The sequence below is a fragment of the Panthera tigris genome, chromosome D1, assembly GCF_018350195.1.
Source record: "Panthera tigris isolate Pti1 chromosome D1, P.tigris_Pti1_mat1.1, whole genome shotgun sequence".
NCBI lineage: Eukaryota > Metazoa > Chordata > Mammalia > Carnivora > Felidae > Panthera > Panthera tigris.
Genome location: NC_056669.1, coordinates 89,389,572 through 89,533,750, shown reverse-complemented (window position 1 = coordinate 89,533,750; position 144,179 = coordinate 89,389,572). Strand labels below are relative to the sequence as shown.

At 40.6% G+C, this 144,179-nt stretch overlaps 3 protein-coding genes across 10 annotated transcripts; 1 reads left to right on the top strand and 2 right to left on the bottom strand.

Moving 5' to 3' along the window:
* Window positions 1-43,787: 43,787 nt before the first annotated feature.
* On the bottom strand, window positions 43,788-109,572 carry IFTAP (intraflagellar transport associated protein). Of its 8 annotated transcripts, XR_006208509.1 has the most exons (9): window positions 109,407-109,572; window positions 92,336-92,491; window positions 66,888-66,961; window positions 65,373-65,444; window positions 63,930-63,996; window positions 53,054-53,147; window positions 52,592-52,731; window positions 51,998-52,025; window positions 43,948-44,032 (listed from the first exon to the last, which is right to left on the bottom strand). XR_006208509.1 is itself a non-coding variant. In XM_042959049.1 (8 exons), exons 3-8 carry the CDS (start codon window positions 92,466-92,468, stop codon window positions 43,868-43,870), a joined length of 651 nt encoding a protein of 216 aa, XP_042814983.1. In that variant the 5' UTR covers window positions 92,469-92,491; window positions 105,752-105,824; window positions 109,407-109,564; the 3' UTR covers window positions 43,788-43,867. The 8 variants fall into 8 exon arrangements, 7 of the variants coding, with proteins under 7 accessions (XP_042814983.1, XP_042814984.1, XP_007082124.2 ...); XM_042959049.1 differs by lacking the exons at window positions 51,998-52,025; window positions 53,054-53,147 and adding an exon at window positions 105,752-105,824 and having other exon boundaries at window positions 43,788-44,032; window positions 109,407-109,564; XM_042959050.1 differs by lacking the exons at window positions 51,998-52,025; window positions 53,054-53,147; window positions 109,407-109,572 and adding exons at window positions 105,752-105,824; window positions 109,165-109,340 and having other exon boundaries at window positions 43,788-44,032.
* Window positions 108,918-112,878, top strand: RAG2 (recombination activating 2). The gene is made up of 2 exons (XM_007082061.2): window positions 108,918-109,021; window positions 109,860-112,878. Exon 2 carries the CDS (start codon window positions 109,888-109,890, stop codon window positions 111,469-111,471), a length of 1,584 nt encoding a protein of 527 aa, XP_007082123.1. The 5' UTR covers window positions 108,918-109,021; window positions 109,860-109,887; the 3' UTR covers window positions 111,472-112,878.
* Window positions 112,879-122,616: 9,738 nt separating this feature from the next.
* On the bottom strand, window positions 122,617-125,748 carry RAG1 (recombination activating 1). The gene has a single exon (XM_007082060.2). The coding sequence runs from the start codon at window positions 125,746-125,748 to the stop codon at window positions 122,617-122,619; it is 3,132 nt and encodes a 1,043-aa protein (XP_007082122.2).
* Window positions 125,749-144,179: the final 18,431 nt, after the last annotated feature.

The following is a 144,179-nucleotide window of genomic DNA, read 5'->3' as shown; positions in this document are numbered from 1 at the left end:
ACAGTGATGCATAAAACTTCTCTCCACTCTTGCATGGAAAGACTACAATCATACATCATCCTTGGTTCCTAACATCAGGGTAATAATTGCTCTTTAGTGAACTAGCATATTAGAGGTTCCAGGTGAGTATTGAACCTGGGGCAGCATTGGCCAAATTCTTTGAGCTCCATAGAAGAAACTATCTATTTAAAAAAAAAAGAAGAATACAGAGTTTAGAACAGTCTCTAAGTTAGTTTTGATATTATACTGATCTCTACCTTTTGTTAAACTTGCTTTCCAGATAGTTGGTTAAGTTAATGTATTTACACTTGACTCTTTCACTTGACTCTTTCTTTAATCTTTACAAACTATGGAATGTTTTGCATAAATCTCCACCTACCCATAAATTACTATAGAATCCGTATTAGGTAAGATCACTGTAAACATATAGGTCATCTGGCCTTTAGAAGGCAACACTGATTATGAGGCCCTCTTAGGATATCAACCTCTCGCCTGCAACATAAAAGCAAATTTCGCCTTCAGTGCTATTTCTAATTTTTTTAAATAATTGAACCAGAAGTTTTCAGGGTGAATAGACAGAACCCTTAATTAATGCAGGAAGAATTTTTTAAACCCGAGCCAGGACTGTGGGAGGTAAAGAGGCAATTAATAGTCTGTCTCTTTCTCTTTTTGTCTCTCTCTCCCTCTCTCTCTCCTTATATTCATAACAAAAACATTTAAAAGGAAAAGCGCTTTGCCAGTAGGTTTTTTTTTTCTTTTTCTGTAACTCTTGCAAATCCAGGATGGGCTAGACTGTGACTATTGCTGGAAAATCTTAAGTTCCGACCACCTCATGAACATCAAAACCAATGCATTAAAGACCTCCAGAAACCTACTCCTCTTTCATTTTTCCTCTCTTATTCAAGGACACATCAACATTCACCAAGTCACTGGAGCTAAAAAACTTACGAATCATTCTTGGCAGCCTCTTGTGTACAATTTCAATGCCCATATCATTGCATACGTGGCACTGTACTGTGTATGTTTATTATTGTCTTTGCCTCTCCTTCCAGCTGCTTAAACACCTTCCCTACTTGTGTTTTGGATCTCTAGTGCTTACATTGGTGCTCACACAGAGTAAGCACCAGGTAAATGAATTTTAATTCTTCCTCTTCCCTAGCTCTTTGTTTCTGGTCAGCAAGTCCTGCTCATTTTTCTCTCTGAAATGTCTCCTGAATCCATACTGTCCCTCAATATCTGCACCCTTGTCACTTTCACTTGGCCTATCCAAAATCTTCCATTGACTATCCTCTCTGACTCAAGGCTCACCCTCTTCTCCACCTTCCCTCCCATACAGGTGCCAAGTTACCATTCTCAAAAGTCTAATCACGTTATCTTTTGTCTAATACCTACCAAATTTCTTAGCATAATTCTCAGCAGCTCTCCTGCCCAAGTTCATTTCCAGAAACTTTCCCTTGTATGTCCTAAGCTCTAGCCATTCTAAACAATCATTTAATCAAGAAATACTCCTTTAGGACCCTGTGGGTTTTTTTCTCCTCTCCCATTTAAAATGCCTTTTCTACTCTCCTCAGAAAACTCCTACTCATCCATCAATGCTTAGGGAGCCTCTTCTCTGCTAAATTTTGTGCCTCTCAAAGGTAGAAACCATGTCTAATTTATTATTATACTCCTGGTGCCTAATACAGTTTCTGACACATCAGCATCAACAGATCTTTGTGAAGAATAATTGCCAACCAGTATCCAGGATTCTTTAGTATTCTGAAATCCTAATTGGTATCTTCACTTCTGTAAAGGCTGGATTCCTGCTCTTCAGAATGACTCCCCAAATGTGTTATTTTAGTACACATTGGAAACCCTCCAGGACCTCTGCTCAAAGTCACAGACATGATAATATCCCTTTTTAAGTAGCTGAAGAAAGTGAATTTACTTATTTAAAAAAAATAGCTGATGTTATAAATCTGAGAAAATGTTAGCACATAATCCTTTTGGTTGAAGATGACTATGATAATCTCATCTTGACTAAATATTTTTTAAACCACTTACATATACATTATCTTACTTGATAACATATTGACTTAATAGTCAACATATTGGATAATAGTCATATTCAGTAGCAAGGAGTCATTTGGACTTTGGTATCAAAATAACAAAATCCAGCCCCAGCACCTCCTTCTACTAAATATTTGGCCTTGAGAACACTACTTAACCTCCTTAAGTCTCCTTCAAGCCACATTTTCTCACCAATAAAAATAGAGATAGTGACAGTGAGAATAATTATTGTTATTGTTTCTTCAAGGAAGTTTTGTTTTATGACAAATAAAAATTGTATATAATTAAGATGTACAACCTGATGTTTTGATGTACATATACATTGTGAAATAATCACCACAGTAAAGCTAATTACCATATCCATCCCCTCACGTGGTTACCATTTGCGTGTGTGTGTGTGTGTGTGTGTGTGTGTGTGTGTGTGGAGAGAGAGAGAATACTTAAGGTCTAACCACTTAGCAAATTTCAAGTATACAATACAGTATTGTTGACTCTGGTTACCATGCGGTTCATTAGATCTCCAGAACTTACTCATCTTGTATAACTGAAACTTTGTGCCCTTTGGCTGACATGTCCCCTTTTCTCCCTACCCCCAACCCCAGACAATCATCAGTCTACTCTCTGCTTCTATGAGTTTGGCCATTTTTGTCAAAGAACTGTTTCTTAATTTATAATTTTTTTAACTGAATAATAGTTGACACACAATATTACATGAGTGACTTTTAGATTACACATATAGGTGAGATCAGGCAGTATTTGCCTTTCTGTGTCTGGCTTATTTCACTTTGCATAATGTCCCCCAGGCTCATCCACATTGTCACAAATGGTGGCTTTCCTTCTTTGCTAAAGCTAAATCATATTTCATTGTATATACACCACATCTCCTTTATCCACTCATCCATCAATGGACATCTTGATTGTTCCCACGTCTGTGCTACTGTGAATAATGCTGCAGTGCAAGTATCTCTTCAAGACCCTGATTTTAACTCTTTTGGACGTTTACCCACAAGTGGGATTTCTGGGTCATACAGTAAGCTCTGTTTCAAATTTTTTGAGGAACTTCCATTCTGTTTTCCATACTGGCTGTACCAATCTACATTCCCACCAACAGTGTTTAAGGGCTTCCTTACTCCGTCTCCTCACCAACACTTATCTTTTGTCTTTTTGATAACAGGCACTCTAAGAAGTGTGAGATGATATCTCATTGTGTTTCTTATATGCAAACACAATTCTAAGTGACTTCCATATAATTTACTTCATCCTATAATAAATGAAGGAAATACTAGGAACTTCCTTTAATTAGGAAACTGAAGCACAGCTAACAATTGGTAAGGCCAGGATGGGGACCTGTACTCTTACCCACTATGGAAACCACCTCAAAGAATTTCTTAAGTACTAAAAGACATCAACCATATGTAGCCCTCAGTACAAATCCTGGTACATAGTAAATCCTTAATACACATTGGCTGTTCCTATTCCCATTACTATTAGTTAGGAAGACAATAGCAATCATTCACTTGAACTGTAATGTACTCTAATCACCTGCCCACACCAAGCACCAAAATAGAATTATCCACTTTTTCACAGCTTCATAAGGTAAACGAAGCAAGGAGGGGAAGTAGAAAGAAAGTAAGAGTATAGATATGAAGGCAACTTAGAAGTAAGGGGTACGTCAGAAAATGAATGGAGGTGCCATGACAGAGATAGGAATTTTTGGAAGGGTGTCACATCACCGGCATTTAATCGTCCTGTTCCCAGTATGGGGACTGCTCAGTTTCTTCCCTAACAATTAGCCCAATCCTATGGAAAAGTGGAAAGTACCCTAGATTGGGTTCTCCTGTGGACACATAGATCATGTGATAATCTTGTCTGTGTCCAATGGGAGCCAGCATGACACAGAGAAACCCTCCCAAACCCAGCCTTCCTCACTTCATCCCCCTAGAACCTCCAAAGTGGGCTCTCTTTCCAAATTCAACAGCCTTCCATGTTTTGCTATTTCACTTATTTCCTCCCCTCCAGACCAGGTGGATTCATTTTCCTTCCTTATGGTTTTACAGAAAGCAAATTAACAACAATTGTCACTTAAAATAACAGATTAATTACTTCTAATCAAAAGAAAAACTTGTTCCTTCAGACATATCATATATGTCAAGTGAAGATCCCTTTCTGGACAGCAGCTCTATGGCATGCTGTCCAATAGAACTTTCTGCAGTATGTTCTTTATCTTCACTGTCCAGTATGACAGCCACTCGTCACATGTGCATATTGCTACTGCAACTAAGAAATGAGATTTTTGTAAAGATCTCTTTTTTAATTTTTCAAAATATTTATTCATTTTTTTTGAGAGAGAGAAACAGAGCACAAGCGGTGGGGGGGGCGGGGGGGGAGGAGACATAGAATCTGAAGCAGACTCCAGACTCCAAGTTGTCAGTACAGACCCTGACATGGGGCTTGAACCCATGAACCATGAGGTCATGACCTGAGCTGAAGTCATACACTTAACCAACTGAACCACCCAGGTGCCCAGGAATGAGATTTTTAACTTCATTTATTTTTAATAAATGTAAATAGTCACATATAGGGAGTGACTACCATATTGGGCAGAGCAACTCCATAGACTATTATCCACTTCAACTAATCAGTGTGGTATGGCTACTCAAAATTCAGGATCTGACCTCCTAAGACAAAAAAAAAAAAATGTCAACTTAGAGGAGGCTAGTCCTCTGAGGGCAAGAGTACATATAGAGCTGTGTCCCCAAACCAAATATTTCTAAAATTTGCTTGCAGAAGAACTAGAAGTCTGACTCTCAAATTGGCCCTGTCCGAGTTATCATTATTCAGTTCAGGCATGTAGAATAGTTATTCTTTATCAGTTTTATGGGAAGATGAACATTTCAGTGGCAGGAAAAGTCCAGAACTAACTGCTGCAGTCACAGCAAGTCCTGAAAGAAGAAATTAAAAATCAAGTATCACCCCAAGAAAAGCAGAATTATTTGTCTCTATTTTTTTTTCTTTTTTTACTATTTATTTATTTGAGAGAGGGGGGGGGGAGAGGGGCAGAGGGAGAGGGGAAAGAGAAAGAGAGTCTTAAGCAGGCTCTATGCTCAGGGCAAAGCCCAACCATGGGGCTCGATCCCATGACCCTGGGATCACGACCTGAGCCAAAACCAACAGTCGGATGCTCAACCGACTAAGCCACCCAGGCGCCCCCATTTGTCTCTATTCTTTATCCCTCACATAAATGTATCCCCGGTCATGCTTTGGCCTGAGGACTGGAATGATTTGCTTTCCCATGAAGATCAGTTTGCTAAGGAAGAGAGGAAGCTACACAAGGCACATAAAAAGCAAACACCAAGCCTTTGTGAGAGAGCGAGTGCGTGCAAAGGAGTTATTTCTCGACAACAACAGGAAGCCAGTAAACTATTTGGAGCAGGGAGGAGACATGATCAGTTCTGGGATTTGAAAAGATGGCTGTGGGTGGCTGACGTGTGAAAAAACGTTTGGAGTGGAGCAAAAGGGTGTGTGAGAGACCACTTAGGAGGTCTTGGTCGTTGTTATGGCAAAAAGTGAGTGGAGATGAGGACTCTGGGCAGCAGAGCCAAAGAGAAGGGGACAGAGTCAACAGATATTTAAGAGCAAAATTACCAGGGCTTCACAATGATCAGCAATGGGTAAAGAGGCAGCAGGTGATGAGCAAGAGGTTTCAATCTTTATAGCTGAATGCAGGGAGGACTTATTCCTTGAGATAGACATCAGAAAGGACTGAAATGAGGTAGGACATAAGCTTCATTTTGGAGACATATTTGCAGTGTCTTTGACACAATGAGGATGGCAAGTGGATAGGTGGACACGTGACTTTAGAGCTCAAAGGAGTGGTTTAGTCGATACCATTAATTCCATTTTTTTAAGAAAAAGATAAACTAGTAGTTTGATGAAAGTCTCATTGTTCCTTTTTTGAAATGTTTATTTATTTTGAGAGAGAGCGAGAGCATGTGCATGAGCAGAGGAGGGACAGAAGGAGGGGAGAGAGAGAAGCCCAAGGAGGGTCCGTGTTATTGGCACAGCTATCTCACAAACTGTGAGATCATGAACTGAACGGAAAGAGACCCTTAACCAACTTAGCCACGCAGGTGCTCCCAAATGTCTCCTTTTTCAACTACAAAAGATGATGCCCAGAAGTAGCATATGTATATAAGTAGACCAAGGAGGATTTCATTCCTGTAGAACTTCAGGCTGCCAACCCCTCCAGAAAAGACTGCACTCAAAACTTATTTTGGAGGGGTGCCTGGTGGCTCAGTCAGTGAAGTGTCTGACTTCGGCTCAGGTCATGATCTCACGGCTCGTGGGTTCAAGCCCCACATCAGGCTCTGTGTTGACAGCTCAGAGCCTGGAGCCTGGGTCTCCCTCTCTCTCTCTCTGCCCCTCCTCCTCTTAAGCTCTGTCTCTCTGTCTCAAAAACAAACAAATATTAAAATTTAAAAAAAATACTTACTTTGGAAATGCTGTGAACATGGTCAAGTCCTCACACACTCTACCAAATGACTGTCTGCCTCTACCACACTTGCCTATCCTGGATGACATACTCCAAAGTCCACAGGGGTCAGGCTTGAACTGAACCACTACCCAATTCTATCCTGCTATGTGGAAATAATTAGTATTACTGGAATTTACAATTTTTTAAGAAAAGCTAAAAATGTGAGGTGTTTTTTTTAATTAAATCTCTATTTTTAAATGTTTCACTGCTATTTTTTTTTTTAGAAGACCATCTGGGCCAAACGAAATCTCTCACAGCTTCCACTTGTCCCATGGGCCACCAGTTTGTAATTTTTATCTCAAGGGTGGCCACGTACAGTATTTATGTATTAATGCATTAATCATCCCTAACTGATATCCTTTCACTGAGTCTGAATGCATCCTCAGAACCTATCTCAACACAATCCTCCAAGGGAGATCATGTTCCAAAGTATTCAGAGCTGCAGGAGTTGAAACTTACCTGCCATGTCTATTCTAGCAGTAACCAATGCTGCTGTGCAGAACCATGAAGACATCACAAAATGTCCCCAAGGCCCCTCTCCTCTCCTCTCTTCAAGAGAAATTGCCTTGGGGCACACACACACAAATGCCAGAATTCTTTTGGTGCCTGTTTCTATTAGCGCATATTGTGTTCCCTGAGTCTACAAACCATGTATTCCCATTTCTTTTGCAGCCTGTCTCTATTCAGTGACCTTTGAAACGCCACTGTAGTCCAGGTAAGTCAACATCTTTTTCTTTTTCTATTCACTCTTGGCCTTCACCTCTCCTTGAAACTTTTTTTTTTTTTTTTGAAACCTCTACAGCACTTCCCTAAACACCTGGTCTTGATGAAAAGCAAGACCTGGACACTTTCCTCTGCATAATTCTCTAATGTGATCATGATTGATGGAAAAGCCTTTTCATACACTGACCTCAGAACTCAAGTACAATGGCAAGAATCTGCAAGGCCCTTGTACTTCCTGCAGAGCAACTCACTTTGTCTTCACCTGAGTTTAAATAAATTGAAGAAAGAGTTCCCCTTCATTCCAATTAGTAAAAAAAATAATCATTTTCTCATGTAAAATTAAAGCTTAGCAGGCACCTCTCTTCAGGAAGACGTGAAGCTGAACACTTTCAATTTAAGCCAAACAAGAGCATTAAGAAGATGTATTTCTCTAGAGCTGTGCTCCTTCAGGGTCCTTGAATGCCAGTTATTGGCTTACTTTTTAGCCAAAGCAAAAGAGCTTTTTGCTGCTGTCTTTAAAGATCACCATTAAGAAAAGAAGCAGCAGTTAGCCAAGTATTGAGTTGTCTTTGTGGGAGGAAGAGGGAGCGGGAATTATAGTCTCATATCTTGGACTGTAGTTGTAGTAGTTCGCTAGGGCTGCCATACCACAGTATCACAAATTGAGTGTCTTAAACAACAAAAGTTTATTTTCTCACAATTCTGGAGGCTAGAAGTTCAAGACCAAAATATCAGAAGATTTAGTTTCTCCTGAGGGTTTTTCTCTTTGGCTCGTAGATGGCTGCCTTCTTCCCATGTCTTCACATGGTCTTCCCTCTGTGTACATCTGGGTCCTAATATCTCCTACCTACAAGGACATATTGGAGTAGCACCCACCCAAATGATTTCATTTTAACCTAATTCTCTTTAAAGACCCTATCTCCAAATACTGTCACATGGGGATACTGAGTATTAGGACTTCATTCAACATATGAATTGGGGAATTCAACCTATAATGGTGATCTTAAGGATAACCTATGTTAGAACAGATTATAAGTGTTTAGTGTCAATAGAAACCAATTCCTGCCAGTAAGTGCAAAGCAGCAGCAGCAGAAGCAAAAGAAAGAAAAAACTCAAAGGCAAGAAAATAATCATGACTCAAAAAAGGGAGAGGAACCAGGAACTGAAAAACACCCAAAATCTTCTCACTTTCTACTCCTTCTGCTAACAGGCTTCTTCTTATCCACATGCCTCCTTTTCCTTCTCATTCCACAGGGTAGAAAATGGTCCCTAGGCTTCCAAGCGTACACAGGACAGGTTTTACCATTTATGCAGACAGATTGGCTAAGAAAACTTCAGCCCCAATCTCCAGAGGAGAGTATCTGATTGCACCAGCTTGGGTCAGGTGTTCACCATGGTCCAATATAACCAGGTGATGTGGTCACCTGCTTCAAACATGGCTGTTCTGGGGTGATTCCTACAGGAAAAGGGGGGGATGGAGATGCATGATCATGGGCCTGTGAATAGGGTAGATGCTCTAACACTTGTCCCTGTGTGGGTGAGGATATTTTTCTGCATGTCCCACTCTTTTTTGTCACACCCCAGTGCATATTTGTCTCCTGCTAACTAGCCTAGCTAGATATTTCTCCTCTTGAAGTGTAGACAATAGGTAACTATAGCAACTGGTTGTACAGGTAATTGCTATAAAACATTGCCCAGGGGTTAGAAAGCCGTGGAGAGACTGATCCCCACATTCCACCAGGGCATTAGTTCACAGCTAAGGTGAGTTTCTTGTCTCCAGAACAATCAATGTTTTACCTTTTAAAAATAAAGAAAAGCGTGTGTGCCACAATTCTGTCTGAAAGCGCAGGCATCGAAGTGGACCCAGGAGATGCAATTTCAAACAAGACTCACCTTTTCATCTTCCAGGTCTGTGACTTGGTTAGGTCTCAGTTGCCTCTAATCTTCTTTGTAATCTTGGCTTCAGCTGCCCACCATTTCCAGAAGCGGGCTGACGGGGAATGACCCAGGTTTAATAACATCACTCTTAGATCTAAAAAGACAACATTCTTTCAAATGTGGTCAGTTCGTCCCCCAAAGGACCAGCCAGCCTGTTAGGCATCCCAGAGCATGGGATTATGTCCTCTTCCTTAATTGGCTATCACCTGGAATTCACAGACGTAAGGATAATATCCTTCCCTGTCTTTCTCCATTCTAACCTAAATATAGAATTGGAATGGCTCCCTTTGGAATCGTTGAGATAAAGAAACAGACATAACCTGGGGTTTAGAGCGGAGGTCCTCTCTTACCAATGGTTTGGGAGACAACTCAGCCATGAGCACATGGATCGTGGGCAAGGCTGTCTGGGTGCATAAGCCCAGCTCTCCTGCTTATTAGCCCTGCCTTAGGTGTCATTGACCTCTCTGAGCTTCCCTTTCCTTACAGAGTTGTTGTGATCATTAAGTGAGCTACTATACCCAAAATGCTTAGAGTTATGTAATTTACTGCTATCATTACCACTACTGTTACAATATGAAATCCTGCTTGAAGGGCTTAATAGGGTTGGTCTCTGACAAAACATAGGGATTCATCTCCACTCTGCTCTTCTCTCCTGCCTCCTTTTTAAAATTTTGCATCCTCCCCAGCACCCAAGCATCTGGGAGCTTCCTGCAAACTTCCCCATCAATACCTATCCAGAACTCACTCCAAGGTAGCAGCACTCTCTGAGAGTGCTTACCTGAGAGGCTGTTCCATTTTCTCTGAGAAAAAAACAAACAAAAAAAAACCTTCACTATCTTCTGTTTCTTTTTTTTTTTTTTAGAGTTTTCTACTTTTACTCCAATAGGATTCATACATCGATAGCCAATGGAGTATGTCAATTATACTAAGGAGTAGTGAGATGCCAATCTCCTAAAGCTGTCACTGCCCTCCATACTCACTGCAACTGAATTTAGACCCCTTCATCTCTCACTGGACCGTGACATCAGCCTTCCTACTTGGTCACACAATCAATACTTTATCCAACCTACTGCCCACAGTGCTGACATAGGCTCTTTCTAAATATTTAATCACAAATTAAACATTTTTCCAGATAACAAATATTTAGAGAATCCCTGTTACCTAACAGGTGTATTCTAAAATTCTTGGCATGGCCCAGAAACCCACCTCTAGCCCCTACTTACATTTTCAGTCTCATCTGCTACCATTCCACTTACCCACTACCCTACGCTGTAGCCACAGAAAATCAGGAACCATTCCCATTCTCTGTATTGTATGTTTCTTCCAACAGGAATATTCAAACTTCCCATTCCTCCACCTTGCTAACTCTTACCCATTGTTGTAAGCAGACATATCCTCTAAAAGCCTTCTATGGGTCCTCCCAGAAATAATCAATTATATCCTCCTCTCTATTCACTTAATACAATATATATGACAAAGTGTTCTATATATTAGTTTTCTAGACTTTCTCCCACCTTTAAAAAAAACCACTCTATTGAAATGACTGACATATAAAAAGTATAAAGAATTCTTACAACTCAATAGCAAAAAAACAAAACAAAGCAAAAAAAAAAAAAAAAAAAAAAAAAAGAGCCCATCTAAAAAAAATCAGCAGAGGTCCTGAATAGATCTTTCTTCAAGGAAGACATAAAAATGGCCAACAGGTACATGAAAAGATATTTAACATCACTAACCATCGGGAAGGTGCAAATCAAAGCCACAAGGAGCTACCACCTCACACCCGTTAGAATGTCTGTTATGCAAAACAACCAAAGATAGCAAGTGTTGACAAGGATGTGGGAAGAAAGGGAACCCAGGTACTGCATTAGTGGAAATGTAATTGGTACATCCATTATGGGAAACAGTATGGAGTTTCCTCTCTGACTTTACTGTAAGCTATTTGAGGTCAGGAATCATGTTTTATCAATCTTTGCACTTCTCTCAGCACCAAGCCCAGAGGAAAATATGAGCTGTAAGGAACATTTGATGAATGCATGAATGAGGGAGAAGGAAGGTGCTATTCTTTACATACAAAGATTACATCACTACAATCCTACCAACAGATTTCACTTTTTTTTTTAATTTTTTTAATGTTTATTTATTTTTGAGATAGAGAGAGACAGAGCATGAACGGGGGAGGGTCAGAGAGAGGGAGAGACACAGAATCCGAAGCAGGCTCCAGGCTCTGAGCTGTCAGCACAGAGCCCGACGCGGGGCTCGAACTCACGGACTGTGAGATCATGACCTGAGCCGAAGTCGGACACTTAACCGACTGAGCCACCCAGGCGCCCCCAGATTTCACTTTTGTATGTTTCCCAACAGCAAGATCGATTATATGGAGAAGACCATATTTCCTCATCCTTGTTACCCTGGGCCCAATGATTACAGAATGGCTGACTGAGAGCCCTCAGCAGTATGAGCCTAGGGACAAAGCCAACTGGCTCTACCCTTGAAGAAAATTCTGATTTTGGCCTCCTCATCAGCATCACTCCCTCCTCAGCTGAACCCAGGCTCTTTAGCTTACACATAGTCTGGCAGTGGGGTTGAGAAACATAAGGACGGATCTTCTCCAACCTGTGATAAAACGACAAAAAGTATGTGTGCTGCATGTCAGTGGATGCAAGTCTGCCTCCCTTCCTCCCTTCCCGCATACCTTTCTGCCTTCCTTCCTTTAATAGAGAATAGGAAATGTGCTGGTATAAACTTGAACATACCAATTCTGGTGGTTGATTAAACCCTTCATCTTCCTTCCTTGCTAATCAACTACAAAAGCTTTCGATACACACACACCAACCTCAGAAAGGTTTTATCACTTAATTACTATAAAACAACCCCACAGGTTAATGCATGCTTGATCCTAAAGGAGTGGCGGTAACCATTATGTTATTAATATCAATTGCACAGTTAGTAATGAGCACAGAGAATTCAGGTCTAGAAATATGGCACGAAGTCTGATTTAATGCGATGTGCTGTTTGCCTCACTACAGCTCCCCCAAATTTAACCTACCATTTTGCTATGGTATGAAATTCTAGAACCAGAAATGTATTCCTTTAGGGTTTTTTTTTTCTGTTAAAATGCAAATACCATATAGGTAAAGCATATATCAAGCCATGGTCAATCATTTACACCTTAGATAGATCTGAATAAATTTAGCCATTTTTCTAGGGCACTGGAAAGAATATGTGGAGGTGGTGACCTGAATAGTTGGGGCAGGTCCATCACCACACATCAAAAGCAAGGCTAAAGAGGAATGAGGGTCCGAGAGAGCAAACCTCACTTGTTTCACGTATGTACTTCTTGCTTGGCCTTGATAAAATTGCATGTAGACAAATATATGGAGAAAAGAGGTTGAGGTGTCTAACTGTAGCTCGCATCCTATTCTGCAGGATTGTGTTACTAAAATCTTCTGCCTCTAATATTGCATCAGCATTACGATTCCAGCTTAGTATTTCACTTTCTACAGTATATATGTTTCTGACAAGCTCTGGGTAAATAATTTCTTGTAAGTCAAATCACAGCATAGGTACTCCAGGAGAAAACTTGTGAGATCATCTTGAACAGTGAAAATGTCTTGACTAGTTTGGATAAGGGCATGCTTTTTTACATGAGGTTTGTGAGGTACACTTACCATGTGCCCTGCATCTCTCTCTGGAAGGCAGAATATTTAGAACTCTATGACAACTGCTGCATTTAATTTACAAAATGTCTGCTCAGGTGGGCAAGGTTCTGCACTGAGTCCTGATGATCTCATATGCCTGTATGGAATGCATAGGATAAATACAATCATCCCCAACTGGTAAGAGATTCGCTCATCTGACAAGTTATAGAGGACCAAGCAGTCAGGCTCTTTGGAAACACAGAGGATGCCAGGAACAAGATAAGACACTTCTTATGGCTATAGGCTCTTATTGTAAAAGTAACTGATAAAAAGGTATTTGAACAAATGCCCCAGTTTCATTGAAATAGTTAATGGAAACTCAAGAATAATGATATTTACCACTGTGTTACATAAGGTTAGACACTCAAGTTTCTTCCAACACAGGTCAATAATCCAAAGGGTGTTGTTAATACAAAAGCATACCTTATATCTCATCAACATAACTGGGTTTGCATATGATGATCCTTAAGAATATTTTCAATAACAAAAATAATCAGCAGGGCACCTGGGCAGCTCAGTTGGTTAAGCGTCCGACTTCATCTCAGGTCATGATCTCACAGTTTATGGGTTTGAGCCCCGTGTCAGGCTCTGTGCTGATAGCTCAGAGCTTGGACCTTGCTTCAGATTCTGTGTCTCCCACTCTCTCTCTCTCTCTGCCCCTCTACCTCTCTCACTCTGCCTCTCTCTGTCTTGAAAATAAATAAACATTAAAAAAAAATTTTTTTAAATAATCAGCTTAAGGCAGTACTTGGGAGCAAAGGGAATTTTCCCCCCAAAGAACTTGGAAACAAGGGTGGCCACTGACAGACAAACCAAATAAACTTATCCCTGAATAGAAGGAAGCAAAAAAATCTACCAGGGTTTTTCTGAAACATAATCAATGATGTTGGCACATTGGGACCTCAATTTGACTCCAAATAAATGTTCCTTGAAAAGGAATCTTCATCCTTTTGCTTTGAATCTTTATTCAATCATCTACTGATTAATAATATAGCTCGATGCCTAGAACAAGGGCCACCCAGGCACACACAAGGGGTCCTCTCTTGTTGTAAACAGTCACATTGGCCTTCTAGTTTGTCCACTAATCTCATGTAAATTGACTAGCGAGTATTTACTGCTTTGAATCTGATCAATTCTAAGTATACTGATAAAGCCCAGTTTCTATAGTCCATGGACAGTGGCACATTTACAAAGCTGCTGCTGTATTTTACCAAGGAGACTTTCTATGACTCTATCCTTTCCTCTGACATTGATCTTTTTCCATTCTTGCACTGTTGTTTAAAAGGCTAATTTCCTTTAATGGTAGGACTCATAGGCAGTATCTATACAATACCAAAGAGCTAGTTCATCCCTTTTAATTGTGTGATTAAAAGCCCATTCAAAATGGTTATTTAGCAACACAGGCAGAGATACAAGACTAGACTTCATGATTTTCAGTAACACCAAAGCTTAAACTTTTTCAGTGCCACAGACTCCTTTAAGAATCTGATAAAAGCTATGGGCCCTCTCTCCACTAAATTGCACAACCACAAGATTTGGAGTTTGGGGTGGTCCACTAAACCCATTTATAGACTGCTGCTTAAGAAGCCTGATCTCACACAAACCCCTCAGTTCATTAATGGGGAAACTGAGGCCTGGTGAGGGGAAATGACTAACTCAAGGATTATACTTCTAGTACAGGCAGAAACAGAATGAGGTCTTAACATCTTCAAATCAACGTTCCTATGACCAACTATTTTTTCACTTTATAACAAGTCATGTTGACATCTAGGAGACCCAGCCAGAGGCAGAAACCAGTCAGTATATTCTGCTTGGGCTCCAGCCTATCCTGGAACCCAGAAAATGGATCTGGAAAGATCTCCTCACCCAGCCAACCCCCATTCTCTAAACCATGCTGCATTTAGTCATCTAATTCTTGAATCTTCATTCATATTTTTAAAAATGGGAGCTAAAAGACAGAAGCAGAGCTGGCCAACCCAAGCTGGAGAAGAATCCAGGAATTATCAGAGCTTCCTCCTGCAACCCAAACTATGTTATGCAAACTTTTGGCTTGCCCAGTGATTTCAGTCAAACAAATATGAGATTGAGGAAAGAAAATAGCAAATTTTTCTGAACTAGTCTGGGCCATGAAAACTGACCATCTGAAGAACCCAGAAAGGCTTCTCCTAAAGCCATTTCTCTGTAAAATATTAACTAATGTGTCTATGAGGTTTTATAGGTCATAAAGAGCTTTCAGGTACACAAAACTGAGGAAGGAAAAATAGAAGGGAAGGAAGGAGCAGCAAATCCTGAACATTAAATGTTCTATTTCCGAAATAACTCTGAATAAAGACCTCTCTTTTTAATCCATGAGGAAGCAGACTCAGAGTAGTTATTTGTACAAGACCACAGAGTAATTAGCAGATCCAGGATTCAAATCCTGATATCTGAGTAAAACCCTGTTTTGCAGACGACAGATGGAAGTTCCAGGAAGTTGATTTACTGCCCTCATTCATGCAGGTCCCGAATTATAGATCCTGTATTTGAACTCACATCTTTATATCCTACAGTAAGCTGTTAATTCCATGGAGTCCATGTTTCTCGACATGACCTGCAGAGCATCTAAATGAGACTCACCCAGCTGCCCATTTATTAAGAAAAACAGGTCTTGAGTACAGGTTCTCCAAGAGACCAACAGCATTCACTCCACCTGGGAATTTGTCAGAATGGCAATTCCTCAGGCCAACTGAATCAGAAACTCTGGGGGAATAGGATCCAGCACTGTTTTAACAAGTCCACCAGGTTGATTTGAGAACCGCTGATCTAGCAGCATACTTTCCCTTCACCCCCCTCCATAAAAGAAACTTATTTATACTTCATCCTTTTATAGAACAATTCCAACACCTGTAACCTCACCTTCAAAACCATCAAAAAGTATTCAGCATTCTCTCTAAGTCCCTCAATCTTTGCAGGATTCCAAACCTTGTGGCATCTGATCATGCCGCATAATTTCATTTTAGTCCCTTCCCCCCCCAAACACATTCAGAAATCAGAGGACTCAAGACTTGCTCAAAGAACTCAGCCCCAAACATGTCCTGAGAGACTGCTTCTTAGCGAGGAGGGAAAAGATTCCCAACAGAATCATTTGCTTAGAAACATTTCACAACTCCACACTTTTTTTTTATGGAGAAGTTTATGTTAGAAAATAGAGTTTTCTCCAAGAGAACCACCAGGGTAGGTTGTAAGGCTTTGTTTAAGAGCTGAGCTTGGCAACATGATGTTGGTATGTGGGCCTTTCACAGTCTCCTTATTTCTTGGTGGGTGGTTTGTTTTATGACACTAAATGTTCTTCTCAAACAGGTGTTGACTGGATAGAACAAAACTAATTAGTTTGATCTTGGGGAAAACGGAGCCTATAAGGCTGGAATTCAGACTGTTGTCTGCATTTGTTATTGGCTTGAATTACAGGAGTGTTCTAACAAGGGGTGAAAATGCATTACTTTTCCTGGAGTATGCTATATTTTGTCATGGAAAACACAATCATTGGTACCAAATACAAGTATAATGTTCACTGGTTAAACCAACACCGTCCTGCATCTCCCAATTTATTGCTTAGCAATTGAATTTACCTGGAGTCAGGCTGTGGGGTAAGGTTTCTCAAGGAATGATGCAACATTGCCACCATGTGGTCCCCAGCTAAAAATGGCTTAGGCGGAAATAATATCCACCCCCACTAAAACAGACGCACTGCTTTCCCAGCCTTCCCTACGTGCTTAACCTTTGCGCGTTCAGCTCAGAAATCAGCTGGGCAAGGAGTGACTAGACTTATTTCCATATGGACACAAGGCATTCGTCAGGGCAACAATACTGGGTAATCAGCTTACCCTTAGGAACTCGTTTTCACCTCTTGTTCAGTATAGTCTGCTCTCTCCCTACCCTGTTGCTTTCTGGTTAGTAGCTATCAGCTTAATGGACCTCCAAGCCATTTCTGAATCTCCACGGCTGGTTATTTAAGCCTCCCCTTTCCCGACCTCAAATCATAAGCCCCACAACCATTCTGATCACAAAGTCCATGCCCAATCATTAGGAGACAAATCTCACCCTGATCTGTAAGAAGGAAAAGAGGAGGACAAGGAGCCAGAGGTGGGGGGGGGGGGGGGGGGGGGGGGGGGAGGGAGGAGGAGGGAAAAGGCAGGAAAACTCATAAAACTTTCGCAGTGATCCCTCCAGCAGATGACCTGCCTGTTCTTTGACATTTCTTACCTCTTTATCAATCTTGTGGGACTTTTGAGTTAGTATAAATATCAAAGAATCTCACCAGCCACCTATAACCTTAGGAGAAAAAGAATTATTTTGTTAAATTAATCAAAGGCATAGATCAGGAAACTTATTTATCCACAAAGAACAATCCCCAAAATTTGCATTAGTGTACCTTCAGGGCTCCAATATCATATGATTACTTACAGTCAGCCAATGAAACTTGGGCACGGACTACATGCCAAGCACGTGTCGTGTGTTCTAGTAAGCGAAACAGACATGGCCCCAGGTCTCACATTGCTCACCATCCAGAAGGAAAGACAGATATTTAATTAAAAAAAAAAAAAAGTATAGATGAGATCTGTTCTACAAAGGAGAAGTACGGAATACGACGGTTAGATCCCTCTGGGAGATTTTCTCATCTCTCCCAAGAGGAGGCAGTGTAGGATAGCAAAAGAGTCTTTTAATTCAGATTTAGATTTGAATTCAAACCTTCCCACCCATCAGCAGGGGATCTGGTCAGGTCATTTAAACCACTGCAGCCTGTTTTCTTATGAATAGAATCAGTACTTAAATCTCTACTTCGTGATATTAAGAGGATTAAATGTGATACTGCATGAAAACATGCACAAGTTCTTGGCCCGGGATAATAAATGGTAGCCCTCTTCCGCACTTCAACCAGCACCCTTCTGATGACCAGAATCACTTGATAGCACTCTCTCTCACAGCCTCACCTTGCAGCTGATGTGAACTTAAAGACTGAAGGCTGACTGAATATCCACCCAAGAAAATTCTGGTCACCCCATATTTTTACAGTTATCTCCATATTGTTAATAACCTCATTGCATGCCAGGGTCTGGCTAGGTCCTACAGTCCATGCTGTTTCTAATTCTCAAAACACTTGGCTTTTTTATGCGACTGTCACACACATACACACACATACCCTCCAGTATCTGGAAAAAAATGCATTATTTGCAGTGGGAGACAGAGAATCTCTTTCACTCCCATAGAAGCTGACAGCTTTATTGTTTCCTAGTTTAAAAAGTTAAATTCAAAGTGGTTTTTATCCTTATCCCTGGAGATGAGTTAGCATTGAATGCAAATTGAAACATTTGGGCTGACTGGGAGAAGGCAGGGTAGGGGATCCCTCTAGGAGAAAAAGCATATTTCTTTGCTGGAATCTGCTTGCCAGAAGCTTTGGTCCACTCAGGCCAGTTGTCCCAGGCTCCCAGACCCTCGGAAGCAGCCAGGAAGCTTTTGTCCCACATTCCCTCCACCTTGGGAGGCACTGCCTCCTGCTGACGCCTTTATAAACAGAGATCTAACTTGGGAGCTTACAGAGAAAGCTGGGAAATATTCATTCCTACAGAATTTTAGGAAACATAAAACACACTGTAGCAGGATCAATATTCACTTACACTATACTCAGATGTACCAAAACAAATAGCCTTTTTATTCCTCTGTAATTGATCTGGTTTCCCTCACAGGCCTCTCCACCCGGTTGATGGCAGGAGGAAAAAATGAAATGTTTGTCCAGCCTACTAATTCAGGTTTTGTTGGTATCACATCTCTGCTTGGATGGCTTGGTTAATGCTCAGTGTTTCTGCGTCTGACCTGCTTTGCCTCCTAAGATGGCACCTTGGAGGATGGGAAGACCAATGTGGCTTATGTGAGCTGACAGGGACAGAAGGGAGATGGCTGGGCTCCTTTAGGTGGTCATTTGGCCTCTGCTGCAGAGGGTTCAGGCTGGGCTGACCCCTGAACTGCAGACCACAGCAGCATGATGACCCTGTGCCCTGGACATTCTGCTGGTGCCCCTGAAGGCTATGGCTGGCCTCACATGACATCTGTAGACTAGCCTGACCTCAGTTCCTGCGGCACAGTGGACAACCTCTGAGGCGTGGCCAGGGATCCCTGACCGGCCATCCTCAGCAACAGTAGCTCCCCTACTCACTGAAGCAACCCCTTTCTGCCAAGCTCCCCAGTCAGGCTCTGCAATCCAGGGCCTACTCAGTGGCTCTCCCTGAGGGCATGAGGAACTCTTAGGCCCCTTTTAGTCACTTGAGAATTCAGGCTGGTTGAGAAAAGCCAGGCCCTCCGCCACCTACCCAGGCTGTGCTGAGCAGCGTCCTCTAATGAAGACACCCATAGGTTACAGCAAAGGCAGCCTGTGAAACAAATCCACACCCAGAATCCCCAACTCACTGCAGGTGTTACACACACGTTCCCTGGCTCTGCAAATTTGTCCTCCTTCCGGACAGCAAGTCTTTGCCCTACCTGTCCTAGGCACGGGGAGGAGACTCTGCACATGGAAATCTCTGTGTATTAATCCACTGAGGACTTCTCTTCACGTGGCAGGGGTGGGCAGTAACAGGGGCTCTGAAAACCTTGTCCTTTCTTGACAAAGGCCTTATCTTACTGCAGAATCAAAAAACATAACTTTAAATACCAAACCTGGAATATTAACTTTTTCCCTTTGCATGCCTCCAGTAACCACTCTAAGAGGTAGGAAGAGGCCTTGGTAATCTGGGGGGAAGATTATGCACAGAAAAATGCAAAATTCAGTTAAGACAAAAATATCAAAATATCACCCTGTGATACTACCCCAGGTCTTCAGTTAAATTCTCCAGGCCGTTCCTGAGCCACTTCCCCAACGCTAGAAAAAGTACTACAGGGAGTACAGAAGAAACGGGACATGGCCACAACCCCAAGGAAACTACCATCTGATAGTAAGAAAGCCTCTTGAATAATAATGAAAGGTAAGACCTCACTCCTCTGAATGAGTGAAGTCAATAAAAGCTCTAACTGGCAGTTCAAAAGGCACTCTCCCGACCCCTGATTCCCCCTCCTTTTCTGCTATTGTGAAGTTCTTTATTTTTTTAATCTCTCAGCTGCTTCAAAGCAAAGCACTGAAGCAAAGAAAAAGCCAGCAACTTTCTGCAGACAACCCTATTGTCAGGAACCAGTAATTCCCTGGGGTATAAGCATAGGGGATGAGGACACCCACCGGGGCTCAATTTTGCATATGCAATTTGTGCCCACAATTATTTTGATTGCTTCACGGGTCACATAAGGATTTACCAAGCAAACAGCCACTAATTAAATATTATGCAAAATGTCTCATTCCTGTGCAGTCTTCTATATGTGAAATACAGTCCACTAAAAGTTAAGTTTTATATCAAGTGATTTTTTACCTGGCTGCTTTAATTCCAGAAAGACCCCCTAGGAGAATGGTAGAGGTCGATTTTTTTAAGTCAACTCTCATGGATAGAAGACTTAAAAGGACAGAACGAAATATTGCCAGGAGTTACTCTGGATCGTGTGTGTGTGTTTTCCCCCTTTGTGCCTTTTTTAAGATTAGCATCAACACGTAACAAGCCAAATAGAGCATGAAAAGTAACATTCGAAAGTCAAAATATTTTATGCTGAATTTTCTATAACTTTTTTGAGGATCACTTAGATTTCCACCTAAAGAAAAAAAATGACAAGAACACTCCTGTCTGCTAACAGGGTCACACGGACAGATGGACAGATAGGAGGAGGAGGTCACTGATCAGGGACTTCCACAGAAGGTTCTCTACCTCCGAACTCAGGTCCCCACAGAATCTCCTGGTTTTCTTTATCCTTCTTCTTCACAACCTTCTCCAGCAAGTGGATCCTGTAATGATCTGAACGTCCGTGTCCCTACCCCCGATGTCCTGGTATTAGGAAGTAGGACACTTGGGAGGTGATGAGGATTAGATGTGGTCGTGAGGGTGAGGTCCACATGAACGGGGCCAAGGTATTAGGGCTGTCTTTCAGGAATGGGTCAGATTTGAAGTATAAAAACTGCTCAGGACACACTCATTAAATGAGACAGTTCCAAACTACTCCAAATAACCCTCCTCCGTCCTGTGCCTAGAACACCAACAACGTCTCTGAATGTCTTGTCTTGAAGGTCCATGGAGGTTCTGGTCCTTGCTGAGAAGTGAGGAGCATGCTTACTTACTGTCCCTCCCTCCTTCTAGCCTCTGCTGCTGTTTTGGTTTTAAATAATCTTCAGGTGATTCTATTTTGCATCCAACATTGTGAAGACTAGGGAAGAATAGATTTGGTCCCCAGGGGAGAGCCAGGTGTATTTAAGAAGGGGTGTATGTGAGAAAATTACACAGATGTCTCATTCTTCTTGAGTTTGGCTTTTATGGCTTTGCTTAATTTAAGTATTTTGTGATTTGCTGGAAAATCAGGCAACTCTTCAAATCAGAGAATGCACTCTACAGACAAAAGAATGTAAACATTGGTTATTAGTATTTTTTAATAATGTTTTTGCTTTGCTCTCCTCCATTACCCAAGTCATTAAGAGTTGGTGATATTGGCTGAAGCTTACCTAGTATCTTTAAGTCAGATATCTTAATTTCTTGCCAATTAACTAAGGGTAACATGCTAGCCAAACAGGTGACTGTCTAATGCCAAATGCAGCTAACTCTTAAATCAAGCAAAATACAATCCTTCACCATCCCCACATCCTTTTCCTATGACCTGCTGTCAACATTTCTCAGTGAAGATGCTTGGGCTTCAGGGAACATCAGGAACTTATGAAAACAGATTGCTGCGTCCATCCCCAGAATTCCTGGTTCAGTAGGTCTGGGTTGGGATCTGAGAATTTGCATCTCTAACTAAAGTTCCTAGGTGATGCTGATGCTTTTGTGATAAGGGTCAATATGAATTAGAAATTTAAAAAAAATTAATTCTCCTTGAGGTGAAGAAAATAGAAAAAGACCATCTCCCGCTGCCTTGTTCTTTGAGATTTTACCTTGAAAAAGTAATCATTATAAGCTCTTTGCCTGTTTGAAATGTATGTAAATCTTTTTTTGTGTGTGCTAAGTTTTTAAATTTATTTTGAGAGAGCAGGGGAGGGACAGAGAGAGAAGAAGAGAGAGGAAGAGAAAGAGGGAGAGAGAGAGAGAGAGAGAGAGAGAGAGAGAGAGAGTGAGTCACAGGCAGGTTCCACACTCAGCACAGAGCTTGGCTCTGGGCTTGAATTCACAAAGCGTGGGATCATGACCTGAGTTCAAGAGTAGGATGCTTAACTGACTGAGCCACCCAGGTGCCCTTGTAAATCTTTTTAAAAGCTAAGTAAGCCTCTTGCCAATTTTACAATCTAGAAATGTTTCCTCAAGGACCAAGGAGTCATTTCTCTGAAATGTAATCATCAACAAAGATAGGCTGCCTCTCAGCTTCCTGGAAGGATAGGAGCCTCACTTCCTGGATCCATATTACAAACCTACCTCCTGTCGTAAAGATATTAGAAACTTACTCTTCCTTTGGATAAAGTCACCTCACAAACACAGATGGCCATCCCAATTATCAGGTGAACTTGGGATGAACTATGTGTAGCAAATAGCGCTTTCATGTCCCCTAACTTGAGGACTAGTTATCCTTTATCTTGAGAACATGTATAAAATGGGTTCTATCTGCTTGGCTATATTAAAGGGTGAGATTTCTTTCTGTCTTTGTAATCTCTTGACAGATTACCTGTGATGCCCACACATTCTAGTTTAACACTCATTAAAAAAAACAAAACAAAAAACTGTTTTCTTTCTCCTCTACCTTTGTGGAGAGGTTTTCTGAGTTGCCAGGAGGTTTGTTTTTCCTTTTTCTTTTTTTTTATGCTCCAAACTTTCTATATCAAATATTTACCATGCCTGTGATTTTAAAAATATTTTAATATTATGTCATGGAACTAATATAAAAACTAAACACCTCTGAATGCTATTTGGTTGTCTTGGATTAACAAACAAGTAGGAATTAAATATCAGGAAGGAGGGATAATTCTGAAATACTCTGGATAATCTTGAACACAATTAGCTATTATAGACCTTAGTTTCTCCATCAGAAAGATGAAGATTATGCAACCCACATTAATCAATTACAGGTTTTAATAACTTTTTAAATTTTTTTTTATTATTTACTTATTTTTGAGAGAGAGAGGGAGAGAGCAAAAGCAGGGGAGAGGGAGAAAGAATCCAAAGCAGGCTCCAGGCTCTGAGCTGTGAGCCCAGAGCCTGATGTGGGGCTCAAACCCACGAACCATGGAATCATGACCTGAGCTGAAGTTGGACACTTAACCAACTGAGCCACCCAGGCACCCCTATCAATTACAGGTTTTAGAAGATGTTTAAACATCTTCTCAATATGTCCCAGAGTACAGTAAACATCTGGCTTAATCACACACCAACTATAAAGTTTTTCTCAGATGGAGGACATCTTCTTTTGAAACTATGGCTCTTCTGTTAAGGGGGGGAAAAAACAAAAAACAAAAAAACAAAACGGTGCAAGAATTACCCAGTGATTTACAAGTAGTCAGGATACAAAAAGTAAATAAATGGGTCACTTTGACATTGGTATAAGACACCACTCTACCTCATCACATTATCTATTGTATTTTTATCAGCAATACACTCAGATTTGCTCATTGGGAATATTCAGTTTATTTTTTTAATTAAACAATGTATTCTAAAATCCTAGAAATAAATACTTCTTATACTTTACCTACATTTAAGGAATGCCACAGCAATGAATAATGGCCTCATAATAAAGATCAATAATACTTTCTATTACATTAAACCTTTTATCAACCCTAAATTCAAACACAGTCATGCTATCAGCAAAAGAAACAATAGGCTATCTGGTAAATGAGTCCCTACATTGAAAGTCATGTATACATTATTCGACTAAACATCAGATAGACTTTACAAGGTATATTTTGTTATTTATACCCACTTAAACTGAGATTAATTTTAGCAATTTAGTATCTACCACTAGTCACATAAGAAGTCCCCAGATTCCTAACATTGTAACGCCTGAACAATTAACCATAGCCTTGACCATAAGGACAAAAAAAGAGAGGCAAACCAACAGACTCTTAATGATAGAGAACAAACTGATGATTACTGGAGGGGAAATGGGTGGGGAGATGTGTTAAATGCATAATGAGAATTAAGGAGGGCACTTGTGATGAGCGCTGGGTGCAGTATGGATGTGTTGAATTACTATATTGTACACCTGAAACTAATAATACACTGTATGTCAATTAACTGGAATTTAAATAAAAACTTGAAAAAATAATAAAATAAAATAAAATAAAATAAAATAAAATTAAATTAAATTAAATTAAATTAAATTAAAAAGTAAAGGAAAGTAAAATAAAAGACAGTAGATTTGGAGTAAACAGATCTGGGTTTAAAACCAGGGTTAACCATTAGCTAACAGTGGGAACTTGGTCAGGGTATTTGATCTCGCTTCAGAATTTCCTCAAGTGAAAGGGAGTTAAAATCAAATGAGATAATGCCCTCAATAAAGAGTAGTCACTAGATACTGTCATATAATTGCCCCATCCAGCTCTGTCATTCAAAGATATCAGAGTTCTTAGCTTTGTAGTTGCCAGTGTCTCAGTTTATGACCCCAGCAATTTGTTGTTTTAAAGAAAGAAAGCAGACGTTGCCAAAACGCTCTCACAAATGATCCTGCAACCAAAAGCCAATAGAACTCAGCCTGGCTTCCAAATAAGAAAACAGATCCTTTGCTTTTTCCCTTTAAGAAAGCAGAACTCTGGATCACCACTCGGCCAAAAATAAACTAAAAACTGAAGCTCACTCCTTATCAGACAGACTTATTGCTCCCAACCCAATTTATCATTCTGGGGTACAAATCAGCATCACGATCGCATGTTCCAAATTAATTAAAAGACATTCCTTTCCATTCCAAGGTATAATCAAGGCAATTTCCTTCCAAACATAATCAAGAAATTATGTAAAGGAAGATTAACCCTATGAAGAATTTTTTCATGTGTGAAGTTAATTGATTTTCATCTTTTTTTAATGTTTCAAATAAGGATTCTGAAAGACTGGGTTTTCTAAAATAGCTCAGCAGAGTTGAAATACTTCAAAGGAGATTCACCCTTTCCACCAAAAAGGAGCTCCCAGGCTATGGGGGACATGGGGGCACTTGGTGCATCTGTCACAGGCCTGCAGCAGCTGAATCCAAGGGTCCTGGAACTCTGGGTCAGAATGCCTTCTGCATCCTTTGAAAGGGGCCGAAAGAATGATGAAAACACGTCCTTTCAGGAAAGCTTGGAGCTATGTGTTTTAACAGTTCAGGTGGGGGAGAGATCATTAGCTTTAGAGAGAGTAGCAAGGGGTGGGGGAAACTGCTAGCCGTGTTTGCTCATCTCTGATTCTCTCGGGCAAAAACCCCCAAACAAACAAAAAACTGTTCACCTGAAATAGTTCCATCAGGAGTACTGATACCCTCTGTTGAGAGCCTTATTTAGACAGTAGACACGGCCATCTCCACTGCAAATGGCGATTCTAAAACGTCTCCCTGATCCCAAATCTCTATGCTAGCATTTCCACAGCCCCTTAAATGTACTCCTGAGTCACGCCAGCTAAGCCCCCTCTGACACAGAAATATTGCAGGAGGGGCAACATTATGGTCCCACGAGCAGTCGTCATGCACGTTTGCCCAATATCTTCACAATTAAGGATCGTTTTTATCATAGCCTTCTCCCTTCCTCCACGGAATCTATGTCTTGATATATATTGCCAATACTAATAGTATTGACTAATGTTCCTTTGTTCCCCATTTTTTTAATTAATGAAGGACAAAGGGAATGACAATGTAAGCTGTCGTCAGCACAGAGCTACCAACGTCACGACAGTGAGTTGACATAATCCTAACCAAAATCTAGTAAAAGTAGTTCAGAGCCCAGACTCTGGAGCCAGAGCAACCCAGTTAGAATCCCAGCTCTGCCACTTGCCAGCTGTGTGACTTTGGGCAAGTTACACAACCCCTCTGTGCCTCAATCGTCTCATCTGTAAGCCACTAGTAATTATAGCACCAACCAATAGGGTTGCCGGAGAGACTAAATGTGTTAAAGAACTTATAATACTGAAATATGCTAAATGCTAATTTATGCAAGCTCTAACTTTTTTTTTTTAACAACTTTAGTTCTAGAAATAACTCCAGGACATAGTCCTAGAAACTTGTGTTCCTGGATGTTGGGACTTGGGTGAAGGACTTGACATTAAGGCCTTTTAAAAATTAATCTTGTTTTCATGTGACTCTCACCGCTGTGATTAATCACAGCTTCAATACCATCATTCTGCCCCAGGTGAGGTGAAGATAAATAAAGGTTATCCATAATAGACTGTGTCAGTCACACTGTTAATCATTTAAACTCTAGATCTTTTTAAATAACTCTTTCTTCTTTCATAAAGAGTTACTAGGATATACCCATTGTTTGTATTTCCCCCATTTTATTTGGAAACTCAAGATATAAGCTTTTGTCTAATAGAACACAAGCAGTGGGGAAAGGGGGCAGTAGAAGAAAGACAGGAAAAGTCTGTTGCTTCTGTCAGATTTCTGGGGGAAATCGATCAAAATGCCCTAAATGGTAAACTGTGTTACTATGCCCAGATGAAGTGAAGATACCAGTAACCTTGGCATAAAGAACAACTTTGAAAATGATAGTGGTCCCATCTTTCCAAGCGCTGAAAAGGATAACTACCAAGAGGGTAAGACAGCTGGGCTATGCAGTCCCCATACCAGCCATCTTCAGGGTCCCCAGCACGTGGGAACAGATTCTGTGGACAGACACCTCCCTGCCCCCATCAGTTTCCAATACTGGCTCTGCAATCTTAAGAACCCACGCTGTGGCTTAATTTCCTTATTTGTAAAATAGAGGCAATACCTGTACCTACCTTATAGGGGCCAGGATTGAATGAGTTAATGGATGTAAAACTTCTAGAATAGCACCTGACATAGATTAAGTGTTACATAAGTCTAAACTGTTACATTTATTTTTTTAAAAATACAGATTCCTAAACTCCTCCCCAGTTCTAGTGAATCTGAATCTGCAAGCCTCCTCAGGTGATTCTGACGTTAGGCAGCTTTGGGAACTACAGATGGGCAACTCTATTATTTAAAAATATATACATATTAATGTTTATTTTTTGAGAAAGAGACAGACACAGAGTGTGAGCAGGGGAGGGGCAGAGAGAGAGGGAGACACAGAATCCAAAGTAGGCTTCAGGCTCCAAGCTGTCAGCACAGAGCCTGACACGGGGCTCAAACTCACACTACGAGATCATGACCCGAGCCAAAGTCGGGCACTTAACCGACTGAGCCACCCAGGCAACCCAGCTTTAAGGGAGATGATCGTTTGGTTATCTTATCTCCAAATGGGTCAAAAGTTACAAACTTCCTAAGATAAATAAGTCCTGGGGCTGTGTACGTACAGCATGGCGACTGTAGTTAAATAATACTGTGTTGCGTATTTGAAAGTTGCCGAGATCTTAGTCGCAAGAAAAAAACTGTAACTCTCTCTGTATCGGTGATGTATGTTGCCTAGACTTATTGTGTCATTTCACAATACATACAGATATCAAATCATTATGTTGTACACCTGAAACTAATGATATATGTCAATTATACCTCAATTAAAAAAAAATTTTTTTTTTAAGAAACAAGGCACTTCACAGGAAGAAGAAACAAGTATCTCCAAATGCCCCAGAAACAGAAATATGAGACAGTTTGATGGATCTAGACCACCAGTTCTCAGCCGGGATTAATTTTGCCACATAAGCCCTTCCAAAAAACAACAACAACAAAAACAGAGCACTCTTGTCGATTTCTGGAGGAATTTTGCTTGTCATCATTGGAAGGGGAGTGTGACTGGCATCTGGTGGGTATAAGCCAGTGGTGCCACTAGATATCCTACAATGTACAGGACAGCCCCAAAATGTCACTAGAGCTAAGATTTGAGAAGCCCTGATCTGGACCAACGCTTCTCAAACTTTTCTGTGCATATCAATCACCTGGAAATCTCATGAAAGTGGATATTTTGACTCCAGAGATCTAGGGTGAGGCCTGGGAGTCTGTTTTTGTGACAAGCATCACCAGAGAGCTTGTAGAATAATCTCCGGCTCCACCACAGATCTGTTGGGTCAGCACCTGTATTGTGACAGTTTCTCTGGGGAGCTTGCGTGAACGAGAGAGTTTGAGAAACATTGCTCTAAAAAGCCCAATCAGATTCGTGCTCATCCACAAAGTCCAATCAGATTCGTGCTCACCCACAAAAGAGAAAGCTGACATATGGACAAAGATTAAGATTGAACACTATTCTCTAGGCAATTTTTTTTTCATTTAAATATGATGGAGAACTGCAGGAATTTCATTAGATAAGTCACTGTGTTGGGTTATTCAGACATTCAGAGTAGGTCTTAGTCAAAGCTCCCCCAGATTATAGAGGTGTCCTGGGAAGTTGGGACAGGAGAGAAGGAGAGAGGCAGGGAAGGGAAGAGGGAAAATAAGAAAGAAGGGAGGAAGGAGAAAATAAAGGAAAGAAGGAGGGAGGGAGGAAGAGGAGAAAAATAAAGACGCAGAGAAAAGGTAGGAACAGAGAGAAGAAGAAAGAAAGGAGGAAGGAAAAAGAAAAAAGAGACCTCATGGTTTGGGAAATGCCCCACACAAGACTCAACAAAAAGAGTTTTCTTTACTGCAGGACTTCACAGTGTCTTTAATGTTCTGATGTGCAATTTGAAATTCAGTTTGAATGTCAACATTTGACCGTAGAAGTTTTTATTATAGAGTATCTCAAGGCCTTGAGGAACCCACCTTTGGAAGTGCTGGTCTAAGCCAACCATCCCATTTACCGGATCTTGGAAAGAACTGCCATGCTACCTTCCTGGACCACTCAGCTCCTAGGGACTTTGAACCCCTTAGGAACCAGAAGACACACTAGTAGCAGTTACCATTTTTATCAAGGACACTCCAGACGCTGTGCTAGACACCCAATGTACATTTTCTCCGCTCCCCACAACAACTCAGCCAAGCAGGAAGTAACTCAATTTACACCGTAGGAAAAGTGAGACGTGGAGACGCTGAGAAAATTGCTCAGATCCACACACCCCAGTGAAGCCTGATGTGCTCACCTAGGTCCATTTGCCGGCAAATGGGGCAAGGGGGTAAAAAACCAAGAGCCTCCCACTGGATTCAAATCCTGGTTGTAGACGTCTGTCCTCCTTGAAGACCTGATTTCCTCTTTGGTAGCAAAGGGCCCGGCCTCTGTCTAGATGTCTAACCCGCATCTCCCTTATCCTTTCACAGGCTCGCCCATCTCCCTCTTTCCCCCAGACGAGCCCCTGGGGTGGAGATCCACAGCCTGGAGCTCAGGCTCACCCTCAGATCTCCCAGGTGGATTATGTCACCACCTCTAATGTTCTGCTTAGGAGGACAGCCACCTAGCAGATGAAGGCATTGCCAGATGGACAGCTCTGTCTGGGGTGTGTCCCCTCCCCCCATTCAGCACCTAGTAAACTCTGGAGATTTGGCCTCTGTTGTCACATTAGAGCGACAGGTGGTCCCCACACTGGACTTGAGTGGGCAGCTTACCTTGTCACTTGATCCTCTCTGCATTCAGTACCCCTCCCCTTATCAGATACATCTGCCTATAACATCCCACTATTGAGCGATTATTCTGTGCTAGGCACCGTGCGAAGTGCTTACACGTTCCCTCCCTTTTAACCCTAACAGCCCTGTGGAGTAAATAATATTACCCCCACTTGAAGACGAGTAAATTAAGCCCATCGCGGGTACATCATTCACACAATCACCTAACTAATATGTGCCGAACTCAAACTCTGCTCTTCCTGACCCCAAAACTCATCCTCTTGACCCACTAAGCCCTGAAGACCCTCAAGAAAGCAGTGAAATGCTTGGCGAGTCCTACTGGAAGTGGATGAAGGAGCAGGCACAGACACATCGACGGCGTCGCTCCCTTCGTGAAAGGCACCTCGTGAAGTTTTCTCTGCGAACACTTCCAACCGCAGATGCGCAAACCGGGGAAGGCTGCTATGGCACACGATTGTGTTTTTCCGGCCCGAATTTACGACTGAACAGAACTTTGGCTTATGTCAAAACGAGAGGCAAAAATGGGTGCCCACGCCCCAATTTCACAGAGATGAGGACTTGTAAAGAAAGCTCATCGAATCACAACACTGAGAAATGAGGACGGTGAAAAAGCACGCACAGCCTCCGCCCAGTTTGTGGTGACAGAGACCAGCAAGGGTCCTTGATCCTGGGCTTCTGGACCCTACGGACCTTTCTCCTCTCAAAAGATATTCTTAGGATATCTGTTACTTCATCTGTAAAATGAGAGAATGGAAGTGAACAGTCTCCGGGTGCCTTCTAACTCCAAATTTTACGTCTCTCTGAAATGGCAAAACCAATTTCATATCACCCACTGGGAGCGGCTGATAGAAGCTTTCTTGGAAGGAGATGTAGGTAAAATAGGTCCAGTCCACACATGGGCTTTCAATCACCTATTCAAGCTCAGTTTCATGCTTCCCTGTAATCTGGACTTCTGGGATTCCCAGTCATTTCTTGTTTCCGCTTTTCAGGTACCCACAGAAGTAACACGTGTCGCAAGAGTCCTCAACTCCCCACAACCCACGTGGAATTGGAACACGCAAGAACCAGCTCTGTTTCCCACAATGCCTTCCACCTGTCACGTCAGGTCGCCACCTGCACTTTACTTTTCTTGCCTGGAGACACAACGACGCTGTCTATTGGCCTCAGCCACTGCTTCTTCAACTATCTGGGGTAAAAACACAGTTTTGTTTGTTTGTTTAACTTCCAATCCATTTCAGACGGATATTTTATAAAATAGAATAAAAGTAAATTACTGGGAAAAAAAAAGTGTTGCCTAGATGGCACAGCAACTTCAAACGGCAATAAAAGTTTCTAAATGTTCACTCTTCATTTCCAAGTTTGTCTTGCCACGGACCTGTGGCAAACCGCTCAGAACAACCAGTTCACAGAACCATGCAGGATGGAAGACCACACCGAGCGGGATTGCCCTCAATCCCTTTCCAATTCAATTCCAGGCATCTATTAGGCAATTTCTATGTGTGTGCTAGGAGCTGTGGGCACCAATGATATTTAGACGGCTGGCTTGAAGCCTCTTTCAGATGCCGCGATGAATCCAGAATGAGGCTGGGCCAATTCAAAGTGAGACTATCATTAAATAATCCATAGGTTGGGGCGCCTGGGTGGCTCAGTCGGTTAAGCGTCCGACTTCAGCTCAGGTCACGATCTCGCGGTCCGTGAGTTCGAGCCCCACGTCAGGCTCTGGGCTGATGGCTCGGAGCCTGGAGCCTGCTTCCGATTCTGTGTCTCCCTCTCTCTCTGCCCCTCCCCCGTTCATGCTCTGTCTCTCTCTGTCTCAAAAATAAATAAACTTAAAAAAAAAAATTAAAAAAAAAATCCATAGGTTTTAACTTGAAAACAGGGCAGATTGCGTGTGGCTTGAGAAATAGCACATCCAAGTCAGAGAAGATGATGTGTAATCGAGAATGAAACCTCCTGTATCATCATGCAGTGCTACGTTTGCAAGTTCTAGACAAATCCCAACGCCCTGGCCACACGTTTTTCTTGATCTTGGCTTTAACCCTCGGAGGGTGAGAAAGAAACCTGTGAGGCAAGAACTCAGGAGTCGGCTCACCCTGTCCATACCTAACCCCTCAAGAAGCCCTCATCAACTCTACCTCCAAAACACGTCCTGAATCCACCTGGCTCCACCTCCGCCATCAACACCCCTGCCGCCACCTTCTCACACCCGAATTCCTGCAACACCAGCTGGCCTCCCTGCCTCTTCTCCCCACTTCATACAACCTCATCAAGCAGAACCGACGGCTTGAACTACAAAGCCCATCAAAGACTGAGCAAGCAACCCAATGGCTTCCCATGGCACTGAGACTAAAACCCAACTCTCCAGCATGATCTACCGTCTCGGGATCTCCCCTACCTGTCTGACCTCGTCTCCCACAACCTCTGCTTTCCCTCGTTACACTCCGGCCACACAGGCTTTCCTCATTCTCCTCTGGCCGCCACGTTTGTTCCCACTTTAGGGTTTCAGCCTGACTATTGGCTCAGCTGGGAAGCTGGCTTTCGTCAGGTCACTGCGAGCCTGGCTCCGTCTCGCCATTCCACGCCCTGCTTACCTGAAACCTCCTTCATGAGGTATGCCCTTCCCACCTCAATGCTCTCCATCACTTCACCCAAACGGATGTTCATCCCAGCATCTGTCGGTAATATGCGTTCCGTCTTACTCCCTGCTTTAAGTCCGGAGTGCCGGTGCCTTGCGTATAATGAGCACTCAAGAAATATTTATTGTCTGAGTTGCTATTTAGTATGAAAAATAACGAATCACTTATTTAGAAAAAAGTGTAGTAATGGAAGCTGAGGGATTTGTTTGCTGACTTACTTGAGATTTAATTACGTGGAGGATTTTGATGAAAAGAAGGAAAAATGTTGTAGTACATTATGGTGCTAATGTGTGGGAATTTTCATTGTTTACCCCTGACTTCTTCCTAGGGTTTTATTAATGAGCCACTATCTCGTATGTGATAATGTATTACAATGAGCTCCACTGGGTTGTGGGTCAAGATAAAATAGCACAGTGTAATTTAAACGAAATGATGTTTGCTTGGTGAACGGCACACTCATTTAACATTTGCTTCCTTCCTAATGCACTTTAGCCGTGTACTCCCCAAGTCGAACAGACCCGGCCTCTCTCCCATCTACTCATGGGAGGCGGTAGATGAGCCAGCTGCTGAGCAATCGGATTTGACCTCGGAAAAATGCAAGAATCAAGGTGGCCCCTCCAACAGCCACTTGTCAAAGACTCACCACTTTGCCTGACAGCCTTTGAACGGATATTGGGTCTTTTGACAGCCACCTGTGCTTTTCTGAAAAGCCAGGCAGGTATTCACCACCTGGTCACTTCTCAGAAGCAGCTCCACGTGCCAAAGCAGGGCACCGATCCCAAAGAGGTGGCATTCCCTTCAACAGACAACCTTCAAAAGACGGGCAGCACCTTACGCCCACCTGTCTCAACTGTCAGCTGCCCACAAGAGAGGGCGCAGCGGTGGGAATGCCCCTGCTATCGTGGGCTTTCATCGCTGTGGTAGAGAGAAGCTGCTCTTGTGGGCTGAGAGGGACGGATTTCAAGGGTTTCTTTGCCTTTGATGTCAACCCTTCGCTACCACAGGATAAGCATGTGCCAGCTGTGGTGCAGCGAAGCGTCTCACAGGGGAGCAGGACAGGCTAAGAAAATACAATCTCACAATACCTGCCCAATACATCACACACATGGTATTTGCCTTTGATGCTACATAATCTAGAGGAGCCATCTCTGCCCAAAAGAACACTGGGCTCAACTTCTAGAAAGTTATAAAGAAAGTCGATTTACTTCTCTTAGCTACAAAAAGTCAGTATTTGCAGCAATGAGTCCAGCCAGCGCGGCACTGGTTCACCACTGGCTTGCCTGGGGTGTTGCATCGACTTCTCTTTCCTGGGTCAAAATTTGCCACTGTGTCGTGTTCCAAAGTGTATATTCATTCTTTTCTCCTTCTCCCACATCTCGCCTAAGATGATGCTGGACGTTCGGTAGACACCCAAGTGATACTATGTTCTTAACACTTTCTCTTTTGATTAATTATTGTCTAAATGGGGTAACGTGATAACTGTCCAATTTTGGGGAAATGAACATGTGAGCACACTTTTTGCAAAATGTATTTCATTTCTCATTCTGAACCATTGTGATGGCGTGGGACTGGTTATTTATTTGATACACAGCATATTAGAGTTTAATTTCAGCATGATGAGTGATCGCTTCGGGTGCCACCTGTGTAAAACTCTCTGTGATCCTTGTAAATTGAAGACGATGACTAACTAAGATATAATAGACCTGCTCAGGCTGACAACTATGGAAACCATGATGTAAGGGAACAAATGTTCCAGAGATACAATGACCAGTACTTTACATGGTCACCGACATATAAGAAATTCACATGTCCTTAGTGTTTTTGAACCCAGAAGCATCTCAAGTCCAACACCCCAGACCCCATCTGCAAGTTGCATATATTCCTCTGTTTGTTTGTCTTAAATTAAAACCCCTTCTCCCGAGTTCTGTGCACCTGCACATGAGCAGACAGGTGTTCAGCTGTTTAAATACAAAACAACAAGCAACACACATCTCTCTATGTTATGCTTACACTGATGGATTGGGGGAGGCAGACACAGATGCTATAGGCAAAGACCAGGTCAAAACAATAAAAGGGAACAGAGTTGAATAGAGACCGATGCTGCTCGTTTTTCCCTGAAAAAGGTTAACAAACTCAATTTCAGCAAAACAAAAAGGCACGACAAATGAACTAATCTGCGGAACTTACTGACATGTGGAAGTAAGCTGGATTCACTGAAAAATAATCATTTTCATGCATGTACATATAAAATATATATCATATACATATGAATATGCATCAATTTTGGGATGACCCTATAGCCAAATCATTTAAGAAAGGCATAAACTATTCTGTAAGAACTAAAGCCTCTTCAGGGATCAGTTGACTTTATTTTCCAAAGCTAAGTCCTCTGCAGGTCCGTGACACCAACCTTCTTAAACCCCAGGACTTTGGAAATCATTTTTGCAAAGGCATCTGATATCCTGGTTTAAAATAAAAATGCCCCAAACTGTGTATGATTGAAATCCTTTCCAGGTTTCCCCATCCTTGTGGGGGTGGGGCTGGAGGGGAAGAAGAAGAGAATAATTAGTGGGTTTTTTTTTCTGCCTCGTTGTTAAACACCCTAATTACTTCAAGCGTCATTACCGCCACTTGCACATAAGCCGTCCTCTGAAAATACTTTTCAGTCTAAACTAAAATTGATGCTAATTTCTTCTGAGAATATTGCCAATATTAACACAATTTGGAGAGTTATTGGATTTACTTTTTTAATCTTAACAGGGATGTCAATATTCTAAGTGCATGAAATGAAGATAATCTACTGCCATCTGAAGTGGAACCAGCAACAACAAAACTCTTTGGAAAGAATGCACATTTTTATAGACATGAAAAATTATAATTATATATCATGTACATAACCATGATTACTGACTTGCCATTATTTTGATACTAAAATGTCCTCCTATATCTGTTCATGCAAAACTTACTTACATTGGAATTACATTGTTGCTTTTTTTCCCCTCCACCTTTTTTACTGGATGGAATTATTTTTTCTAATTGTTACCTCAGTACATCAACAATCTGGCATAGCTTGTACAGATATTTTGCATTAGTTTCTTTACCGTTAAGTTCAATGAGTTAATAAACCGTAACATTAATTATTTGTTTCTATAGCAAACTCTAACAAACAAAGCAGACACTAGATAAGCATTAGTTGAATGAATAAATCTTAACTGATCCATTTTTATAGCACTCGACCTGGGTTTTCTAAGTAAGTAATGCCAGTGACCAGAGCCATGATGTTCACGAGACAGTGCTTACTCAAGATGTAAGAATGGATGAGATTTGGTGCCTGCCCTTGAGCCCGGGAGGAAAACGTGTACACAGACAATACAAGGCAGAATGTGACAAGTACTAACCAAGTGACAAATATCAAGGTTCTGGGGAAGATGAAATTATACCTGGGTGGGAGAATGAGGAAGTCTTCACGAAGGAGGTGACCACTGGGGGACATCTGAAAGGCAGAGTAGAAATTCACTGGGCAGAAATGAAGGGTGACCATCCAGAAAGAAAGAACCATAAGAAGGAAAGCGTGAAGATGGAAGGAAACATCTGGCAGCCCCATGTAGTCCGCTTCATCTGTATCGTGGGGGTACATGGGTATACGGCATGGAGTGCTAGGTTGAGGAGTTCTGGAATAAGTAGACAATGAGCAGCTGTGGTAGTTTCGAAACAAGATAAGCGACAATGAAGACTAGTATGACAGCAACGTGGAAAACAACCCAGAATTGAGAGAACAGAGGCATTTGGAGTCTAATTGGGAAGTAAGGAGGCTTCTGGGAGAAGATAAGTAAAAAATGAAGGCTTGAATAACAGCAAGGGGGATACAGGGGAGGGAATGGGATCAAAAGGTAGCACAGAGGCAAAAACACCAAACTCTGGCAACCAATGTGGTGCCACAAACAGGAGCATCAGGAAGAGAAAAAGGAGCTGCTTTAGAGGATGGGGCGCCTACCGCACGAATGCCTGGGACATACTAACGGCAAGCACCCGGAGATCCACCACCCTAAAGCACCTGTCCCCTCCGTCAGCATCAAGGATCCCAGAACAGGGATCCAAGCTTCCACACGTGCACACCTCAGGCTTTCTACCCCATGCAGGGATACCTACTACCCTCTCGACATCTCACTCCATTTCCTATTGCCCAGTCATTTCAACAGAACAAACACAAGAGCTTTCCCATCAACAGGCACCTTTCTCAACACGACCGAGGACAAGACATGCTGTCTTCACCTTCACAGTTCTGACAGTCTTGTCCTGCTGCAGCACTTGGCCGAGGAGGATGTGTTTTCTTGCTGTTTGTCCTTTGTTGCTCACGGAAATGGTTTTGCTGTTTTATGGATTTAAAAGGAATGTAAAATTCAAAAAGAAAACAATACACATATTGCAACAAAAAACATGGATGATAGGGGAGCCGGGGTGGCTCAGTTGGTTAAGCGTCCAACTTCGGTGCAGTTGATGACCCGGTTCATGGGTTCGAACCCCGCGTTGGCTCTGCACCAACAGTGTGGGGCCTGTTTGGGATTCTCTCTCTCTCTTCCCCTCTCTCTCAAATAAATAAATAAACTTTTTAAAAAGTCCTTATTTGGGGCACCTGGGGGATTCCAGTCGGTTGAGTGTCTGACTTAGGTTCAGGTCATGATCTCACAGATCCTGAGTTCGAGCCCCTCATCAGGCTCTGTTCTGACGGCTCAGAGCCTGGAGCCTTTTTCAGATTCTGTGTCTCCCTCTCTCTCTGCCCCTCCTCTGCTCACACTCTGTGTCTCAAAAATGAATAAACGTTAAAAAAAAAATTTTAAAGCCCTTATTTTTAAAAAATGTGGATGATAAAGTTGAACACAATCTCAGAAAAATAGAGCAAAAAGAGAGGAAAATAGGAGAGAAGGGAATATAAAATAGGAGAAGGGATCAGAGATCAAAGAAATTCAACATCTGAAAAGTGGACATTCTAGGAAGAAAGGAAAGAGGAAGAGAATTGAAGGAAGAGAATAATCAAAAAATAATTCAAGACAATTTCTCAGAACTCTGGACATAGTTTTCCAAACTAAAAGGCTACTGAAACGCCCAGTATAAAAAGACAAAAACAGTCTTATGTCAACACACATCATCATACATTTTCAGAATGCTGAGGATAACGAACTTGCATACATTTCCTTCACGATCCAGCCATGCATGCCACCCCCTCCAGGGTCACCTCTCCCCAGCACAATCCAGCCCAGCCCCCTTCCCACCCATCTCCCCCCAAATAGAAGTCAGACCAGGTCCCTCCTCTGTTTCAAACCTTCTGTGCTCTCAGAAAAAATAAAAATAGAAAGAAAACAGGGGAATTGGACTTTAAGACCACTTCTAAAGTCGGATGACTCTCATGAGCATTAACATTTTTGAATGAATGGATAAAGGATTCTGCTCTACAGACAGCTACCAAAATGGAGCTTTTCTTCTTCCTACCTCCCTCCTCGAGGCTTGTGTTCTTTTCCCTTTCAGTTTGACTTCAGTCATCAATGCGCTCTTTTAATGCGGATTGTTGGTCATACCAGGATTGTATGAATGGCTCCGGAATGAGATCTTTAGTGGAAGAAGTCATAACAAAATTTCAAAAGAGCAGTTGAGAAGTAGGTGAAGCTTCCAAGATTCTCTCAACTCTCCAATGGGCTATGGTGAGGAAAAGAAGGCAACGTGGAACATGGAACCATTCTATTCGATTAGGTTAGGTGTTCCACATTTGCATTGGCCATCAGACTATCATGAGTCTAGGAAGTAAGAACTTACATATTCCTATACAGAAGTTGATAAGGTGAATACAAAAAGTGCCCAATATATGTCTAACCAAACTGACTAGATGAAATGGATCTCCGGATTATTCAAACTGATACACTTACACTTTCAGGTTCAGTAAATACTTATTGAACACCTACTTTTCTCCGGGCCCTTTTTGTCAATAAAAAGGCAGAGTAAGCCCATGCCCTCTTGTAGCTTATGTTCTCATGGAAGTGTCTGATAATAAACGAGGCAAGGTAGGGTAGGGATGTGTAGTGACAGGGTGAAGGTTGTGAGAAAGAAATTGCTTTGGATAGGGTGGTCAGAGACACACTTTGGGGAGATACATTTCACCGGAGACCTGAATTGTGACAGAATCCAGCCATACGAAGACCAGGGAAGACCAGGCAGAAAAAATAACAAAAGTAAAGAAATGGAAGTGGTGTGTTTAAAAAATGAACAATGAGGGGCACCTGGGTGGCCCAGTCTGTTAAGCATCTGACTTTGGCTCAGGTCATGATCTCGCAGTTCATGAGTTTGAGTCCCATATCATGGTCTGTGCTGACAGCTCAGAGCCTGGAGCCTGCTTCCGATTCTGTGTCTCCCTCTCCTTTTACCCCTCCCCCATTCACACTCTGTTTCTCTCTCTCAAAAATAAACATTTAAAAAAAGAGAAAAATAAAAAAGAATAGGAACTGATGGGAACGTAACAAAAAATGAGGAAGACAATTCAAGATAAGATTGGAGAGGTAAGCAAGGGCCATAATATGTAAGGGCTGGGTAGGCCATGGTCAAGAGTATGGATTTCTCTTCACATATGGAGAAATATTTTTCTAGAAAATTCATAATAAGACTGACTATACTATTGTATTCACTCACCATCAACTGCCAAGAAACAAGCAAATGAAGTTTTTTTCAACTGTTGTTTTCACATTTTATTTCAACCATACGGTTGCTGAGCACTAAGGAAATTTTCTTTTTTAAAAAATTTTTGAAATTTTTAAAATTTTGTTTATTTACACATTTATTTTTTAATTTAGATCCAAGTTAGTTAGCAGATAGTGCAAAAATAATTTTAGGAGTAGAACCCAGTGATTCATCCCCTATGTATAACACCCCGTGCTCATCTCAACAAGTGCCCTCATTAATGCCCCTGACCCGTTTAGCCCATCCCCCCTTCCACAACCCCTCCAGAAACCCTCAGTTTGTTCTCTGTATTTAAGAGTCTCTTATGTTTTGTCCCCATGCCTGTTTTTATATTATTTTTGCTTCCCTTCCCTTATGTTCATCTGTTTTGTCTCTTAAACTCCTCATATGAGTGAAGTCATGATATTTGTCTTTCTCTGACTAAAGAAATTTTCTTTTTCTTCTTTCTTTTTGAAATGAGGCTACAGTTCCATCACGTTCATGGCAAAAGAAAAGAGAATCCTTGATGAAGGAATCAAGGGAATTCAGTATCAGATCCAAAGATCTTATCCACTTTCTTGTGCTGATCCACTTGAGGTGGAACCTGAAAGCATACGATCGCTCAATGCACGGGCCACCACAGAGAGCAGGCAGGACGGCGTTGCAGGCTTGAGGCGAAATGGTCTCTATTCAAGCCAGCTTGTGTTGCAACTCCTGCGTTATTTCAAGACGCTTTTAAACTGTTCATGTTCTTCCCTCCCATTTTGGTATATACACATACACACACACAGACATATATATACACACACACATATATATATATATACACACACACACATATATATACATATATATATATACACACATATATATACATATATATATACACACACACATATACATATATATGTGTGTGTGTGTGTGTATATATATATATATATATATGTATATATATATATATATATATATATATATATGTATATATATATATATATATATATGTATATATATATATGCAGGTGTTCCCTTCTATCTTTTGCTCTTTATTAATCTTACCTCTGATGCCACTCCCTAATCGAGGTATGCATTATCCATCGATACAAGTGCAGGCTTCTTCTAAAGGTGCTTGGTTAGGGGTTTGCCAGCCGACGTAAAACGAACCATTTACATCAATTCAAGGGATACCTAAAGCCGAAAGTCATGGAGGAGCATTTGCTAGTTAGGGCAAGAGTCACGGTGCAACTATTTCACGAAAGCAAAGGCTTTAAGGAACCCATTTTCCAGTGTCGCTTTTGCTGTAACGCACAATTGCCCCAAGTAATACAGGAATCAAAAATTGCTAAAAGGAATAAAGCCAAAACCTAGTGCACCGGCTACCCAGACGGAATGCTCTGTGGTACTGTCCGCCTGCATTTAGCCTGGCTGCTTACTGAAATACTCCACTAAAATGCAGTTCTTAAACACGTAGAAAGATAGTGTTTTTTTCTATTACAAAACATTTAAGTCCATAAAATTGAGGTGTCTTAAAAATGGTGACGTCTTTTTTTTTTTATTCAAAATACCAAAATACTGCATATATATTGAGTCAAGTGAGTTTCTGGTCTTGTGAACAATTATATCACAATGTGTTGTCTCCTCAAGTCAGCGTGTAGACAGACTGTGTGCTAAAATCTTGTCTTCTTCTCACAGTTGCTCTTCCTTTCCCACACTGTATCAATCAATAATCCTTGCTTGTTATCGCTTGTCCTACCTCAAAATCTCTAATCAAATCCCTCCACCTCCACCGCCTTGATTCGGCTCTTATCTCCCATACAAACTATTCCAAGAGCCTCCAGCCAAAAACTACTGATTGTCCTGAGCAGGCTCATATGTCACCTCCCCATGAAGATTCCCCAGCTCTCCATCCATGATTAAACAACTCCACTTGCTTTGCCCTGGTAACCTTTGGTACACACCGCTCCTACAACACAGATTTCTCCCTCCTGCAGTGCTGTCAAAAATATGCAAGCCATGTGTGCAAATTTAAATGTGCTAGTAGCCTCATTAAAAAGGTAAAAAGAGGGGCGCCTGGGTGGCTCAGTCGGTTGAGCGTCCGACTTCGGCTCAGGTCATGATCTCATGGTCCGCGAGTTCAAACCCCACGTCGGGCTCTGTGCTGACAGCTCAGAGCCTGGAGCCTGTTTCAGATTCTGCATCTCTCTCTGACCCTCCCCTGTTCATGCTCTGTCTCTCTCTGTCTCAAAAATAAATAAACTTTAAAAAAAAAAAAGGTAAAAAGAAATTGATGCATTTTAATAATCCATTTTATTTAACCTGGTATATCCAAAATATTATCACTTCCACATGTAATCAATATAAAGCATACAATAGTCTATAATTTTTCATTTTAATTCTTCAAAATCCAATGTGTGTCTTACATTTATAGCATTAAAAAAAATTTGTTTTTAACGTTTATTTATTTTTGAGACACAGAGAGACAGAGCATGAACGGGGGGAGGGTCAGAGAGAGAGGGAGACACAGACTCTGAAACAGGCTCCAGGCTCTGAGCTGTCAGCACAGAGCCCGACGCGGGGCTCAAACTCACAGACCACAAGATCATGACCTGAGCTGAAGTTGGATGCTTAACCAACTGAGCCACCCAGGCGCCCCATAGCATTTTTAAATTAGGTACTAAGTTGTCATAAAAAATAATTGAATTGTATTTACCTGTCATAAAATTTACAGATGAAAACGTACAGTCATGCACCCACGTTGTTCCAAACCTACTTGAAAGTTTTACGGTAACTTCATCAAATGGCAACTTTTTCAAAAAAAAGAGTTGTGGGGCTCCTGGGTGGCTCAGACGGTTAAGTGTCCAATTCTTGATTTCAGCTCAGGTCAAAATCTTGCAGTCATGAGATCGAGACCCCATCAGGCTCCTTGCTGAGCATGGAGTCTGCTTAAGATTCTTTGTCTCTCTCTCTCTCTCTCTCTCTCTCTCTCTCAACCCTCCCCCCCCCCCCCGCTTACATACTCTCTCTCTCAAATTAAAAACAAAACAAAACAAAAAAAGACTTGTGCCCTTTCTTCCTTTGTCACTGGCCTACAGTATATTGCTTTCAAGTGTACAAAATAAGGATTGGATATTTGTATACACCGTGAAATGGTTACCACTGTAAGTCTAATTACCTACCATTTGTCCCCTTACAAAGTTAATACAATGTTATTGACTACATGCCCCATGGTGTACATTACATCTACTTTTTAATTTAAAGTAAAATTAACATTTAAAAATCAGTCCCTCAGTCATACTAGCTATGTTTCAAATGCCCCAGAGCCCAACGTGCAGCTCTTATCTATTATATTGGACAGTGTAACTCTGCTATAATTAGTGTGTGGGTCTGTCTTCCCCACTAAATCAGACCGTGTCCAATTTACTATATCGTCCCCAGCGCCTAGCTTAATGTTTGGCATGTAAATGGTGTTTTATGAAAGCTTGTTGACTAGATAAAGAAAAAGAGAAGTGGGAGTCACTTGACTCTATCCCAACATTAAATCAAGAACATTCTCTATGAGGAATGTAAGAGGCACCCACAAGCACAAGCCTGCGTGAAAACTCATTAAGCCTTCGTACATTTGATTTGTCACTGATCCCTTTAATAGTAAAAATTACTTTGACATGCTATTCCCCCCTTTTGTGCCCTCACTGTTCTTTTCTCCTTCCTACACATTTATGCGTATTCCTCACAATTAGCAGTTCATAATATGTTTCCACATTCTCCAGTTACCTTCTCTGTCTAGGTCTTGCCTTCTGAAATTATATGTTAAGCTTCTGGAGATAGATAGACATCATTCCTGTACTTTGTAACCATCATCACACACACGGCTTAACGGCAATAATAAAGTACAAGAAATAAACATATGACACATAATCAATTCTCAGATGCCTTCTTTCTTGGCAAAGCCTTTCCCGATCGATCCTAGAAGCCCAGCCTCTCGGCACTCACATTCACACGACTGTCTCTGCATGGCCGGGACCAGGGACCTCCCGACCCCATCGGTTCCTCTCTATGTGCTACAGTGTGCTTTGATGCTTCACCCCCAAGGAGGTGGGATGTGGTTTCCAATCTTGGAATAGCCGGTATATTACTTAGTTGCTGTGCTCTCATCAAAATGGACCCTTCTGTTCTGTGCACCGTGTCCTGGCAGGACAGCTGAAGCTGAAATGGTACGGCAAGGGTGTCCCGGGGCACTCTGCACAGGTGGTCCCCTGGGAGGGCGGCTGGAGCTGAGGCAGGTGTGGGCCAGGAGGTCCCTGAGCTCTCTGAGCAGAGGGTACCCTGGCGGGACAGCTGGAACTAAAGCGGGTTGCCGGAGGGGAGGAGGCTGAGGGGATGGGCAAAACAGGCAAAGGAGACCGGGAGATACGGGCTTCCGGTGACAGCAACAAAAGGCGCAGCATAGGGAATACAGTCAAGGTTGACGGTGTAGCAGCATCGCATGGCGACACATGGTAGCTACACTTGTGGTGAGCGTAGCATCATGTACAAACTTGTCCAATCACTACGTTGTACACCTGAAACTAATGTAACGTTGTGCGTCAACTATACTCAAATAAAAAAAAAATTTAGTTAAAAAAAAAAAAAAAGAAGCCCTCTGTAGGCGTCACTTCCTGTCCCCATCTGCCACCTCCATCTCCCCCTACCTGCCATGGGATTCAGCAACACCATGACAGAAGAGAACCCTGTAAGTGCAGAGATCTCTTTGGTCTTCTTAGTTACATCTCCCTACAGATAAAAACCCTGATTGATCAACGCACAAGTAAATTTCCACAAAGGGAGTTCTGGTAGGTCTACCTTTTATTCCGATGCTGCTTGCATAACAACACAGTAAACATTAACACAAAGATGTCTTGGTGAAATCAGGCGTGGGGTTCCTCTAAATCTGTGTTGGTGATCTGCCTCTGTTGCTTGGATAGCTCTGTGATCGCCTCTCTCTCGGCAGGCGTGAACTTGGGGGTTAGTGTCACAGCATCATAATCAAATTCTTCATCAAGTGAGAAGGGCTGAACTTCATCTCCAAGTACCTGTAAAAGGTAACAAAGGAGAAAAATCCTAGAATCACTGTAAACAAAGAAAAAGTTGAAAACATAAACTCCCTATTAATATTTAATTCAACTTTTTTTCAGACTTCAGCACTCTCTGCTGATTAAGATGTTTTTAAGTAAAGGAATACATTCAATTATTCAATTTGACCTAATTTAAGTCTCTTGATATGCCCCATTTGTACCACCCTGAATCTGAATGAATATCATTAACTAATTCCACCCACGGCAAGAATCAGAAAGTCTCTCTTGCACACATTCATTATATTTTTACCACTTGTAGTGTTAGGGCTAGAGGCATATGGAAAAACTAAGAGTTACATTAGAGAAGATACACCTTAAGATTTTGATCAACCTTAAATACACCTTCACCATTTACTAAAAAAAAAAACCAAAAAAAACCAAAAGCAAAACAAAAGAAAACAAAAACACCTTATATCAGTAAAGTAATTTTCAAGTTTATTTATTTTGGAGAAAGGGACAGGATGAGCAGGGGAGGGGCAGAGAGAGAATGACAGAGGAAGAATCCCAAGCAGCCTCCGCACTGTCAGTGCAGAGCCTGACACGGGGCTCCAACTCACGAAACTGTGAGATCATGACCCAAGCCAAAATGGCTAGCCAGACGCTTAATCAACTGAGCCACCCAGGCAACCCTCAGAAAAACTATTTTCAAAGATAAAAATACTCTACACTCAATAAACTTACTTCTTCAGAAACTACCTATAATTTTTGGGCCAATAACAGTGGGATTAGTATCATCTTTAAAAATCCAGGATCCCTTTTTCCTACCAAGAATTTTTAAAAATTGTTTTAATGTTTATTTATTTTTGAGAGAGAGAAAGAGAGAGAGAGAGAGAGAGAGAGAGAGAGAGGCACAGAATCCAAAGCAGACTCCAGGCTCTGAGCTGTCAGCACAGAGCCCGATGTGGGGCTCAAATTCACAAATCGGGAGATCATGACCTGAGCCAAAGTCAGACCCTTAACTGACTGCGCCACCCAGGCGCCCCAATCTCCTACTAAGAATTTTTAAACTTTTGCAGAATTTATCTACAAGTCAGAGTAGCTGCAAAGCAATGTAATAATTTTGCACCTATTTATTCATAATCTGTGAGTTTTAAAGACTTCCTAGAGGAAGGTAGATAAAGAAGCATATTTTCCAATAAACAAAAAGAGAATACCTTAAATCACATTGTATCACCCCTTAAAGAGACTCTCCAAAAGCAAATGGTGTGTGATACAACGAACTTATCTAGCACCTCTGTGTTGTAATATGTATGGTGATACTAAAATAATTGAAAACCATGGTTTATGGAAGAATGAAAAAAATATGCCCTGAAGCTATAATCAGCTTTAAATATTCTTGCATTCAAAATTATCTCATTGAGTGGATTTTGCAATGTTCTTGAAAATAGAGCACGTAGCTGAGAAGCTATGTGCTGTTATTAAAGGTGAAATAAAACACATGAAAAGTGGCCATCCCCCATCTATTTGGCAAGCTGCGTCTCGGGGTTAGGGGTGCAGTGCTGACAGCAATCACATAGCCATGTACCATCCTTTCTCAGTAAAACCAGCAAGAGAACAAATTTCAGAGGCTTGTTCACTTCCTCCTCATTTCAAAGTGTCTGCGCGCTCTCCTGACAAAAGTAATGACGGGAGCTGCTGCTGAGTGAGTTCCCACCACGTGCCAGCCCCGGTACCAGGAACGGCGTGGGCATTAGCAGTAATCTTCAAATAAGCCGTCTTCTGAAGCTCTGAAAGATTAGGCCACTTGCCCAAGGCTACACAATTAGTAAGGGAGAGAAGCAAGATTTGAATCCAGGGCAATCTGCTTTCGCTAAATCTTTACCTTTTCAACAAAAATACCAGCAAGAATTAACCTTGAGCTTTTCACTAAGCCAAGTCATACATAGCTCTTTGGAAGAAAAGAATTTTTCTAAATCAGCTAAGCAATTCTCAGAGCTTATCATCAAAAACACATTCAAGGCTCCATGTAACACCGTGACTGCCTTCAAGCGAGTGGCTGTACACAGGAAACCCGTGAGTCTGCGGCGTAAGTGGATCTGTCCATTTTGGTCAGTTCCTAAGGTTAAGTTAAAGCGACAGAGTGATAATATTGTTAAGAACATCTCAAATGAGGAAACGTATAAACAAACAATGCTACAATATGTTCATTTCCTGAACATCAGCTTCCCTGTCATTTCTACTTCTACTCAGCAGTGAGCACTGGGGCTGGCAGGCCTGGCCACATTGCGTCCTGAGCTGATTCCAAAAGATCCTGGCAGAGGACGAGGAGGAACCCCATCTCTACCATGTATCCAGTCTGATGGGATTCTTGCTGCCCTTTCATGCCCGGTTAAAGTCCTGGCACCTACTTGTCCACCAAGTTTCAAGCCGCAAGTACCCATATGGGCCTACAGCTCTGGGAATTTGAAACCTCCACCCCCACTCTGGTCTCTAAAACCTACCTAGACCTTACTGGCCACTCTCACTAGATTAGAGGTTGCTTTGTCTTCACCCACCTCCCCTCGAGGCTGGAATGCGGTTTCAAAGAAGACAAATCCCTTTGCCGTGCTAAAATCCCAGTGATGCCGGACCACACTCCTCACATTCCCCCTACACAACACATAAACAACTCTCGTGTTCCCACCCCACTCCCTTGAGTTGCTCCCTCCATAAACATTTATTGAATGTGTAATATGTATTAGATATGGGGAACACAGGATGAAAACAGCAAAACCTGTGTCCACAAAGTTTCCTAACTTCAGGGAGAAGATAGAAGTAAATGAATGATTTCAACATCATGTGCCATGCTCTCCAACAGAGCAATGCAAAAAAGGTTAGAGAAGCACAGAGGGGAAGTGCTGAAGCTTACCTTACCCTCAGCTGAGTATTGCCACTCTCTGAAAAATCCTACTTGCCTCCCTACTCATCACCCCACTCGTGACCCACCTTGTATTAGCAACCCAGACAGAGTAAGGTTCACATGGTGGACATCTAGACTCTCTGATAAGGGCTCACTCCCATAGCCAACTTAGCTCTACATATGGTCTAACCCATCACCTCCCTATTCCCTAAGGTCCCAACATATCTTACAGCCGTAATATCCAACATTACAGTACTGGAGATGTAGAAGTTTATCCTTAAGTGGGAAAATCTTATTTTCCTTTAAGGTTTTTTTTTTTTTAATACACAAATTTTTCTCTGTCACGGAGCATGATTCTTTTCATCAATCATTTGGTACTAGCCAAAACAAGAACAAAGAATAAAGTTTTTAACTAGTCAATAAATTTGATGCCAAGGCAAGAATTATTCATTCATAATACACTTAAAGCTATAAAAGCATACTTAAAAATATAAATTTCTTCACCTGGAAGCTGAATTATTAATGGTAGCTGTTGTTAGATTAATTCCCTAGGCAATCAGTTAAATGCTGAAATACAAAAGCAAGAAACCAAGAATATCAATAATTGTTTTAAAAAAGAATGGAATAATTTCATATTTGCAATGCCAAAATGTGATGATACTCCAGACATTTTAAACCATTTGGGGATATCACTGTAATGTGGCCAGTATATCCCTGATTCAAAAATGTCGGAGGATGAGCCTCCCGTAGTCATTCAGATATTTTCCATTCTTTCCACAAACACTATGTTCCTATTAAATTCTAGGCTTTGTGCTCGGTGCTGAGGATACAAAGATGAAGACTTGTACGAAATCACAGAGAAAGGAGATAGACATATAAACAAGTTAGTACAGTAAAATACAGTAAGTACAAATCACATAGTTAGGGAGTATTGGGAACAGAGAAGGGATACCCAGCGCAGACTGGAAGGCAACGGGAAAGAATCAGAGACGGCTTCCTGGCAGAGGTAATATCTAAACAGAATCTTAAAGCGTCATATCAGTTAACAAGGTTGAGGAAAGAAGAACTTTGCAGATAAGGAGAGTTCTAGGGAACAGGCCAAGGAAATAAGATACAAAGTTTCACATGTGAGGCTCTGCAAGTAGTTAAGTGTTAATGTCAAGGTAGAGAGAAGCGAGAGACAAAGGTGGTGCCAGATCATGATGGTCTAATATGCTGTTTATCCTAGAGATGATGAAGTCACTGAAGGATTTTTTGAAAGCAAAGTAGATGCTTGGTCATCTATGCATTTCAGACGAATTCCTTCATGCATTCAAATTTTAACTGAGCACCTATAATGAGACAGTGCTGGACAGATAGGTCTGCACAAAACAGAAGGATGCCCGGCCCTCTTGGGAGGTTATATCTAGATAGGTTCCTTTGAAGATTACAAAGGGTAGATCTGGAGTCAAGGAGGCCAGTTAGGAGCCTGCTGAAGCAGTCCAGGCAAGAGGTAATGAGAACAGGAAGCTGAGAGCCGAGATGTGAAAATATCAGAAAGTAAAACTGGCAGCACTTGATGACTGATCTGGACACGGAAAGAGAAGGAGGGGATGAACGCAAGGAGGGAAGCAGGCGAAGAAAGGTAAGCTGTTTCTAACATGCTGATTTGAAGGCACCTAAAGGAATCCAGATAGAGATAACAACAGGCAACTGAAAACAGAAACCTGAAGCTCAGGAAAAGGTCTGAGCTTTTTTGGAGACACAAGCATAGAAGGTGGTAGCCTAGAGATAAATGGATTCAAGTATGTAGGTGGGAAGAGGTTTGGCACAGAACCCTGAGTAACACCACCTCATCGGGGATGGATGCAGGGAAACCCCCAATGGAGGCGGGGAAAGAACAAACAGAAATGCACAGAGCATCTGCGGACAGCAGTGAGGAGAGAACCAGAAGGACCACAAGGGCCCAGCACAGTGGAGTGAGAAGCCCAGTAGAGAGGTCGATTAAAATAAAGCTGGGATGTGTCCACTGGGATCTGGCAGTTAGAGAGTAATTGGGACCTTTATTCTGAATACACTCCAGCAGGTGCTGGAGCAAGGACACTCTGTGGTAGACTGAATGAGGCATGACGGGAAAGGAAGCAGCTAGTCTAACAGTTCCTCAAGTCTAGATGAGAACGGGAGAACAGACCGTAGCCAAAGAGGGCCTGAGGTAAAGAGAAGGCTGTTTTTCTTTTCCTTTGTTTCATTCCATTCCATTAAGGATGCGAGAGACTTGAACACGTTTACACGTTGAGGAGAATGAACCAACAGAGAAGAAAAGAGAGAAGGGCCCTACCATGTTACCACACCAGAAAAAAACACTCTCGGTAGGTAGTGAGGTTTTTTGTTTATTTATTTGTTCATTCAACACTTATTGCGTGCCTACCATATGCATAGCACTGAACTCGGCACTGGTCCCTACCTTTTTGCTTTTTAACGAAAAGTAAGCTTACAAAGACACACATCAGTGAATTCAAAGTTCTCCAGGACGAGGGTCACATACGTAATTCAAAGCAGATGTATACTGCAATTCAGAAGACATCACTGTGATCTTCTAAATGGCAGCTTTTAAAATGCAGTAGGGGGGCACCTGGGTGGCTCAGTCGGTGAAGCCTCCGACTTCGGCTCAGGTCACGATCTCACGGTCTGTGAGTTCGAGCCCCCGTAGGGCTCTGTGCTGACAGCTTGGAGCCTGGAGCCTGCTTTGGGGTTCTGTGTCTCCCTCTCTCTCTGCCCCTCCCCTGTTCATGCTGTCTCTCTCTGTCTCAAAAATAAATAAACATTAAAAATTTTTTTTTCTAATACAGTAAAAGTTGTAATTCTATTTACGTATTTCAGCTCTTGGCTACTGTGGCACACACTGGGAATTCTCTTCCTTCAGGTTAGGTTCATTTCAGGGTTCTAAGCTGTAAGACTCCACGGTTTTTGGATTACAAACTGAAATTCTGATTTATTTCAAAGAGAATAATTTGTGCAATGGAAAACCAAATCCCCTGCTACTAAAAAGAAAACAACTGTGAATTAAGTTATTAACTTGTTATTTTTGCCTAAGGAGCTGAGAGAAATATGTGGATTTGAGGGGTCTCATTTCAAATCTAATTGAAATCTTTTTTGTAGCCTCTCAGGGAATAGAATTTGCACACTGTTAGAAAACAGCTAGTTTCCTTACAATTGCTCATGTGACTTATTCTAAGAGAGACCCTGTTACAGGAGGAATCATTTTCATTCAGATTACCACACAGGCAAATTAAAGAAAACAGGACTAATGCTCAAATCAATAAGAGCAGCATTTAGCTGTAGGCTATCTTACAAAGTAATATAGTAAATAAACCGTCTTTATAGGTGAAAAATTTAGAGTCTCATTATGCACTAGAAAAGCAGGAGATCTCCTGTTGAAATACTACAAAAGTTTCTTCTATGAGGAACAACACACAATTTTTCATCTTCCTAATGTGGATTTTTTTTTTCATCTATAAAGCTGTCCAAAATTCATCAAAACAGAATAACTAAGGCAAGAAGGTATTCACAAATAGAATATAGAAGGTTCTTGGAAAATGTTTGACTCGAAGGGGGAGATGCATATGTGTAAAACCTGGTAATTTGTGGCCTCTTCTTAGGCAATTAAGAGGAAGTCAAGACATCCAGGCTACACTTTCGTCTTTTGAGACTGAAGTTACAGAAAGCAGCTATCATCTCAGGCCCACAGTAGTCCCTTGGTAGGTCCTTACAAGACATATTTGCTAGAAAATGATTCTTATGATCTTTTCTGGAAGTAGGTGCCTTAAAATAAGATTAAGACTGTTAAACCAAGGTACAGTTGATACAGCATTATGATTCTAGACAGTTCTGAAAAGTTTCTCTAACAAATAGTGGTTGGAAATAAAAATCCCAACCAAGATATCCCAGATATCTGAAAAACAGCAAAAGTTCTTCATCTACGTTTCAGAAGTTTGCCAACACAGAAATTGTTCACAGCATTTTGATTCCAACATTTAAAAAATGTTCACATTTTCTGGGAAGAAATCTATATTCCTTTTAAAGATACAATCATGTACAAGGTTTTAACTTGCATTTTTGCTGGCTATTTGATAGATTCTAGGAATCATTCCGTTTCTGTAACCTATCAACTGAAACAATTGTATAATAATTCCTCTATGGCACTAGGTGCCATGACCACTGGTTGGTCCAGTCATTTGTATGGTCACAGCTGAAGTCAAGAGTATGAACAAGTCTTTAAAAGAAACTGATTCCTGCCAGAAATAACATTGCAATTTTATTTCTTATTACTCAGAGAAAGCAATCTGTAATCCAAAAAGCACATTGAAAAGTGGCTGTCCCTACCAGTTGATCTGGTACCAATTTGGGGGTTTAATATAAGCCTGCAAGCATCCTAGACATACTTTTGTGCTGTCGGTAAACTAAAGTTCCATGAGAAAGAGGCAATTTAAAATTGAAATGTGTGGACTACCTTTGAATGAACGACTGCTTCCATAACAGAATATCTTCAGATGACAAGACTAGTAGTAACTGAATGATCAAATAATCAATCCCTAGGGGTTTTATTAGGAAGCAATAATAAAGAGCCCTTCACAGCTTCTTGTACCTGATACTCTTTGATGCTGGAGTAAACAGGGTGATAAAGGTCCTGACCCAACACCACCGGCAGCCTTGGTTAGCGCATGTTTGTAAAGTATATACAGAAGAGTTGCAAAGGATGACAAAAGACGACTTTCTAGATGTACAAGTGGGAGAGACATGTGGCAGGGACGCCATTCTCCCTGACTGTGAAGGACATGACTGGATGACCCTTCCCAACACCCCCTGTGCTCGATAGGAACATGTAACTAACGGTGGCCAGGGGAATATGACAATGTCCTAAGGCATAGTGGGGATCCAGAGAGAAGGAAATTGGGCCCCTGATGGCCCCAGGGAACAGTGCCAAATGCTCACTTTAAAGGTTTTCCATAGGCTGTTGTATGAGAGACAAAGTTCTATCTCTTTTCAGTCTCTTTTCAGCCACTGCATTATTGTTGGGATTCTCTGCGACAACAGCTTGGCCTTACCTTAATGACCACCAGATGTTTACAGGACCTTGGAAACAAGAATAAAAAGAAAATGGCCAGTCCAGAACAAAAAAGAGAGAATCTATTGCATAAGCGCCTCCCCCAGGTAACACTGTCCTATAGCACGACATACATCATGAAATAAAAATAGTTTCCACATAAAAACATAATAGCTCTCAGTAATTTTTAAATTTTTTCTAATGTTTATTTATTTTTAAGAGAGAGACAGACAGAATGCAAACAGGGGAAGGGCAGAGAGGGAGACATAGAATCCAAAGCAGGATCCAGGCTCTGAGCTGTCAGCACAGAGCCCAATGCAGGACTCAAACCCACGAGCCTCTAGATCACCACCTGAGCTGAAGTCGGAGGATCAACCTACTGAGCCACCCAGGCACTCTGCTCCCCATGTTTAAAAAGAAATACACCCATTAGAAACAGATGGCACTCAGAGTGATGCAATTAAGCAGCTTGAATTTAAAATTTTCCCAAATCTAAGAAAAATTAAAAAGCACACAGATATAGCAGCATTTCTCTGAAAGGACGAGTTACAAACTCAAGGCAATTTCAAAACCGATTGAACTCCCCGTGGGGTACCTCTTCCATTTCTTTGTGTGCCCCTCTCCCAGTGGGCACCAGCTCGACCTCAGGGGTGAAGGGCTGGGCCACGGAAGGAATGTAAGGTGGAACAGGTGTGTGGACGTCCTCCTCCACTTCTCCTGGAAGCAGCAGCAAATCTGTGAGATACAAAATATTTCACCACGTTCACAATTGACCTAAATTACCTAGAAGCCTACAATAGCCAAAAGAATGAAGCAGAAATGCTCAAGTAAAGTCGTTCATTTCACAATGCTTGTGCTCATTTGGGGACTGACCCAAGGGATTCTGTTTTCCATTAAATAGGAGTCATTGGTGCATTTATTTTTATCTTATTGTCCCAGAGTTACATTCCATCCAAAAGGTCTGGGAGAAGTATTGTTTATAGGGTGACTTGCTCATGCCTCTCACCCCCAACCCAGACTCTACCTCTGCAGAAAAGTAAGGCAAGAAGATGCCTACCTTTGCCTCATTTCCCCGTATTTTCCTAAGGGATGGAGAGACAGGAAATGGGAGGCTGATTTCATCCCATAACACTCTGGCAATATTTCAGACTCTGTGTGTATTAAAAAAAACAATGATGCCAGAAGGAAAGAGTTTTGACTTTCAGCAGAAAAATGAAACACTCTGTCATAGACAGGATTCATGGTCTGATTTTCGACATTGCAAACAACAACAACTTGTTTCCAGCTTGTTCAGCACCATGACAAGAATTCAATAACCAATCTGGGTTTTTTGATCTATCCATTGTAAGTGGATATGTTGCCTTATTTTTGCATGTGTGACAGAACATGGATGCATCACGGTCAGATCTTCCACAACTTTCTCTAAAGAGGACAAAAAAAAAAAAAAAAAAAAAAGGGAAGCACACCAGGCCTCCTGGTCAGTGTAAGCTTTCATAGGACCAGAAGGGCTGCTGGACCTAGCCAATAACTTGCAGCTGGCTCAGGATGACGCTGCCTGCTACTCCATGATGATCCTAATGAAGACACTAATTAAGTTCTCAGTGGAAGTGATTAATTAACAACAGGCATGCCGTGGCTGTTGCCAATGGCAGCACGTATAGGGAGATAATTAAGCAGGTATTAATATTCAAAAACCGAAACTTATTTGAAATACATCTCTCACCACTGCAGATATCACCTTCACAAAACGTGTAACTACAAAGTTCTTAGGACTCCAGCAACAGAACCCAGCCTAGAAACTGAACGCGTGTGGGTAGGGGTATGGTGAAGAAGGTAGTTTTGCTATGATGAATTACGGGAACCTTAAAATAGGACCTAATTAGTTAGCAGAAATAAAAACAACAGTAATAGCCAACACTTATATGAATTGACATTTCATATGCATTAATTCAGCTAATCTTCCCAACAGTGCTATTACTTCCTGTTTTCCAGGCAATGGGCTTCAAGCACTGAGAGTAACCTCATTCAAGGTGCCACAGCTAGAAAGTGTCAGAGCTGGACAGTCTGGCAGCACAGCCCAGACTCTTAGCCCGCTATGTCACATGATGAACTTCTTCTAAGCAAGCATTTTCATTACATAAATTATTTAAGTCTATCAGATGATACGTCCAAACTCAGAGCCAAGAAATGTCACTACTATAGCACATTAGCATGGTTACATTGAAAGATTTTATACCCGGAGAAGAAGCATTTTTAAACTCAATCAGGTTGATGGAAAGATTGGCTTTCTAATATATCCATTTATGAGCTCAAAGCCAGCTCCCCGCATTGATCTCCCTGGTGGAACTGCCTACGATGGATACAAGGCTGGTCAGGGCCTGCCAACAACAAAGGCAAGCAGAGAAAGGTTCAGGCCTCTTAATGTGAAAACCAGTAACTACCAGACCCACTGGCTGCCAGTGCAAACATCAGTTCAAATGTGAATCAAAATCAATTCTGTTTTCGGAGCTGTTTAAAATCTGATTGACAATATTATGCGCCGAGGAAGACCACTCTCTAATTCCTATGCTGAAACTCTTTGCCTTCCTAATATGTTCGCAGAGAAAGTAGGATTTCAACAAAAATGGTTTCTTTCATAAAGATTCTACTGCCATGGAAACAATTCTCTCAAAACAATAAGGTTCGGTTTCCTCCGAAAATGCACAAATGCATATTCACTGATGCCTAACACAGCACCTTACACATAGCAAATTCTCAACAAATACTTGAGATAGGAAATGAATTCCCTGCATCTCGACTTTTAAACTGAACAGAAAATATCAAGAGTCTGTCTACCAATAGGACACTGTGGATGATGTAAACTGTATATAATCCTTCCCCACAAAAAATAAATTTTATTAGAGGGGTAAGATTTTCATACATAAAATCAATCCGAGAATAATTAAGGACAAAATTGAACAGCTTTAACCCTAAAGAGGACAGATTTATAGAAGAATGAAACTAATACATACAGAAATAGTCTGGTAAGGCATACTTTAAGAAGGCTATCTTATCTTTCAGCCATTTTAAAATCATAGGTAAGTTACATTCTCTTGGGAAAATGATTGTATTCATTGATGGGAGGAAATGGAATTTCTGAAGTTCTCACTCTCTAAAACTGAAATGTTTTGTGAAACTTAATCCGATCTTATTAATGGTTGTTTCTGAAACAACCAAAGGCCTTGTTTTCATCTTCACTAAATACCACCATCTTGGCTCATGTGCATTGTAGAATTAAGGCATCTCTCAAAAGCAAATCTCGATGTCATAGGGCAAGACGGGTTGAAAACATTCCAATATCTTCTTTCTCAACTAAATGATAAGAATTTCAACATGTACAAACTGTGTGTTGATGCCACGTGTCCTTCTGTATTAAGCCAATAATCACAATTCAAAAACTATAATCACATAGTCTAGTACAACATTAAAAAGTAAGCAATCTAGGGACACCTAAGTGGCTCAGTTAAGCATCTGACTCTTGATTTCAGCTCAGGTCATGATCTCACAGTTCATGGGTTCAAGCCCCACGTTAGGCTCTATGCTGACAAAATTCTCTCCCTCTCTCTCTGCCCCTACCCAACTCATGCTCGCTCACTCTCTATCTCTCTCTCAAAATAAATAAATAAACTTAAATTTTTTTAAAAAAATTAAGCAATTTACCTGACATCTGATCATTTAGATAATTTTCAATCTGCCTGGCATTTTTTTTTTTTTAAGTTTATTTATTTGTTTTTGGAGAGAGAGTTGGACGCTTAACTGACTGAGCCACCCAGGAGCCCCTGCCTGGCATATTCATAAAAATTAACCAATTTGTTCCTTTGTTGCCATGTAGAAATGGCCAAAATTTTCTGAAAATTTGGGCAACCCCCAGATCAAAGAGAATATAGATAAGAACTGCTTTCAGCACATAGTTTTCGGCTATGATAGTCTATCTCACTGGTTCTTGTTCTTAAACATTTTTGAAGACCCCAAAGAGCTGTTTTGTTTATGTGGGTTAGATCTTATCAACATTCACTATATTAGAAATTAAAACTGACAAATTTATACATACTTATTCAATTAGTAACAATAATACTATTACATAGTAAAATAAATATTTTTATGAAAAATCTCTTTTCCAAAAATAAGGAAAATAGTGGGAAAGAAAGCATTGTTTTACAATTTCAAAATTTGTAAATGTCTGTCTTAAGAGAAAAAAAAACTACGTTTTATATTTGCTTCTGCATTCAATTTTGGAATACGCTCTTTCTGTTGAAGTAAATGAAGAAAATCTAGTCTCATGCAGCTATGTAGTTGGAAAAGAGAGGAGTACTTTAATAGCCTTTTTATATAATTGTGGATATTCTTCTTTGATGCTATACCGGATCTTGACAAATGATAACGTTTTTAAAAATAGTTTCAGTGTGCAATCTGAAACTATTTCAGTGAATTTTTCATACTGTTACATTAAAATTCATTGGTCTATCTTACACACTGAATGGATCTTTCTCCTATGCATAATTTTATAACATCATAAATTGGTCATTTGGAAAATATTGGTTCACTGTTTATGTAGATCTTCCAAATGTTGACACATTTCATTATACAGTATAAAAATCACATTAGTTAGCATTACGAACTTTATCAGAAAAGCCTTTAGATATTGGGAAGCTGTCAAGCTCACAGTACTAGCTACAAGTTTTCCAAAAATGAATTTTCACTGGATCCATTGCCAATTTTATCATTGGCCATGAACACTACCAGTTGTTTTTCTTGAAGGCTCACTTCATTCATTTTTGAGAACTATAGTTTGTCTGTCATTCTTTGAAGTAAAAATGTTGTTCCATGAAAGAAAGAAAAAAACTAGTTCAGCATACACTCAATCACACAAGCATTTTTCCATGAGACAACCACTGTATTTCAGAATGCAGAAGTGCTTTTTGCATACTTGCTATTTCAGCACACAAAACACTAAAAAAGGTGTAGTCAAGGATCAACATTTAGCAAAACTAATCATTTTTACCACTTCATCAAAAACATTGTCAATGGAAACTAGCATTTATTTGAACTACAAATCCATGACAGTGAAGATTACAATGACTACTAGTATAGTTTTGTGCCACTACCTTGACTTTCACTAAGCTACCAGAATCTTTACCCACACTGCTTTTGCTACATCAATGCAAACATCAACGCATTTGCCCTTCAGACCTTGGGATTTCCCTAGGAGTTCCCAGACCACATCCCTAGGGGTCTGCTGGTCTAACGAATGTCTGTCCAACTCTCCCACCAATAACACTGGAAAAGCTGGATAAGTTACCAAAAAATCAACTACTTAAAGGCATTGGCAAGCTACCAGGGCAGCCTGGGACTTGAGGTGCCAAGATCCTAGAGAGATGGAACATACTGAGAAATGAGTCCAACAGTCCAAAATGCTTTTCAACTGATGGCATTTACTGATTTGCAAGCAGAAGCTGAGAAGCCAAAAAGCAAAGGAGAGAGAGGCTAAGATGCTGAGAAGCTTAGCAGAATTTACCAACAGAGTCACAGTGCAATGAAGATAAAATTAGAGTTTAGGGCCTCCAAACAGGAGGGGCTGTGATTTATTTGTAGGGCTACACCCTAGGAATAAGCAAGCACTGGAAGTAAAGCAGCCCCCACAAGGCCTTAAACCCAATCCTATATCATCCTATCCCTAGAATGGATTAAGGTAATCTATTACTACTCTAATTGCTAGCAAGACGTTGAAGAAAAGCTATGCTAGAAAAAGATAACATCATCCAGACCCTACATAATATTTTATATACAATATTCGGCATTCAAACAAAAATTACCAGGTATACAAAGATACCAGATCAAAAGGGAAAATGAATAAAATAAACAGACCCACAGGAGATTCCAGGTATTGGCATTATAAGACACGAACTTTAAAACAACTGATTATGTTCCCCCCAAATACATTACAAAACTGGAGAATTTCAGTACAAAACTGAAATCTATAAAAACAGATATTCCAGATCTCTTTTAAAAGCTAAAATAACTGAGGAGCACCTGGGTGGCTCTGTTGGTTAAGCCTCTGACTCTTGGTTTTGGCTCAGGTCATGATCTCATGGTTCATGAGTTTGAGCCCTGCATCAGGCTCTGCGCTGATGGTGTGGAGACTGCTTGGGATTCTCTCTCTCTCCCCCTCTCTCTGTCCCTCCCCCAAAACAAATAAACTTAAAAAAAATTTTTTTAACCTAAAATAATTGAAATATTGATGGCTTTAACAGAAGATAGACACAATTTGAAAAAGAATTAGTGACCTGGAATATAGATAGTTGAAAATATTCTAACTGAAGCAAGAAAGGAAATTAAAAAGGATGGAAAATGCAGAAAAAAACCCATAAAAGACAGATATATGGGACACGGTGGAAAGTTCAAGGCATAAGTAATATCTGAAGAGACAAGAGCTGAGAATTTCCCAGTATTTAACAAAAATCTCTACAAACCCCAAGCAAAATACATTCAAATAAAACAATGCCAAGTCATAGTGAAATTACTGAAAAACAAAAGAAAGAAATATAAAAGCAGCTAGATGAGGGGAAAAACATAATCTTCAAAGGAACAACAGTAAGATTGACATCTGGATTTCAACAGTTTCAACAATTAACACCAGAAAAGAATAGAATATCATCTGTAAAATAATGAGAGAAAATAATTACAACCCTAGAATTTTCAACCCAGCAAAAATAGTGGGCAATGAAATGATACAATAATAGTTGATTAATCCAAAATAGGCCAGAAATGAGAGGGGAAAAATGCATAAAACTGGCAGGACAAGTAGAAAGTAAAATAGTAAGATACTAGATTTAAAGCCAAATACATCAGTTACTACATTAAGTATAAATGAACTAAACACTCCAATTAAAATTCAAAATTATAGTATGTATGTAGATGCATACATATAAACCATATACTGCTTTCAAGAGACACACTAACACTTGCTTTGAGAAACAAATGCAGAATAAATAAAATGGAAGTGCAAAAAGAGGAAGATTACTGCCCATCCAAGGACAAGGTGGGGACAATGAAGGAAGACTCATTTCACTGTGTGGGGTTGGGATTTGACAGTTATAATAGGTCATATCCCTCTATCTTTAAGTACAGAAACAAAAGAGAAATACATACAGAATTCAAAAGATGGGGATTAAAATAGGAGCTTTACAACCAATAGAGCTGAATTTGAAAATAGCGTTTGTCCTGTAGTCACAAAGTGGGCTTCTTATGTATCAAGCAAGACGTTGATGTATCAAGCTTCCCTACAAGCTTCTTATGTATCAAGCTTCCCTACAAGTCTAGACGTTAGGCTATTCCACCTGACAGAAAGTCCACACAGTGGACACATATCTATCCAAGTATAAGAACGGCTTCACATCCCTAGAGCCCTTCAAGTAGGACCTCAGAGAGCAGTGCCTCCAGAGGTCTAGAGATGCACAGGAGGATCTCAATTGTCAGCCTCAACTGCACAGGAGAATCACTGAGAAGCTTTAAAATGGACATGCACCTAAGAGACTGTTAAAAACTGAGAACAAACTGAGGGTTGATGGGGGGTGGGAGGGAGGGCAGGGTGGGTGATGGGTATTGAGGAGGGCACCTTTTGGGATGAGCACTGGGTGTTGTATGGAAACCAATTTGACAGTAAATTTCATATATTAAAAAATAAAAAAAATAAAAATAAATAAATAAATAAAAAAATAAAGTCACTGTTTGAACAACACTAAAAAAAAAAATAAATAAATAAATAAATAAAATAAAATAAAATGGACATGCACCAAACCACTGAAAAGGAATCTGCAAAGGTAGGATCCAGGTATCTTTTTTTTTTTTTTTAAAGTGATTCCATTGTGTCTCTAAGGCTGAAAACCACTGGATAAGATAGGCATGGGCCCCATCAAATTAGTGTGTCTATTATAAGAAAGATGGCAAAGACCCAGACAAGAAGACATACATCTTCCAAAGAGCATGAACCCAAAAGAAGAAACAAAGGGACTGAACCATATATACACAGTTTGTTTTCCCAATCTCTCTAAGTAGATACAGCCTTACATTTCCCTTGGAGAGAAAAAGGTAGAGGATGTTGAAAGGGCAGAAATGTCTTCCCAATTCTGTTCTCTTCTCAGGAATGGAGTGGAAGTTTCTTCATACAATCATGAGGATCGGGTGGCAGATTTGCCCCTGTGGCTGATGTGGCTTTCAAGCTGGGCCTTCATAGGTAGGTAAGTTTGCACATATAAAAATTGGAAGAACAGGAAAAATCAAAAACAAAACTGGAGGAACAGGGATAGAGAGACATTTTGAAGCAAGGATTTTTCTCTCTCAGTGTTTTTAGTAGTCTTCTAAGCAATAAAAGAATGATTATTAATAGTCCTAAGTATAAAAGAAACAAAATGCCTAAGCTATAAGTTGGCTGAAATATGTCTTTCTGAGCTCAGGACCTTTACACATGCTGTTCCTTATGCTGTTCCTATACTCTTCCACCCTCCCCTCATCCTGACCCCCACCCCTCTCATCTAGTTACAGGTACAAATCCTTTAGATCTCAGGCTCTGGGAGAGCTTTCTCTGATCCCACAGACAAATTTAAGTTACCCCACCATATGTTCCCATGAGATCTAAAACAACTTATAATCCTACATTTGTGATTATCTGGTTAACATCTGGTTAATGAATTACATGAGGACAGACCTGGATCTGCTTATTCTTCATTATATTCCAGGCTCCAGTCATAGTTGTTATATGTCTGTGGAATGAGTCCCAGGCCATTCACAGACTGCACAAGCTGCTTGAAGTTGCAGAGAAGGAAAGAATTTTTTTTATGTTTATTTACTTTTAAAGAGAGAGAGAGAGAGAGGGAGCACGAGCAGGGAGGGGCAGAGAGGAGAGAGAATCCCAACCAGGCTCCGCACTGACAGCACAGAGCCCAAGGCAGGGCTGGATCCCATGAACCGTGAGATCATGACCTGAGCCGAAATCAAGAGTTGTACGAAATCAAGAGTTAACTGACTGGGACACACACGCGCCTCAAGGAAAGAATTTTTGAAACAAGAGGTGACTAGTGCCTTCCTTAGAATTGGGAGTACCAGAGAGCTTGAAAATGAAAATCAGATAAGGCTGCCAATGCTTGAGCCAGAATGACTTGCCCTTTTTCACCCAACATAACCACGGCATAAGCACACCCACCGGTCAAGAGACCTGTGTAAGACGGCATCATGCGAGAATAAAACCTCGAAAGACTCTCTTCAGTCAACTTGCACTCAGCCAGAACACAGGCTGGGCCAAATGAGGGGAAAAAATAAAGAAAGAAGACCAAAAGATTCTTCCTGCTTTAAGGCTTCAGCACAATAACTAATACCTGTGCCAAATAACGATTTTTCTGGGTAAGAGTCGGGTATGACAGTAACCATCAGGTTAACCACCTATCTCAAATTCAAAGGAGGCAAAAGGGGTTAATTTGATGTCAAAGACACACCGGGCACCAAACTTGGTGGCCAATGTGTCCCTCAGACGACAGCTCGAGACCGCTGCGCCGAGTTGGCTCCTCGGAAACACCGTCTCCTCCCAAGCTGCCAAAATGATAAGCCAAATCCCGGGAAAGAATCATGCTCCTGAATCTTGGAGAATATTTATGAAAGCAAATAAGGTGAGCAAATAAAATCAATGGTAGAAAAACAATACGCAACTCTTCCCTGTTGCCCTGGGCAAATCTGTTGCTTAAACAATAACAACAGAATCTAATCAGTAAACCTCTCAGCTGCCAAGATTATACAAGCAACTTGCCTATTTCAAATGTCACATTTCCCATCTGATATAAATATCTGCCTTCTGCTCACATTCCTGAAGTGTAATACAAATTAGGCCCAAACGAAAATTCACCTTGGCACAAACTAACTTTTTTTTTTCCTTTCAAATGACCCAGATTGTGCATTATGAAAATTGTGAAGTCCTGGTGGTCTTTTCAGAAATTGGAATCGATCACCGAAGCCTGGGTTGCTGTTCTGTCTGGCCTTTGCACATTGCTTTCCACATGGGACAGGGGGGACTAGCTCCTTCAAGTCCACTGAGACCTGGTTTAGCCTCAGCAACCTTTTATACACAAATGCAATACTGCCTGTTATCTGATTTCTGGAAAAATCTGCTATAGCAGGGAGATGTTTATATGCTATTTTCTTTAAAGAAATAGCTCTGGTAATAAAAAAAAAAATACAACTTGAAAAAATGTTTAAAGAAAACAATGTAAAAATAATGGGAAAGGTAAAAAGGCTAACTGAAAGACTGCTATCACCAAAATCAGATGTGTGGCCTAAGTGGGTTTATGCCAGTATACACACATTCTTGTTAATGGCAGGAAGCAAGACATCTGAGGCATGGAAAAAATGCCCAACCTGTCTACTTTTGTGCCTTCCTAGAATATTAAGTTTATACTGCAAATGTAGTACATGCGAACTAGAACCATTTGTCCCCAAGTGTCATCCACAGACAACTGAATCAGAATCCCCTGGGATAGTGGTTAAAAATGTAGAGCACTAGCTGTTCACCAAAGACCTTCTGATTTAGACTCTGTCTTGGGAATAGGACCCAGGAATCTGCGTTTTTAACATCTCTTCTTCCCCCAAACAGTGTGTTTTCTCTACAAACTTGGCTTCCTGATAAGTCCTTAGTTACCCCTTCTAATCCAATCGGTCCCCTTAAGCTGCTTATATAGAGACATTCAGAGCTGCCTGGGGTATTAAAGTTAAAAGAACCTCTCTCTGGAGCATGATTCCTTTAGGTCTCTGATCTCACTTGAACCAAGTAAGTAAGGAAAAAATCTGTAAAGTCTACTGGTTAACAGGGTGCATGAGAAACACTCCCTTCCGTGGAGTAGTGTGATGTTTCAGAGCAGAATAAAAATGTTCATTATTCCCAATTACCAGAACCTCTCAATTTTGGGCAACCAGAGGAGCCAGAGCAGGGACTTTCATACAACCAGTTTACACAGAGTCACCATCCCCGGAACTAACAACACCCACACTGTAATGTGTAGGTGATTATAAATTAATCACCCTCCCCAACAATAATCACTGTCATCCATGTTTATAATTACCTAAAGACTGTAAACAACAATTCAACACCAGCAACCAAACCCCCAGAGAAACTGCCCCTTTCCTAACATTCAACATTAACTTTAAGATATTCTTGCATATTAAATTAGGAACAGGAATTTCCAAACCAAACGACTCCAATTTTGAATGTATTTCGAAGGTTTTTTGAGCAACAAAAGGACACCTATGTTTACACAGTAATGTTAAGCAGGAAAGGAAAAAGGCCTCATCTACATAAACATCAATGGACTAACATTAAGCCTCTCCCAGCCCAGCCCAAATGGGAAAACGCCCTGAAAGAAACATTTACAATATATCTTTAGTCGTAAATGTTTGGCTTATATATTTAATAAATACTTATAAAAGTGAAGATTTTGATTTTATGTTTTTATTTTACGATGAATTCTGCTATTTTTATGATTTCTATTATCGATTGACACTTTAGGTATCACTCAAAAATAATTCAATTTACACGGTACTTCTAAGAAATAAGGGTTTGACTCAAATGGCTTAAAATTATCTGAAACTCAACCATATGGGGTGGGGGCAGGGAGGGGCATCTTTATTTCATTTTACCAAAGAGTTTACAACCTTCAACAGGCTTTGACCTTTCAGCTGAAATCTTTGTTATTGAAAAAGAAATTGCAGGACTGTAGTTTTCCCTACGTCAGGGTAAGTGCAGGTAGGGATTGCCAAAAAAAAAAAAAAAAAAAAGAAAGAAAAACCTGTCTAAAGTCTTATTTGTAGTTTCTGGAAAGAGGTCAAGCAGCAGAGAGAGGAAACAGAAAGCATACCCTTGCTCATTTGGGGCTGAGTCTCTTCATCTATGTCCAAATCTTCTAAATCTAGGAAATTGTCCACCTAAAAAAGGATTAACATCATTGTTATGCATATGAGACCTACTGAAAAAATACAATTAAGAATCAATGAACCCCCTTCCACAGCATTCAAAGTAAGCAACTGAATCCACTTTTCTCATTAACTTCTGAGTCTCAACTAACTGTCTTTGTGTTCACTGTGCTTTCCCAAAGACATCTGAAAGAAGCAGTAAATTTGGAAGTTATCCTGGGTTTTATAGGCACGATAGTAAGATCTCTATACTGAAAGGGAAAGGATGGTCTGAGGAGTCTTTGAAAAGGGACTTTGTTCCCAGATTCTCTCCCAGGATATATACTACTACCAAGACAGTCCAAAACAGTGACTCTGGTTTTTTGTTTTTGTTTTATTGCTTTTGCTTCTCAACCAAATGATGGTGTTGGGTCTGGCTATTACCATAATGGGCTTTTCACTCTAGAGTCAGAGAGAAGAAACTAAAGAAAGCAGAAGAGAAAGGTTCATTGGAAATAAAATCATCCTGCCCCAGGTAAATCACAAGAGAGGTGAGCAGGGCCAAAAATCAAGTGTTCTCTCTTTCGAACAAATAAAACTGAAAATTACTTCAAAGGTAAAAAGCAGAGCAAATGACCTTTACAGACACAATAGCAGCATTTCAATGAAAGACTAGTCCTCGTGGAATCCTGCTCTCCACAGCAAGCTGACAATGAGACATTTTAGATTAACAAAACGGTAACATTTCAGACACGAACTAATTCATCTCAGGTGAATACCAGAGTGTAAATAAGAAAATGATTTCACCACCGGCATAAAGGAGACCTAGTAGAGTAAAGGCATAATGTCGAAATGCTCGTGACCTAAAACATGCTCATAACGAAATATCATAAAGTTAGAAATTCAGATCTCGTAAATGGAATTCAAAACACAGCCTGGGTTTTTCTTCCCCCAACTCTACTTCCCAGACCGTGGCTCTGGCATATGAATTAAAAATGGAAGCTTCCATTGCTTGTAAGTACATAACTGTAGTTATTTCCTGGCATCCAAGTGACAGCAAGAATTTATCTTCACCATGATGGTTTCAGTACTAAAACTGTTAGACTGCCATTTCTCTTAATAATGGTGTATGTTCAGGGTGACTAGAGTCATGTTTCTCTACTGAAACACCCCTTCCATTTGCTACGCTTCCAGGAGAAAAGATCTGGAACCCCACCAACCAAGCATACTTCAAAGATATTTAAACACCAGTAAAATGTGCTGAATTATCCAATTTTGTATGAGAGATAGCAAATGAGTCCTGTGGGGTTTTTTTGTTTTGTTTTGACTTTTTCTTTTTCTTTGTGGTTGTTTTTTGTTTTTTGTTTTTTGTTTTTTTAACCACGGAAGAAAATTGAATCAAGCCTTACCTTCACCTTTCCTGCCCGACTCAGATCACCTTGAAAGGTACTGCCAACTTTTTGGCCTTCATCCATCACTATCTGAAAAAAACAGTGAGGACACATTGATGGGAAAATGAAACAACCAAAAAGAAAGGAGCTGACATTGTAGCCCCTCGGGCAATAAAACTCCCCTTCCAGTTTTTGTTAATCAGCTATGCGTGATGGACCAGATCCACTAAGTCATAGTAGTGGTCAGGGAATAGTTTTCAGGAGGTCTGACTTCTACTTCTGCTTCTACACTCATCCACAGTATAACCTAGAGTAAACTACTTAACCTCAGTTTTCTCATGTGTAAAGTAGGAACACTCCCCACCTCATTACCCCACCTCCCATTCCATCCCATTGAACCTCTGAAGGACAAACCAGAGAATGCTAGTACAACATTTCCGAGTTATTAGGAAACAATATCATTGGACAATTCTCTGCGTCTCACATGCTGGTTAAAGACTCAATAGAAAATATACCAATTGCCAGTGATTGCCAGTAGAAAGTGAATCCTTTACAGGGGAAAAAAATGGTTAGGTCCCATAATCATCTCATTGGGAGCAAGTTCTGGAATTAAAGAATTGTAGGACTCTGCTATGTATAAACACTTTAATAACACAGAGAACTTTGTTCCCTTGTATGAAACCACAATCTCATGTACACTTTTGTCCACAATACCCCAAGGAAGACATGATGAACTAGAAAGTAGAAACTCAAATGGTGTAAAAAGTACACTAGCTTCCACTAGGATTCCTTGATAGTTAAGAACCATAGCCAAGGAGAATACGAATATAGTCTATTAAGTCTTTAAAATTGGGAAGAGAGCATCCAATATTTATTGACCAAATCTTGGAAAAACCAGGATAATAGATTTCACTTTAAGAGATGAACCCAAGGGCACCTGGGTGGCTCAGTTGGTTAAGCGTCCAACTTCAGCTCAAGTCATGATCTCGTGGTTTGTGAGTTCAAGCCCCACTTCAGGCTCTATGCTGATAGCTCAGAGCCTGGAGCCTGCTTTGGATTCTGTGTCTCCCTCTCTCTCTCTGCCCACCCCTGCTTGCCATCTGTCTGTCTGTCTCTCTCTCTCAAAACTAGACATTAAAAAAAAAAAAAAATCAATAAAAAAAAGATGAACCCAGAGCAGGTAAAAGAAATTCCTATTTTACACAGAGAATTATAAAAAGGAACTCTTTTTTTTCCAAGTAGAGGACAAGCTAAAATATGTAAACAATAATAAGAATTTTTAGATGGCAGTTCCTTAAGGGAACTTAAAAATTGGGGGATAACTATGTTACTGTCATAAACTTTGGCTGCTGAAATCATGAAATGTAATGATGATTTTCAATGAAGTATCCCAATGCCATGCCTAGAATTAAGAGTCTGAGTTACTGATCCAGTACTGTCCAATGTTTCTTATGTTCTTACACTCTCTTTCTCTCTTCTTCTAATTCATAAAAGATGTTTTTCTTTCCTGTTTCTATAAATGTGGGGTATTACCTGTTCCTCTTCTGAAGGAAATACGTTTTCTGAAGAATCAGTTCCAAATGCTCCTCTTTTGGTCACGTTATCCTCTGAAATGATATTATAAAACATCCACCACATGGAGTCTAGTTAATTTTACATTTATTGAGAATCTTTCTTGCAAACAACAACCAAAAAAAAAAAAAAAGTGTTTTTCAAAGAAATCTACAAGCTGAATGCTTGAGGGATTGAGCACTCTTAACTTTACAAAATTATTTCTGGGGTGCCTGGGTGGCTCAGTTGGTTGAGCACCTGACTCTTGATTTCAGCTCCAGTCATGATCTCACAGTCATGGGATCGAGCCCCACATTGAGCTCCATGCTGAACACGGAGCCTGCTTGGGATTCTGTCTCTCTCCCTCTCTCTCTGCCTCTCCCCCACTCAAAAAGAAATAAGTAAACTTTTATTTAAAAAAAAAAAAAACTTATAAAATTATTTCTAAAAATGCATAGAAAGATAACACTATTTCATTCACTTTTCAATAAATACTTATTAAGTGCTTACTATATATCCAACACTGTTCTCAGCCACCATTACAAGGTCAGTAAAGTACAGTATTTGCAAAACTCTTAGATATTATATTTCTCTTTTTTTTTTCTAAAATTGAGGGTAGGCTTTCCTTATGTGGAAGCAATGTATGGATGATTTTGGAAAATTTGCAAGAGAAAAAAATTAAAATTAGAAAATCACTCCTAATCTTACAAAACAGAAAAGCTGTAACAAAATTTTTTCCCAATGGCTATTTTTCTCATATTTTATCTGTGCGTCCACGTATGTAATTCTAAAGAGTGATGTTTGACCATTCTTGACTATTTATAATTATAGTATCTTTGTGCTAAATCTGTTCACATTTGTGATTATCTTCTTAGGATAAGGAAAGGGTCTAAGAGCAATCCTAAATTAAGAGACTGAAAAGATTATGATAACATGATGCCATTAACAGAAATGTGGGGGATAAATTTGGATGAGAGGTAATGAATTAAGCTTTGATCATGCTCATTTGAGGTGCCAGTAGAAATAGTGAGGGAAACATCCCAGAGGCAGCATAGACATAGGCTGTATCATAGCTAGAGGTAAATATCTGGTCAAAATTACACTGGGATAGGGGTTTAAACCATAAAATTATTTTCAGTATTAGAACTAATAATGAGGGTTAACATGGATTGAGTGTCAAATCCTCTTTTACGAGGGCCTCATACATCTCATTTAAGGCACACAGAAACCCTAGAGGTAGATACTATCTGTTATCCCCATTTTACAGACGAGGAAACCAAGACCTACTAGAGAGATCAAGTAACCCGTTCAAAGTCACATAGCTGGCAAATCACAGAGTGGGGATTTGAACCCAGGCCTTTTGACTCAGAATCCACACTCCCAATCACAGTGCTATGCCACTTAGAGTGATATAGCAAATGAAGGGAAAGGGTGTTTAGAGTACAGAAGAATGAAACAGAAAAAAAAAAAAAAATCCCAGAAAGGAGACAAAGAAAAGTTTACAACAGCACAAGAAGAACCAATGGTAGTCGTAGAGCCAGGAGAACTTTGATCTGTGTGCTTCCTAGGCGTGTATCTAACCAAAGCGGTAGGAGACAGCCTAACCCAGCAGAGTGGCCATGTTTGTTTCTCTGGAGCTGTGACTTGCATGGCATCAAAAGCAGTGAGATTCTTGTTGTTTACAGCCTAGTGCAAGTTCAGTCAGAGTCCTTTGTTTGCTTCCGTCTACCCCATCATTGGCAGAATTAAGACTTGCAGGGGTATCTACAGGACATTAATGCTGGAATACTGTTGGGGCACAGAGGTAAGGTAACCTAGTCTGTAATACGTTATTAACACTCAATAAACAAGAGAGGGAAAATGCAAATACTGAATGCATCATTTTTTTTCCTTAAAAAGTCTGTGTTAATAAATAACACAAGCTGAGGTCAGTTCTCTCTCCTTACTCCTACACCAGCATCCATGACTCCTAAGTAGCTTCCACTGGGAAGGCAGAAATTCTGATGGGAAGCACTAGCCTTGGCAGCTGGCATGGAGGGGTGGGGGTCAGGGGGTGGAGGGCTGAGTGAGTAAGGTAATGGGAATGTTGCCAATAATACTGCTGGAGTAAGCAACCAGCACTAGAAAAGATCAGATAGGTGAGGAAGTGATGGTCTTCGGACTTACCTCCCCGATTTCTTCCCCTTTTACAACCAGAGCTGTCCTAAATCGGTCCTGGGGGAAAGATAAGCAAAGGTAACAGGGTAGAGCAAGATCTGAACAGAAATGCCTGGAGACAGGAGGATTCACCTGAGGAACGGAAGGGCTCCTCAAACTTCATCAAAGAGACAAGAAGACTTCCTGTGGCTACTGGTCATTCCTAAGTGCACTGTTTTTGTTTTTATTTTTTTAATGTTTACTTATTTTTGAGAGAGAGAGAGACAGAGAGACAGAGTGCAAGCGGGGAAGCGGCAGAGAGAGGGAGACACAGACTCTGAAGCAGGATCCAGGCTCTGAGCTGTCAGCACAGAGCCCGACATGGGGCTCAAACCCACGAACTATGAGATCATGAGCTGAGCCGAAGTCGGACGCCTAACCAGCTAAGCCACCCAGGCACCCCCTTCAGTGCCCTGTCCTAATAGGAGGTGGAATAGTTTCTCTTCTCCCTGCTTTTCCTTTAAATCCAGCACAACCTAAAGCTAGTATTTACTAAGAACACACTACGTCCCAGCACACTGTTGTAATAGTCTATTGACTTAAATACCTGAGAAGCAGTGATGTCTGAGAAGAACAGATGCTCTGTAAGGACAAGTTCTGATTGTTCCCATAATCACTCAATGCACTCCTCTGCCATTTCCAATGAAACGCTCAGGTTATTTGACAGATAACCAAATGAGACTCCTTCAAAATAATGAGCAATATATAACAAAGTCCCATCGTCTGATGCTGATGTTGAGCTATTGCAGGGATCTCAGATCTAACAAAACATCTTCATTCTTTTAAAACTTCCTTTTGTAAACATAAAGCTTTCACTAAAAACAATACCAGAAGAGGAATGCCTGGTGGCTCAGTCATTTAAACATCATCTCTTAATCTCATGGTTTGTCGGTTCGAGCCCTGCGTTGGGCTCTGTGCTGACAGCACCAAGCCTGCTTGGGATTCTCTATCTTCCTCTCTCTCTGCGCCCCCCTCCTTTTAAAATAAATAAATAAACTTAAGAATAGCAAAGAAAAGAAAAGAGAAAAGAAAAGAAAAAAAGAAAAAGAAAAAGAAAAGGAAAAAGAAAAGGAAAAAGAAAAAGAAAGAAAAAATACCAGAAGATTCAGAAAAGAACTTGTTCTCTCTCTGACGGAACCTACAGTTTTAAGCCTCCTTCCTGAACCTTGAAAGTAGTTTCATAAGAATGTATATTCTATCACTTCAAAGACCCAGAATGCTTCTTATGAAAGCTTTTATCATTTTTTGAAAAAACAGCAAATACTATATCTCTTGGCAGAATAAGATAGGAAAAAAAGTTCTTTTTCGATATGATAATGTCAAAATGGCAGATGTTGGCACAGCCCAGAATCCAAAGTGGCCTAAAGCCTGATCAGAGAGCCAGCTGCTGCTTCCTAGAGTTATCCTGGTGGCAATCCAAACGTGCCACCCAAGCGCCCGTCTCATCTGCTTCTGTGCTCCATCGGGGTCCTTTTACCCCTTTCATCTCATCCGTAATGTTTCTTGCTTTGAAATAAGTATCAGACATAATACACTTTAGAAATCTAGCAGCAATATTTCAGAATGCAAGTAGGTTATTGAGACCTGAAAGACAGTTTCTTGGGGTGTTTCTGAGTCAAAACTTCAATATGGATGAAACAAAGGGTTTTTTCGTTTGTTTGTCTGTTTGTTTGTTTTTTCCTAAAGGTTTTTTAAGGTTTCATTATTCTGAAACAATGGAATTTCAATTTTCTTTTGGTACCAAACAGATAAGCTTCTAACAGATGTCCCTTACAAGACCACCAACTATACCTACCATGTCTAATTTCAGGCCAAGGAAAAAGATTTCACTCTTTGAAAAGGTGGAAACCACAGATGCCTTGATAAGTTAAACATTAACCACATATTGGTTGTGTCTCTTCCAGATGAAAGTGATCGCTTTCAGAGAACTCAATTTTGTAAAAAAGCTTTTTAAAAATTCAAATTCTGCCCATACAAAAGCCAGACTAGACTAGACCCCATGTGCTGAGAATAGCAGCACCACGCTCGTGGGAGAGTTTTCACAGATCAACACAACCGACATCAGAATTCATGACCCATTGATTCCTGACGGCAACCTCGAGAGTCTGTCCTTCTGCCCCACGATCCACGGCAATATAAATCAAGAGCGTGTGCTCAGTCACGAAGAGATATTGGCTATGTTGCTGGAAGGAAAGAAAAATACATGGGGGGAAATTCTGTGCAACACTGGGCAGTTGCAAAAAGCCTTCTGCAAAAAGAATAGGGGATAAGCAATCATGCTTATAACAAGGTTGGGTACTTTGAAAGTCAGGGGGTGATTTTCACTTTATATTCCTAGCCTAGAGCAATGTTTCTCTGGACAATAATATTTGCTCTTGATTTGTCCAGCCAAACTACTTCACTCCACTGCTTCTTGATCACATGCTCCTTCGTATCCGGCCTCCCCTGGAGCGACAGTCGTTAGGATTAAATAAGCAATTTAAAAACCAATCAATCATAAATCAGAATAAATCCAAAGAAGCTAAATTCAGCAGACAAAGGTTTTGTCTAAATTCCCTTTGCAGTGCTCTGAATTCCAACTGCTTTATGTTCTTCATTTGAAAGGGCACAGGGAGGAGAGGATTACCTCAGCCAGGCCAGTCAGGAATAATTGTGCTTTCCCTGAGGCTGGATGATAATTGACTCATTATTCACAGTCAGCTCTCAAGCTGCCAAGACACAAATGTACAACCCTGGCCTGGAAAGACATGTGTCAAAAGACCAAGATGAGGGACACAACAGGAATAAGTTGAAATTTTTGAAATGTCCAGCATTAGGTACTTACAGAGAGAAAACTGTGAAGGGAGTGTAAAGTAGCCGAAAGGTGATTTACAGGAAGAGAATCCGAGTGGCCGCTGAGCCGTGCAATCCATTCGATCTGAAAGTTATATTGTGGGCATCGGCTACATGCAAGGTGACAAAAATGGGCAAGACCCCGTCCCCACGCTTACAGAGTCTCCAGAGAAGTTAAGCTGGATATGTCAACGACCAAGACAGAACACAACTACGGCGGACGATGTAAGGGAGTACAAAGTAAGAGAATGGAGAAATCACAACAGGTTTGGAAGAATCACAAAAGGCTTCACATAGGCGTGGAGCATCTGAGCTGGGCTTTGGAAGACTACAGCTACAATTTCAACAGCGGAGCACTGCTGAGGTTATCCCACAAAAAGGGGAAACTGCATGAGCAGAGCTCCCAAGGTGGGAAAACAGGGGGCCTGAGGAAGAATCACAGAGTATTCCAGGAAGGTGGGAGCACACCTTCAGTGACAGGTGGAAGGGGTGATACTCGGAGGGCCAAACAAAAACTCTGTAGTTTAACCTAGGCCCTTGGGAGTCACAATCAGAGCTGTGCTCTAAGGAGATGATGGAGAGAATGGAGCAGAGGAGATCAGACACTGGAGCGAAAAGCAGAAAGTACAGGAAGTAATCCAGGTAAGAGCTAAAGGGACCCTCAGCAAAGGATTTAAGAAAGGAAAAAAAGAGCTCACAAAGGGAGTTCTTTTGTTTTATTTATTTATTTTTATTTCTTGTCTCCAAAACAGAAATGAAGACACTATCTCCAGGTGGTTATATTTCCTCCCTCTAGATATCTCCAAATATTCACCTTATCTCTCCGCTGCAACCTGTACTATTCTTTTAATTTAATTTGGTACACCCTAAGTAACTTCTTTTTTCTTAACAAGCTCTGTGATGATGGAAGTAGATAATACGGCATGCTTGCAACCTGTGAAATGGATTACACTTTGGTGCAAAGAGGCTACACGTATCATCCCATAAGATAAGCTCACCTTCCCAACTGATTTAGCCAAGGCCACAGAAGGGAGGTGGCCTGCCTCAGTAGCAGATACCTCATGCGTGAGCACAGCCTCCCTCAGCTCCCAGAGTCCGTAACAGGGTGACAGTTGCTGCTGACATTGTCTACACAAGGCAGGATCTTGCTGCATCCAAAAGTTCCTTTCTTTTTGTATCACAAGTTTACCTACTTAGAACTTGCAAGTCTGTGCGCAAACAACTCATTTTCTTAATCGGAAATATTTACAGACAAATGGGATGCTCCTCTTCTCGAGCCAAATCCAGAGTCACAAGGTCATATAGTCATCCAGTGAAGAACTCACAGTAAGGATCTAAGTACCCATGAATGGTAGCTCCACCTCTCCATAGCTTTATTGAGGTATAATTTGCAAAATTCCTTATTTTAAATGCATAATTCAGTGATTTTTAGTAAACACAGGGTTGTGCAACCATCACCACAATTAAATTTTACGTCTTTTCCATCACCCCAAAAAGGTCTCTGCTGCTCATCTGGAGTCCCTCTCTGTTCCTACTTCCAACGGCAGGCAACCACTAATCTACTTTTTTATAGCTATGGATTTGCCTTTTCTAGACAACATAAATGTAATCAAACAATATGTGGTCTTTGTGCCTGACTTCTTTACTCAGCATAACATCTTTGAGGTTCAGCATGTATTAGCACTTTGCTACTTTTTATCTATTGTATGGATAGATCACATTTTGTTTTTTCCATTCACCAGTGAATGGACATTTGGGTAGTTTCCACATTTTGCTCCCCCTTGATTCTGATGTTGAGTTTGATCCCAGGAACGCCATTGCTAACCCAGTTCCACACAGTGCCACAACATGATGAAACCAAAACAGAAGACAACTATAGTTTCAACTTCCCTCCACACCCAGACAATGGAAGGAATGCAGTAGTCATTGGAGCTAAAACTCTCTGATCATCTTATCTCCTCACACGGTCTAGCCTTAGCATGAGGCCACTCTAGTATATGTTCCCGTTTTCTTCGAATGTATCTGAAATCATCTCAAATTACCTTTCTTAACTCTTCATGGCCTATCTCTTCCCACTAAAATGTAAGCCTAAAGAAAGCAGGAACCTCTCTGTCAGGAAAGTACTTACAGTTCTTAAAAGGGAAAACATTCATTCTCCAGTCCAAAGGACATGTAACATTTAAGACTGAACGTAGATTGATACTCAACCCTTCAACCAGTGAGTTCACTGAGTGCTAAGCTGAAAGACTAGAGGAGGAGTTAAGAAAGTTATTAAGACTTGGCCTCTGCCTGTGAGACACATATAATTTATTCTCTTAAAACTTCTACTCACTCGGGGAGCCTGGGTGGCTCAGTCCGTTAAGCATCAGACTTCGACTCAGGTCATGATCTCATGGTTTGTGAGTTGTGAGTTCGAGCTCCATGTCGGGCTCTGTGCTGACAGCTCGGAGCCTGGAGCCTGCTTCATTCAGATTCTGTGTCTCCTTCTCTCTCTGCCCCTCCCCTGCTCACACTCTGTCTCTGTCTCTCAATAATAAATAAACATTAAAAAAAAAAAAAAAAACCTTCTACTCAAAGACATAACATTTTGCATATCTTTCAGCCAGCATTTCCATGTCTAAGAGTTTATCCACAAGAAAATATCTAATCTATTCCCTTGAAAATTTTTACTTAATCAAGGCCTTAAACTTTTGCATGTCTTTGAACCAGCATTTCCATGTGTAAAAATTTATCCAAAGGCCATGAATAAGAAGGGTGCAAAGCCGGAGCTACCAAAAAGATAAATAAGGAGCGAGGCATTATTAGGACCAGCAAGGCTGTCCGTGCCCCACCACCTCCATACCCTCTGGTCTCAGCTCCCTTACTCAACTTTGCTCATGCCATTCTGGCCACAGTGACCTCTTCATTGCTCTTCAACCAGGCAGGGGCGCTGTTGTCCCCAGGCCTCCACACTGGTTGTTCCCTTGGGCTCAAATGCCTTTCCTTCAAGAATGCATAGGCTTCACTCCATGGCTTCCTACCAAACTTCATTCACATTTTACTTTCCCAAGGAGGCCTAACCAGATCACTCTACATAAAAATGCAACCCTCTACCCCCCACCGGCACTCATGATCCCACATCTTGCTCTGTATATTTTTTTCTTTACCAGAGCAGTTACTATCTTCTAACACAAATATTTTTCTTACTCATTATGTTTACCATTCATTGCTCTCTCTCCCTTCTAGGATGCAAATTCCCTGAAAGTAATGACCTTTGTCTCTTTTGGTCAGTTATGTGAGCAGTACTTGGCACACAGATGTTCAATAAACATTTACTGAATGAATGAGGATGTGCAATGTAGCATTGTTTTTAATAGCCAAAAATTGGAAATAACTACGTGTCCAACAAAAAAGAGAATGGTTAAGTAAATTAGGGCACACAATTGAATACTATGCAGTCTTTAAAAATTCTGTTAAATAATATTTATTAATTGGGAAGTTTATTATGTGAAAAAGCAAGTTACAAAGGTATGTATAGTATGGTATCACTTTTATAAAATAATCATAATAAATTTGAATATATAAATGAATGAAAAAATATATAACACATATATATATACATATATGTGTGTGTGTATATATATATATATATATATATATATATATATATAAATATAGTAAGTTGAGCCCTTACTATAATTTAGGTATTCATAGGGGAGCCTGGGTGGCCTCAGTCAGTTAAGTGTCTGACTTTAGCTCAGGTCATGATCTCACAGTTTGTGAGTTCGAGCCCCATAATTTTATTTCTTTGTTATATAACAGTTTAGACAAGTGGGCAGGCCCTGTTCCATGAGATGGTCCAGGGAGCTGGGCTGGCAGGGTGCCCTGCCATCCTCAGCATATGGCTTCCACCTCTGTGTCTAAGGACTGCTCCACGATTGCCTATTTCCAGACTGGGGGAAAGGATTAGAAGAGACTTGGGCACGTGTCTCAAGGATATCACCCAGGAGTTACTCGTATCAGTTCCCCTCACTTTTTAATGGCACAAACTTAGTCAAACAGCTATACCCAGCTGCAGGGAGAATGAGACATGTCATTTTTATTCTGAGTGACTGTGGAGCAGCTAAAAATGTTATTGTTATAGAAAGGATATGTTTTCTATTTTCTTGTGTGTGTGTGTGTGTGTGTGTGTGTGAGAGAGAGAGAGAGAGAGAGAGAGAGAGAGAGAGAGAGAGAGAGAATGTGTGTGTTCATACCTCCGTATTTTCTAGCTTTCCTACCATGAACAAAAAAATAAACCTATTTATAGGCGAAAAGCATTTTACCTAACCAAGTCTCTTCTTCTAGGGAGGATACCTACATAGATTTCCTTCCTTCTTAAAAAGTCCTTCCTAAAGGAGCATCTGACTGACTCAGTCGGTTGGGCATCTGACTTCAGCTCAGGTCATGATCTCATGGTTCATGAGTTTGAGCACCATGCTGGGCTCTGTGCTGACAGCTCAGAGCCTGGAGCCTGCTTCGGATTCTGTGTCTCCCTCTCTCTCTGCCCCTCCCCTGTTCACACTCTGTCTCTCTCTCTCTCTCTCTCTCTCAAAAATAAATAAACATTAAAAAATACTTTTAAGCCCTTCCTGGAAATACTGAAGAAAAAAATACATATACATACATAATATTTCACAATTAAATTTTTTATATTATAGGTCCAAGATTCTTTTAATATTCAATTTTGACATCCCTCTTTTAAATCATAGTTACCTAATCATAAAATTTTACACTTGAGTGAGTCTTTAAAAGTACCTTCATGTGTAAAATACACAGCAAAAAATGTACCAAAAGCACCAAAATTATTGGAGGAGCATCTCCTTAAAGTACACACAAGATGCCTCTATATCCCTGTGGTCTCCCAAGACTCTTGCCTGCACACTTCGAATGGAAAAATGCTCGTAGGGAACACAGTTCTTCTGGCAACACAAGTATCCAGGAGATTTCCCTGTGCTAGAGTAACCCTGTGTGCACATGCTCTATAATCCCTCAGACCTGGGACAGAACGTATGCCAAAAACCAAAGCCCACCCTAAAATTCTGTGAGCGAGTATGTCCTAACAATTAGCAAGATCACAGTAAAATTGCTCCTGTAACCCATCACACTTTTTACTGTCCAAGTTCCTTTTAAATAATATAAATAGGGTAACATTAAGCACAAAAAAAAAAAAAAAATGGTTAAAGTGAAATAACTGTACAGATTCATGAAAGTTGTGGACCTTATCCCCAGGAAAACACAATATACAAAAGCAGAGAATTTTGTGGAATGAATACATCTTCCTATATCTCTCCCTGATCTCATATAGGGCATATTTCTGAAAGCTGATCCAAAAGTCTGTGCACTAGCACTGCTGAACCAAAATTTGGGGAGTGATTCCCCAAGAATCTGCATTTTAATAAGCATCTCCCAGGTGATACTTAAGACTCCCAAGTAAAGATTCCTTGGGAGTAGGATGTAAAAATTGAGAATTAAAAAGAGAGGGAGGTACAGGCTTCTAGTTATAGAATGAATAAGTCACATGGATGGAAGGTACAGCACAAGGAACATAGTCAAAGGAATTTTAATCGTGTTGTACGGTGACAGATGGTAGCTACACTTGTGGTGAGCACACGATAATGCACACCTGTTGAATCACTATGTTGTCTACCTGAAGCTCATGTAACATTGTGTGTCAATTATACTTCAATTAAAGGGGCACCTGGATGGCTCAGTCAGTTGAGCGTCCGACTTCAGCTCAGGTCATGATCTCATGGCCCCTGAGTCCGAGCCCAGTGTCGGGCTTTGTGCCAACTGCTCAGAGCCTGGAGCCTGCTTTGGATTCTGTGTCTCCCTCTCTCTCTGCCCCTCCCCTGTTCACACTCAGTCTCTGTCTCTCAAAATAAAAATTAAAAAAAAAAAATCACATAAAGATGTAGTATCTGATATCTTTGTCAAAGGAGATAAATACCTTTACCTGAAGGTTATGTGTAAACATACTATTTATTCTATCCACCAGAGGCCAGTGTAGGATTATTCCCTGAATTGTATAGTCTTACACTACACAATAGACACTGTACATAGACTCTATACAATATATACTATACAGAATTGGTTGTGACTCCATCAAGGAATGGGATGTGGACCACTAACACTGTAAACAATATTTTCTTTTTTCTGTATTGTAGATTCAAGATTTCTTTAATATTTAACCTTGATGTTTCTCTTTGAAATCCTAAATAGGCCCCATAAATAAAACTACACTGGTGTACTTCTTTAAAACCTACCAAGTACCTTCATGTATATTTCAGCTGATTCACATCACAACCATATGAGACACACTGAGAAGGCAGGATCATCCCTGATTTACTGATTCAGAGAGATTAAGTGGTAGGCCTGTAGTGTCAAAGAAGTAATAAATGCCTAGACCAGGTCTTCTGAATCCTAAGCTGGAATAGAATCCTTTCCATACACTGGCCCTGCCTACAACAAAATAAGAAATACAAGGGCAGTATACCCAACTCTTCATAAAACAAAATCCCATCGACCGAAAAAACTTTCCTTCACCCTGAGATCATGCCCTTCTGCCTACCTGCACAACGATGTATCAATTTAAGAACAACCTCTTTTATTCACACAGGTTGGAGAAAGTTAGAGAAAGTAATTTTTTTTCCATCTCCTTTACAAATAAATGCTTTTTAGGGTTTTCAAACTTTATGAGGTGGAATAACATCTTCTGCACAAATCTGTAATAATCCAAGACCCATTCATTGGCATACAGCATTAGGGCAATGCAAGAATACACTTAAATTATACACGTCTCTCACATTCCCTCATTTTTCAGGGTAATTCAGGGCATCTTTCATAAAAAATAAAATTAAATTTAAAAAGCTTGAAAGAAAAAAAAGGAGAAAAATTCTGAAGAATCCACTGTTCTAATCATTCTAATTGCTCTTTTTAAAACTCAGATAGAGTGTTTATTCAATCTAAAACTGAGTCCCCCAGACCAAGCGCAATATTCTGGGTAGTGTTTTATCAGCACTATGTAAAGAATAGTTAGTATTACCTTACCAATCAGCCCCTAACCATGCAGCCTGTGACTGCTAATGTGCCTTCACACATCTAGAGCGTGTGGAGCACAGGGCACACAGAAATAAGGAAGAACGATATATCAGAGTAGGGACTGTGTCTCATTCATCTTCTATTCCCAGATTTTAGCTCAATGCCTAAACATAGCAGGAATACAGTCAATACTGAAACGATCTCAACATGTGCAAGAACTGCATTGACACTTTAATTGGGGACTAAGCCTTATACCCTGAAATTAGATGACGGGCTGCAAGTCACACAAAGTATAATTTATAGAGAAGAGGCAGGAAATAGGGTACTTGATTCACAATCCCTTTTTTCTAATCAGCAGCCCGTACGCTGTAATAGCTAATGCAAAGGCTGGTTAACTCCAGAAAACTCACAAAAATGGTACAATGATTCTTCTCTGTGCTAAACAAACAATGGGCTCCAAGAACACTGGGCTAAGTGGTGTCACGTAAATCCATCTCATCTGGAGGCAATCCAAGTAGAGGAGAAAAAAGACACTAACAATCTCAAACTAGACAGACTGTGGTTTGATTTTCATACAAAGAAGATATGAGTTTGGTTACCATAAAGTTTCCTGTTTGTATCCCGTTGGGTTTAGCTGACCATTTCAAAGAAAATATTATTGTTCTACAGCTGAAAGATTCCAGATTTGAAAACCACTCACATTTGAATACGGGCCCGTTCAACTGAATCCAAGGACACAGTCTTAAAACCAACTCGGTTTCAAGTTAAGTAATTTACTCTTTCTCTTCAAGTATGATAATACATTTAACAACGATAAGTAAAAATAACGTCTCAAGTTAAAGACAAATGCATACAAGACAACTGCGCACTCACTTAATATTGTTTTAATCAGCCACTTAAAGGCTGACCGTGACCACCTTAAAAGTTTATTTGGCCACCAGCAATTTTCTGCTTTAGTTTGTAAAAGTTCAAGATTCCATTTGCCCAAGAAAATTCACCTCTCTCATTTATATGCACACACAAAATATATACAATATATATACACTAAAAACATATAAGGAGAATCAAAGAAAATGATCCTTTATTTACACACAAACCCAATTTAAATGCTCATAATATCTTACTTCACTGAGAAAACACACTAGAAATTTATTGCAACAAAATACTATGTGTTAACAACATTGCCAAAAATAAGTTTAATGATTATAATTCAAAACATTGTAAATACTCCAATACATTTTCTTTCCTTACCCAATTGCACCTGAGTTATAGCAGACACAGAAAACAAATGATTATCTATGGACCAAATATTCATGTGTAGAAAATGAATTGTAACAACCACAGCTGAAGATTTACGCTAATGTATCTAAAACAAAATGGCTTAATCAGTTCAAAATGCATCATAATTTGAGGGAGGGGAGATTTCCTTCCACCACTGAACCAGCCATTTTGTGTTATCTAATTTGTCAATTTGCTCCCTAAATGTAGTGATTTAGTGATGACAAAAGAAATAGAGAAACAAATGAAAATTGCTTAATTACAGTTTGCAGATGTTCCCTCAAAGAGAAAGAATAGGTTAATGCTGCTGGTGCTGTTTCTTCCATGGGGCTCTGCTACAAATGAGTTCCCTTTATTCAACACTTTCTTCCTCCTTGAGGGTTCTATGTGATGCTTGGTACTATGTTTTTCTGTTTTGTTTTGTTCATGCCCAGCATGGACCCCAATGCGGGGCTGGAACTCATGACCCTGAGATCCAAGACCTGAGCTGAGATCAAGAGTCCCACGCTTAACTGATTGAGCTACCCGGGTGCCCCGCTCACCCCCCCGCTCGGTACTATGTTTTGATAAAGAGGTCACATACATATAACTACTGATATAAAACTAATATAAGTCAATATAAAATCATGAACTTTTTTATTTTTTTTTTAAATTTTTTTTTTTAACGTTTATTTCTTTTTGGGACAGAGAGAGACAGAGCATGAACGGGGGAGGGGCAGAGAGAGAGGCAGACACAGAATCTGAAACAGGCTCCAGGCTCTGAGCCATCAGCCCAGAGCCTGACGCGGGGCTCGAACTCACGGACCGCGAGATCATGACCTGAGGTGAAGTCGGATGCTTAACCGACTGAGCCACCCAGGCGCCCCAAATCATGAACTTTTTTAAAAAATTCTTTCAGCAATACCAAAAAGCAAACAAACAAAAAAAAAATCAATAAAAATCTTCAAAAATAACACCGCTTCCTTATTCTCTCTCTGGGGATGCCAGACTAATTAGCAGGGATTTTTAATTGCCTAGTGGCTTTTATTAGCAAGCCCTCATACTATGCTTCCTACAACTTCCTCTTGAGGTTAACATCCCAGTGGCCTATGTCTTAGGTCAAGGCAAGTTTACTGCTATTTGCTGTGCTGTTTTCCATCGTGCACTTCACTGTTAAACTCCCATTTGCAAAAGCGCCTCCCAAGCTGCCTTTTTTTTTCTCACGTGGCTAACAGAAAAAAAGGAGAAACAGAAAGACACTGCAAATGGCCTGTGAACTAAAAACACCACTCAATATTCAGTAGGGAATTAAGTGACTGATAACAACAGCGCAGAAAATGTGGCGAACGTGCCACCTGGAAGCGTGAAGCTGGGCGGTTCGTTTCCAACTTCCTCCGCTGTCTGCGGGTTGCAGGGGTATCAAAACAATATTAAGCCCGCCGGTCTCTGTCTAATACTCGACAGGAAACAACTGCAAAAGGCTACACAGCAGGGATTATTTTTTGTTGTTGTGTTTTCTTTCATGAGAGAAAGCTGTTTTCATGCTCCGCTGAAATTCCTTTCCTGCTCTGAAGTGGGTAAGAGTGCCAGCTGCTTTCTCTATTTTTCTCTGTGGTATTTTTCTATCGCAGATTTTAAATTCATTCTTCAGACTGGGAAGAGACTCTTTGGAACCCTATGGAAGTTGAAAGATGCGTTTCTAGCGTTCAAATTCAAAACAGCTTTGGGGACCAAAATGATGTGTCAACTTTGGAAACGTGTTGTTTTACGCGCTGTCACCACTTTCCTCTTTAATTACAGTTTTTAGAAGTTGTCAAGTATGAGTAGTAATATTCCTTTGGCTGAACCGACAGCTCAGAACTCATCAGTCCAGAAGCGTAAAGCAAATCCCAGCCCAAGATTCTAAGCTCTTGACAGAGCAGACGCCCAATAAGGAAAGAAACAAAAGCCTCCTGAAATGAGACTTGTGTGCCTTCAAACCAGTCACTCGGCCTCCGTGGGCCTCAGCCTCTCCAGGCAAGACACTTGTGACTCATCTTTGACGCTTCTCCCTAATCCTCTGGCACTCACCTTGTGCCAGGTGCTGTCAGGGTCTCATTATAGGCTTCCCCGCTTTCCATATCCCCCTCCACTGCCCTCCTCCGTACCTCCAAAGAAGTATTTCTGCTCAGGGTCCTTGCTGGTCTCCCTGACTCCAACTGTTTCTCTCCTTCTTTGCTTCTGCCTTTCAAAATCGCTTGCAATGTCTGTCTCTCTGTCTCTGTTTCTGTCTCTCTCCCTGTGTATGTGTGTGTGTCTATGTGTGTGTGAATTCTACTATGGCTCCCAGTTAGCTAGTATACTGAATCCAAACAGGGGGCATCTGACATGGTCTTCTTCATGGGCTTCTTCTTCTTCTTGTACCCGTCCATTAAATGTGGATGTTCTTTGGATCTCAGAGGCCCTCCTGTTTGGCATTCTACATTCTTTTTTTTTTTTTTTCATCTATTCAACAAATATTTGTTTTCAAGTAGGCTTCACACCCAGTGCAGAGCCCAAGGCAAGGCTTGAACTCATGACCCTAAGATCAAGACCTGAACTGAGATCAAGAGTCAGACACATAACTGACTGAGCCACCACCCAGGTGGCCCTCAACAAATATTATTAAGCATCTATTTATTCTATATTGCCAGGCATTGCTTCAGGCACTAGAATAACATCGGTGAACAAAATCCAGCCTTCATGAAGCTTACACTCTAAAGAACATTGAAATAATTATCTTTTGAGGAAGTGCAACTATTCCCGTGGTCCACAGTATCTGCATGCCAGTGACTCCCAGATCTTGAGAAGAACTGCCCGATGCTACGAGGAAGACAAAAAAAGCAAAGTGGGTTGATTATGGGCTTTGGAGCTACACTGACTCGGTCCATAATCTAATTCCACCAATAACTAGCTACATAACCTTGGAAAGTCTGTTAGGGATGCCATAACAAAATATCACAGACTGGGTGGCTTAAACAACGCAAATATATTTTCTCACAATTCAGGAGACTAGAAGTCCAAGATCAAGGTGTTAGCAAGGTTCGGTTTCTCCTGAGCCTATCTCCTTGGCTTGCAGAAGACCACCTTCTTTCTGAGTCCTCCTGGGGCCTTTCTCTGTGTGTGCACATCCCTGAGGTGTCTCTCTCCTAAGGACCACATCATATTGGGTTAGGACTCCACCCTTAGCCTCAATCTCCTCGTTATAGACCCTATCTCTAAATACACTCACGTTGGTGGTTCAGTTTTCATTGTATAAATTTTGGCGGGACACAGTTCAGTCCACAATAATAAGGTGTTTATTAACCTTAAGTCTTCATGTCCTCACCTGTTTAAAAGTTAGCAATCGTAAAAATCAAAACATAAGAAAAAATTCACTAGGCTATTGTAAGAAATGAGATGACCCAGGTAAAGTGCTTAGCACAATATCTAGTGCCTACTAAATGCTAGCTGCTTATCAATAATAATATTAGACTAGTTTTCCTACAATCTCACCTTCCCAGATGTTTCTGTGGGAGTATAGTGATACAGAGGAGGGTCAGATGTCTGGAGTCTGAACCCCTGACTGGTCCTCAGGCAAGGTGTTAATTTACAATGGCTTTCAGTTCTCTGAGCTATAAAAAGGGTAAGTAATGGCTCTTCTTTGCATCATTGTCACAATTAAAGTTACTCAAGACAAATGCTTAGTGAATACATCAGTGAATTAAGCTAAAATTAAGAGCACTGGAATGTCTCTTCTAACATTATAGTTTAAACAGAAACAAGGGGATGTCTGGCTGGCTCAGTCATAAGAGCATGTGACTCTAGATCTTGGGATCGTGAGTTCGAGTCCCACGTTGGCTATAAAGATTACTTAAATAAGTATTGTTTAAAAAATATAAATACCTTAAAAAAGGTATTTAGATAGTCCTGCCTTTTAAGGGACTGCATTATCAGAATTGTAGTCTAAACCAGAGGTTCTCAAAACTAGTGGTACAGCTGAATTAGTGAAAAGCGTTATGAATGTAAAAATTCCTGGACCCTTCACTATAGAGCCTCTAATTTAATAAGCCCAGAAAGCATCTGGAAATCTTTATTCTTTTTTTTTTTAAAGCTTATTTATTTATTTATTTATTTATTTATTTATTTATTTATTTATTTTGTGAGAGAGAGTGTGTGAGTGGAGTAGGGGCAGAGAGAGATGGAGAGAATCCCAAGCAGGCTCTGGGCTGCCAGCACAGAGCCGACGTGGGGCTTGATTTGTGAGATCATGACCTGAGCCAAAATGAAGATGCCAGCACAGAGCCGACGTGGGGCTTGATTTGTGAGATCATGACCTGAGCCAAAATGAAGAGTCGGATACTTAACTGACTGAGTGACCCAGGTGGTCATGGAAATCTTTATGCTTATACAAGTTTGACATTATAAAAGTTTTTCTGATATTTAGCCAAGTTTGAGAACTACTGATCTAGAGCAGTGATGCTCAGTAGAAATATAATGTAAGCCACATACGTGGTTTTAAATTTTCAAGCAACCACATTTTTTAAAGTTTTAGAAAGTGAATTTAATTTTAATAACATATCTTATTTAAGTCAATTTTCTAAAATATTGTCATTTTAAATGCAGTTAAAATGAAAATATTACTGAGATATTTTATATTCTATTTTTATACAAATTCTTCAAAAACCTTGCATATTTTGCATTTATAGCTTATCTCAATTCAGATGAAGAAAAATTTTTTTAACTTTTTAAAAAATTTTTCAATGTTTATTTAGTTTTGAGAGACGGAGACAGACAGAGCATGAGCAGGGGAGGGGCAGAGAGGAAGGGAGACACAGAATCTGAAGCAGGCTCCAGGCTCTAACCTGTCAGCACAGAGCCCGATGTGGGCCTCGAACTCACAAACCAAGAGATCATGACCTGAGCCAAAGTCGAACACTCAACCGACTGAGTCACCCAGGTGCCCCCAGGTGAAAATTTTTCATCAGAAATACTTGATCTGTGTTTATAGTAGTTCCCCGCTTTTCCATGAAGAATTTGTTCCAAGACCCCCAATGGATGCCTGAAACCCCAATCAGTACCAAACCCTATATAAACTGTTTTTTCCAGTACATACATACCTCTGGTAAACTTTGATTTATAAATTAGGTACAGTAAGAGATTAACAACAACAATAATAAAGTAGAATAATTACAACAATAACTATAATAAAAGTTAGTGTGAATGGTCGGTCACTCTCTCTTTAAAATATCTTACTGTAACATATTCACTTCTTCTTGTGATGATGAGACAATAAAATGCCTATCTGATAAGATGAAATGATGTGAATAAGGCAGGCACTATGATGTAGTATTAGGCTACTATGACCTTCTGACGATAATTCAGAAGGAGGACCATCTTCTTGCAGATCCTGGTTGACCACAGGTAATTGAAACCACAGAAGGGGACTCCTCAATATTTCATAAAATTTACATTTGAAAAAATTAATTCACATACCCAAGTTGTCCTAAACATATTTAAAAGTTTTCCAATAACTGAGCTGAATATGAGCATTTTTATTTAAACTTAAACTAATTTAAATTAAGTGAAATTTAAAACTCAAGTGGGCAGCACTAGCCACATTTCAAGTGCTCAACCACCATCTGTGTCTCTCGTGCTGGACACTGCAGGCCGAATGATCACAAATCATGGTAACTGTACATTCCTGAAATTTGTAATGGTGATAGAGCACTGGCACAGCTCCTTAAAGAACTAAATGTGAATAAAGTGAAAAATATAGAATAAGCTCTCTTATGATTATATAAGATTACTAAAATCTAAAAAAACTTGAAACCTATTCAGAGGTTTTGAAACTCTTAAGAGTTTGGAACAAAGGCCAGAACACCACCAGCTTATAAAGCCACATGCATGGCCATTTGTACTGAATGTTCTACCTCGGGGGGAATTTAATTCAAATATTAACAAGTATGAAGGGAGAAGGGCGGTTGAGTTGATGGGCGTTTTTTCAAAGATATATTGAAAGAATAATAAAATGCTGAAAGCACAAAGTATTATTAGTAAAATGAGAGTAGCATAAGGAAAACTAGAAACTAAATTACACATCAAAATCAGAAATAAAATCTTTGATCTAGACATAAGAAAACAAGCTAAAGTAGATAAATATAGCAGTGAATAGAAAGCTGTTATGTGGTAATCCTAAAAACTGGTAAAATCACTTGGGAACTGGATCCTATGTGTTTTAAGATTGAAAGGAGAGAATGAAAACCAAAGACTTATTTAAGAGTTAATCATAAAATCACAGTATAGGGGTGCCTGGGTGGCTAGTCAGTTAAGTGTCCAACTTCGACTAAGGTCATGATCTTGCGGTTCATGAGTTCGAGCCCCACATCAGGGTCTGTGCTGACAGCTCAGAGTCTGGAGCCTGCTTCAGATTCTTTGACTCCTTCTCTCTCTGCCCCTCCCCCACTCATGCTCTGTCTCTGTCTCTCAAAAAATAAATAATGTTAAAAAAATTGTTTTAATAAAATCACAGTGTATTCATTTCACCTTCCAAACTATTTTAAGTTAAACAGTTGGTAAAGTACATAACTTTAATGAAAACTAATCATGCAGCCTAAAGAACAAAACCAGAACAATGACGGGGTATATGTATGATAGAGAGAGTTTGAGAACTGGATGTAACCACTATAACCCTCCCCCCACCAAAGTTACTACCATATGTAACAAAATGGAGTTGAAAAGACTGAATGTCAATTTCTAAGTCGCTGGCTTCCTACATATATAATTTCTGTGTGACCGCAATATGAGTAGTAACTAACACTTTAAAAAATGGGAGTGCACAAAAACAGACGCTCAGATCAATGGAACAGAATAGAGAACCCAGAAATGGACCCACAAACATATGGCCAATCAATCTTTGACAAAGCAGGAAAGAATATCCAATGGAATAAAGACAGTCTCTTCAGCACGTGGTACTGGGAAAACTGGACAGCGACATGCAGAACAATGAACCTGGACCACTTTCTTACACCATACACAGAAATAAACTCAAAATGGATGAAAGACCTAAAAGTAAAACAGGAAGCCATCAAAATCCTCGAGGAGAAAGCAGGCAAAAAACCTCTCTGATCTTGGCCGCAGCAACTTCTTACTCAACACGTCTCCAGAGGCAAGGGAAACAAAAGCAAAAATGAACTACTGGGACCTCATCAAAATAAAAAGCTTCTGCACAGCAAAGGAAACAAGCAGCAAAACTAAAAGGCAACCGACAGAATGGGAGAAGATATTTGCAAATGACATATCAGATAAAGGGTTAGTATCCAAAATCTATAAAGAACTTATCAAACTCAACACCCAAAAAACAAATAATCCAGTGAAGAAAGGGGCAAAAGACATGAATAGACACTTCTCCAAAGAAGACATCCAGATGGCCAACCAACACATGAAAAAATGCTCAACATCACTCATCATCAGGGAAATACAAATCAAAACCATGAGATACCGCCTCACACCTGTCAGAATGGCTAATATTAACAACTTGGGCAACAACATATGTTGGTGAGGATGTGGAGAAAGATCTCTTGCACTGCTGGTGGGAATGCAAGCTGGTGCAGCCACTCTGGAAAACAGTATGGAGGTTCCTCAAAAAATTAAAAATAGAACTACCCTATGACGCAGCAACTGCATTACTAGGCACTTATCCAAGGGATACAGGTGTGCTGTTTCGAAGGGGTACATGCACCCCAATGTTTATAGCAGCACTATCAACAATAGCCAAAGTATGGAAGAAGCCCAAATGTCCATCAATGGATGAATGGATAAAGATGATGTGGTGTATATACAATGGAGTATTACTCAGCAATCAAAAAGAATGAAATCTTGCCATTTGCAACTATGTAGATGGAACTGGAAGGTATTATGCTAAGTGAAATTAGTCAGTCAGAGAAAGACAAATATCATATGACTTCACTCAAACAAGGACTTTAAGAGACAAAACAGATGAACATAAGGGAAGGGAAACAAAAATAATATAAAAACGGGGAAGGGGACAAAACAGAAGAGACTCATAAATACGGAGAACAAACAGAGGGTTACGGGAGGGGGTGTGGGAGGGGGGATGGGCTAAATGGGTAAGGGGCATTAAGGAATCTACTCCTGAAATCATTGTTGCACTATATGCTAACTAATTTGGATGTAAATTTTAAAAAAATAAAATTAAAAAAAAAAAAGGGAGCAAATGCCTCCCCTGTCAGCTCGTGTGGTGATTGATCTTGGTGTGGAAGGAAATTAGAAACAACTCTTACCCTCACTAAGATGAGGCTACATCTCTACCTTAAAAACCTATTATTTAAAAAATATATATATTAGTACCAACACAAAGGGAAATATGATCCAAAGGACAACCAACAATGGAGGCATTTTTAACATCGTTCAATTTGGCTCTTATCTGTCAAAACCTTCTGCACTGAACCACTGGTTCAGTGGTTACTACAGGCTCACCATGGACATTGTTGCCAATGAGTAGATTTTACTGCCCTCCCCACCCAGGCAGGGGCTGGATGGCCTTCCTGTGAGCTCTCACGGAACTCCCTGCTTTTCTCTATTATGGTATTTATCATACAATAGTGTAATTTTTTTGTTTACTTATGTACCTCTCATCCTGGACTATGTATGCTTGAAAACACAAAGTATATCTTAATTTATTTTGGGATCCTTAGCACCTAAAACAATACCTAGACCATTAGGAGGTACAGAATTAATGAATGAATAAATGAATAAATGCATTAGCAGAAAATCAAATATAAGTTTTCACATCTATGTTTTCCTAACCTAAGCAAATGATAGAAATATGACAGACAAGAAGGAAAAGGCGCTTTTTTCCTTTATATGGATAAAAGAATTACATTCACAAAGAAATTGAGATGCCAAGGATTGAAACTTAGCCTCTTATCTTTACCCTCAATAATATCAACAATATAATAAACATCTCACCAATAATGAATAAAACCAAAGTCTGCACACTGATTTTCTAATACAAATCTCACAACTTTGTCTTACTCTCTTGAACTGATGATACTATTGAGAATTCAATTACAACTGTCTGTTTGAAACACATAATTAATGTGTCTCTATAAACATTTTGATAGAACATTGTATTTATTATCAAGTATGTACCATAGTTAAAAAAAAAAAAAAACAGAGTTGCTTTAAAAAACAAAAAAAAAACCCTTGCAAAATAGGATCAACATCAATGTATTGCAGTGAGACTTTTGCTACAATATTCACAGTTTCCAATGATTTTCCAACAGTCTGAAACAGTGATGTGAATTTCTTTCAATCAGGCTATAGTTTAATCTTTTTCCAGGGAAATATTTTTAATAGGATTACTGACCCTTTTAACAGTCTTGGAAAGAAAATGAATCTTATAAGTATTCTGGCATATAACTATTATAAAAATAAATAGAACAGTCAATCAGAGGAAATTGTAATAGACTTGAGAAACCAAACTTACTCAAGAAATGTACATGAGCCTGTGTGGTGATTACCACTTTCACAGAGAGAAGATTCTACACACCAGCAAAACAAGCGAGCACACCAAGACAAATGAAGGGCTGGAAAGAACGGGAAAACTTTGAACAAACAGCTTTCATCTCTTCCTTAAAACAAAACTAACCACATTCAGTTCAATCAATTCTGCGGACTCCTAGGCCTGTCCCTGAGTACTATTTGGTTTTTCAGAAGGTACTTAAATGTTTCGGGGGCGGGGAAGGGAAGGATGCTTACTGATTTAAGACACATTTTTGCACTCACAATTCTTTGTGCTTTAAGAGGAATTTTTTCAGGTCATTAGTTTATAATGTGAACTGGTGCCTAGGGATATTTTGAAAGGGAAAAAAAAAAAGAGTGCTTGGAGATGCAGTTAATGTAACTTGCATCATCATTTATTTCAGCTCATTTTGGGGCACAAAACTGAACTCAGAATGAAGTCACCACATCTGCAACAGTTTCTTTCTCAGCATGCAATGATCTTACAGAAATCTGAAAACACAATATGCCCCTTACCCTCAAAACAAAAAACATCATAACCACTTTAAAACATTCAGGTCCTTGCAAGAAGTTCTTACTTTTCCAGAGTATGAAAATAAAGTCAGCTTTGCAACTTCCAAAATAATTTGGATTATCAAAATGCCATTGGTGGGGCGCCTGGGTGGCTCAGGCAGTTAAGTATTCGACTCTTGATTTTGGCTCAGGTCATGATCTCACCGTTGTGGGATCGAGGCCCTCGTTGGGCTCTACACTGAGCGCGGAGCCTGTTTAAGATTCTCTCTCTCTCCAGCCTTCTCCCCCCACCCCACTCCACCCCCACTTGCATACACACTCTTTCCAAAAAAAAACCAAAAAAACAAACCACCACACATAAAATGCAATTGTCATACAAAATATATTAATTCTGCTAGTTTTGCCCTTGTTTCCACACCCCACCCCAACCATTCCTACTGCTTTGTTAGGTACAGAAAGGATGGAACTAAATCATTAGGCTCTGAGAAAGCAAACATCTTCCCAAACCCAAGTTTATAGACCAAAAGATGATTTGGCCTTAAGCAAGATTAATTTGATCGACATATCATGTCAAAACAGATCGTTCACAGCCTCAAAGTAAACAAGATATTTCCTAATTTCTCCATTAAGTGTAAATAAACACATCGCCCACAGTTTTCAAGCGTAAACAAAACAAATATCAATATTCCAACTATCTTGCACAAAGTAACCAGTTAGAATCACTTTTCCTTTTCTTCATTATAAATACCCTTCTTTTACATTTGTTAAGGGCACATGAATCATGACTTAAAATCATGAAGTATCTTGAAAGTGTGATCACCCCGGAGATTATGAAACTCCCTGTTCTCAATCAGGTACGCATTAGAATAACCAGGGGAATTTTTACAAAATACCAATTCCTGGGCCCCAGCTAAGATTTAGAGTGGGCCCTGGTATCACCATGCTCTAAAAAACCCCTCAGGCGAGTCCGATGTGCAGCAAGGGGGAGAACCAATTGTCTCACAAATGTGGATCAGGGACCCAGAAAGGACCAAAGTTGAGACCGAGCCAATGGCAGGCCATCTGAGGCAGAACCCAGAACAAAGACTACAAACTCAAATGCCTACAGGAGCCACTTCGGTGAATGAAGCAGGCAACGCATACACACTTCTTCACAACGTGCGAATGCCAGAGAGTGTGACAAACGGCGCTCACAGGGCAAGGGCTCCCCAGCTCTAGCTGATCTTGCTATCAGGGAAATCAGAGGTAACAGGTCTTCCCTCTTAATCAAAGAAGACCATAAATAAAGATTTTTTATGTAACATTTCCCAACTTTTAAAGGTTGACTCAATCGAAAAAACACAACACCACTGTATGAGGCGAGCAAGACACATAACGAAACACACAACATGGGCTTGGACTTTAGGCTTCGGTTTATCACTTCCAGTCTGGAGGGGTGTTTCCATTCTCCAGTGACCACAGCATCCCAGTGACATCCCAGTGACAACAACCAACAATGCCTAGCATTGAGTATTTCTTGTGTTAGCCACTCTGCTCAGGGTTTTACTTGGAGTCTCTCAATTAACCTTCGTAAACCTTTAAGGCACCATTATTACCCACCCCCCTTACTCAACCGCCTCTCCCAAGGTCACATACCTAGAAAGTGGCAATGCCAGGACCCAAAGGGATACAGTGTAACTCCATAGCCTATATTGCGCTATATTTCTTAAACATTTTAAACATGCTTTTAAAAACCTCTACTCTTTGCGCTTATATCTCTTCAAAAGCAAATGAATTATACGAAATGATTTCTCGGGTCCCTTTTAGTTCTCAAATTCGATGGCTCTGACTCCATAATACAACTCTTGGTTGTAGAAAAATGTTGGAATTTGCATGCATCAGTCTCAAATCCCTGATATGCATTAGCTGATCAAAGGAAAGGAATGATTGAATGCTTATTAAATAGTCTTTTTGAAAAAACAGCAAAGACATAAAATTATAATAAAATTCTTTATCTCTACTGCTCTAGAGAGTTGACTTCCCCATTTTACCTTTTGAAAGATGAGGAAAAGTGCTCAGAAATTCTTCATATGTTTGTTCATGACAATTAACAAACTTATCCAAGACTTCTTCAGTTAATCGATCTTCATCCATGATCTCCAATTCTGATATTCGGGCAGGCATTCCTATTCACGAGGCCACTTTATCTATGGGACAAAGAAAAGCATGAGCTAGAGAGAGTTGGGGTACCAGCCTCTCTTGAAAATGTTGTAGAAATTTGCAGAAATTCAGTCTTTCAAGGTGAGAGGTACTTCAAAGGGTATATCCAACGACAACAATAACAGCTAATATTCATTAGCTATTTATTTAGCACTCACTGTGTACCGGGTGCAGTTCTGAGCCCTTCGATGTTAACTTCCTAACAATCCTAGCTCAGGTCACAGAGCCAGTAGTTAGAAGGACCAGTTCCAGGAGTCAGATCTAGAACCCATGCCCTTAAGCACTTCACTGTGCTTCACCTCTAGCCATTGTGTGGTACCCCTGCCCCCACCACGTGCTACTGTACTGTTGCCACCAAACAACTGACTCGTCTGTGCTTTAACACATCCAAGGACTGGGAACTCCGAACATTCCAAAGAAGCCTTTGGACCACTGTATCAAAGACTCCTTCAAAATCTCTCTCCCTGCACATCTCCCCAACTGGGCCCTGAGCCCCTGGGGATCATATTGCACAATTTCAATCCTTCTTATACATAACATCCTTCCAAATATTTGAACAAGCCTATGCCGTCCTTTCTCAATTTTATCTCACTCACTTAATTTTTTTTTTTTCAAAACCAACCTCAGAATTCAGTTTCTCGGGGTGCCTGGGTGGCTCAGTCAGTTGAGTATCCAACTCTCGATTTCAGCTCAGGTCAGGATCCCGGGGTCGTGGGATTGAGCCCTGCGTCAAGCCCCATGCTGAGCGTGGAGCCTGCTGAAGATTCTCTCTCTCACTGTCTGCCTGTCTGTCTCTCTCTTTCAGGACACCTGAGTGGTTCAGTCAGACACTTGTCTGACTCTTGATTTCGGCCCAGGTCATCATGATCTCACGGTTAGTGATTTCAAGCCCCATGTCAGGCTGTATGCTGACAGCTCAGAGTCTGCTTGGGATTCTCTCCCTCCCTCTCTCTCTCTGCCCCTCCCCCGCTTGCACGTGTACATTCTCCCTCTCTCTGTCTCAAAATAAACATTTAAAATTACAAAAAAGTTTCTCTCCCTCTCCCCCTCCCCCACTCTCTCTCGATGAAGAAAAAAAAAAATCAGTTTCTCTCCAGAGGCTTGAGCCTTCCAACCCCATCACCACAGAGAGCTAATCACAATTTCTCTGTGCTGCCTCATACTGTGTCTATGGTTACACTTAACATACTGTATTGGAAATAGTTGTATAGATTTCTGGGTCCCATTAGACATGAAGCCTGTGACAGGCAGGGCCCATGTCTTTCCTTCTTTGTATCCCAAGTGCTAAATAGCTCAGGACATGGCATACAGCTGGCACCCATCAATATGAAGCTAACATTACTCATTTGAGCAGGTAGGGTAGTCAAATACTGCTAGAAACTGGCAAAACTCAACTAAACTTGCCCAATTATTTCACCTGTGCCTTAACACGACACAGCTTCAAGCGGTTCCGCTCTCCTGAGCAGACTACCCGGAAGAGATTTCACACCGCCTGCATCCCTTTAAAGTATGCCAACCAGAAATGAAGACAAGACTCCAGATACGCTCTGGATCCAGTGAGGTTTGACTAACTCCCACATTCTGAATACTGCACTCCTACTATATGCTGAAGTGTGTTCACATTGCTGGTGGCCTCCTCACATTGTCAGTTACTTAACATACTGCTAAATGCGTGTCGGCTAGGACACAATGCCTCAATCCTTGCAGTCTAACTTTGTTTTTCCTTGTGACATTTCAACTTGTTAAACTCCATTCATTCGGTATGAAATATCATAGCTTTGAGAAATTTACTATCTACAGAAAGCAGAAGAGTAATTACTGCCTAAGAAGTAGAATTCGTGGGGGATAATAAAAAGGAGGGTGTTCTCTGATAGTGTACAGGAGGGAGAGAAAGCACCAAGCTTCTTCTAGTTTTCCAAAACAAGCACAAAATTTTGTTATCTGTTATTAAATTTATTTATTTGGTATCTACCAGAAGTTCAGATAGACACAGAAATGTTTTCATAAGATGATGGCCAACCTCATTTGGTGGCAAGACCTGACCTGAATTAACATGAAAGTATCTATGGTTTTTGTTAATTCTACTCAGTGTGACCACTCAGACGTTTCCCTGAAGAAGTTCTAAGGGGGATGCTTTTGAGGTGTTTTCCCGGACCCCACTGGAGATTTTGTGTAACACATGGTATTACCCCTGATTACCTTTCTAAACTCCAAAAAACTCTGAATTCTGAAACACATCTGACCCTAAGGGTTTTAAGTAAGGAATTGTTAAGTTTCGCATACTTCACAGGATTGCGGTGAGAATTAAATGGATATAAATGAACCGTCAAACAATGTTAGCCATGATGACCATGATGATAATGGATCAGCCTTGGTATTCTGTCCATTGCCTCCACAAAGACCTGCCTTGACTGTGTGTGACCCCCTCTGACTTTGAAGGCATTGATGTCACCTCAAGATAAATCAAGATAAGCCCGCATGCTTTACAACCCTAGAAAAAAATATGGTGCTATCGAAGTCTGAAAACCACAAAAAATAAAATAAAAATAAAAGGAAAAATTTTAACGTAACTATATATGAACTCAAAATGAAAGAAACTGTTTCAAACTATTTGTAACCTGAAAATTAAATACAGGAAAAAGTATCAGGTAGAGTTTATGCAAATTCACCCATAACACTGCCAGGCTTCAGCAATTCGAAGTTTAATAAACTATGCTTGCAGTTGCCAGATAAAAAATAATAAATTCAAAGGTGGCTATTATTTCACTGTCAGTAGGACATGGACTTAGTTACAAGAATGTTAACGTCAATCTGCTTTTCCAGGATGGAACCCCAGTGAAATTCCAGCTCCGTAGGACATCAATCTCTTCCTCAAATCTCCTTCAGCCGATAAATACCGAAAAGAGGCGGCCAGGCTGTTTTACATTGCTGTAAATGTCTCCTTGTGGATGCTTTAAGAGTGACAATAGAAAATCCTTTAAACTTCTTTTCCAATTCTCAAAGTGGTAATATTCTGAGATTTTAGCCTTAACACATCTCAGTTTTACCAAAAGGACATAATTAACAGGCTATGCACAGGACACATTCAAACTCCTTCAAGGCCTTTAATTTAATTCACGTGGTTATCCCAATACAGAAGAGGTAATGTTTTTACTGACTTTATAAAGAGTTTTGTAAACTGGCATCATCTGAAGAGTGTAACAAATACCCACCTTCAAATTTAGAACTTTCCTTATCTCTAAAAATGCAAATAGCCTAATGTTAAAAGTCCCCAGGGACTGACAGAGCAGGTAATCATTTACCAGACACTCAAGTGGTTTATGCAAATCCCAGTGGTTTTCTAGAAGGAAGCAATGCTTTTTCAGTTGCCATTCACGTTTATTTGTTTTTATCGTGAAGTATTATTTCTAAAAAGGAAAAAGGGGGAGAGAGAGAGCGAGAGCGAGAGCGACTTGCCCATAATAGGATCCTTTATTTTGGCATGGATTTTATATTTTAAGGCTTAGAGCTCCACATGAAAGACCCAGAACTTTTGTGACGATAAGTAAATGAGTAGAAATATTGACTGGAAAATCACACACAACACTTTCACAATCACAGCCTCCAGAGGGAAACACAGGGAGGATATTTTGCTCTGCTTGGACTACTAAATTTCACAGGAAGACCACAGGCTCGGTTCTCTTCCTATCCAGTCACTGAGAGATGGAGAGAAAATCACAGAACCTTCCCGGGGTCCTGTTTTCTACTACCAAATAATGAAACTAACAACCACCCAAGCCAATTAGTGCTCTGTGGTCTCTGAAAAGCATAATTATGAAACATGGCATGTGGAATTATCACCATTGACTTAACACATCTTTGATGTTTATCTGCAGACCTCTGTCTAATGCAACCTACCTAAACAAATTGCAACCTTCAGAGGCAAGAGTGGTAAGTCTTTGGAAACAAGTCGCCATGAGCTGGTCTCCCCTCAAAGCGTATAACCTGCTTTTAACAGCATAAAGAATTGTACGTTGACAAAAATGGGGTTGTCTTTTTTAAACTGTGAGGTTTACTGCTGATATTTTAAAATAATAAATAACAACACATTTTTAAAGAGTTGTGCAGAGGCTGTCAAAATCCACTTCCTCAAATGTTCATAGTTCTGCTCAACAAGAATCTCCTGCTGTGCCGAATGGTAAGATGGAATATTATCAAAAGAATTCACCTTGCCTACAGAGATGAAACTATCAACCTTGGTACTTCACAGGATGGGTCTTCTTTTATTTTTTGGAAAATGGGCAAATTTTAAAAAGACCAAAATTACATTGCAAGTGTACTGATTTATTTAGATGATAGAAGAGACCCGGTATGAACTGATTTCTTCTGCCTTGACTGAACTACACCTATTTTGCATCCTCTAATATTTTTTATGTCTTTTAGATCATATTAAAGAGAGAAAGAAATCCAGTGATTGAAATTGTCACAGATTCTCAGGGTTGAGAGAAACCTGGAGGTCATCTAGTCCAATGACAGAGAATAAATGAATAAATCTGGCAAAGAAACTTCAGGTAGGGTTTTTGTCAAGTAAGGAGCAGTACTATGGTTTGCATATCAAAACAGTAATGACAACATGCTTATGACTATGAATTTCAAGGCAAACATGAAGGCAGCAGGAAATTAAGGGAAAGGCAGCAATCTCATCAGGATTGTTATAACCATGCCCCCAACTACATCCTGTACCTCAACAACATACAAAAACCTTGAGGCAAAGCAAGGCAAAGCATATGTGTATACGTGTGTGCACAGTAACTCCTCTGCTGCGTTTTATCAGAATGAGATAAAAACATACAATTCTAGCATCAAAGAATACACTGCACTTCAAGTTATAAGCTTCTCCCAACGAGACTTTCCTAACACTTAAAGGCACGGAATTCTTCATTATCACCAAAATGTTGATGGCATAAGCATCTACATGTCTATATAAAGACTTCCCTAGGCACACTTCTGCATTGAGCTTTAAGGGCAGCACTTGGAGGGAGGTGAAAAAGCTTGGGGATTACTGCCGACTACAGAGCTTCAGAAGAGAGAAGTTGTATTGTCATCCATGCGATGGTCTTATTAATAGAAATTTCGCAGCTTATTTTTTCCTTGACAAAATCTCACCGTGAGGAAAAGAGAAAAAAGAGACACCCATACTAAAAGCTGCATCTAATAAAACATGCGAGCTAAGTACATGCTCATCATGAACACAGATACAAGAGATGCCTTAAGAGAAACAGATCTAGTTCCTTTCCTAAAGAGGATTATAATCTATGCACTCTATACAGGACTCCATTTTTGTAACAAGAATGACTCTGATGATCCATATGTATGGTGATTGTTTTTATTTTTTGTATTTTTTTGGTGATTATTTTTAAATTAGAGCAATATGGAATGGAGTGAAAGTATTTTTTAATGAAGGCTGTAATAGTAAGAACAATGAAAACATATCAAGACAAAACAGTGGATTTTATAAAAGAAGCAGGAAAAAAATATATAGACAATCTTTAGGACATAGGACTAGGCAAAGAGTTCTTAGAACTGACACCAAAAGCATGTCTCTAAGAAGAAAAAGTGATATACCCTATAACCCAGCAACTGCACTACTAGGTATTTACCCAAAGGAGACAAAAATACAGATCCAAAGGGGCACATGCACCCCAACGTTTACAGCAGCAGTATCAACAATAGTCAAATTATGGAAAGGGCCCAAATGTCCATTGACTAAGGAACAAATAAAGATGTGGTGTAAATGTGTGTGTGTGTGTGTGTGTGTGTGTGTGTGTGTGTGTGTGTGTGTACAGGTGAACATAGGGGAAGGAGGGAAAAAAAGAGAGAAGCAAACCATAAGAGACTTTAAAGTGTAGAGAACAAACTGAAGGTTGATGGAGAAAGGTGGGTGGGGGATGGGCTAAATGGGTAATGGGTATTAAGGAGGTCACTTGTGCTGAGCACTGGGTGTTATATATAAGTGATGAATCACTAAATTCTACACCTGAAACCAATTTTACAATATATGTTAAGTAGAATTTAACAGGGTGCCTGGGTGGCTCAGTCGGTTGAGTGTCCGACCTCGGCTCAAGTCATGATCTCACGGTTTGTGAGTTCGAGCCCCGCATCGGGCTCTGTGCTGACAGCTCAGAGCCTGGAGCCTGCTTCTGATTCTGTGTCTCCCTATCTCTCTGCCCCTCCCCGGCTAACGCTGTCTCTCTCTGTCTCAAAATAAATAAATAAATAAATAAATAAATAAAAATTTAAAAAAATAGAATTTAAATAAAAACTTGAAATAAAAAAAGAAGAAAACGTGATAAGTTAAACCTCATCAAAATTCAAAACTTTGCTCTGGGAAAGATCCTGTTAAGAAGATAAAAAAGAATCACAGGCTGGGAGAAAACATTTATAAATTACACATCCAACACAGGACTAGCACACGGAACATATAAAGAACTCTCAAAACCCAACATTAAAGAAAAGTCCAGTTAAAAAAAAAAACTAAAGACATGCACAGACATTTCACCAAAGAGGATATATAAATTGTAAATAATCTAATGAAAAGATGTTAATATCATTAGCCATTAAAGGAATGTAAATTAAAGCCACAATGAGATACCCCTACACACTCATCAGAATGGGTGAGACAAATCATCAGAAAAATTGTGAGAACACCAATTTTGTGTTGTGGATATAAGTGGGGTAACATTAGTCTGGCAGTGGTGATAGAGCTGGGTATCTTGACTGTCGTATCTTGACATGTGGCTACACATGTCAGACAGCTGAACTACACACACAAATTGTGCATATGTAACTGGTAAAACCGGGATATGTTCTATGGATTGTACCAATATCAATTTCCTGACTTTTATAATGTACACAGATACACAAGATGTTAACATTGCAAAAGGCTGCAACAAGAGTGCACAAAATCTCCCTCCCTATACATTTTTTTTGGAACCTCACATGAATCCGTTCTGTGATCTGTGATTATTTCAAAGTTAAAAGTTTAAAAGGGGAAAAGGGGAGCAAGAGAAGAAGGCTAAGGCAAGTAAGGTAAAAGAAAAGATTTAAGAAAATAAAATTATGCATGTTGATTGTTTTTCCCCTGCAGAAAGCTCTGGGGGAATGGGAATAACACTAATCTATAAAATTACATGTTGAAGCAGAAACTTTCCTGTTGAAAAATTTGCTTCCCTTTCCTGCTCATCCATCCAAGCTACTGTAATGAGGTTTCTTGAGGCTATCATTCATTAAGCCTTACTGTTCATCAGCAGATTGTATAAAATCAATTTTATGTCCCCAAAATATACTCTTCCTTCAAGCTGTTTAAGTCAATCCAGAAATGTCTGCATTGACTCACTGAGGCAGGTCAACTGAGTATTAGATTGTTTTCAATTACACAGTTATTAATTCCATTAAGCAAAGAAAAATGCACACAGTTAAGCATTCAAACTTCCTCCCCCCACTCGTTTCCTATAATTTTTTTAAAAAGCAGATTACCAGTGGATATGGAATCTGAAGGATATACCCATAAGACAAATTTCAGAAAATCCACTGTTTGGGAAATCAGAAAGACTACTTTTTCACTACCACTTTTGATTATTTGCTTTGTTGAAAAATTTCATTATGGGTAATCACAAGTAAATACCCTATCTTCACCCCCTAGTAAAACTCCAACAAGCACATTAACTCTAGGCTAGTCCATTTATCAAGAAAAATGTGCCACACATGTCCTTCAACCACTTTCAAAACTGATCTCCTATCTTCAGAAATGTGATCAACTACATCAGTGCGTTATGAATGGTGACGAGTCTTTCATCGAACATTTTTTCAAGGTGCCTGATAAAGCTGTGAATCCAGTAGAGGCAGTAGAGTTTCTGAGTCAACTTTATAGCTCTATAACCATGCAATAATATTTCAATCATAAGAGAATTTTTTTTAGCTCAGTTGTAATCCCACCTTCACAGGGGATGCAATGCCCCATTAATGCCTATGTTACCTGTATTGCATAATAATTGCAGCACAAAGGTATCCACTCTTAATTAAAGCTATCCCCTTCTCTCCAGCGTCCTGAGTCTGTAAGCCACCTGCACAGTGCACAGTACTCTTACAATACCAGAAATCCTGCTTTAAAGCAAAATCCACACAGCCAGTTAGAAGCAGGTGTAGACAAACCCAACTAAACCAACTCTGCTTGCAGAAATTCATTTCTAAGTGCTTCAAAATGCCAGATCTTGCAAATAAAATCGACCTTTTCATTTGACATTTCTTGAAAGAAATAAGATTTTAAAGATGCATTTCCCAACTATTTTTTATTCTAAATTCCTATGACTATGACTATGACTGTGGAATAATAAATGAGCTTTAACAGGGAGTACGGTAATTCCCCAGCTTCCAATTAATCTCAGCATTTTAATTGCAATTTTGCCTCAATGTACACAATGTAACACACATACACAAATGTGGTTTCTATATCCAAAGACAGTAACTAAGAAACACAAAATCCCTCCTTCTCTAAGAATAAAATTTTGAAGTGAATTTTTTTTTAGTACAACATTGTAAATCACCTCTGCAATTTTTCTCCATTTTATTTTACAGCAGAGTCCACCTTAAATCACAGAACAATGAAGAGGAAAATACCAGTCATTGCAGTCAGGTGGCCATATTTAATTAATTGTCCTAAATAAAAAGTGACAGGTCACTTGTCATGTCCTTCTTTTGACAATCCATCATACTAACTGTAGTTTGCTTCCTTCCATAGACTTCCTTTTCCTGCCTCTTTTCTCCTCTCTGCCAGTTTCCACTGTGGCTCCCATTACGGGATTCACTCAACAAGTCAAATATCTCCTTTTCCTAGGCTGTTTATATTATTTCCTTAAACATCAGCCACTTATTTAAAAAGTAAAAATTGTCTATTCCTATCCGAATGCTATGAAAAGTTGTCCTTGACTCAAACTTATTAATTCGTTGAGCAGCAATGTAATTTTTTCTCCATTTGCAAAATGGGGATGGAAATGCTTGAGAGGCACTCTGTACTTCTTGAAAACCAATCATGAGTTCACAGAAGAGTGTCCCTCCCCTGCGTCCCCTCAACCCACCATGGATACACACCCCTGCAGCTCTGCTACCCTTGTTCTGTTATTTAACTTCTCTGACCTTAAAGTAGTTTGAATGTGAAAATAAAGGCACTGGACTTGAAGCTGTCCCCCATCTCTGGCATTCTATTTTTCTCCAATTATGCTTCCTAATTGTTCAATTACTATGTCAGTATATCCTCTTACTTTTATCTCCCCACTGTGAAAGAAAAATTATTTTATTCTGTAATTGCACTGACTCTCATTCTTTAATTATGCACTGTGTTTTGGATTAAGGTAGGAGAAATTAATATATTTCAGTAGTTTTGTTTTAAAATTTAAAAAAATGTTTATTTTTGAGACAGAGAGTTGAGTGAGGGAGGGGCAGAGAGAGAGGGAGACACAGAATCTGAAGCAGGGTTTATAGGCTCTGAGCTGTCAGCACAGAACCTGATGCAGGGCTCGAACCCACAAACCGGGAGATCATGACCTGAGCCAAAATCAGATGCTTAACCAACTGAGCCACGCAGGTGCCCCTCAGCAGAAGTTTGAATTAGATTGTGCCAAAGGGGTTTAAGAATGGGCTGAGTAACCTATAATTACAATTTCCTGGTGAACTTTTAAGACCTTCTAAGGGTAAGTGTAAGGAAGGATGTAAAGTTGCTTTGTCCCATTACTATGTATGTCTCTTAAAGACAAGATTTCTGTCTGTGATAATTTTTCTAATTCTCCACATGCCCCTATACATAATGGATGCACAATAAATACAGTTTACTATTTCACATTTAGTTTCTATGCTGAGCATTTCAGTAGATTGGGATCTTGACTGAGATCACTGCAAATCTAATATGCTCTCCTAATGGTGTGGCAAAGGCTAAAGGTTTTAAAATCCATTTCCAAATGTGTTGCTAATTCCAGCTGCTTCAGAAAACAACTAACCCATTCAGCAACAAACTGCCTGTTTTCTGATGTTAGTAACACAGAAAGGCTAAAATATTTGCCTAAACCTACCCATGGTTACTATGTTGCATTTCTTATTTTGTATTTACTGTGGAGATACCCAATACATCAACTTTATGAGAGCTGTCATTGATGCTGGAATTTCAAGTACTATAATCATCATATAACACCATAAACAGATTAGGGAAATAATCCAATACTCTTTTGCAGACAAAGAAAAAAATCATCATGGAAGTAACTAGAAGAGATGATGATGCCTTTTTAAAGGATGGACCAACACTTCAAATGATGAAAATCAGCCAAACAACTGAGCTACTCATTAGTTTTTTAAAAAATCAACCCTGAACATATATATACTAAAATTTTGCAAAAACTCAGTCACTTGTACAAATATATTTATAGCATCATCATCATCATCAGACAAGATTTACTAGTACACTCTTTTATATCAGACACTTTGTATCCATTAATTCTTACAACAAAGCAGGGATCATTCCTGTTTTAGAGATAAGGAAACTGAAGCTCAAAAGGAGAATTTAGCTAGTAAGTGGCAAAACTGAGACTCAAATCCAGATCTGTCTACTTCTGATCATGCATTCTATCATCTAAGCCACACGGAAACTGATTAAATAACCAACAATGGTGGTTAGTCAGAAAAATTATCTTACATTTACTAAATGGAATTTTAGAAAGTTATTAAAAATCATAAAGGTGGAAATAAAATATACATTTCATAGTGTATACGAAATAATGTTACATTAAAAAGAGAAAATAAAATTTAAATGCATTCTTATTTATTATAATCAGGTAAAATGTATATACATTTGGATAAACATTGTAATAGAGCACAAATAAAAAATTTTATGATTAGGCAATAAGCTAATGAGTGGTATATATTTCTCCTGATGGAACTGTTTTTAATGAGTTGCTTTAAAATTAAGTCAGCTATAGTAATCAAGACAGTGTGGTATTAGTTAAATAGACAAACAGATCAATCGAACAGAGCCGAGAGCACTGAAATAGACTCACATAAACACAATCAACTGATCTTTAACAAAGAAACAAAGGCAATAGAGTAGACATACACACAGTCTTTTCAACAAAGATTCTAGAACTGCATCTCCACATGTGAAAAATTAATCTAGCCACAGACCTTACACCCTTCACAAGAATTAACTCAAATGGCTCACTGACCTAAACAAAAAAAATGCAAAACCATAAAGTTCATAGCTCATGGGTCTGGCAACCACTTTTTAGATATAATACCAAAGGTACAATCTATGAAAGAAATAATTGATAATAACTTATTAAAGTTAAAAACTTCTGCTCTGCTAAAGACACTGACAAGAGAATAGAAAGAAAAGCCACAGACTGGGAGAAGATATTCGCCAGAAACACATCTGACAAAGGACTGTTATCCAAAATATACAAAGAACTCTTAAAGTCAACAATAAGAAAACAAACAACCTGGCAAAACAAAACAAAACAAAACAAAACAAAACAAAACAAAACAAAACAAAAACTCAGAGATACCTGACAAAGACATACTGATGACAAAAACAAACAAACAAAAAACCTGAAGAGATGTTCCACATCATATGTGATCTGGGAAATACAAACTAAAACAACAATGAAATCCTACTACACAGCTATTAGAATGACCAGAATCCAGAACACTGACAACACCAAATGCTGGTGAGGATGTGCAGCTATAGGAACGCTCATTTGTTGCTACTGGGCACTGAGCACTTTAAAGATACTGAGGGGCACCTGGGTGGCTCAGTCGGCTAAGTATCCGACTTTGGCTGAGGTCACGATCTCGCGGTCTGCAAGTTTGAGCTCCCCATCAGGCTCTGTGCTGACAGCTCAGAGCCTGGGACCTGCTTCGAGTTCTGTATCTCTCTACCCTTCCCCTGCTGGCTCTCTGTCTGTCTGTCTGTCTGTCTCTCTCTCTCTCTCTCAAAATAATAAACATTTTTTAAAAATTGTAATTAAAAAAAACAAAGACATTATCTTATTTAATCTTTTTGCAACAATCTTTTGGGGTGACTATTTCTATTATTCCCACTACAGAGACAGACAATCAGAGGCTTAGAGATTAGGATGACTCCAGTGGAAAATGGCAGAGCTGGTAAAGAAAACCAGGTCAGTTTGACTCCAAAGCCCATTTGCTTAATCATTCTGCTGGGTAATATTACACAGCAGCTCCTGATATATGATATGAAGTTGGCAGTAGGCCTCCAATAATTAGAATGACTTCTGAGCTTTGCATTAAAGAAAATGAGACTGTTGAAGAGCAATTCAAGATCAAAATAACTGACATTGGTATCAGTGGTCTCTGCTTTTGGAAATAATTTATCATTTGATTCTTAATAGTGTTATTTAAATCATAGCAATTATATTCATTTTCTTCTATATTTTTCTAAAATGTTTTTAATAAAAATATAAGTCAGGTTTCAGCCAGGTTTTGTTTTGTTTTGGTTTTTACAAATAGCTGACTGTGTTTCCATTGTTTGCCAGTAAGGAAATAGTTAAATCTTGAGCATGTACCCCGGTGGATATCTCCCTCGACCATCTAAAGAAAAGAAGAAAAAAAAAAGGTCACAGTCAGTTACTCCCGTTAGATCAGTGTTCACTGGAACATCTGGAGGCACATATACACATTCTCTTTACTGTGAGCCTTCCTCTTGCCACAGTCAGAGTGGGCAGTCAGTGAATCTTCCCCAAGTGCTGACATTTAATACCTGGTTTAGCGGCAAAGATTCAGAGGGGGTGAGCAGCCTCTCTGGCCTTCAGGTAGGTCCGATACCTTCATTTCTATCAAAGCTAAAAGATGGGCACCTACGTTTGTCAACTTGAAGGGAAAGACGATGCCCCACTTTAGCAGCGGGTGAGTTACAGATGCATTGGGTGTCCAGATGGGGAAGAAGGGATGCTGTAAAATTTGGAAACTATGGGGCTTTCTGCTGTCAGGCTGCTGCAAGGATTCAGTTCCTGTGGCATCAGAGCCCATGTGTTCATCTTAGTACATAAATGCTTCTCTGGCATAAGTGTCAGGAAAAAAAAAAAAAAAAAAGACCTAATCCTGGCTTCAGTGCCAGCAAAAAAAGCAAACAACGTATATCTCAGACCCAATTAGCTGTGCAAGATAGTGTTAATTCATGCCCGAAATAACTGTGGTTACATGAGGTTACCTACTCTTTTGGAGCAATCAAGAAAACACGGGCAACACTGATCAGTAAGATTTAATGCCTCCGAGTACAGTACCTTTCTTTGGAAGGAAAAAAAGAGTCAGTTCAGACACAGGAAACTACAAACCCAGACCTCACACCATTAGTCCTCTTTTGATTTTCAACTGTGCCCTAGCTTCACAGTGAATAAATGAAAACCTCCCTGCTGAGGAATGTTAGCATGGGGTTGGGAAAATTGTATAAATTTATTGGTCCTCTATTTCTGTCTTTTAAAAAGAATCTTTAATGCGTGGACTTTGAAACTTCCTTCAGTTGAAGAACAGTATCTTTTTTTTCTTCCAAATCTTCCTTTTTTATCTAGACTATTTAAAGAAAGTAGATTATTTTAGTTCTAGTATTACCTTTTAAAAACTCTTAAAAACCAAGATGTGACTAATATAGTCATGTTAAAACTATGGAAAATATACAATAGTCCACTCCAGTGAGGGCATATTTAAGTGAATAAAGCAAATTTCAAAAGCTAAAAAAATATGGCAAATTAATGTGAAAATACTTTCAGTGTTCCTGTTTATTCTTGAAATTAAGTGTGCCATCTGGTCGTGGTTTTAAATGGGTAATCTAAACATTAAATACACAGATACTTGAACTGCATTACAAGAGGAGGAAATTCACCTTAACAGTAATAAACCTCGCCTGTTTTTTAGGGCCCTGAAATTACGAGGTGCATCAAGAGCAGGGCATCAAAAGGAGAACAGGTCAGAAATCTTTAGGGAACCAAACTAAGCTGTAAAAAAAATGGGTAGTATCCCTTATGTCTTGCCTAAGAAAATGTATCTGTTTCATCTGTAGTAGTCATGTTTTCACTTATGAGAAGCCAAATTCCCTAAGACAACCTTAAAATGAAGCCAAAAGGCCACAATGAGACCTTATTTTTAAAAAAGCCTGCTGTTGGGGCACCTGGGTGGCTCAGTTGGTTGAGCGGTTGAGCATCCGACTTCAGCTCAGGTCATGATCTCAGGGTTCATGGGTCCAAGCCCCGCATTGGGCTCTGTGCTGACAGCTCAGAGCCTGAAGCCTGCTTCCGATTCTGTGTCTCCCTCTCTCTCTGCCCCTAACCCACTCGCATTCTGTCTCTGTCTCTCTCAAAAATAAATAAACATTAATTTTTTTTTTAAGTCTGCTGTTTAAAAGCTAGTGTTCTTGGTATATGTTCACCCCCTGGGATATGGACTCCATGACCCCTGTAGAGCTTGCTTTTTATTCCAATAACAGTCTTCAGAGATACTTAAAACAAACTGGCTTTGGCTTCAGTGCTCTCCCTACCCAGAAGCGGACAACTGTCTGACAAGCATGTATCACGCTGAGTCACTTACAGTTTTCATTTACTGAATTGAGGGAACGATACTTCCTTTTAATCCCTATGGAGAGCATGTTCTTAGTTGCACCAGGCCTTCTCTCATGCATACTTGGATGGGCCATGAATAAAAAAGACACCCATGTGATTTCATAAGCAGGGCAAGTTGCTGAACCTACAAACCATCATGAAGAACAGGCAGGCTTGCTTTCATGACTTTAACAATAACCCTTCTCATTCACCATGTCCTCACTTGGTTTCATAACCCACAAGATGTGATTCTTAAAATATCACACCTTGAGGAATCTCCCAAGTAAACTAAAACTAAATAGAAGAGCACATTTAGTGGTTAATTACATCTGATCTACAGAAGTGCTTCAAGACAAAAAGCCTTACCAACATCTCACTACACTGAACACATAGATTCTAAATGGGCCAAGGAATCTTTGCAGGCAAGATAAAAACTATAGTATCGACCAACATTTATCAAATGTTTATTATGTGCCAGGCACTGTGCTATGTGATTTACATGTGTTATCCCATTTATCCTTCAAAACAACCCAATGAATACACACTAATACTATTCCCATTTTACAGAAAAGAAAGAACAGAGAAAAAATAACTTGACCAAGATTTGGACTCAGGCTGCAAAGTCTGCATTTTTTTTAAATGTTTTAACATTTATTTATGTTTAAGAGATAGAGAGAGACAGGGCATGAGCAAGGGAGGGGCAGAGAGAGGGAGACACAGAATCCAAAGCAGGCTCCAGGCCCCAAACTGTCAGCACAGAGCCCAATGCAGGGCTCGAACCCACAAACCGTGAGATCATGACCTGACCAGAAGTCGGACACTTAGCCAACTGAGTCACCCAGGCACCCCCAAAGTCTGCATTTTTAAGGAGAGGTTAGAGAAAGAGTAACAGAAGAATGACTGAATGATTTCCTGTTATTTAAATTGAACTCACCACCCACACCTCCATTGTGTATGCTTATCCAATTCTTATTAGTCTAAAAAATTCATCAATCTATACCCACTGACCAGATCCCAGATCCTAAATTTCTTTTAACCATCTCCAACATTAAGTATCATCTGCCATGACTTGTAGGTAATTGTGTACTAACAACGCTACTTTTGATAAGTTCAAGCATAATTATAACTAACACAGTGTGCAAAGCCCTATTGTAAATAATTTACATGCAGTAATTTACTAATGATAATATACATCAACCAAGGAGGTAGGTAAATTATCTCATTTTACAGATGAGGAAACTGAGACAGAGCGATGTTAAATTACTTGCCCAAGTTCATATAGTTAATAGGTGACAGACAAAGGATTTGATTATAGCCAACGGCCTTCAGAGTCCATACTCTACTGAGAACCATATTCAGAGACACTGTTTCATCCTGGTTTTGAAGCATAGTAATAATTTACTCTGAACAGTCGGGAATCTGTACCCTTTTGATTCCTTTAACCTTTGGTGCCTAGGACCTCACTCTGCAAACAGAGTATATTTCTCATTAAGGCTCCTGGCATCTCCCTAAGGTAAGTGATAATAATAAAATAAAAATGTATCCAGCTGAGTTCATCTAATAAATAGCTTTTTAAAAAAATATTATGACTAATATTAAACCCTGAATAATTCTGGCACCTCTTTGCTTAGTACCTGCTTACGACAGCGTTTCTAAAGGCTTATGTCAAATGTTTTGTGCAGGAAAGAGCGATCTGAAATAACGGCCACTAACTGTATTTTCCTAGAGGTAAGAGGAAGAGAGAATGGAGGCAGGGGGGTATTTAGGAACCTTCTCTGCTTCCCTGAAAGAACCCTAAATGCAGGAGCAAGAGCGATTGAGGAAAAACCAGGGGCTTTTGCCAAGACACTCGTTGAAATCCAATTAGTGTTTCCACTACGAAATCATTATCAGGTAATTTCTCCCCCGCGCTCCAGGTATTCAGAGCCTGGTCTTTGGCTTCCGTAAAACAGTCACAGCTTCTGTGACCTCAGGTCCTCCACACCACCCCCCCGCCCCGACCCAGCAACCTAAGGACGTTCAGGGGTGTAACTGACTCGAGTCCTCGAAAGCATCCAGGCAGGAGTCCGCTAGGACGCCTCATCCGGGGCTTCCTTCTAAGCTGCGGTTTCCAGGCAACCCCACTAGGGCCAGAAACAACTGTGCTTCCTACGGGGTCACTTGTTTAAGAGTCCCCGGAGAGGCACCGGGAACACTCGGCAGCAGTCGGCCTGACGCCCCTCCTGGTGCTGCAGCCTTCCCGTAACCCGGATGTTGGGTCTGCGTCAGCCGCGCTCACCTCCCGTTCCCTAGTTTTCCGCTTTGGCTCCCTTCTAGTCACTCCGCACTTTGAGCGTCTTTATTCAGAGGGGCATCCCAGGAGTCGCTTCTCCTGGAGCAACAGAAACGGTCTCCAACCACGCATCCCATAGAGAACGGATTCCTGGGAAATGTAGTTCTTTCGGCCGACAAGCGGTGAATCTGTGGAGAGGGTGGGGGGGATAGGACTACAATTCCCAGAAATCTAAGGGAGGATAGTCCATGTCGAAAACATGTCCCAACTGCTTGGATCCTATTAGGAAGGAAGGTTCTGCGGCTCTTTACTTACCTAGCTGCCTGGATTTTGCTAATTCAGTCCCTCTACAAACTTGTGGAAGAACTTTTTTTAAATAAGCGTTTTACATGTAAGGTGATGCAAACATAATGATTTATATGAAGAGATACAGTAATTTTGTGTGTGTAATTCTTTCAGATAAAAGATCCATCCACTATCAGAAAATATGTCACTACAGATGATAACAGTCAGTAATAATACAGCCTTAATACAACCAGGCTTCTCACTGATGAATTTTGATGGGCAAGTTTTCTTCTTTGGCCAAAAAGGCTGGCCCAAGAGATCCTGCCCCACTGGAGTTTTCCACTTTGATGTAAAGCATAACCATCTCAAACTGAAGCCTGCAGTTTTCTCTAAGGATTCCTGCTACCTTCCTCCTCTTCGTTACCCAGCCACTTGCATCTTCAGAGGCAGCTTAGAGTCTGAAAAGCATCAATATATCATCCATGGAGGGAAAACACCAAATAATGAGCTTTCAGATAAGATTTATGTCATGTCTGTTGTTGGCAAGAACAACAAAAAAGTTACTTTTTGCTGCACGGAGAAAGACTTGGTAGGAGATGTTCCTGAAGCCAGATATGGTCATTCCATTGATGTGGTGTATAGTCGAGGGAGAAGTATAGGTGTTCTCTTTGGAGGACGGTCATACATGCCTTCTGCCCAAAGAATCACAGAAAAATGGAATAGTGTAGCTGACTGTCTGCCCCATGTTTTCCTGGTAGATTTTGAATTTGGGTGTTCTACGTCATACATTCTGCCAGAACTTCAGGATGGGTTATCTTTTCATGTCTCCATTGCCAGAAATGATACCATTTATATTTTAGGAGGTCACTCACTTGCCAATAACATCCGCCCTGCCAACCTATACAGCATAAAGGTTGATCTCCCACTGGGTAGCCCAGCTGTGAATTGCACAGTATTGCCAGGAGGAATCTCTGTCTCCAGTGCGATCCTGACTCAAACAAACAGTGATGAATTTGTTATTGTTGGTGGCTATCAGCTTGAAAATCAAAAGAGAATGGTCTGCAACATTGTCTCTTTTGTGGACAACAAGATAGAAATTCGTGAGATGGAGACCCCAGATTGGACCCCAGATATTAAGCACAGCAAGATCTGGTTTGGGAGCAACATGGGAAATGGAAATGTTTTCCTTGGCATACCAGGAGACAATAAACAGGCTTCTTCAGAGGCATTCTATTTTTATATGTTGAAATGTGCTGAAGATGATGTGAATGAAGATCAGAAAACACTCACAAATAGTCAGACATCAACAGAAGACCCAGGGGACTCCACTCCCTTTGAAGACTCAGAAGAATTTTGTTTCAGTGCAGAAGCAAATAGTTTTGATGGCGATGATGAATTTGACACCTATAACGAAGATGATGAAGAAGATGAGTCTGAGACAGGCTACTGGATTACATGCTGTGCTACTTGTGATGTGGATATCAACACTTGGGTACCATTTTATTCAACTGAGCTCAATAAACCTGCCATGATCTACTGCTCTCATGGAGATGGGCACTGGGTCCATGCCCAATGCATGGATCTGGCAGAACGCACACTCATCCATCTATCGGAAGGAAGCAACAAGTATTACTGCAATGAGCATGTGAAGATAGCAAGAGCACTACAAACCCCCAAAAGAGACCTACCCTTAAAAAAGCCTCCACTGAAATCCCTCCACAAAAAAGGTTCTGGGAAAATTTTTACTCCTGCCAAGAAATCTTTTCTTAGAAGGCTGTTTGATTAGTTTCACAAACGTCTTCCAAATTCAAGTGCATCAAATTTTTAAACCTGTTTTAAAGAATCATAACAATGATGAAAATTATATTTCTATTTTTGTTTATTGAAAATGCCCGTGTTTTCTTTTAGTCTTATGAATCAAGTGCCAGGGGAAAGTGCTCATAATACAATGCTAAATGCTTGAAAAAATTTTAGTCAAAGGTATCTTAAATGAGAATTTCTGACCTGAATTTTTTCATTCAAGCAATCTTCAATACAGAGGCGGTAGTAATAATCAAGATATGTTTATATCCTTCATATAATTTTTCATAACAAATAAGCTATAGAGTAGTTAAGACAAAATTAAGCCAGTAAAGAAACTAACACCCAAAGGAATTAAATGAATTATTTTGCACAATATAACAATTCGGTGGTTGGCCAAAAATTAAAACCAAGATCACCTGTATCCCATGCTAGTACTCTTTATATGTCTCTAACTCTAAACTGGTCTCTTGATTATGTCTACGAACAGAAAAAGTTCCATAAAGTTTATTTAAGCTGTAACATAGTCTCCATTGACATGAAGGAGGAGAAAAGGACTCTACATCAAGTTTGTTATATTTTATCAAGTTACCTGCATGACTTTATTCAGAGGATTCCCCCTCTCTGCCCTGTCTGGTGCACAGATGATGGACCAAGGCCAATTGCTTGAACCAATTCTTTGAGAGATTTAATGAAAACTGAAGTCCACTGCTACTTAGCAGTCTGGGAAAAGGGAATAAGTCAGAGCACGCTAAGAAAAGACCACCAGTTAAAATCTCATAAAGAACAATAGTATTATTTCCCCCAAATAAAAGAAGTTAAAGAATGTTCTAAAGTTAATAGGTATAAGATTTTAAGTGGGGAAAAGTAAATTTGTGTGTGTATGTGTCTAGTTGACATGTGGAGTTGGATGCCAATGAAAATTGCAAAATCAATGAACTTGCTATGGTTCAATTAGATACTTTCTAGAAAGAGAGTTAAAAAAGACTGTTCACTTTGAGGCTTTAAGACATCAACTGATAATTAGATGACCTTATAAATAAATGTCTCTCCTTTTGGAGTATTTTTCTAGAAAAGCATCTTACTTTATCCTAGGAGCTTAAGCCACAGCTTCCTATTCATCAGTATTCATTGAAAGTCCACAGTGTGTGAAGTTCTATTGCCAGATTTAGGGGGCACATGACCATACAGGAGATAAATCCCTGGAATACAAGTTCGTCTGCTACCAGTTCCATGTCTTAGCTACTAAAACTAACTTGGATGAATTAAGTCCTGTTGTTTGTTTCAGTAATGTTGCTTAATGAATACTCCTTTTGAACCATTTGCTATACCTTTGCTTTGATTTTTTGTTGTTTTTGTCATCTATGTAAACCCAATAAAGCATTAAAATGTCTTGTTTATATCGATTTCTCATTATTAATATGCATAGTTACCCAATTAAGGACAAAATTATACTATTTAATTTTCTCAGGATCACTCTACTTTGATTTCTTTTTTCTGTTGTTCATAGGAAGTGTCATAAGTTAGAACTGAAATATCCTTTACAGAGTTCAAAAGGGTTATTTCTTCAAGAGGTAGATACATTCCCTTAACTCATCTATAGTGACTGAGTAGCTGAAGAATTATTACCATATTTATTTTGTAGTCAATGATAATCTAAGTGATTTAATTCTGAACTCACTGGGTTCTATAGTTAAACTCAGATGCCACCAGCATAGCTACTTTTAGAGTGTGTGTGTGTGTGTGTGTGTGTGTGTGTTATATGAGTATGTGTCACGAAAGCAAGTACTTTGGTTTTACTACCATATTTTTTAGTAGAATTAGGTCTTTTTAAGTCCTAAGTGAATTCAGCAGCTGACATTAAAGATGATGAAGTTTCTGTTCTGATAAGCACATGCAAACATTCAAATGGACCACATTAGAAAAGGATTCACTTATTCTAATGATATACTGCCTTTGCTTAAAACATTTATAGAACTCACACTTCAGTCACCTTCGGGTCCTATGGTTCATTCCTTTGAAGACACTTAACAACTGTCCTTCTTCCACCATTAGAGATGGAGTAGGAAACATCTCTGGAAACAGACAAATGTCATCCAAAGCCCTAGTAGGGTATAACTCTCAGTATTACCACTTTAGGTTAAAAAGAAAAAGAAAAAAGAAAGTCTGAGTACAAATGGTCTTTCTGATATGGCTCATAAATATGTCCTAAAGATAAGTCTGGAAACTGCTTACATAGAATAATATCAATAAATAAGTATTTGGCTTTCCAAGGTGACCATTTTAAGGGGCTGAATGTCTTAGAAAGAGAGGAAGCATAAGGAAAAGGAATAGTTAGTCTGAAGTCCCTGGGGTGAGATGAAGCTTATCACGTTTGAGGAACTGAAAGGTCAGTCTGGTTAAAACATAGTAAACAAAGGGAGTATGGAATGGCGTGACCCTAAAGCAAGGGGCCGGCTCCCTGAGGTTTTCATCGGTAAAATAAAGTCATATACAACTGCATTCATACCGTTTGCCCTGTCCCCTCCCCCTCCTGTTTCACTACTCTTCGCATTTTGTATTCAATCTCCAAAAATACTAAACTAAGCTTTTGAGCAACCCATCCCTTCTGCTGGGCATGCCTTTCCTCTGGTGCTTTATAACTCCTGCTAATATCCTAGGCTATCTGGCCCATTCCTATCCACTCTACATCTCAGTTCAGATACCTTCTCCCTCAGAAAGGCTGTTCTGAACCCCATTACCTCCTTGATGGCCATAGCACTTACAAATCTCTGCTTATATACTCAGCAGTACAAGAGACAAAACCATCTGTAGTTTTCTATAACTCACATTGTATTATGCATCACCTTCACTGTGTGTTGGAAATTTAATTTCAATAAATTTAGGGTCTACCCTCTTTACCCAGCTTTTTATCCAGGTTCCAGGGAGAAACATAATACTGGGTTTCCAGAAGTGGGAATGAGTAGGGTTGAAGCATTTGGTCCTTAAGGGTCGTCATCCCTTCTCACTGGCTTCTGCTACAATACCCACACCCCAACAGGGCCAAGGTTATCAGCTTCATGATGACTCCTGAGTTGTATCTCAGCCTTAACCACCAGACATCATTATATCTAGCTTTCTCTCAGCTGCTTCCTGGGTCCCTACTGGGCTCATATGATGGAGGAGATCATTCTGCCCTTCTTCTCTCAGCATGGTCACAGTTCTCTCTGTGAGACCACCTAGGACTTGTCTATTTCTGTACCACTCTTGGGCATTTCTTGGTAAACTTAGCTTGAATAGGCAGCCATTCTAACCCACAGTCACAAGAATTTCAAATGATTTATACACCACCAAATTCTACTCTACCATAGAACATTGCCTTTTGACTTGGAATTTGCCATAAATGATATTACATTTTCCCAAACATAGTTCTGTCAAGAAACATCTAATACAGCACATTTATTACTAAGAGAACCAATACCTCATTCTGTCTCTAGATATCAATCCAGTAAATGTATATTCATTTAAATTATTATTTTTAGAATAGGAAAGAAAAGTTATATAGGGCTCCTCGGTGGCTCAGTTGCTTGAGTGTCTGACTTGGGCTCAAGTCATGATCTCACAGTTCGTGAGTTCGAGCCCTAGATGAAGCTTGCTGCTGTCAGTGCAGAGGTGGCTTTGGATCCTCTGTCCCTCTCTCTCTGCCCCTCCCCCACGCATGCTCTCTTACTCAAAAATAAATAAACATGGGGAAAAAAAGGCTTGTGAGTATGTATAGCTTAAGGATAAAGATCCCTTGAATCTCTGGCTTAATTCCCTTATTAATAGACTATTTCAGGGGACCCATCAGTAAGTGTTTATTGAAAATCCAACATCCTTGGCCGTCCCTTGGTGACTCGGTTGGTTAAATGTCTGACTTTTGATTTTGGCTCAGGTCATGGTCCCAGGGTTGTGGGATCAAGCCATGCATCAGGCTCCATGCTCGGTGTGGAACCAGCTTGGGATTTTCTCTTTCTCTCTCTCTCTCTCGCTCTCTATCTCTATCTCTCTCTCTTCCCCTCTCCCCACTCAAATGCACTTTCTCTCTCAAATTAAAAAACAAAAAAGAAAATATAATCCAAGATCCACAATAAATATTATGGGACCTGAAAAGGAACAAAAGAAGAGCCCCGTCTTTAGGGAACTTATTGTCCTACTGCAGAACGGGGCAAGGGGCAGGACAGGAGAGTTACAGAAAGTGAAATCGTATACTGGAAGCAGTTGGTGACAAATTTGAAATTGTATAGTGCAAGCTATCCTTGCAATAACAGTTTTCTTTTTTTTAACCTGGAATATGGTGGTAAAATTTAAAAATTGGACTAAAATATCTCTAAGTCTCCTTTGTTATATTGGCCTTAGCTGAAGAGATGTTGTGTCCAAGACAACTCTAAAATGTGGAAAAGACTGCTCAAAGTGCCTTCCAAAATGTATGGTGATAACCAAAAGAGGAGGGGTGTGGGTGTACATGTTAAAGATGACCAAATCATCAATTTTTAACCATTAAAAACTATGAATGTGGTGTCAGAGGAAGATATTTGGTCTTTGTCCCTGGTTCTGGCATAGAGCTCCTAAAACTCCTGGCATTTCTTGAGTGATAAGGGTGCTAGGAGAGTCTTTTGTTCTATTGAGACAGCCCTGGATGACTTCAGCATGGGGGCTGGTCACCCGAGAGAGCAAGCCTTGATTAGAAGCTTCAAACTTTGGGGCCATCGGGGTGGCTCAGTCGGTTAAGTGTCTGACTTCGACTCCGGTCATGATCTCATGGTTCATGGGTTCAAGCCCCACATAGTGCTCTGTACTGACAGCGTGGAGCCTGCTTAGGATTCTCTCTCTCCCTCTCGCTCTGCCCTTCCCCTCCTCGTGCTCTCTCTCTCTCTCTCTGTCTCAAATAAATAAATCAATAAACTTAAATGCACATACTTGGCCTACAAGTAACTCAGTGTGTATTTTGTGAAGGCAGAGATACATTGTCACCATGAAGAGAGGAAAAACAATCATAGAGAAGCCAAGGAGAAAAGGAACTTTCCACAAGAAAGAAGGAAAACTGTCATGGAAAGAAATGCTAAATTCATGAGAAGATGTTGCTGCTGCAGAACCTCCCTCACATCCTCCTGCCTAGGGTTAGACACAGTTGTGTGAGGTAGTGAGACACATGAATCAGCAGGTCATGTATAATTGACATAAAAAAATGTTTGAAATCGCTACTCCGTCATTGAAATATTTATGCGTGACCCTTCTTAATCTTGGACGAATCCCCTCCCATGCATACCTTCTGAAAACATTTCAGTCATGCCCCACTCCTGGCGTGGCTTGGATGGCATCCATTGCCCGCCTAAAACTCTTCAAAGGTTTCCATTTGCACCGGGGTAGTAGTCAAGTCTTTACCCCACCCGCCATGTCCTGCATAATAAGGCTTCTGCCTGATTCTCCAAATACACACAACCCCTTCCTCGCATTCACTCTATCTGCTCCTGTCAGAGGGACTTTTCTTCTGTTCCTAGACTCCACCAACTGCTCTCCACCTCAGAATCTTCCCACGGGTGAAGTCTGCTCTTGGTCTAACCCCCCACACTTGCCCCCACATCACCCATTCTACCCATCTCTCCTTAAAGGTTCCTTCTTCCTAGATGCTTTTTCTGACCCCCCCAATTTAAATTCCATTGTCTTACTATACTCAAACTGAACTTAGTGCTTTTTCTTCATAACATCTACTAGAGTGTGCGGTGATGCATTTATTAGGCTTACTGTTGTCTTCATGTCTGCTTCCACCTAGCTTTTTGTGAGCAAAAACTGTGCTGTTCATCACTGTATCTCCAGTGCCAGGCACACACTGCATGTGCATAGAAGGTATCCTATACATATTTCTTTAAAATATAGGCTGAAGTAGTTAGAAAGGCTATCAGGAACAATATAGAACTTAGCCGGGCCTTAAGGGGTAAGGAGATGCTTCATTCTCAAAGGCAGGAGTAATATTCAAATACTTGGTCAGAAGGTCCAAACTTTTAGTTTTGTGATGAGTAAGTCCTGAAGATCTAGTGAACAGCATGGTGACGACAGTTAATGATACCGTATTGTACACTTGAAATTTCCGAGAGTAGATCTTAAGCACCCTCCCCACACCACAATAAAAGGTAACAATGTGAAATGATAGATGCATTAATTAGTTTGATTATGGTAAATATTTTGCAATGTGTATTAAACTATTATGTTGTACACTTGATATACAATTTTGTCAATCATATTTCAACAAAACTGGAAAAACAAAGCAAAGCAAGGATAGCAGAGTTTTAACAAAATCAATGGAAGAAAATGGCGCTGAGGCAGTTCTTAAGGCCCCCTGATGTGCTAGTGTTAACCCGTTACTTGCTGGATCTGGGTTCCTTGAGGATGAGACAGGGCTGCCAGAGTTGGAAGAGTACTGGGGCCTTGGGGACACAGGCTGTTTGCCTACAAGTACAAACAGATTTCAATATTTTAAAAACTGGTACAGGGCACCTAGGTGAATCAGTTGGCTAATGGTCCAACTCTTGATTTCAGCTCAGGTCATGATCTCATGGTTCGTGAGGCTGAGCCCTGCACTGGGCTCTATGCTGACAGTGCAGAGCCTGCTTGGGATTCTTTCTCTCTCTCTCTGCCCCTCCCCCACTCATTCTCCCTTTCTCTCTAAAATAAATAAATACCCTTAAAAATATTTTTTTAAAAAGCTGGTACGGTTGCACAGAAGCAGACAGGCTGAATCTCTGTTCTAAGCAGAAGGGAGCTCAGAGGTCTCTAGCAAAGATGTGCTGAGATGCTTGAAAATCCATGGATGATGAAGAGATGACTGAGTAGTGTACAGGGAAGCTGGACAGAGCTGGAGGGGAAATTGTGGAGCTGCAGGCCTGCCCTTTTCTGGCTGAGCTAAGCTTCAGTGACCTCATGTGCAACATGGAGGTAACAGTACCCGCTCTGAAAGAATCCAAAGAGAAAACCATGTGCCATTGCTTACCACACCTGTTTGCTAAGTGGCAGACGTTGTTGATGTTTGTATCATCATCATCATCATCATCATCACCATCAATATCACCATTAGAAAAAACACTGGACAAAAGAACTCGGGATCTAGCTCATTCCTGCCATTACCTGTGTGGCTCTGGACAAGTCGACCACTGTGACCAAAGTTTTCAGGGTATGAAAATGTGAATTTTCTGAGAAACAGGCCCATATTTTATTTGATTCTCAAAAAGAGCCAAAAACCACTGATTTTCAAATTCTATATTTTCAAAAGGCTTACTATTCACTTCAAATATCTAGAAACAAATGGTCTCAGCCTATATTAGGATAAATCATACTCGTTATCACTACTCTGTTGCCCTTTATTCTAAAGTTCACCAAATTTATTTTGTATTTTCCTCAAGAAAAAATGTGTTACTTCATTGTTTCAAATGTCGCCCTCAATATTATTATTTGAATATAAATCACAATACACTCTGTTTTCAAATTTTAAACTTTATTTCAAATACTTAAACATAAAATTGTTCACAAAAACAATATTCATATTAATAAGGAGTAAAAATATTAAAATCCAAAAGTAAGTATTGCAATACATAGTTTGTTTAATTTGAAAACATTTGATAGGGAAACATAGGTAAGCTGCATCAGATAAAATTCCATTGCATCCTGGCACCTGAACTTTCCCTAAAACACAAAAAGGAAAGCTCTTGGAAGCCATTAAGCAGACTTTATGATTATTTGTCAAGAAAATTAAGTGAAGTGCCGTTCTTACAAAAATCTTACCAAAAATGATTTCTGAGGTATATTTATGTAGATTACTATAGTTAAAGAGAAAAAATGAAATAGGACAAAATATCCACCCTTACTTAAAACAATGAAAGTAAACTTACTTAAAACACCCTTACTTCTTAACAATGAAAGAACAGACCATCTCCCAGTCTACGACTGAAGACACATACACATCTGCAGTGAAAAATCATTTGCATCCAAATGGTGATTTGTTCCTCTCAAACACCACTGGCTTACAAACCCTACTAGTCCCCATTTGAATTCTGTTTGATGTAATGCGAGACCTACATACTCAACCAACAAAATCTTTATCTTCGTCTCTATATTGTGAAAACAAATTGAGGCAAAACTAAACTCTAGCTCACCTGGAAGGAAAACACATCTTTTCTCCTGCTCTTGCTTCTCAGTGCGTGTTTATTAATCCCAGAGCACTTTTTGACCTCACCCCAACCACTCATCAGTTTACATCAGCCATTACCACTGGTCCCTGCAGTGCACCTCCGTGGGTTGGCAGGAAAACTTGTAGAATCAGGTTTCACTGGAGAAAAATGCATTGCACTTCTGAAGTCTCAGTCTACACTCCAAAAAAAAAAAAAAAAAAAAAATACAAAATGCTCTGTTCAGTGTGGTGAATTTCCCTGGAGAATGTGCGTGCATTTACAATGGGCATTGTCAAAAATAAAACTCCAGTATAAAACCAGGTCTTCGATATTGCAGTCTCAACACTGAGGGCTCAAACAACCAGAGGCAGCATTTCTACATATTGAAACTCCTGCGGCCAGATGTTCCTGGGGTTTATCAAAATGTGATCTGATTAAGAGATTATTGGGAAGGTTGTGCTATAAATCATGCTGTTAGTCACATGCATTCAAAATAGATCCCGCAATGCTAGAAAGGAGAATTTAATATCAGAAAGTATTTACAGTGCCACCAATCAAGTAACAGAGTGGAAATGGGGGGAAAAATCTGCAAATAACCAGCAGCAGCATGCCTCAGGAAATGAATGATTACATAAATTTAGCTGTTTATTAGCGCAGAGACATGCTGTAAGGATTAAATGGGATGAAAGGTAGGGGTGGCTCAGAAGCCCATTAGTTTACAAAATACAAAACTCAGCATTCTCCAGAAAAACAAAAACAATTAAAATCTGTATATATTTTTGACAACTAAATTACGAATATCTTTGCAATTTATATATATGCTACATATAAAAAGCAAGGAAGACTGCTGTATTTTTTAGTGGAAAATTCAGGGCTCAAACCCTGCAAAAGCACTAAATGCACATCATTTAGGATAATGTCACTGACACACGTTTGACAACTAAATTACACAGCTCTTTGATATACTGTGTATGAAGAGTGGCAATTATGGCCAATAAAATCAAAGAAAGGGAAAAAACCTAATTAACACTAACATATCATTATGACTCACTAGCATATAAAATCCCATGCCTGCTCTAAATTGCCAGCAATTGGCAATTCTCAAATTCCTAAGGATGAAGACAATAGTTTCCAAATAACAGGAGCCACCAGAGATTTGGGGGCCTCTTGGGGGCATTAGCATTCCCTTCTATCAAAGAGCTCAAAGCACAATAATGACTTGTAAAACCCACTCATCTCTGCTCCTAAGAATTATAAACTGTAGTGTGATTAGTTCTGGATCCTAAACAATGATACCGCCTTATAAAAAGAAAAAAAAGATGGTGGTTAATTTTTGTGGTGGAAGGAACATGGAATTTGGAAACAAAATGCCTGAGTTCAAATTCCAGATCAGATATTTACTATCACAGTAACTTCAGGCAGATCGTTTAACCCTCCATCAAATGGGAATAATAACAATATCCACCCACACAGGTTGTTGTGAGGAAAAATGAATGTGAAAATATTCAAAAGTGGCCAAAAAACCCCACAAAAAAAAACCCCAAAAACTCACTCTACAAATGTTAACTCTTCCTCTTTACTACGAGCAGGATTCATCTAAACAGAGCAGGTGTGAAAATTACAAAGGTATCCTGCTATGAAAATCTGAATACACTAAAAGTAAACTGATCTTGGGGTATCTGGGTGGCTCAGTCACTCAAGCCAAACTCTTGATTTTGGCTCAGGTTATGATCTCCCAGTGGCAAGATCAAGCCTCATGTCAGGCTCTGCACTGGGCGTGAAGCTTGCTTGGGTCTCTCTCTCTTTCTCTCTCTCTCTCTCTCTCTCTCTCTGCCACTCCACTGTTTGTGCTGTCTCTCAAAAAATAAAAACAAAAATAAATAATAAAAAAGTAAACTGGTCTTAATAGAAAGAGTAACATATTGCAGAGGGAAAGACTCCATGAAATCTGGATTTAGTAAAATTGACCCCGGTTTCACATGGAGAAAATCTGGCAGAAATTTTTCAGTAAAACATTAAATCTGTTTTTATACAGTAAGTCAACCCAGATTTTAAAAGGCTTCAAGATTATATAGAAAAGCATTGGAGACTCTAATTGAAATTAAAAAGTAAAAATAAAAATCATATTTGGCTACTGATAGACAAGAAAAATGTATTATCAGAAGATTTCATGACTAACTGTAGCTAACAGTTTTATTCTTTCAACTTTATTATTGAAAAATTCATGGTGGCAGATGACCCCCTAAGCCCCTTAAGGTCACTCGACATTGACATCATTGAGACTCAGAAGAAGGCTGATTTTCCAAAAATTTTCTGGATATTTCTAGGGTATTTCTGCATAAAAATACCAAATGAGAAAATGCACTGAGCACTTTGTAAAGGTCACCATGCCATACAAGTGTAAGATGTAATTATCAGAGAAATCTGAAAAGCTTTGAAAGATTTTTGAATCCTGTGGAATAAGCCAAGATCTGTGAAATTTATAAAATAAAGAATTCTACAGAAATGGTATTTAAAAAAAACACACACTTATATCTCAATACAAAGAATAATACATTGAGGGGGTGGGGAATGCAAACCACAAGACAAATCCCTTTCCTGACTTCCCTGGCTATTTCTTTGACAACCTTAGCTTTGATTTTCCACGGCACTCAGTCACACACGCACATCTTTGTTCATCTCTGGGCCCCTGCAGTTACTCCTGTTCTGAGATATTGAGCTTCCAAATAACTGATTTCTCCTGTTGCTTTCCTGAACTCCCTAAACGGCTCAAGCACTCAGCTCATCAGTTATCCATTGCTGACATGGATTCGGCACCTCTGGCCTCTCCGATCTACCACTGCTCGGGTGGTGAAGCCCCACACACAGAAGTGAAGGGTGCCAGGAGAAGGTCTCAGTGCAACCCAGAAGAAAACTTATTTGCAAAACCAACACAAAGGCGGCTGCCCTGCTTAAAAATCCATCGAATCTTGAGTTTCCAGAGAGTCCTCTAGGCCTATTGGGTCCCCCACGCCTGACTGCGAGTTTAAGGTAAACCCAGAGTTTCTGTATGCGTTATGAGCGTTCATAAACTTCTGCAGATATTTGGAGGTATACAACCAGTGATGTTTCAAGACATCTTCCATCTCGTAGCACTTGGACTGTCTGGCATTCATTTTTCGGAAGCGCCTGAACAGTTTGTTGCCAGATTCATTTCCCTCGCTTGCCCATGCCCCAATGGAGCCGTCTCTCTCAATAATTTCAGGCACGTGCGCCAGGGTTTTGTGAAAGTAATTGGTGATTTTGCCCTCATATCTATACTTGAACTTGGTAGAGAGGAGCTCAGCAAAACGCTGTGAATTGAAACTATACTGGCAGAGGGATTCTGGGCACTCTTTAGCAGGACATGACGATCGCCACACGGGTTTCATCTTCAGGTAAAGGTCCATCAGCTCCCTGAGAGCTTCGTGCCTCTCCTCGGAGGGGATTAATTCACAGACTGCTTCAACTGTTTCTTTGGTCATGAGCCTCCTGGCAAAGTTGCCGTTCATCCTCATGATTGGCTTCAGGTTCATCTTCTTCCGGAGATGCTTGTCCAGCGTAGCCTGCCACCTTTTCCTCTCCTCTTTGGAGGCATTGGGATTCTTGTACACCTCCCCTATCTCTAGCTGGAAAATCTTGTAGAACTCAGCCGCATTGCCAATGTCACAGTGGAGTGCATCTATGGAAGGGACGGTCTCAATAAAAGGTTTCGATGAGACTCCTTTCACGCGATCCCGCAGTTCTTCCACAGACTCGTGGTACGGGTTGGAACGCCAGACCTCGTAGCGCTCCAGGTTCTCAGAGTGGCTTCTGGTTATGGAGTGGAAGACAAGATTTTGAGAGGCCTCCAGGCGGGTGGCATCACAAAGGGTACAAATGTAGACTGAGCCAGAAGCCTCGAGGCCTTCAACTTCCCGGACAAGCTTCTCATCGTACCCAGTGCCCCTGAAGATGAACTTGAAAGTCCGAAGGATGCCTCCCATCTCCAGCACTAAGTTGCTGGCCTTCATGGCCTCCCTCTCGGCGATGAGAGGGCTCAAGATGGCCGTCAGCGTCTCGTGGTCAGACTCGTCTGCCAGCATGAGGCACAAGGGCTTGCAACACAGTTCAGAGTTAGGTCTGACCTCCTCAAATACCTTCACGTTTTCTGAGCCGTGCGCTATGGAAATCTTCATGACTGTGAACGAAAAGCGAACCGCCTTTTCTGGAACTGCTGGCCCGCTCCCATGCTTCTCACTCACATCTCCCATGCCGTCACAAGACTCCTTCACCATGACCGTGAAGGGGCCATTCAGGTAGTCATCCAAGTCTTGGGCTCTCATGCCTTCCAGGATGTCTTCTTCCATGTCCATCAAAGCAGACACCAAAGCCGAGTCGTAGCGGAACCGCTTGGCAATGGTGTCCACCGGGTAATCGTCCACAGAGGAGGACAGTCCAGACAGGCCATCAATAATGCCGACGTCAGTGCTGGAAGACACGTTCTTCAGAGGTGGCTGCCACTCAAAGGGGTAGTAGCCTGGCAGAAGGACCTTCTCAGCATTCCGAAGGGCGTGCAAAGGCTGAAAAATCTGCCTCCCCGTGATGGCTTTCACAGTCCTGTACATCTTGTGGTACTGACTGCAGCTGAGGAAGGTGTTGACACGGATGGCCAAGCACACAGCTGGCTGCAGGCCAGAGCCCCGTCCCTGCATGATGGCCTCCAGCTCGTCGGCTTGTCTGTGCTCATTCCTCGCCCTCAGTGCCAGCAGGAACAAGGTCAGACACACAGACTTCACATCTCCACCTTCTTCCTTGTCGGCGAAAGCCTTCACTTGCAGCTTGAGCTCCCTCAGGCGATGCTTCTGAGCCCTTCGCGTCAAGGACAGGAGATGCTGGCGGGGCCGACCCCCTTTATTAATATGCACAAAAGTCTCTTTTGACTCCTTGTGGCTTGAGACATGGTGGTTATATTTTTCCAAGCTGACCTCCTCATTGCACTCTTTTGCTGGACATCTCACCATCAGGGAGTTCAAGATGCTCACAAAGGACTTCACTGGACTCTCCAGGTCGGTAGGGAAGCAGGGATATTGGCAACAGGGACAATAGCTGCCCATGACTTTGAGGCACCTGAGAATGCAAATCCTGCAAAATACGTGCTTACAGCTGGTCTCCACAGGGTCAGCCAGGATGTGTTCACAAATCTGGCAGGAGATAGATTTCACAAAGTGTGCCGGGAAGTCCACCGCAAGAAGCTTGGTACTAAGATGAATGTCACTGCACTTGGAGATCTTCTTCATCACTTCCTTGCTGCTGATCCTTGCCTGGGCTCTTTTCTTGTGCCGACGGGCTCTTCTCGCTCGGTCAACCACGGTTTTGAGTTTTTTGCTGAGCTGCACGTTTGGCTGATGACTCTTCCTTTTGAGTCCCCGGCGGGCAGCGTGGCAGATGTCACAGGATGGCGTGTGGGGATGCCACTCCATGGGTGCATTCCTTGGGAAGTTAACTTCACACGGGGCACTGCTAAACTTCCTGTACATGATGTTCCAGCAGCTGTGGCAGAATTCAGTGGGGTGGATCGAGTCAACGTCTGCTTTCACATCAATCCGGAAAACCTTGGCAATGAGGTCTGGCCAGGAAGTGGCTCTCTTTTCCTTCTTTCGTAAAAGGACTTGGGTTTTACCATCCACTGGCCCATGGACTGGATAGCTCCTATTGTGCCCATCAGTTTTAAAAGAATTCCCACAGATACGGCAGAGATGGCGAAGGTTGGCTTGGTGGATTGCTTTGTCTCCTGCTTTCCCATCATCATGGGACTTCTTTGAAAACGTAGGGTGAGCTTTTAATGCCGGTTGACTCAGGGCTGGCTTCTGACCATCAGCCTCGTCCAGGACTGCTGGAGATTGCTCCAGAGAGGGTTTCCCCTCGGAGGAAATTTTCTTTTCTATTTGAGCTTCTTCAGGTGCCTTTTCAAAAGATCTCACCCTGAAGAGCTTAAATTTCCATTCTGAAAATTTCATATGCGGGTGCTGAATTTCATCTGGGGCGGAACTGAGTCCCAGGGCGGGTGGCAAAGAGACAGCCATGATGGCTGAGTTACCTGAGAACAATGGAAATAAGTCAGATTAAGACAAAAAATTCAATATCCCACTGATGCATCTTGGAAGAAATAGTAATGAATACATTCAATTGTTCATTCATTCACTGATGCAAAAAGTTACTTCTCAAACGTCCCATTTTAATACACTATGTTAGGTGCTGAGCATACAGCAGAGGACAGTCATTCCCTGCCTTGACAGTGCACGTGGTTGTTTACACCACCGTGAGCCACCATGGTTTGTGTTACATAGATATGTACACTCTTACTTCTTTCCACCAAAACCTTAAGGTCTTTGAGGACAGAATCTCTGAGTAAGTCATTTCTGTCTCTCCAACATTCCTAGTACACTTCCTAGTACAATTCCTAGTAGGGTTGAATAGTTATTTGCTGAAGAAATACAAGGAAAAACTGGCTAGTGAAACCACGGAAAAGTCATATTTTCTGCATTGTATTAGCCTCATTGCTCTAGCTGGACGATATATTTCCAGCTTTTTAAAGCAGTCTCCCAGGAGGTTGGTTGTTTATTTCTTCCAAACAGGCCATAAAGGGATGATAAAGCTACAAACCCAAAGAAACTAATTACTCACTACTTGAAAGAATGAAGTGAATTTTGAAGCTTTATGAATGCTAGCTAATAATAAGTATCATGGATAGTAATTATGCTTACAATTTTAATTAGTGAACACTGCTGTAAATTATAAGGGCTGTGTCTCTATTAGAAACAAAAAACCACAGAACTTTAAACCTGCAACAAACCGTAGGGTGCACATACAAACATTTCAAAGGGTTTTAAGATGAAAAATTCAAGTAGTTTCAGATAAAAATCACATAGGCCATCCTGGAAGTCATTAGTGGACAATGGACATTAGTTTTATGGTTTGTAATAAGAAGAGGTGGGAATAAGATTTTTCTTCTGATAAAAAAATATTAGCAATTGCATATGCCAGGAAACCCTACCGATCGGTGTCAGTGTAGACACCAATCATGCTGTAGAAAAAAATCTGAAAATGTCATTTGAGTCCTCTCCAGATCCAAACAGCCTACTATTCTCAAAATTCCTTGGTACACATCACTGGAAAAATAGCAACTATATTTCAACCTATCATCTCTCTCCCAAATTTGCCTAGCTTAACACTCTTGACCCATCAATTATATCAAGCAACACATTCCCCTCCCCCCCCCCGGCTTCTCAGTTAATTAGCTAACAAAATTGATGATATTTTTATATAATCATGTGGTCATGGAGACTAATCCTCAGAGGGAAGAGCCGGGGTGGGATCTGTGGGGAAGGAGGGACAAGTGCTCATCCTAACTGCTGCTAACAAAGTTTCTTCTTGAGTCATCCCTTTAAACTACTGAAGTTTATTCCATCTGGCATGCACTAGGATTCAGGGATTGATGTTTTTCATGAAAACATGGTCAAAAAGGAAATCCTGTGAAATTGCAGGACTGTGTGAGATCTGAACACAGGACTGTGTGAGATCTGTACAATTTCAGCCATCTCAAAAGTCTCATTAACCTCAGAAGTATCTCAACTGGAGCCCAACAAACACCTCAACATTGCTTATGGTTCAGTTATGTTTCTAAATTCTGTCCTATGTCAGGTGTGAAGGCCTTCCAGGTCTCCCCTGTCCCATTGGCTGGAACTCTTTCCCAAATGCCTTTTCATTCCATTAGCCTTTTCCTACCCAGTCTTTTTCTAACATGCTTGTTGTCTGGATTTCCAAGATACTATTTTGAGGTGTTATTTAAAAAAGGGGGGGGGGTGCCTGGGTGGCTCAGTCAGTTAAGCGTCTGACTTCAGCTCAGGTCATGATCTCACAGTCCGTGAGTTTGAGCCCCGCGTCAGGCTCTGTGCTGACAGCTCAGAGCCTGGAGCCTGCTTTAGATTCTGTGTCTCCCTCTCTCTCTGCCCCTCCCCTGCTCATGCTCTCTCTCTCTCTGTCTCAAAAATAAATAAAAACATTAAAAAAATTAAAAAAAAAAAACAACTGCATCACCATCTCTGGAGCTAAATAATGAGCTTCCACAATGAGTAAGTCAACCACAAGGCTTGTTGGAAGGATCCTTAGAACTATCTCCCCTCCCTGCCCACTCCTCTCCTGACACCCACTGGCTGGAAATGTGATCTGCCAAAATACACTCCTTTAAATACTCCCAGAGAAAGAGTACTATCCCAACCAATTATTAGCCATTGACATTCGAACCAAATGTATTTGCTATTTTGTCTTTCAACTCAACTGCTAAAACTTTATCCAAACAAAAAGCAAGAAGAGGGTGGAAGAGATGTGTTATGCTCTTTGTTTTGAGGGAATATACATCAAGCTGCTAATCGTGGCGATCTGTGGGAGCTGTAGATGTTTTACATTTTTCATGCTTGCCTATGATCTCTACTTTCTGAAATAAACATTTATTACTTTTACAAGAAGATAGAACTTTTAATAACTAGACCTAATGAGGTTTTTTTTTTTTTCTCTATATGGTTAGCAAAGATTAAAACTATCATTACTCAGCATTAATGAAGGTGTGGGGAAATGCAAATATCTTCATACATTCTTTGGAGAAGTATAAATTGGTATAATACCTCTAGTGGACAATTTAGCAATGTTTTTTAAAAGTTTAAATATAGTGGGCTCCTGGGTGACTCAGTTGTTAAGCATTTGATTTCAGCTCAGGTCATCATCTCACAGTCTGTGAGTTCGAGTCCCACATCGGGTGAGCACGAGCCCAACTTAGGGTGAGCGTGAGCCCTGGTTGAGCCACGCTCCCCCCCCCCCTTATCTCTCTGCCCCTCGCTCACTTGTATCCTCTCTCTCTCAAAAGAAAAAAAAAAGTTTAAATATATTTTATCTTTGGTGCAATAAATTTGCTTTTAGGAAGTTATTCTATAGATATATGCCCACAGGTTATTCCTTGTGTGGGAATAAACATTCCACAGGTTATTCCCACAGTGAATATTACATGGAGAAAGACAGAGCGACAGAAAGAGATTTGTTTAAAAAAATTGTTACCTTAAAAAAGAGGCAGCAGCATAAATAATCACCCCTAGGGCATTATTAAGTAAACTATGGTCCAGATATACAATGGAAAACAACACAGACGTCTAACATTTCCATATGCATTAGTGCATATGTGTGATTTCTATATGCCTCAACGATACAGAAGGATACCCACACAACAAAGCAGAGAATGGACAACAAGAACAAGTATAGTAAGATTCCATGTAGGCACATTTGCTCAGGCCTGGAAGTGCAAACATTCTGGGAGGACATGCACTAAAATCTTAACAACATCTACTCTAAAAATGGAACGACACTGGTGAGAAGGTATCTTTAATTTTCTATTTTATTCATTCTTACACCATTTTAGTTTTTCACAACAGACGTGTATTATTTTTTTAATTTTGTGATCAGTTCACTTTAGGGAAAAATGTTTTAATGACTAGATTCATATGTACCCATAGTCATTTTTATTTCTTCCTAAATTCTCCCCTCTCCTCACCGAATTTTAAGACCTGGCTAAGCCTCAAATGTGACCAGCATCCTTTCCTTTTTTTTTTTTTTTTTTTTTCTGGTAAACATATAGAAAGGGAACTAAAATATGGACCTATAGACAGCATGAAGTTAGCATGATGAACGAGTTATCGTGTAGTCATTGTTTGACACTCAGGAATCTTGCAAACGCTTGATCTCCTCTCTTCTAAAAAAAGGTCTCAGCGGCAGACCAACCTTAGAATCTAAAAGGCAAAGTGACTGTTGGTGGCCCAGCCCCGTTCCCACCTCAGTGTTGCCATCACCTGCCATCACAGCTGTGGGGGCTTTGTCAACACAGGGCACAGATTCATCTTGACAAACCAGGGCAGAAGCTACGGTTTGGTGAGTGTGTGATTAGTGACTTCAGGAGGCTGGGTCACAGCAGCAGCCCCGCCCCCGACTCCCCACCCAACCCCTCCCCTGCACACACCTACATCCTAGCACTTGACTCACAGTCTCCCCTCTTCCCATCTTCAACTTAGTCTCTACACAATGTCCAAGTGACCACTGCGTGCCCAAGTGTGATCCCTCATTGTCACACCCACCCCACTTATTCATCCGTTCGTTCACTTCACAAATACTATTTCCTGCTTTTTGCCAAACACCATCATCAAAAAGTTGACAACGTCCACAGCCTTTTTATAAGTCTTAGGCATCCACGACATGACCCGAAGATTCTTGCCCTTCTTCCAGGCAACTGCCTGCTTGAACCACTTCAGAAGGAGAAGGGCACTGTCACAACCCCCTGGTCAGGAATCCTGGTTCAAGAACATAACCTCTGTGTAGGGTCTCTACAGTGGCAATTCCCAAAATTATTGGGTATTAGAATCACTGGGGAGCTTGCTTTTAAAATTTTATGCAGATCATCAGGTTCCAGAGATTCTGATTCAGTTTATCTGGGATGGAGTCCAGAAAATGCATTTGTTAAGCATTTCGGTGATCCTGCTGTGAGGAGTTCATGGGTCACACTTTGAGAAAAACTGGACTGCTACTTCATCCAATCTAGTTCAGGAAATTCCTGGCAATACCTGGAAATACCTGGGAAACTACACATTTCCTCCCACCCTGGAATCCGTTTGCTGATGATCATGCCTAGACAAGCACAGTATTCCTTTCCAAGAGTCATAGCTTTCCTTCTGCTGATTTATTTACTCATTCATTCAAGAAGCGCTCCTCAAAGCCTCTCTCTGCCCACAATATTCATTTACAGTAATTTGGATATCTGTGCCTTCTCTATGAACCTATAGTGTCTTCCTAAACTCGGCTTCTTATTCCTTTCCAATTTTTATACGTTAGAAAGAAAAATCAAATTGTTGTCAGCTTCCCTTGATCCCTCCCCTCAATCCCTGCAAGGAAGAAAAGCCTAAGTCCTTCTGATTAGAAACATAAAAAAATGTAATAAATGTTGTGGCTCAAGGCATGAAAATCATGAGTGTTACCTTGCTCAGCAGGCTGCCTGGCCAAATTGTTGGGATGTCTGTAATTCGTCTGATATCACTTGATGCCAAAGAGAAGGCAAAGTGTGTTCTCCTCCTCCTCTTTGCCTTCTCGTCCCTCAGAACAGACTGCTGCATTATTTATCAGCCTCCACTGTCCTTCCCAGCCTCCCCTACCACGGACAGCTAACCACACATGATGGCGGCCAATCACAGGCCAGGAGCCCCCAGCTCCAGCTGGCACCTGGCCCTTCAGGAAGCTTAGCTGGGGGACCCAGGTGTCACGGGTGTGTGCTGGAACATTGCCAGAGCTGCCAGTTCACTCCCCAAGACTGTTTGGGTTGGAAATGAACTTGTCAACATAAGCTCTGGCTTCTACCAAGATTCTAGGGCTCTGTGCCTCAGTTATCTCATCCAATACTAATAGCATATACCTCAGAGTCAGTGAGGTTATACAGTGAAAGTTAGGACAGGAAAATACTTGGGACAGTGTCTGCCCTCAGTAGATACTCATCAAATACTAGCTTGGTGAAAATTTCTTGTTGTTATTTTAAAATAGTATCCAAACCATCCCATAAGCCTCGTACCTGGTCAATTCTCAGTCAGAGAACATTGTGCTCCTAGCACCAACACTGAGTTTAAACTTGACTATCAGTGTTTTGAAGTCAACAGACCTAGATTTGAATCTTGCCTCAGGTCTTTGATACATTACTTAAACTTTGGGAGCCATAATCCCCTCATCTATAAGTAGGATGGATCATTTTAGCCCCAAGCAGTAGGCCAGGTTTGTAAGTGCTTTACCTATTATTTAACTGTCCCAGCAATCTCCTACGTTGGACATTCTTATCTCTAAAGAGAAGCAACAGAAGTTTAGAGCAATGGAGAACTTGTGCAAGATCACACAGCCCTAACTAGTGAACGTGGGCCCCTTAACCACTCTACTCCACTCCACTCCACTCCACTCCACTGTGAAAGACTATTGAAAGGTGCTTTGTAATAGTGTGAGGATGAATACCTGGCACCATCTGTTTCAAATACCATTCATAGTTCGTAGGCCAGCGTTATTCCCAAAGTACCCCCTCTGTCCAGCTAACATGTGAGGGGTTGTCTTGTTTTCATTTGATTCGTGGTTTTTTTTTTAAATGTTTGTTTATTTTTGAGAGAGGGAGAGGGAGAGAGAGTGAGTGCGATTGGGAGAGGGGCAGAGAGAGAGGGAGACACAGAACCTGAAACAGGATCCAGGCTCTGAGCTGTCGGTACAGAGCCGGACGCAGGGCTCGAACTCCAGAATGGCAAGATCATGACCTGAGCCAAAGTCGGACGCTTAACTGACTGAGCCCCCCAGGTGCCCCTGTTTTCATCGGATTCTTAGCAAAAACTGTCAGAGAGGCAGGTGCGCGGATTTTTCTGTGCTATGCTGTCCGCCTAAGACACTCCTCTTAGATCCCCACTATTTTGCACTCGGGTCTATCTAACTGCACAACAGTCCCGGGGACACAGCTTCTGCTCACTAAGCTAAAGACAGAGCAGAAGCCATTGTAATATTATTGGGAGGGATGGCCTGTGGCTTCTAGGCACTTCAGTGTGTTTGTGCCCAAGGGGATGGACTCATCGCCTGAGATTCATATGACACTGTGAGACTGGGCAGGTGGGAGCTGAGAAGTTCCGTGTCCATGTTCAACTGTTCAACTCAGCAGGAAGTAGGGCCTCCAGGGTGTGTGGGCTTTATGGCTTTGAAGTCCTCTTTATTCAGTTGGGTCAGGAAGAGAGGAGGCACAACATAACTGATAGGGGAGAAAATGCTTTTCCCATCCATCCTCCCGTGCTCCCAAACACTTGTCTTCATGGACTCATGTCTCAAGGAGAGAGAGCCAGATGTTCTTGCTTCGCCTTGAAGCGAACGGGAAATATCTCACAGATTTAGAACAAAGAAGCGAGTCCCAGCTTCCAAGGATCGGGCTTCAGTTCTAAAGACTCGCTTAGAGGTTAAGTGAAACTGAAGTGACCAACCATCCCACTTGCCTGGAACTTTCCTGAGTTTAGACCTGAAAGCCTGAGGCAAACAGAGTCAGTCGGTCACGCTTCAAGCCCAAACCAGAGTCGGAAAATTCATCTAAGCTCAAAATTCATAAATGGAATCCTTTCCAATTTTTCTTAGGGAAGTTAGGTGTTCACAGAGACTCGTCAAAGAATATGCAGCAGGCCATAGGGGACAGGGGCATGAAAGTCAGACCAGTTAGCCATCAGAGAGCTTTATCTTTTTTTTTTCTTTTACCATATTTACCGTAGAGTTTTGTATTGTCTAATCTTATCAGTTATGTTACCTTTAAAATAGAAAAAAAAAAACACATAAGATTTACAAATAAGTAACAGTACTATAATGAATTTTAAATGAGGCAAAATATAGTATTGGGTGCATATGAAGATATACTCTTCTAATTTTTTTTAAATAAAAGTCTGGATTTATATATATCGGATTCTTCAAGGGCAGGATTTCCAGTATTTCCTTGTTCTTCCCCATGACACCTGGGGCCTTTCTCCCATCCATGTTGAAAATACATCACGGTCACCTGGTCCTCTGCCGAGAATTAAGACCTCTATTGGATCATCAGGAGAAACGAGCTCAGCCATGAATTCTTGTCCCTTTTTCTGGCCACTAAAATTCTACCCACTCTTCGTGCTCCAGATCTTTTCCACGTGACATACCCCACCTGGAGCAAACTTGGACTTCCGTCATAAATCAGCAAAGTCAGAGCTGCCTAGGATACTACGTTGTTCCAAGCAAATTAAAAATAAAACACTGCTGACAGATCTTGGCCAAATTTAGCAAAAGGAAAAGAATGAAAAGGGCAAAGTGGCGTTTGGACGACTGGATGCCAGTTTCCAGCCTTGAGCACAGCACTCCCAGCTGAGTGATTAGCTATGGTTAATCCTGGAAGTGTCGACAGGCCCTGCTCTGGCCTGGCTCCCTCTGGCCACGTGCACCTCCCAGGCGGTCACTCCTTTCCCTGGCCTCTCCATCCGAGCCCCCAACCCTCCTTAGCAAGTTGCCTACACTTACTCCCCTTGGCTTCCTGCAGGCCCTTTTAAGAGAACTTTTCAAATTCAATTTCTTCCCAGACAGCCATGAGCTCTAGTGGCTGATATCAATCAAAATCTCCTCCTGCAGCTGTGGTCTGAGTGTGTGAACGCGGCATTTTGTGCTCTTATCATAATCCAGCAGATGCTATTTACTGACATCGTGATTACATATATAAACTTGTATCTATATATCTCCAGCTTACAAAACTCTTGCCTCCTAACATCGCCAACTCAAATGCCAGAGCTGAAAGGGAACTCAGGGGTTATCTGACCCAACGAACACATCTTATAGGTGAGAAACAGTCCCCGAAGGGCAGTGTCCTGCTCAATGTCACAGGAGGGAATTAGTTGCAGGAAAAGCATTGCAAACCAGCTCTCGAGGCTCCCGGGACAAGATTCTTTCCACTTCACTGGAAAGGGAGCATCCCTGCCTCTCCCACCCCCATGCCATCTGGCTCCCCTTAGCCTGGAAAGGAACTTGAGTTGGCAAAGAAGCAGGACCTTAATAGGTCACTGCTAGATTAGAGCCTTCCGTGATAATGCAAACTTGCCACGGCTCTGGTAGCAGACAGCCAGCATCTCTATACGCTCACTCCTCCCCCACTTCCCCAGTCTTGAAATTGCTTTCTAATTAACTCAATGTGGATTATCCCTGTTAGTAAATTTTCTAATGTGTTATTAATTGCTCTAAACGTCAGCTGCTGCTCCTTCTCCACAAATTCAGGAGTGCCGCAGCGGGCTCGCTGATGTTAGCGAGGCTGTTTCTAAACGGCTAGTGCCATCGTGTGGGCAAAAAAAGTCTATCAGAAAAAAGTCTCCTGAAGTCGAATCCGCGAACTGGTTTCAGGAGTCCTAGTTTGGTTCTCTTCTCCCCTCCCTTTATCCCAACTTCCATCCTCCCCCCCCCCACCTTCCCCTCTACCTCTGTGGGGACCCCCCACAATTTCTATAGACTAGGAAACAATGCCAGAAGCTTAGGCAGTCGAAGTAGCTGGCTCAACACCCCACACCTATTTGGCTGCAATCTTCCATTGGAGTCAAGGGTCCAACGTGAAGCTCATGACTGCTAACTGGCCCCAGAAAATAGGTAATGAATGCCTTCTCCTCGTTCCTCAAACAAGTGAAAACATGAAGACCCCATGGCCTCGTGAAGGAGTCTGAGGAACTGAGAAGTGAGGTGCAGTGGTTATGACTGTACTAGACATCCTTTCTAATTTGGAGTCCTCTGTTCTGTCTTCAAACCCCAAATATAGAAAGTCGTTTCTTTCCTCCTTGTCCTATTTAGCTGCAGATGGTCTAAGAATGAGTTCAAACACCAGTGTAGGATGAATTGGATCAAAATGTCTTAAGGCTAGAATTCAAGTTTGAGGAATGAGCTTTCTCAGCCTAGGGTAAACATAATAGCCCCAAATGAGTAATCACAGGACGGCACTAGACGGTTTTACAAAAACCTGCACTGGGCAACTGTCCCAAGCTCTACAATTTGGGGGTTCCCAAAATTGCAGAATAATTTTTGGAGGGTGAGAAAAAGATACTTTTAAACAAAGGGACTTTAACTGTAATTTAATTTAATTTAACTGTGTTTCTGTACGTAGTTACTACGTGGCTTGATTTTCAAAATATTGAGAACAATTGCTATGTTTTCAATAAATGTTAGTTAAAAACTATTTTCTTTTCAACTTATGAACAGTGGTTCTGGAGAGAAACGGAAAGACAGAATCAACTCCTCATTACTTTTGTGCAAAAATCTGTCATTGAATTGCCTATAATGTTTCTCAAAAAAGAGTTTATAATTTACTATGTGATTTAAATGTTTATCTTATTATAAATTTTTCCTGGGACACTTCTCCCACTCAAACAAAGAGCACAATTTCCAAATGCAGATAAAATCCCACCATGCCATTATCACTGCAGAAAAGAGAAATGTTTATATCTTTAATTCCACTTCTAGGGATGGCTATTAGTAGCAATAATTTACTTCATTATACAAGTTTCTACAAAGACCAATCTGGATTCTACTCATTCCTGTCTTCATGTCAACCTTAAAAAGTAACTTTGCTTGGGGCACCTGGGTGACTCAGTTGCTTAAGCGTCCACCTCTTGCTTTGGTGCTCATTTCTGTGTCCTATTCTGTGCTGACAGCAAGGAGCCTGCTTGAGATTCTCTCCCTCTCTCTCTGTGCCCCTTTCCCACTCTCAAAATAGATGAATAAACTTAAAAAAACTTTTAATACAATTTTTTTTAAAAAGTAATTTTGCTTTGTGACAAGAAGGGGTGGGGGAGACTAGCTGAGTTGAACTTTAGTGAGATTTGATGTTCTTTGTACTTCTAGCAAAGAACATACCATCATTCTCCTCCGATCCTCCAACCTCCCTCAACGTATCCAATATCTCCAGTACCCTCCACCTCCCCAAAAAAAAATCACCAACCACTAACAAAGACCCATGATTATTTTTAGTTAGCATGTATTATACCAAAAAAAATGTTCTCAGCAATATGATATCATGACGTGTTCTCAGACTTCTTAAGTCTCATTGTGGCTTCTTTATTTCCCATCGCCCACAGGCCATTACATAGAGACTTGGTGTAAGATACCAGGAATCAACTCCAGGTTCAATGGCCTCTTGGCAACGTGAACTCATGACCTTTCTCCAACAAAACTATTTCTCCTTGGTAATAATCAGCAACAACATAGTATAGTGTTGACATAATTTCTGATTTCTGCCTGTTGATCTGAAGGTGGGTGTCATGGGCTGAATTGTATCTCCCACAATTCACATGATGAAATCCTAACCCCCAGTACCTCAAAATGTGACTGTATTTGGAGATGGAGATAGAGCCTCTAAAGAGGTGATTAAGACAAAATGGAAGTCATTCGGGTGGGCCCTAATCCAGTCTGACTGATGTCCTTTCTAGAAAAAATTAGGACACTTCTAGAGATGCACAAGCACAGAGGACCATATGCACAAGCACAGAGGACCATGTGCGGACACAAAGAGAAGGTGGCCATCTCCAAGCCAAGGAAAGAAGTCTCAGAAGAAACCAAACCTGAGACACCTGGATCTCTGACCCCTAGCCTTCCCTGTGGGAAAATACATTTCTGTTGTTTTTCTTTTTTTAATTTTTTTAATGTTTATTTATTTTTGAGAGAGACAGAGTGTGAGCAGGAGAGGGGCAGAGAGAGAGAGAGAGAGGGAGACACAGAATCCAAAGGAGGCTCCAGGCTCCGAGCTGTCAGCACAGAGCCCAATGCGGGACTCGAACCCACAGACCGCAAGATCATGACCTGAGCCAAAGTCGGACGCTTAACTGACTGAGCCACCCAGGTGCCCAAACATTTCTGTTGTTGAAGCCACCCACTCTGTGGTGTTTGGTCACGGTAGGCCAAGCAGACTAATATAGTGCGGATCAAGTCTCTTATCTTGGACACTTCCTTTATCCACCTACCCAAGGAGGAAGAGGCTCTATGGATGGTCACATCTGAGGATACTCATTAGGCCACCGTCTTAATGAGCAAATGTGGCTATCTTGGCCATTATTATCTGTATCAGTTTTGGCTGTGGTACTGGGTACTGCAGGCTTTGGAGTGACACAAACCTGGGTTTAAATTCTACCCCCAATTCTTGTAGGCTGTGTGATCTTGAGCACATTTCTTAACCTCTCTGACTCTATTTCCTTATTTGAAAATGGAAATAATAAAGTAGTGCCTGGTAAAGTTCTTAGGAGAATTAAACAAATACATGTAAGGTGCTTAGCACACTGTTAAGCACAATGTTGCCTCAATAACTCCCCATCCTCCCTCCAAACCCTCTCCCCTCATAGTCTTTTTCATCTTGTTTAAAGACAACTAACTCCCTAGTTCAAGGTAAATTCCTGAAGTCATTCTTCACTTATCTTTCTCTAAATCCTCACATCCAATGAGTCAGCAAATTCTAGTCTTGTTAAAATTACAAGTCAGATCATTTTACTTCTCTGATCAAAAACCTCCTGTGGTTCCCCATCTTGGTTAGAGTAAAAGCCAAAGATTTCACAAGGACAAACCAGGATCATTACTTCTTCCACCCACTTGCTATAGCCACACTGATGCTTGTGCTGGTCCTCAAAAAGCCCATAAGTATTTCCACTTGCTATCCTCTCTGCTGAAATACTGCATTAAACACTGCCATTTTATTTATTTATTTAAGTTTATTTATTTTGAGAGGGAGAGAGTGGGCATGCATGGGGGAGGGACAGAAAGAGAAGGGAGAGAGAATCCCAAGTGGGCTCCGTGCTGTCAGCACACAGACCGATGAAGAGCTCGATCTCACAAACTGTGAGACCATGACCTAAGTTGAAACCAAGAGTCAGATGCTTAACCGACTAAGCCACCCAGGAGCCCCAATGCTACTATGTTAGACAGAGCTCTTCAGAGAAACACAACCAATAAGAGATATCTCTATTCTAGATATCTAGGAGAGAAATTTATTATGAGGAAGTAGCTCACAAATTATGGAGGCTGAGAAGTTCCATGATCTGCCATTTGTAAGCAAGCACTCAGGCAAGCTAGTGGCATAAGACCCAGTCTAAGGGCAGGAGAAGACTGATGTGCCAGCTTGAACAGTCAAACAGAGAGAGAGAGAGAGAGAGAGAGAGAGAGAGAGAGAGAGAATAAGTTCTGCCTTCTTTTTGTTCTATTTAGGCCCTCAACAGATTGGATGATATCCATCCACATTGAGGAGGACAAATGGCCTTATTCAGTCTACTGATTCAAATGTTAATATCATCCAGAAACATCCTCACAGACACAGCTAGAAATGGTGGTTAGTCAAATATCTGAACCTTTTGTGACCCAGTCAAGATGACACATAAAATCAACCATCAGAGCTGCCTCTGACTTCTAGAAACATGCAGTCTAATGTAGAATTAAAATAAACAAATCTGGAATGTTTGGAGTAGTTGGTATCTCTCGGTAGAGAGAGATAATGAGATTATGAATCAAGAGTCAAAAGAGATGAGATGTATTTTCTGCTCTGTCACTAGGTAGCTCTGTAACCTTGAACCATTCATGTAACCACACTGCAATGATGATTTCCTCAGATTAATCTTATGTAAAAATGGGTAACACCTACTTTCCAGAATCTCTATGAGGATTAAATAATCAGAGGAAAATGCCTGGTTAGAGTCTGATGCTATGTAGGCATTTAATAAATATTAGGTGTTACATGGGAATACTAGAGAAATATCCACCCCCTAAAAATATTTGAATTAAGTTTGCCTTCTTAGAGTTATACTATAAAATCAATCCATAACAAATCAGAATAGAGATGTGAAAAGTCACATCAAGAGGAGAAAATACATCGTTTCCAGGCTTAGTAAAACTTGAGGACAGATATTAAAATATGAAAAGAATTTATTAGCCAAAGTGAGGTGGTGGGTCATTTTTATAAGCTGAATTGTGTCACCTCAAAATTCATATGTTGAATTCCTAATGCCCAGCACCTCAGAATATGACTGTATTTAGAGAAAGAGTCTTTAAAGAGATAATTAGATTAAAATAAGGTCATAATTCAAAAGGACTGGTGTCCTTATAAGAAAAGATCAGGACACAGACACACACAGAGGAAAGACCATGTGAAGACATAGGGGGATGATAGCCATCTACCAGACAAGGAGACAGGAAACCAGCCTCAGAAGAAACCAACCCCACTGACACCTTCATCTCAGACTTCAAGCTTCTAGAACTGTGAGGCAATAAATTCCTGTTGTTTAAGCCATTCACCCTGTAGTGCTTTGTTATGATAGCTCTAGAAAATTAATACAGTCATTAATGGAAACTTAGAAAATTGAAGCCAGAAAGTCTATAGAAACACACAAATATTCGTGAAAGAAAGGGGGCTGTCAACCCCCAAAATGCCACTTTCCTATCCTTGGGGTGTGCATAGCTTGAAGAACTCCGCAAGCTATCTTGCCTGAAATCATTACACTTTTGAATCATCCAACTAAATCCTTTTGCTCTGGCTGGATTTTCAGCAAGCAATATTCTGACTATAATTTGATCTTCTATAAGAAAGTTGATATCAGTTCTTTCCTGTCTGTCCAACTGAGGCCAGCTCCTCCTCCACTTATCGTGACCCTAACATGGCTGTCAGTCTCACAGCCCTGCCTGCCTCACTGAGCCAAGGGCAGTCAATCAAATTTCCCAGTCCCTTGGATACAGTGACTGGCCAGGGTTAGTCACATGACCTTCACAGGCAGCGTTTTTCTGGGAGAGTGATATGAACAATCGAGAGAGAAGGACTGCTCTCTTCTCCCAAGGTTGGGCAACCAAAGGATTTCATAAGTCTGTAGCTGCCAAGGCCATCATGTTACCTATGGCGAAATCTATATGGGAATGAAATCCAAGGAAGAAATCCATGCAAGAGAATCAGAGAGGCAGTAAGAAAGAACTGATAACATCACTTAAACTATTGGATCCAACTATGCCTGAAATAAGCTTCAAACTCATAGGCTTCTCCATTATCAAAGTGAAGAAATTCCATTTTCTGCTCAAGCTAGGTTGATCTGGATTTCTGTCCTACAAAACCATAATAAGTCCTGACTAACATATGCACAGGTCTTTCCTTCTGCCATTTTGAATCTAAGAAACCATGACTTCCTGGAAATTTGGGATAACATCATAGGTAAAAGTTCAATTTAATGAGTGGAATGTTTGAAACTTTAGAGCCTCTCTTGATACCGGTGGGACACATAAAAATTGCAAACTTTCATGAGTTAGAAGAGCCAATAGTTCCTTTTTTTTGTTTTTGCTTTTGTTTAACTCGGTCAAATTTGGGTTTCTGACTGAAGCAAGTGTCTGGCTGTCTTTTGATCAGGTGTACAATTATTAATCAGCAAAACCAAATAAAATTAGTCTTTTAAAAAAACTAATTAAAACGATGTTCATTGCAGTACCGTTTGTTACGAACAATTTAAAGTAATGTAAATGTCCATCAGCAGAAGAGCAGAGGCAGGAGGAAGTACAAATCAGTACATTGTGCGTGAACAGCAATTTGGCAATAATTGTCAAGATTACTTATGCACTGTAGTAGTCTATGTGGGTTGCCATAACAAATACCACAGACTGGGTGGCATACACAACAGAAATTTATTTTCTCACGGTTCTCAAGACTGGAAGTCTGAGATCAAGGGTGGTAGCAGGGTTGATTTCTGGTAAGACCTTTCTCCTTGGTTTGAAGATGGCTGCCCTCTTGCTGTGTTTTCACATGGTTTCTTTGTGTGTGAAGTCTGGTGTGTCTTCCTCTTCTTTCTTTTTTTTTAAGTTTATTTATTTATTTTGAGAGAGAGAGAGAGAGAGAGAGAGAGAGAGAGAGAGACAGCCTATGTGGAGGAGGGGCACAGAGAGAGAGAGAGTGAGAGAAAGAATCCCAGGCAGGCTCCATGATGTCAGCACAGAGCCCAACATGGAATTCGAGTTCACAAACTGTGAGATTATGACCTGAGCTATAATCAAGAATCAGACACTTAGCCAGCTGAGCCACCTAGGCACCCCTGTGTTTCTCTTCTTATAAGAACATCCGTTCTACTGGGTTAGGGCCTCATCCTTATGACCTCATTTATCTTCAATTATCTCTTTAAAGGCATTATCCCCAAACATAGTCACACTGAGGATTAGAGCTTCAAGGTGAATTTGGGGACCAGTCCATAACATACACTAATACTTTGACCTAGAAATTCCACATCTACTAACTTATCCTAGGGATATTCAAATATACTTGAATGCAAACAAAGTGATATATGTACAACATTCATTAAGACCTGTTCGCGATAACAAAACATTGAGAACAACTAATGTTGTCACTAGTTAAATGAATACTGATCTATCTTCTCAATGGAATATAATGAGCACATAAAAAGGAAAAGAAACAGTGTGTTTATATGGAACAATCCTTAACAGTTCTTGTTGGAGGCGGGGTGGTAGGGGGGAAGCAAGGAACAGAACAATGTACATGGTACTATACAGCTAAAAGTAGGAGAGAAATATGTACAAATATAATCTGCTTGTATATGTATCAAATATCTCTGGAAAATGAGCAAGAATGTAGGAACACTGGCTGCCTTCAGAAAGGGGAACTGTGTTGAAGAGAAGCTTTTAGATTCTTCTAGTAAGTTACGAATTTTGGAAGATTCTGGGAAAGAATTGAAGAATTGGTTTCTGCTCCTTCCAGTCCCTAGAGCAGCATTTCTTACATCCCCTTAGAGTGGCCACATTCTAATCTCTGCCTCAGTGGTCACATTGCTTTCTCCTCTTCATTCTGTGTTAAGTATTTCTCTGCCTCTCCAGAGCCTAAGAAAAGCATCTAGGATTGCACTGAGGGGCCATCTGGATAATCCAGGATAATCTCCCCACCTCAAAATCCTTAACTAAGTCACATCTGCAAAGTCTTGCCATGTAAATAACATTTGCAGGTTCCAAGGATTAGAACCTGGAAACTGTGGGGCCATCATTCAGTCTACTGAAGGAAAGTCTGAAGGAAGTTTACTGGTTCATTAAGTGTGGCAAATATATTATCTTCATGTAATAGAGGAAACTAGGTGAGGGATATACAAGAGTTCTCTCCACTATCATCTCAATTTTTCTATGAATTTGGGATATATGAGAGTTCTCTCTACTATAATCTCAATTTTTCTATAAATCTGAATCTGTTCTGAAAAAGTCCATTAAAAAAACTAAACATGCAACTGCCCTAATGACCCAAGAATTGCACTCCTGGGTATTTATTGCAGAGAAATGAAGACTGTGTTCATGCAAAAGCTTGTACACGAGTGCTCATAGCAGCTTCATTTGTAATAACCAAACACTAGAAATAACCCAGATGTCCTTTAACTGGTGAATAGCTCAACAAATTGTGGTACGTGCACACTTTGGGATAGTACTCAGCAATGAAAAGGGACAAATTAGTGATAGACACCATTTGGATGAATCTCCAGAGATTATGCTGAGTGGAAAAAGCTAATTCCTGGGGTGTCCGAGTGATTCAGTTGGTTGGGCATTCCACTCTTGATTTGGGCTCAGGTCGTGGTCCCAGCATTGTGAGATCAAGCCCCACATCAGGCTCCATGCTGAGTGTGGAGTCTGCTTGAGATTCTCTCTCTCTCTCTCTCTCTCTCTCTCTCTCTCTCCCCCTGCCCCACTCACACATTTTCTCTCTAATTTAAAAAAAGAAAAGAAAAAAAGCTAAGTCCAAAAGTTTATATACTGTATGATTCCATTTAAAAAATGTTTAATGTTTATTTATTTTTTGAGAGAGAGAGAGAGAGCGAGCATGAGTGGGGGAGGGGCAGAGAGAGAGGGAGACACAGAATCCGAAACAGGCTCCAGGCTCTGAGCTGTCAGCACAGAGTCCCACGTGGGGATTGAACCCACAAACTAGGGGATCATGACCTGAGCCGTAGTCAGACACTCAACTGACTGAGCCACTCAGGTGTCCCTGTATGATTCCATTTATATAACATTCCTGAAATGACAAACTTCTAGAAATGGGGAACAGGTTAGTGGTGACCAGGGGTTAAGGAGTGGGGGTGGGACGGAAGTGAGTATGGCTACCAGGGGGCAATGCAAGAGATTCTAGGAGTGCTGGAAAAGTCTGTACTTGACTGTATTAAGGTCAGTATGCTGGTTGTGATATTGTACCATACTTTTGCAAGATGTTGCCATTCAGGGAAACAGTTAAGGGTATGTCGTATCTTTATTATTTCTTATAACTACATGTAAATCTGTAGCTTCAAAATAAGTTTAATTTTTTAGTGCTTATTTATTTATTTATTTATTTGAGACACACAGAGAGAGGGAGAGAGAGAGAGAGAGAGAGAGAGAGAGAAGGGAGTGGGGGAAGGGCAGAGATAGAGAAGGAGACAGAGAATCCCAAGCAGGCTCCGCACTGTCAGCACAGAGCCTGACACAAGGCTCAAACCCATGAACTGTGAGCTCATGACCTGAGCTGATATCAAGAGTCAGACACTTAACTGAGCCACCCAGGCATCCCAGAAATTTATTTTTTAAGTGATACTGAATAAGAAATAGTTCTAAATCTGAAGGGAACAAAGCAAAGAATTTTATTTAAGTTCAAAAGTGAATGGGAAAAAGTTTTGAGAGGCTATTTATATTTCTTTAGAAAATATAAACTGCTAGCCAGCGCTAGATAAATTTTGAATCATGAACCAATGTGTTCCCCTTACCAGCAAGAGGAACTCAGGCCACTTGCCACTGCCTTGAGAGGAAGAACAAAGATAATTCTTAATGTATGACCTTCCAATTAGCCTGTTGAAACTCATTACTCAGAAAATAAGTCCAAAAGAAACAAAATATTTTGTTTTGCCTTAGCTTGGGC

Excerpts from the sequence above, each read along its gene's own strand:
- IFTAP (XM_042959049.1), bottom strand. The coding sequence starts at position 92,468 with ATGCCTGCCCGAATATCAGAATTGGAGATCATGGATGAAGATCGATTA. Across the intron at positions 66,962-92,335 it reads TTTTCCTCATCTTTCAAAAG|AGGATAACGTGACCAAAAGA; the intron begins GTAAAATGGGGA and ends ATATCATTTCAG. Across the intron at positions 44,033-52,591 it reads CACACAAAGAAATGGAAGAG|GTACTTGGAGATGAAGTTCA; the intron begins GTACCCCACGGG and ends TACCTTTTACAG.
- RAG2 (XM_007082061.2), top strand. The coding sequence starts at position 109,888 with ATGTCACTACAGATGATAACAGTCAGTAATAATACAGCCTTAATACAA.
- RAG1 (XM_007082060.2), bottom strand. The coding sequence starts at position 125,748 with ATGGCTGTCTCTTTGCCACCCGCCCTGGGACTCAGTTCCGCCCCAGAT.